At 45.3% G+C, this 137,278-nt stretch overlaps 1 protein-coding gene and 1 long non-coding RNA gene across 4 annotated transcripts; one reads left to right on the forward strand and one right to left on the reverse strand.

Moving 5' to 3' along the window:
* Window positions 1-387: 387 nt before the first annotated feature.
* On the reverse strand, window positions 388-92,521 carry ITGA10 (integrin subunit alpha 10). Of its 3 annotated transcripts, XM_061606891.1 has the most exons (30): window positions 92,432-92,521; window positions 84,834-84,945; window positions 76,271-76,380; window positions 73,594-73,682; window positions 69,771-69,885; window positions 62,849-62,976; window positions 54,793-54,941; window positions 53,505-53,655; window positions 52,162-52,327; window positions 49,546-49,613; window positions 47,788-47,932; window positions 45,960-46,108; window positions 44,103-44,246; window positions 36,137-36,340; window positions 34,483-34,613; window positions 32,616-32,782; window positions 31,803-31,945; window positions 29,541-29,651; window positions 25,179-25,264; window positions 23,024-23,165; window positions 20,991-21,083; window positions 20,258-20,334; window positions 13,408-13,497; window positions 12,746-12,830; window positions 11,328-11,441; window positions 10,268-10,366; window positions 8,023-8,136; window positions 4,320-4,418; window positions 3,040-3,153; window positions 388-2,023 (listed from the first exon to the last, which is right to left on the reverse strand). In XM_061606891.1, exons 3-30 carry the CDS (start codon window positions 76,377-76,379, stop codon window positions 1,970-1,972), a joined length of 3,336 nt encoding a protein of 1,111 aa, XP_061462875.1. In that variant the 5' UTR covers window position 76,380; window positions 84,834-84,945; window positions 92,432-92,521; the 3' UTR covers window positions 388-1,969. The 3 variants fall into 3 exon arrangements, with proteins under 3 accessions (XP_061462875.1, XP_061462876.1, XP_061462877.1); XM_061606892.1 differs by lacking the exon at window positions 84,834-84,945 and having other exon boundaries at window positions 92,432-92,500; XM_061606893.1 differs by lacking the exons at window positions 62,849-62,976; window positions 69,771-69,885; window positions 73,594-73,682; ... (1 more) ...; window positions 84,834-84,945; window positions 92,432-92,521 and adding an exon at window positions 55,059-55,108.
* Window positions 92,522-119,108: 26,587 nt separating this feature from the next.
* Window positions 119,109-122,688, forward strand: LOC133375054 (uncharacterized). Its single transcript, XR_009760055.1, has 2 exons — window positions 119,109-119,482; window positions 119,828-122,688. It is a non-coding gene; the product is annotated as an uncharacterized LOC133375054 (long non-coding RNA).
* Window positions 122,689-137,278: the final 14,590 nt, after the last annotated feature.

The following is a 137,278-nucleotide window of genomic DNA, read 5'->3' on the forward strand; positions in this document are numbered from 1 at the left end:
CCCTTCCCATGCCCCTGATCCTGCTTCTTGAGATTTCAGCAACATTAGCCACTGGCAGCGATGCTGTTGGTATTTGCTCCTTAATAAGAGCTGGAAACCTTTTCTTAAAAAAAATAAAAATAAAGGCTGAAATCTTCACGGGAGTAGCAAAGAGGAATGCAGTACCTTCTATGTCCCTCTCCCTGACTGACAGAGCAGAATGAATCTGTGCATATAAAAAAGGCATGCTAACTCATGTAGCTTAATGCTGGTGGCAGAGTTCAGCAGCAGTTGCCCTTGGGCTCCGTCAGATTCCGCTAGTTGCCTATTTTGAGATGCTTGATTGTTCTGTAAAGGGAATAGTTTTCATGTATCCCTTAATGCCCTGGCCTCTCCCTTTGTGCTCTCTTCCCCCCCCTTCTCCCACCCAGTGGACCTTTTCTCCATTCTGTTAAGCGACAACTTACATATTTATATACAAGGCTGTCCCTTTCCCTAATCACATGGAGAACAAAATATATCCAGTGCTGTTTGTTATGATGCTTCCCTTTGCAGGGGCAGTGTATCCTGAAGATCAGATCTTTTGGCCTAAGAAGGTGACCAGTTGCCTTCATGCTCTCTTTGTGACCTTCACTTTGGGCATCTGGTGAGACAAACGTTTGCTGGGGTTTGCCAAGCAAATTCTTACATTCTTCATGTGGAAACAAGTCTGAAAAGAAGAGCTGGAGGGAGCAAAATGATTTTATACTTTGATTTGGATTCCTGCCTTGAGCAGGGGGCTGGACTTGATGGCCTTATAGGCCCCCTCCAACTCTACTATTCTATGATTCTGTTGAAACACGCACTTCGACATCATTTGTCTGACTGCTACCACCTTTCATTGCAATTGTTGCTCAGGAGGTCGATAGCTTTCCGTGACATTTATTATTTATTTATTTATTACATTTATACCCAGCCTTCCATCTCACCCTCCCATTTGCGGCCTGGAGAATGCAGTGTGGCAATTTGTGGGATAGAAAAAAGGACGCTTATAACCCTCTAGCTGCAAACAGTCAAGGAGGGGGTAGGGACACGTTTTCAGCCCAAGAGTCCCATTTCCTTCAGGGCAGCCTTCTGGGGCCTGCGTCTAGTGGTGGGCAGGGCCAGAATCAGAGCAACAAATGCAAATTTTGCCTTTGTACAGTAGGCTAGTTTCTCCACGTATCTGCACACCCCTTGCTATCCTCCATCCTGGCAGGCAGGCAAGAGGCATTAGCCATCCCCCTGACACTGTCTGGTTTCCTGGTGGTGGACACAGCAGCCAAGGCAAAGGGCCTTACGCTTTTGTAATTCCATGTGATTGAGGCTGCGTTGATCAGGGACCAAGGGCAGACAGATGAGGCTCATCTCACGGAGCTGTAGGATTAGAGTGACTGCAGCGCCCTCCCCCGCTGCCCAAATGGCAGTGTGCAGTGCAGGAGCTATGTGAAATTAATTTTGGTTCCATGCAACAAAGTTTTCCGTACAGTGGGGTGTAGGCTGGAGAGAGGCGCTACCCTGTGTGGAGACAAGCTGTTGCATTCGTCAGGACTGACTGAAACCATGTAGAAGGTATCTGGAAAAGAGATGCTCCGTATGTGCGAAAGGATGGTCACTTAGACATTCTTAGCTGGGGAAGGCACCCTTTGTGAAATCCATATCCTTGTCTGTTTTCTTGAAGGGTTGCAATCGAGCTTGTCTGCCCCCTCTCCTTTTTTCCCATCCCCAAAATGTTGCAGGCAAAATCGGATGTTCGCCCTGTACAGTCAGAAGACCAGCTCTGGTACTCGGAGAGAGAAAAAGTGTGTGTGTGTTTAATAGTGGCTCCATTTTCCAGCTTCCTCAAAGCAAAAGAATGATGTGAGAACTGCTGGATCTTCCCTTGATTTTTAGAAGGAGTCAGAAGCAGACGGCTACGAGGGCCTGGATTTTCTCCCAGAGCTCATTTCTCCCACCCGAAGAGGCCCGTCTTTCATTGCTGCTCTTTCTCTTCTTCTCCAGGCTTTTTGTGTGTAAAAAATCCAAGCTGCCGTGGTGGTGAAGGAAGAGAGCAAAAGAGATTATACAGATTAATATATGAGAGAGAAATTTTTGTCCTACAGCTGCAGAGAACCTGATCTTCAGATGTTTTTTGAGTTCAGGGTTCACTTGGGGCTCTTCCAGACAACTTGTTTGTCGAGACTTCATCCTGATTTTTTCATGGGGAGGTAAGTGACATTTTCCCATCACCTTCCTTATCACAAAAAGGAAAGCGGGGAAGTCTTCTGGGGAAGTGGATTTGTTATGCAGCTATAATTGTGCAACCTGAATTTGCCAGTAAGTGGTTAAATCCCACCTGAAAACAGTGACGGCCTGCAAGCACCCTCCGATGAATGTGGTCTTTGTGCTGATCTGTCCACGCAAGGGAAAAATCAGGTGATGGAGAACTGTGCTACTAGGACTGTACCACTTCAGGCTATGGGTGGGGAATTGCATATTTGCATGTTCCCTTGTGTTAGAATCACCTCATGGACCTCTAGTGATCAAGCAGAAAGCTAAATTAGAAACCTCTTCCTGGCATTATAGGTTCTCTTTTATGTGGGGTAGCCTCTGTCAACTTGGTGACCTCCAGATATTTTTGTCTTGGAGAGAACCAAGATGGTGAAAACTGATGGTAAGGGAGCATGCACAATTCCCCCTGCCTGTGTCTGCAGTTCCAGGAATTTTGTACCATGTGATTTTTCTGTCCATGTAGAGTGGCACTCTAAGCAATTTAGAGCTTACTAGCTAGAAGTCAGAAGTGATAATGTGACCTCTTCCAACCTGTGCAAGTTTAATGTAAGGCAGATAGCATGGCTCTTAAAATGTAAATGTACTGCCTTCAAGTCGATTCTGACTTATGGCGACCCTATGAGTAGGGTTTTCATGAGGCTAAGAGGCAGTGACTAGCCCAAGGTCACCCAGTGAGCTCCATGGCTGTGTGTGGATTCGAACCCTGGTCTCCCAGGTCGTAATCCAACACCTTAACCACTATGCCACACTGGCTCTCAGCATGGCTCTTACCCTCCATAAAAAGATGATAATCAGAGCCAACAGCAGGAGTCCCCCAAGGATGCTGCCAATCAAGATCCAGAGGGAAAGAGGGACCAGTTTGGACTGGATAATCTCCAAGACAATCTGCAACAACAGAGGGGAGAAAACCACTGAATCCTATTGCTAGTTTTGAAGGTATGATGAGCATTCAGAGAACAAAGTGCTTCATCCATGTTAGTTCTGTCGGACTGAAAAGGTGTCACTTCTGGACAGGTAGAGTGATGTTCACATAAGCAGGGTTTTATACCTGAGTTTTCCTAAGTCTAAGTCCAACTCATTCAGCACCTTAAAAACAAACAAAAAAACTCCAATGGTTTCAGCCCTTATGAATGTATATTTGAAAGTGTGTGGCTCATAGTTGCATCTGGGCAATCCTTACGTAAGAGAACAAACGAATACAAACCGGATTTTGAAATCTGAATGACATAAATTTTGCATGCGGCAATAGCAGATGAACTAGATAAGATGTGAATGGTGTGACTGACCCTTAGATGCCCTTGTTTTCTTTACTAAATAGTTTGGAGTGGGGTGGGGGAGAGAGATGATGGTCTGGATTGGGACCCTGGTGGGAAGAGCCCCCCCCCGCCAGCAGTCCTGATCCAAATCTCCACCCACCCAGCTCTCTGCTATAAGTAAAAGAAAGACATGCTTAAGGACCACTCATGGAAAATACAGTGTATAGCAGCCTTCCCAAAAGGGATGCCTCCAGGTATTTTGGACTACAACTCCCAGCAGCTGTGCTTGCTGGGGCTGATGGGAGTTGTAGTCCAAAACACCAGGAGGGCATTGGGTTGGGGAAGGCCGATGCATACTTCGCCTGTGAGATTTTCTGTGCTGAGAAGCCAGACTTCACTGCTCTGTTGTATCTCCTGGCCCTTCTCTGTTGCTAGCCTCCCTCCTCCAAAGAACACCCCAAGAATAAACTATTCAAATAGCAGAAAATGCAAAATTAAGAGGGAGTTTGAAAATTTGTGGGGCTTTGCCTACTTGAAGCAGGTTACAGAGCAGAGGTTTTCTAGAAGCAGGACTTCCTTTTGATGTGGCTGGGCCTTCCCCCACCCCATACTAACCAGTATTGAGTACCACCGCCACTTTTTTTTGCAGCCCATGACATCCACAGGACTTTTGTCAAGGTACGAGTCTGAGCACCTCATTTTTTACCCCAACAAGCACTGGCTGCTAATACAGAAGGAGGTGCAGCTCCATAGCCCAGGCCTTGAAAAGGCCACTGTCGCTCCAGCCCCTCTTACCTCCCGCTGATGCGCCGCCTTTGGCAGGAGAAGGATGCTGTCCTCTTCTTGAGTGGTCAGCATGAACCTGCTCACCACCTTCACAATCTTAAATTTAGCCTTTGTCCCATTGGGAGAGGAGAGGAAATAAAAAGACAGAAGATATCTTTTTTTAAAAAAAAGCAAAAAACCTCCCCAGGCATCCTTCCTTCCCTCCCTAGAATGTTGCACAGCAGAACAGCCTTGCAAGGATGGACAAGTTGCTAACGGTCTGTTACCAACTGAGCTGGCAAGTACGTTTATTTTGATTTCTTTCATTATTGCATTTATATCTCACCTTTTCCTCCAAGGCGCTCAAGGTGGGGTACATAGTTCTCCCCCTCCTCCATTTTATCCTCACAACCACTCTGTGAGGGACGCCAGGCCTGAGAGACTCTGACTGGCCCAAGGTCACCCAGTGAGCTTCATGCGGCTGAGTGAGGATTTGAACCCTGGTGTCCCAGGTCCTAGTCCAACACTCTTAATTGCCTGTTCTTCCCCCCCCCCCACATTCAATCAAGATTTTCCCTTACCACAAAAAATCCGATTGCTTTTTTTAAAAAAACCCTTATGTCGTTAACCACTATTTGGGAAGTTGGTTAGTGCAAAACATTTCTTTTTTGGTGGGTAGCTGCTCCCTGAGCATAATGCAGCCATTTTGTTTCCAGTCCCCCCCCCCCCCCGCTTCCCAGACCAAATGGCGCATCTAGATGCCTCTTTCCACAGATTTTGCTGTATACTATAGGCATGTCCAAACTTCAGCAATCTGTTTGGAGGAACTATTCTCTCAACATCTGCAAAACACAGTAACTATAGAGGATTACTCTGGAGCCTGTAATCCCAGCGCATCTATCTACCTATTTATTTATAATTTTTATTGAAGTTTTATTTACTTACTGGATTTATATCCTGCCTTCCTGCCAAGGTGGTTTACCATGTTAAAGTACTAAAACAAACAAGTAATATAAATTATATAAAAGATGGACTGACAGAGTTGTCTCAGGCCAACTGGGAGCTGATGGCACAAGCTGTCTGGCCTGTGCACGCTCTCTTTCTGTCAGGCCCCACAGAGCTCCAGGGAGAGTGGAGAAAGGGCTGACCCCGCCCCCCCAGTTCTCTCAGGCCCTCGATGGCTCAGGAGCCAGCAGTACGTGTGCTCCCTGGCACAGGATTCCTGTTGTTCTTGTTTCCAGAACAAGACAGGAAAACACAGCATCAGTAGGGTACATCTTTCTCAGATGTTTTCAAAAGTAAAGTGATCATTCATTACTCTCATTGCTGCAGGCTTATATTTAAAGGATGCCATCTGCAAAGAGACTGACAGTGTGCACCATTCCATTTATACAGACACCACCCCTCAATGCTCCCAGGTGACCATATTTTAAGAGCCAATATCTCAATAATAAGGGCAGAAAACAGGGTCAACAAAGGGCACTTCTTCTTAGTGCTCTTGTGCAACCTGACTGGAGATGTATCAAAACCATTACCTTGGATCCTCGCAAATGATCTTGTCCTATTAGCTGTTGAAATTTTCCACAGCCCAACTTGTGCAGCAACTGGGCAAGGGAGAACCATCACATCCTGTTAAATGCCTTGAAGGCATCCAACGACAATAACTTTACTGGAGAATTGCTTCCAGCGGCATGATATATTATGCTCAGGATTCGCTGGATGGATTCAGTTATCTAGCATCTCAGCATAAAACCTGTCTGGTCAGGGGCCATTGTAATGCCAGTAAAGATGTTTAAGCACTGCACTACAACAGAGGTGAATAGTTTTGCATCCTAGCTTATTAAATATATTGACCCTAACTGAACAGGATCCTTTTTCTGCTTTAGCAGTACAATTGTCTATGTTTCCATCTATGTTTCTGGTACAGCAACACCCTCCAGAAGTAGCTGAACAGACGCAGGATCAGCTGCTCTCTAAATGGCTTGTAAAAGCCGTTCCCCCAGCTCCTGTCCACTCCAGATGATTTTCCATTTTTTAACCTCTTTATCACCTTCATTATTTGCTGTTCAGCAACTGGAGTATTTAGGAATTCTCTCCGAGATCATGAGAGCTGTTGCTGTCATGCAGATAGAAGTTGCCCTTTGTGCTTGACCGTGATTTTGAAGGGGAACCCACCTATAGGGAATGCTGCTGCAATCAGCCTGAACTGTTTGCGCCTTCTAAACATCTCAGTGCTAAGGTCCTGGAACATCTGCACCAGCTTGTCATTATAAGTGATTAATGTTGTGCTGAGCTTTGAACATTTTATTTTTCAACACTGAAGCATTGGAAATGGACTGCAATGTGTCTGGGGAACTCCCCCAGCTGCTGCCTCACTTCCCCTGCCCCAAAACACTGCTATGCACCCTTTCAAAGTCATCTACTGAGGCAATGATCCTTCCCTGCAAGCTATTAATCCAGCTAGCCAAAAATTCAACTATAGCTGCATCTTTCTCCTGCTCTGAGATTCTTCTCCAGCTAAACGTTCTTCCTGGGACTTCTGCCTTCCTGCTGTGCCAGTTTGTTCTCTAATTCTGTGGTCGCCATCTTGAGTTCAGCAATTGTAGGCTGGGGTTCCAGATTTAAAAGTAAACCTTTGTTAACTGTCTTTGCTGTATCATTCAGCTCTGAGGAAACCACTGAAATGTTAGGCTCTAATACCTCTAGGGCTGCTGCCCAATCTGTAAAAAGCATTCTTCTGAGTTTATATATTCATCAGGTTCACCCTGAGCTGTCAACTCACGTGTCAGTTTCCTGCTCTTAGAGGCCACTGCACAACATATCAATATATCTGCCGATGTATTACAATATCAATATCACTGTCAGAATCACTATGTTGAATTTCCGGCTCACCTTGCACCCTGGGCTTTTTTGCAGGGGTACATGGGGTCCCCTCAAGTTCATACTGTTGTGGCCAGAAAGCTCATGTTTTAAGCTGTCACCCAACACAATTATTATTCTGAGGTAGGGAGACACACAAAACGTGGATCTGAACAACTTGTTTGCGATATAAAGTTCTAGTCTGGAAGCACCCAGAATTTTATGTTCTACAAAAAGTTGCCTTCTGTTCAGTCATGTGAATGTACTAATAAGTAGATGAATGGAAGGACCAGAGCAATCAGATGCATGAAAAGTATGACGGCATTCAAGAAAACAGAATTGTGCAAAGTTACATAAAGAAGAATATAAATTTTAAGTTCAGTCTAATGCATATAAGAAGCTCTTTCTATACAGAGTCAGACCATTGATCCATCTAGTTCAGCATTACACTAGCTGGCAGCAGCTCTCTGGGGTTTCAGAGAGGGGCTCATGATTGTGAAACATTTTCCACCTCTTGCTGTGGCAACCACAGGTAAAGGGGGAGGGCATCTGCTTTGCATGCAGAAGGTCCCAGGTTCAATCCCCAAGGGCAGCTCCAGGCAAAGGATCTCAACCCCCCGCCCTCCCTTGGCCATTTCAATCTCTGGGGAAACACGGCCCTGTTCTCCCTCTCAAATAGCTCCCCTTTCCAGTGACGAAGACTCATTTTGAGGAGTAAATTTCTCAACGGCAGTGATGAACAGAAGAAAAGCGAAAACAAGAGAACGCAGCATCTCTTTGACACAGGACAGTGGACTGATGGCGGGAGGGTCAGAAACAGAACCAATAAATAAACAATGCATGCAGAAGAGATGGGAACAGAATCTGCACTCACCCTCCTGAAAAACTCGTTGTGAACCGCTCTCAGCAAGGAGACGGAGACTTCCGCATTCCTCTCTATGCGCAGCAGCTCACACTTCACAACGTGGCATCCGGTATTGGTGCAGTTCTGTCAGGAAAGAGAGATGTCGGCCCTTTGCCCGTAAGAGCGGCTTCTAATTCTGCCCAAGACCATTGCAAGGTGTGCTCAGAGTTTTAGGCATTTTCTGTTTCTTTCCCATCCTGTTCACATGTACCTATTTCCCAGTGCTTTTTCTGCCTCAGACCTGGGCTGCTTCCAGCTGTGAATGAATGGAGTAGCACTCAGTCATTGCCCTCCTGCTCTAAGCTGCAAATGCAAGAGCAACTCTGTTTCCAGCCTTCTGGAATCCAAATAACATTCTGCAGTCGGGGGCAGTCCCCTTTCTCCAGCCCCAAATGTTGTGATGGGATGGTTTTCATTGGGAACTCAGTTATGTATGTGTGGGTATTTAAGGGTTAAATAATCCCCAATCCTGATTGTGATTGAGGGCCCCAATCTAAGCAAAAAAAAAGGCTGCTGTAAAGGAAATGCTATTTGGAAAGGGAAAGGTTGAAGTGGTAGAGTTGATCCCTGGAGTAGAGAAAGCAGGAAATTCATAGAATCATAGAGTTGGGGAGGGGGCCTATAAGGCTATCAAGTCCAACCCCCTGCTCCATGCAGGAATCCAAGTTTAAAGCATCCCAAAAAAGGCTCTTCAGCTGCCTCTTGAATGCCTCCAGTGTTGGAGAGCCCACCCCCTCCCTAAGTCATTGGTTCCATCGTCATAATGCTCATTCTGTTGTTTTCAGCCCAACGCTCCAGCCTATCAAGATCCCTTTGAATTTTGTTTCTGTCTTCCAGGGTATTAACTATCCCTCCCTAGAGCACAATCTATATAGGTCATAACCCATTAGAAAAGTTATTGAATAGCTGCGCAATGGGTCATCCACATGTGGGGAATTCGCACGGCTGTTCCATAATATTAAAAAGAAAACTTGGGGAGTCAGGGTGGAACAGTAGCTGAAGAGGGAAAAGTATTAAGAAAACACAAGGTGGGGTTGGGAGACAGGAGAAGAGACTTCAGTGTGTCTACAGTGTGGGCAGAATATAGCAGAATGTGCATTAAAAACATTAGGGTAAATGCAATTGCAGGTTTATTTATTTATAAAAGTATATATATTCTGCCCTCTCCCAAGATATCAGGCAAGATATCAGATTAAAAGCAAACCCCACTATATGGACCTTCACTTTACGGACACTCGCGAGTACAGACATATTCACAGTAGCACCATTCCCCTGTTTACGTACGCTCGCTTCGCAAGGACGGACACTTAACGGCATGACGCCACCGCCCGATCAGTTTCCAACTACAAACGTTTTCTTAAAATAAGGCCTACCGTGTTTATTTTAGTTATAAATGCGTTATTTACATGAGTTATACCCGTATATGACGACTGCAGTGCAGTATATGCATCGATAAGTGAAAAAAGGTTGTGCTTCACTTTAAGTACATTTTCGGTTTACGTACTCGCTCTGGACCCATTGCGTATGTTAATGCGGGATATTCCTGTATCAAACAATTATTAAGATAACTGACTGCTTAAGAACATTGTAGACAACTGCACAGTTCCTGTCAGCGTAAAAAATGTCTTCAACAGATGTCTGTAAGTCAAAAGTGAGGATGATCAATCTCTGTTGGATGAATGTTCCACAACGGAAGCAACGACCCTAAAGGCCCAACTTGTAGTTGAGGCCAGTTGGGTCCCTGACAGAGCCAGTGTGGTGCAGCAATTAAGAGTATCAGACTAGGACCCAGGTTCGGATCTCCACTCGGCCATGAAGCTCATCTTGGGCCAGTTGCTGTCTCTCAGCCTAACCCACCACGCAGGGTTCTTGTGAGGATAAAACTGAGAAGGTGAGAACCATGCTTGGTACCACCACCTTCAGCACCTTGGAGGAAAGGTGGGATATAAATGGAATAATAAAAATAGACTATGAATGCTCCTCCTGATGATCTCACTGATCATTTGCAACATAAAATAGAACAGCTGTCACCAGATGGCACACTGTCACTTTTAATCTTTTCTGATGGGGCTTTTATTGTTATCAATTAAAAAGAATACTTTCAATTTTACTAAAATGCTCACAGTGGAAAAGAAAAATGGGGTTGTGCTAGAGGTGGCCAGCCTTGAAGCCAGAGAGGGAACAAGAGGAGGCTGCCCTGCTCTTTGGCACTCACCAGTTGCTCTATGTGCTCAAGTTCTTGCGGATGAACAGGGATCACACCACCAGTTGCTCTTTGGGCTGTCTCTGTCAGATTCTGCAAGGTGCAGGTCACCTTGGAAATGGAAGAAGGTACCAACATATGAGCCAGGGCATCCACAGCAGACATGCAGGCCTCCAAAAACTTACACCCTCAACAGCAGCAGGTAGAAATTCCTTCCCCACATTTATATTTGGCCTCCATATTCTCCTTTGGCAATAATATCACCTAAACTCAGTGGTGGCCCCCAAATTATGGAATGATCTCCTTGATGAGGTGCGCCTGGCACCAACACTGTTATCTTTTTGGCACCAGGTTAAGACTTTCCTCTTCTCCCAGGCATTTTAGCACGTGTTTTTAAATTGGTTTTATTGTGTTTTAAATTTGTATATTTGTTTTTAATGTTTTAATTGTTGTTAACCGCCCGGAGAGCTTCGGCTATGGGGCGGTATACAAATGCAATAAGTAAATAAATAAATAATAAACTATACTCAGCAGCCTCCTAATTAAGAGGAAACTGCTGAACCCAAACTGCTAAAGGAAGCTGTCAGAGGTATTTGCAAATTGAGATAAAGTTGAACTTTTAGAATGATCAGATCTCAGGATTTGCATCAGAGGACCTCATAAGCCCTGAGCCACAGGAGCCTGGCTGCTGGATCAGGCTAATGGCCCGCCTAGTCCAGATTCCTGTTCTCACAGTGGCCATCCAGATGCCCCAATGGGAAGCCCCCAAGCATGGCATGCGCACAACAGCATCTTTTGCCTGCAAGCCCATAGACACTAACTGTAACCTAGACTGGAGTTCTGAAACAGAGCAGAAGAGGAATCAGCGACCATCGACCCGCAGGCCAAATCTGCCCATGTGCAATATGCTGTGCATTTGTAGGGCTTGTGCAGAAGAACTTTCTGCCAGGTTGTGCTCCATGGGAGGGGGAGTGTCATTTGGAATGTCTTCCTCAGGAACCAAGATGGGCTGCACCGTTTGTGGAAACGACAGCAAGAAGTGAGGCCTCGTAACGCCTGCCCAGCCACTTACATTATCTGCAAGGATGCGTGTGACCGAGAGGAATTCACTGTTCTGATAGGCTGTGGCAGGCAGATCCATGATGAGGGAGAGATTCCCCACTACATAGCAGCCAAGGTTTTGCACCTGCAAGAACGAGGATAGTGTTCAATAAATGGGGCAGACACCTGGAGAAAGCTAAAATTAAAAAAAACTGTAGGGACGCCATTTTTAGAAACGAGCATTTTGGATTTCTCTAAGTTGAATGTTGAAAATCTGATTGTGCAAGAGCCATAAACTAAATCTTCAAGCCCATAAAAGTAAACAGTGTCTTTGCATTGCAGACAGATAGTGAAATTATCTGTCAAGCAGTCTCTGCCTGTTACGTAGCTGTGAAACCAGAAATCCAAAAGAGGGTAGAGAAGAATTATGGTGATAAGAAAAAAGGCCTGGCAGCACCCTCCCTACCACATTTCACATATAAAAGGTGGGAGTAGATTTCTTGGTGGAGAAACTGCCAGTTCTTGAGCCATGCCCCCTCACGCCGACCAGGGAGGAGCAATGGGGATAAGCAATGGGTTAGGTTCCATACCACACCACTGTTGACAGCTGTCTCATAATTTCTGTTCTATCACTCACAGGGTGGGAGGAGAGGGAGGTCATAGAATTGTAGGGTTGGAAGGGGCCTATAAGGTCATCCAGTACCATGTTCTTATACAAATTCTAACAGTTGCAACCATTATTAGACTTAATCCCTCACTGATATGATAAGCCTATTTCCATTTTATCCAACTCCTGACATGATGGAGTTCCCCTCCCTCCTAAAACTAAATGGATAAATAAAATCCCTGCACTGAGAAGATGATGTCTTGACAGAAGGAGTGCTGAGCCTGGGGCCCTCCAGATGTTGTTAGGCTCACATCATCCCTGGCCGTTAGCCATGCTGGCTGGGGCTGAGAGGAGTGGGAGCCCAAACAGCTGGAGGGCCACACAGGTGCCCCAGCCCTGGTTTTAAAGCGTTTGTATTCCAAGGGTGGAAGACGAGCACTCAGGCATGTGAGCTCTGCAGTCTGAACTGAGTTTCTGCACTAGGACTCCTTTCACCCTGATATGGACATGGCCTTCTATGCGCAGAGATATTTTTAGATTTTGCATGGAGGAGCCTGCAATTGCAATCTGAAGTGGTTCAGCCCAGACGCAGGTTTGCTGCTGCCTTCCTAGTGCAGCTAATGTTGTAGGGCAGGTGTGGGGAACCTGTAGCCCTCCAGATGCTGCTGATGGGAGTTGTAGTTCAGCAACATCTGGAGGGCCACCATTTCGCCCCGCCTGTTGTAGGGTGATGTTCTGCAGCTGTTAAAAGGCAGAGCAGCCCGGCTAAAAAGAAAGATGGCAGCCCGTCTTGTGAAACCCCCCTGCCTTCCCCTCCCCTCCCCCCATGGTTCCCTATTTACCTTGACAGTAGTCCTGAACTCAGGGCTCATACCATCTGGAAACGTACCAACAGGATGCACTTCGTAGCGGTTCAGGGTGGACTCACTGAGGGAGAGAAAACCACAGCAAAACAAGGCAGGTCAGTTCTAGTGCGCCATTTAGATTGTGTAGGCCACAGTTTCTGATTTCTCCATGGCAACCCTTGCAAATGAACCAGATCCGTCCCTTACTCTACAGAGGCGGCCCAAGACCTTTTGTTGCCTGAAGAAGAAAATCTACGTGCCTTCCCTTTCTGTCCCACCTTACCATGCTTAACCCCCATGGTGGAGATATAGCAATAAAGTAAACTGACACCCTTTAACAACACGTGCACCACCACCCTCAGAGGCAGGCCAGATCACCCCTGCCAGCGGGCTGCAGGGAGCCATTGTAATGTCATTTCTTTCCAAGCTCTGTATCCATTCTGTTACCAATTGGATCGCATTAGTAAAGTGAAGATTGTGCATATCTGGTGCACCCGCCATCTTGCGCATCCTCTCCCTGCTTTGCTGGCTCTGGTTCTTCAGCCTTGGTTCAACGGAGTTCCGCTCCTGCCCCCCGCCGCCCCAGGAACTCCACAAAGTGGAGGCCCATCCCCTGCTCCCCTCCCTGCAAGCAGCTCACTCCAAGCAGAGGGCCTCACCTGGTCAGGAAAAGGTCAGGCTCATAACGGACGTGGGCAACGGGTTGCACAGCGTTGTCAGCCAGCGTCTCGTTCAGTTCATGGCTGTCGCTGCGGGACAGATGAAAGAAACGGTGCTTTCATCATGTGGACCTTTCCACAATAAGTTCTTTTTTTAATGTTTTGCATCTTATTATGGGTGGGGACATTTCATTGTAAAAAGTACGTTTATGGCCCCAATCCAACACAGAGTTAACTGCACTTCAGGCCATTCGTTGATTAATATGCTGACAATCATATAATAGCACAATCCTATACATGTCTACTCAGAAGTATATATACATTTATTTCACAGTATTTTATCCTGCTTTTTGGGCAAAAATGGCTCCCAGAGCAGTTCCCAACAATCACTAAGTCTTTCCCCACCCTCAGCCTTACAATCTAAAAGGCATGACACAAAAGGAAAAGGGTTTGGGAGGGAGGAAGAAAACAAACACAGGCACTACCCTTAGTGACAGAGTTCTTATAATGGCCAGCTGGAACGGAAACTATTCAAGGAGCTCAAAGCTTTGGTTGAGCCAATAGGGCAGCCCTGCTGGGGACGATAGTGGTGGTGGTGGTGGGTGAAGCCTGAGGGGGAGCTAGTCTTCTGAGGGTGGCCTCCTTCCCTTCCCCCTGCTGTAGTAAGTTCACTGGGGCTTGCTCCCAGATAAATGGGTATAAAAATGACAGATTATTGTTTACAGAACACCATGCATGTCCTTCTTGGCAATCACTTGTGACCGAGTAAGATTGTCTTCCAAAATATAGTCTTTAACAATGGATCCGTCTGAATCTGTATCCACCGCTGATGTCCCAGACCATGACTAGGGGCTTCTGGATTTCACAGTCCTGCCCCCGTCGCCATTTGCCATGGGACTTTTGTTATGGAAGACGCCTGTGCGTGAATTTGTTTTATGTGGGGAGATCGGTGCACCACGATCAACACACCATCTTGACAGAAAAAGGCTTTGATCCAATGGCATGGGTACCATGACGATTGGAAGTCCCTTATCTGCTGCAGCCTTCATCCGACTTCACAGCTGTTGTAACATACACATTGTTATCCTCCGCCTGTTCTGCCGTTGAGGACATTCTTGGATCGTTCTTTGTCTGGTTCCTCTCCCTTGACCTTACTGCCATGGGTGACCCTGCTGGGAGAACATGACTTGCGACGGCATCGCTCCCAAGGTTCATTGGAACATGCAAGCCCACTCACCACTACAATGCATGTACAATGTGCTTCGTAGCACAAGCAACAACAGAAAAAGAGATCTCTGCCCTCAAGGATCTTACAACCTTATTTTTTTTACCAGACAGAGAGAGCAGTGGGAGCGGCAAAAGTAAATCCAGGGAGTGGTCAGTGCCTCATTACAGGAGGGAGTTATGCCCACCGCCTTGAAAGAGGTGGTGACACTGCCCCTCTTGAAAAGGTCCTCCCTGGATCCAGAGGGTTTTTTTTAAAAAAAACTGCCATCCAGTCTCCAGTAGTCCCTTCCTGGTCAAGGTGATCGAGAGGGTGGTGGCCAGCCAGCTGCAGGAATGCCTGGAGAAAGCAGATTGTCTAGATCAGTGGTTCCCAACCTTTATGAGCACAGGACCCCCTTTATAACCTGAAATTTTTTTGTGACCCCCTTCCCCCAGGGAGGCAGACTGGCTGCCAGGAAGGAAGGGGGAAAGCAGCCTTTCTTTGCAGGCTTGCTTCTTTTTGCTTCACAAGAAGCCCTCTCCTCTCATTCTAAGTAAGGGCACTGTCAGTAGCAGCAGTGCAAGGAGACGGGAATCAGTGCTAGTAATTCCCTCTTCTTCCTGGTAGCTCCACCCTCAGTCACCTTTGGCATCTGCCATGTATTTTATAGGCAGATGCCTGCCCTTAGTGCGCCTGAAAGACGCTCTGGCGCTTCAGCAAAAGGCCTCCCCTCTCGTTTGGAGCAAGGGGGAGGTGTCGTCTGCAGCGGCAGCAGAAAGCAGACAGTGTAGAAGGAGTGAAGACTTTTTAAAAAAATTAATAATTCATTTCTTTACTGTTCACGGCCCCCTCTGGATTACTTCCCGGCCTCCCTGGGGGTTCCAGCCCCCAGGTTGGGAACCACTGGTCTAGATCCATTCCAGTCTGGTTTCCGGCACTGAAACAGCCTTGGTGGCCTTGACTGATGACTTTTATTAGGAGAGAGATGGGGGGGGGGTGACCCTGCTGGTTATCCTTGGCTTTGGACACCATTGTCCATGGCGTCCTCCTGGAATGATGCAGGAAGGTGGGAGTTGGAGGTACTGTGTTGCAGTGGTTGTGCTCCAGCCTGCAGGGCCGCTACCAGAAAGTAGGACGAAGAGGTTACTGCTTGGCTCCATGGCTTTTGGGCTGTGGGGTCCCACACGGGTCCATTCTGTCCCCTATGCTATTCATCATCTACAGTATACATGAAACTGTTGGGAGCTGCCAATCAGGTATTTGGAGCACGGGGCCATCAGTATGCAGATGACACACAGCTCGCTCTCTCCATTCCATCGGAATGAGGAGAGGCTGTGAAGGTGATAGACAGGTGTCTGGAGGCAGTGATGGGCTGGATGACAGCCAACAAACTGAGGCTGAACCCTGATAAGACGGACGTCCTGTGGGTGGGTGATTTCTACTGGGAGGGGTTGTGCTCTCCCTGAAGGAACCGGTTCATACTCTAGGAGTACTCCTGGATTCCAACTTGTCACTGGAGTCTCACGTGGCTTCTCTGGTTATGCCCAGCTTAGGTTGATTCACCAGCTATGGTCTGTCCGTGCCTGGCCTCAGTTGTCCATTCTCTGGTGACCTCCCATCTGGACTACTGTAATGCACTGTATGTGGGGCTACCCTTGAAAACAATCCAGAGGTTACAACTACTGCAGAATGCAGCTGCTAAGTGGGGCAGCCCGATGGGATCACGTGTCACCAGTCCTGGAAGTACTGCACTGGCTGCTAGTGAGCTACTAGGCCAAATTAAAGGTGTTAAAACTAATACATAAAGCCCTAAATGACTTGGGACCCAAGTACTTAAAAAGGGCCTTCTCAGGGTCAACCATCTCAGACCCTACGATTGGGAGGTGAGGCCTTATCGGTGGTGCTGTCACTTGGGGCTGCCTGGCTGGTATTGACCCATGACAGGTCCTTTCCAGTGGTGGCTCCCCATTTGTGGAATGCTCTTCTCCCTGGTGAGGTGCATTTATTTATTTAAAACATTTATAACCCGCTCTATTTTCAAAGAAAAATTTGTCTCCTTTATTAATGACTTTCAGGCGAAATTCAAAAACATTCCTGTTCACTTTGGCTTTTGAAGGCTGGAAGATACTGCTCCTGGCAACCCTGACAGAATGTTTTAGAATGCCGCTTTGTGGTTTTTTAAAACTATGATTATTGATGTGTTGTATGCCCTGGGCTCCTTTGAGAGGAAGGGCAGGATATAAATGAATGAATGAATGTGAGTAAATGTGTTGCCACCTGTCTGTTGACATCACAGCAGCTTTTGTCCCTACATTCTTATTGCAGATTAATTAACGTGGACATAATACTAAGAGGAGGGTTACGCCCTTGGATGTTAATGCAACCTCTGCATGTAAATCAGCTGTATAAGGGAAAGAGGCAGGGAGGTACTGAACAGAGAAATGGCTCTCCCTGATGGAGCAGTGTGGGATTTCTGTCCCCAAACACAGTTGCTGTTGTTTTCTCTGCCTGAGTCCAGATGTCTGCATGGCAGGCAGGCAGGCAGACCTCTGAGCTGCCAGGGACAAGAACAAGTAACTTGGGTTCTGGGAGAGTGTGGGCTCTACCCCAAATGAAAACCCACCCCTGTACAGTCTCACATTTAGATTTACCAATACGCAGCTTAAGCATGCAAAGAGGGCCTTTAATTTTTATTTATTTTTTAGTGGACCCAAACATCTTGGAGGAGAAGAATTAGGCTCTGGGCAAAAACTCAGCCAAGATAATTTCCATTAATCCATTAATGTTTACAATAGTTCCACTTAATACAGCTCATGGTTTGTCTGGAGCCTTTGATGTAGGGATGTATGAAGTTAGCAATGTCCGTTCTGTCATGCATTTGGCTTAAGCAGAGCTGATTTATTTCCACTGCAGTTTGGATTCTGCCAAACACAATGTTATTTGTCTTGCAGTCCCCTATGAGCGCAATTTTACCTATTTTGTCATGTTTTTGTTGTTGTTATGTGCCTCCAAGTCGACCATGACTTATGGCGACCCTATGAATCAGCGACCTCCAAGAGCATCTGTCATGATTTGTCATGTTTACTACTACTGATTTCACTTTGAAGTTTTCCTGCTTCTTCACAGACACAATGTATATGCTTTAGAGTTGTCTTTTCACAGTAAATGAAGTAGCTAATGGCTCATGAAGATGCCCAGCACAGTTGGGGGTAGACAGTAGCACAGGCTTCAAGCCTAAATGTGTCTACTTAGGGGTAAGAGCCTTTGAATTCAATACAGCTTACTTTTGAGAAAGGGGTTAAGATTGCAGCCTCAATCCTACACACATTGGCTGGAATGGCAAAGCCTCTGTTCTGGATTAAGTCCCACTGATCCTCAGAGATTTAGAGGAACAGCAAAACATTTTTAAAACATTTGGTTGGTTGGGAAAGAGTTGGGTTGCCTGTTTTTTGTGTCCTGATTAAAAAAAGAAAGTAAAAGGGTATCACAAAAGCCACCTCTTCTTAATCTCTTTGAAACCCCATGTAGTTTTAAAACCATCAAAGTGCAGTGAGCAAGCTTTGAAGTTCACTTGAATGCTTCTCCCAAATGAATTTAAACAATACAAAGAAACTGAAAGCATGGGGAGTGGAGGATTAAGAAGGTCTTTCTGTGCAAGATGTAAAATCAAGCAACAGCCCCTCTCCTCTGGTAAATAGAAAAGTCAGCAGTTGTTCAAATCTGTCCTGGGAGTAAGTCCCGTTGATCTAATAGGATTTACTTCTGAGCAGGCCTGCAAAAGATTGCACTGTCACACTGCAGAACACATCCCACATTCTGCTTGAGCTAGATGGACCAGGGGTCTGACTTGGTGGAAGCCGCTTCCCATGTCCCAGAGCAAAGCAATTATTAATGGCCAACGTTGGGAAAACATCTATTGCAGGGTGGGTGGCTAGGAGGGTGGTCTTCTCCACTGGAATGTCAGGCAGCACCCTTCACTTTTGCTGACTCTGGTTCTAGTGGACCATGTCATTTTGGACCACCCATGAGCCTCTACCATAATTACTGTCATCTTCTGCCACTGTTGCATCTCCCTGATTGTTCAGAAACAGTGCAAAACAGCATTACAAACATTAAGATTACGTATGTAAGATTAAGTATGTTTCTGAACTCATACGGATTGGACCAAGATGAAGGAGGTGTGAAAATTGGAGGGAGAAATATCAATAATTTAAGATATGCAGACGATATACTACTAGCAGAAACCAGTAATTATTTGAAATGAATGTTGTTGAAAGTTAAAGAGGAAAGCACAAAATAAGGACTACAGCTGAATGTTAAGAAGACTAAAGTAATGACAACAGTAACTTTAAAGTTGACAACAAGGACATTGAAAGACAATAATGCTGGGAAAACCAAAAGGGAGTAGAAAAGAGGAAGGCCAAACAAGAGATGGATTGATTCCATAAAGGAAGCCACAGACCTGAACTTACAAGATCTGAACAGGGTAGTTCATGACAGATGCTCTTGGAGGTCGCTAAGTCATAGGGTCGCCTTAAGTTGTAATCAGCTTGAAGGCACATAACAACAAAACATGTTTCTGAACTCTGTAGGACTCACTTTTCAGTAAAACATACATCTCACCAGAACTGGCTAGGTGTCTTTCAATATTCCCTTTGGGGAGGTGGCTAAATGATGGGCCAATAGCCACTCCATTTACAATGATATAACAAGGCAGTCAGGAACAAAACACAGAACTGTGTATTAATCTGCAATTCTTTCCCCCTCTTTTAAAAAATGGCATTAGCACCAATCTGGTCCTGATGTGTGTGCTGGTTGGGGAAAACCCAGACATACTTTTCAATCCATTTCTTCTTTTGGTGGGCAACACCTGGAAACTAGTGTTGAAGTGTTAAAAAGGGAGTAGGAAAGGTTCTGTCCATGTGCACCCCAGGCTGCTCTGCAACTCAACTATCCTAGCTGTAAAACAGTGATAACATTAAACACTGCAAAATAAAAAAGGGAATTTGTTGTGCTAGGGCAGACGTAGGGAACCTTTGGCCCTCCAGATGTTTTCAACTACATGGCTATTTCCCAGGCTTGCTGGGGCTGATGGGAACTGTAGTTTAGCAACACCTGGAGGGCCAAAGGTTCCCCAACCCTGTGCTAGGGTGACAGTGTGGTTTAATCCACTTGAAATGTGCACACCTAAAGTTCCAGCATGTGCTTAAATCCTTCCCACAAAATACTGAAAGCCCTAGAAGAGCCCTCAGGAGAGGTCAGCTTCTGGTGTTCCTAAATGCACCAACAATATTTCATAACGGCATCGTTAAAAGGCAAAAACAGGGAGAAAACGGGACGGTGTTTTTTTGTGGAACCTAAATCCCAGGAAAATAGGGAATCTCCATCCCTGGTAGGAAGGGACACTTGGGAAATGTTAAATTTGGAAGGGGAATCCTGACTCAGTTAAGCCAGATGCCAGACCAGCAATGATAAGCAAACCCGATTACTATGTCTTTAAACAAATGGGGACAGGAAGCCAATCTAGTATGACTTTGCGTTCTGAACGCGGGTCTCAATTCGTGAACTCTAAAGGGCCTTCACAGATCTCAGTCTGGACTCGCCTAGTCCACGTAGGTTTGTTTCCCTCTCCCTGGTTCTCACCTGCTGGCTGTGAGCTTCACCTGTGCTTTGTTCAATAGGGAGGAGCAGCTGAATTCAAACTCAAGGACAAAGGCTACCTGAGAAAGATAAAAAGAGGCATTTTTTAAAAGGGGTGGGGGGAGAACAGCCATGCCTTAAAATATCCCAAAAGGGGGTGTGGGAGGGAGTGTTGTGGACCTCAAGTGCAGAGGCACAGGAGAATGGGTCCTGAAGGGGAACTGCAAGCTGGGGTAAGTGAGAGGCAGTTAAGCCACTGGGAACATTATTCCCAAACCCTACTGAAGAACTTGCCTTGCCAGCTAAGGTCCACCTAGTTCAGCCTCCTGTTCCTCATTGCCACCTACCTGGGCAATCACAAGCCATGGAGCGAAGGGGACACCCTTCCCCACTTATCAAGGTGGCCATTTATACATTGCCAAAACAAAGCAGAGAGTTTTGCATATCATTTGCACATGCTAATGTATGTGTATTTAGAAATAGATCCACTTATTTATTCCATGTGTTTGCCAACTTGACTGGGTGGCCTCCAAGTTCTAATATTTAAAAAGGGAGAGAAAAATCTTTCCATAGTCACTTACACACACACCCATCATAATAGAACTCTCTACCTCATCCTCCTTTAGCTGCCTTTTCTTTTTCCCCCTACATGATAAAATGCCAAACACAGTTCACCTGGGAAGCGTTCCAACCGAGCCCACTCTTCCAAGGGGATCCTGAGGAGCCGGTCTCTCACCTTTGCCAAGGACCTGAAGACAGGGTAGCCCACGCTGCACGTTCGGGCCTGAGCAGATGGGGCAGTGCATTCCACCTTCACTGGGTTCTCCCCCTGTGTAAGAAAGGAGGGAGTTAAGCAGCCGTGCCCTGATATAGACCTCCATAACTGTAAAACTGTGAAAGGAAATCACCCATCCCATGGAGAATGAAGTGAATAGTTAGAAAGGGGGTTGTGTGTGGGAGGGGTGTGTGCATGTGTGTGTGTCAGCATCACTTAACTCTCTAATGGGGTAAGCTTTTTTTTAGCATCCAGGATTTTAGCCCCTAAAGTGTGTGGGATATAGCACTTTTTAGTCTTTTAGTTTGGGAATGCTTAATTCTTGTACCCCTATGTCAGCTTTTCCCAGTTTGGTGCACCCTAGTCAATAACTGCTGAACCAGGCTGGGCCCTTTTAAATGAAGAGGCTCCTCCCGTAGAAGGTGGAACTAGCCAGGGAGACACAGCTCCTATTTAGTCTCCATCTGCAGATGACTGCTGCTGAAGTTAAGAACTGAGCACTGCTCTTATGGGATCTTCAGCCTGAGCAGCATGGCCACAGAGCTGTCCAGGGTACCACTGAAGCATCGCCTTGCCTCACCTCGCCAGAGGCAATTGCTTGAACAGAACAGATGCTTGCTTGCAGAACTCACCTGAGAACTTGCCTCTAGGAAGAGTTATGAAGGATGGCCAGGATTTCATCTAATACTTACTGGTAGCAAAGAAAATCCGTATTACTAGGATATGGTCTCAAATGTTAGAGGCAGGTTGCTATGTAAAAATAACTAAATAATCCAAGTATACGATATATAACAATTTCATTATTATATCAACAAGAAGTGTCTGGAATGGGGTCCAGGCTCTTCAAGAAGGGTGACCACCTTTTGCATTCCTGGGAGTGCTTTCAAAAAGCTGCATGGTAGGCAGAAATTCAACAGGTCTGAGGGAAGGGCTGACACCCAGCTATTTAAAGGCATAAGAGACTTGGGCTGGGGGAAGGTGGCAGCTGGAGTTGCATACATTCTGGGCTCAAGTGCAGAAAGCCTGCTTGATCTGATAATAATCATATAATCTCTGCTTTCGTTTAAAAGCAAAACAAAGCACAACCCCATGCGACTGTGACAAAAACATTCATGGCTGCAAAGACAGGCTTGAATGCCTGGTGCAATCTCAGGAGTGAGAGGTGGCATTGGATTTCTGGAGCTCAAGGGGTGTGTTGGGGGGGGCTCCAATGCATGTCTCATTGTCTTCCCCTGTCCCCATGATGAGAAGAAATGAACAAACAGAATAAATTATGCAAAAATACAGTAATGCCTCAGTTAACAAAGGAGATGCATTCTTGAGCATTATTAACAGAAACTTTCGTTCCAGAGGTAGGAATAACATGGAAAGAATAGGGATAGGTTCCTACTCCTGCTCATAGTTGGGGGGGGCAGTGTCAAGAGGGGCTCTAAAGGGTGCCTACCTGGCACCCACCCCTCCCCCTCCTCTGAATCGTATTGGATCCTCCCCTCCCCAGCCCTGGGAGAAAGCAAGAGGTCGCTTTAATGCAAACACACAGGCTTGTCAGTTTCACCCTAGCAACAGCAAAGACACAGCCTGGACAGTTTCACCTTAAAAGGCACAGGCTTGTCAGTTTCACCCTAGCAAGGCAAAGACACAGTCTGGTCAATTTCACCTTAAAAGGCACAGGCTTGACAGTTTATCCAAAGCAAAGCATACCTGGTCAGTTTCACCTTTAAAAAAGCCTTTGTTAAAAGGAAGATTGGTTAACTGAGGATTGGTTAACACATTTGCATGAGTCATACAGGATTTAGCTGGTGGCACCATGAGATTTAAGCCTTGGAGGTGTGAGGGGCTTTCTCCAGAATACTACGAAACCTATCAGTCCTTCAGAACCCATCATTGTTCCTTGCCAGGGGATGCCCCTCGCTACCCTGGTGACTACACCCTGCTTCAGCCCACCCCTCTTAGCCACACCAAAGGACCAGCCAGGAACGGGGCTACTGCCGCACCTTAGGCACGAGGCTGGAGAAGTGGAGGTTTCTGGAAAACCAGAGCCGTAGGCTGGTGTTGTAGGCGTTCTCCTGCTTGTTCTCCAGAAGAACATCCACCAAGACTTTCCGCTTCCCTTTGCGGATCACGTGAGGCTTCTGCCTGGAACAAGAGGAGGAGATGGCAAATGCCTGGCTTGCAGGAAAGGGAAGGAAAGAAAGGAGGGCCGCCTTCCCCAGGGAGGTCCAAAGCTTGGGGGCCAGCTCAAGCGTCCAGACACTTCCCAATTTAACTCGATCGTTACATTTGTTTTGGAGATTTATAACCCACCTCTCAGTCAAATGGTTCTCAAGACTGCTTACAATAGATCAGGGGTCACCAAGTTTTTTGGGCCCATGGGCACATCTGGAAACCTGTTGTGGGCACCCCAACCTGAAGGGAGCCCCAGGTGGCTCACACACAAGAGGATGACATAAAATCAATTTAAGACCACAGTCTTAACACAGGGTGGGGAAATTTTTTCATCCTGAGGGTCACATTCCTTCATAGGAAACCTTCTGTGGGCCACTTGTAGGGACAGAGAGAAAAGTGGGCAGAGAAATGTGTGTACCAACTAACTTTTGTACAGTAAGCTACACTCCAATCATGCAAAAGTCAGAGGTTTACACTCTCTCTCACACTCACTCACACTCTCTCTCTCCATCCTCCTTCCAGGTACGGAAGAAGCATTGTCACAGTTCAAGGACCCGATCCAGCCAGGCAAAAGCACTCAAGGAGGGAGCAGAGCCGGGCCGGTGAGAAGTATAGTGTGGGCCTGAAGAGGGGCTGGCCTGGGCAGGGAGCACAGTGTAGGGAGAGGAACCAGGGCCAGACAGGCTGCTCTGGAGGGTTGCATTTGATCTGTGGGCCTGAGGTTCCCTCCTCCTCTTCTAATACCAGCAATATAAAACACTTCATAAAAGCTTGAACACCCAAAAGCCTGGCCAAACAGAAAGGTCTTTACGTTTCTCCTGAGCATAGGCAAAGAGGTGGTTAGCCTGTTTCCCCTTGAGAGGGACTGCCACAGCCAGGGTGCCACCACCAAGTATGCCCTCTCTCAGATCCCCATTGTCCGTCCTACTCCAACTGGTGGGGCCTCTCCCCAAGGTATAGATTTCAGGGTAGAAAGTACTGGCAAAGTAGGCGCTCTTTCCAATAACCCCTTCAACTGGGCCTGGCAGCTCACGGGCAACCAGTACAGTGCCCTGAGGTGAAATTGCTGCACTGTACAATAACCAGCAGTAGCATCCTGCAGTAGCTGCAACTTCTGGACTATCTTCAAGCGTAGCCCCATATGGAGCAAGTAGCAGGAATCTATCTGGAAGGTTATTAGAGCATGGATCACTCTCCCCAATAGTTGGAGACAAGTGTTCTTTCTGGTAGCGAGGCACAGGGGACTCAGAGGTATTTAGCAAGAGGAAGACCTGATTGCAGCCACCCAGTAACCCTTGCAAATCTACCCAGAAGTAAGTCCCACCAATTTACTGCAAGATATGCATGAACAGGATTGCTACCTAAGGCTACATACAAAAGTACATGGAAATCAGGACGCATTGCATTTTGACTTGTGTTCTCTCTCTTGAGGTCAGCCTCTGGCATCCCTCTCCCCTCGCAATGCATTTGACAGATACTCTGGCCAGCAAATCAAATGCTGATTCAGTGGTCTGTCTTGCCTCTCTCACCATGCTTCAGACGGGATGTCTGACTGTTTTTTTAATTATTGTTAAAGCACCATGTATACATTAATTCTATTAAATGTGCATTCCTGCCGTTATCTAAAAAAAAAGGAAGATGATGAACACTGAAAAAAACTGCTTCAGAAGAGGAGAGATGGGTTAGTGTTGGCCAGTCAGTGCTATGTAGAGCTATTTTCTACTCCAAAGAAAACATAAGTTTTCCCCAAGTTGATTCAGGAAATATGGTTGCTGTATATCTGACCAAAAAGTGGTGAATGTGCCTCCACAGATTCACAACTCCAATTGCGGCCATCTTGTAGGGAGGCCTGACCCTCTGAGCCCTCCAGCACAGACTTTTCAACTTTTCACTCTATGCACCTTAACCCAGGTCTCCAGAGGCCTCCACAGTCCTCTGTGTTTTGGATCTGATTCCTACCTGGAATTTGGATCTGATTCCTACCTGGATCCAGTGATATCCATCCGAGCTTGCAGCACCAGATCTGTTATACACTTGTTGTCATCGCCACAATCCTTGAAGAAGGGGATCTAAAAAGAAACCAACAAGTAGGATGATTCTGTGGGATGCAAACCCCTGCCCCCTCAGGCAGGAACTGTGATGATGATATTGAGAATTAATCATGATTACAGAAAAAGATACTTACACAAATAGGTTATAAAACTACATATTAGTTCTTAAGCTGAAAACAACAGAATGAAATTCAACAGGGATAAATGCAAAATTCTACACTTAGGAAAAAGAAACCAAATGCACAGTTATAAGATGGGGGATACATGGTTCAGCAATACGACATTTGAGAAGGATCTTGGAATTGTCATTGATCACAAGCTGAATATGAGCCAACAGTGTGATGTGGCTGCAAAAAAGGCAAATGCTATTTTAGGCTGCATTAACAGAAGTATAGTTTCCAAATTGCATAATTTAGTTCCCCTCTATTCAGCACTGGTTAGGCCTCATCTTGAACACTGCATCCAGTTCTGGTCTCCACACTTCAAGAAGGATGCAGACAAACTGGAACAGGTTCAGAGGAGGGCAACAAAGATGATCAGGGGACTGGAAACAAAGCCCTATGAGGAGAGACGGAAAGAACTGGGCATGTTTAGCCTGGAGAAGAGAAGACTGAGGGGAGATATGATAGCACTCTTCAAGTACATGAAGGGTTGTCACACAGAGGAGGGCCAGGATCTCTTCTCGATCATCCCAGAGTGCAGGACACGGAATAATGGGCTCAAGTTGCAGGAAGCCAGATTTCGACTGGACATCAGGAAAAACTTCCTGTTAGAGCCATACAGCAATGGAACCAATTACCTAGGGAGGTAGCAGGCTCTCCGACACTGGAGGCCTTCAAGAGGCAGCTGGACAGCCATCTGTTGGGAATGCTTTGATTTGGATTCCTGCATTGAGCAGGGGGTTGGACTGGATGGCCTTAGAGGCCCCATCCAACTCTACTATTCTATGATAAGCTGCACAAAAGAAAAAAGGGAATTCCCATCTATTTGTAAAGAAAAAGTTGTATATATAATCTATTCTTATTAAATTTCATTTTAAATATACTGAATATCTTAAGCATCTTACATATCTCAGATCCCTTCTGCAGCATATAATCAATCCCCATGCCAGTTATTCCTAGCTTTTTCTTTTTTAAAAAAGAAAATTGGGAGACTGGATTCCATTTTGTTTACCTCCTTCCTTATATGCTCTTAGGGTCAACTTAATGCCCTCGCTATGCTGGAAGACCTGACAACAGTCTGTGCCTGTGTTGCAATTGCTTTTCAAGATGTTTTTAAAGCCTTAAAAAAAAAAGATGTTTTTAAGAAGTTTTGTTTTAATATGTTTTAAAGTTTTATTTTTAAGATGTTTTAGAGTGCTTTTAATTTTTTTGTTTGTTTCTCTGGGCTTCTGGCAGGAAGGGTGGGATATAATAAATTTTAATTATAATAAATTTCTAATTAGCTCTGTTTTACTTGGTTTATGATCCAGGAAGAAGGAACTGGTGTTGGATGCAGAATTCAACTTCCCAAGAATCTCAACCGTCTTTTTTTTTTTATTAAAGCAAGTTTCTAGTATTATACTGGAAAGATACATGTGGGTAAGGCCTACTGAGATGCCTCAATGCCATCTTATAGAGGCCACTCACCTGCAAGTGTGGATACTTTACTTTATTTATTTATTTATTTATTTATTACATTTATACCCCGCCTTTCTTTTCATGAAACCCAAGGCAGCTTACATGTGGTTCCCAGCTGGTCTCTCATCCAGCCACTGACCACACCTGACCCTGCTCAGCTTCAGCAGGGAGCTGGCCTTAGGTGCCTTCAGAGCATAGCTAGGGACTTGGGGTGTACCAAAGCTTATAGTGGGGTGTGCACCCCCAGTTCCTTATTTGTAATTGCCATACGGGATCATCAAGCGTTTATCACCACTGCACAAACACAACAGTTTTGAATGACAAACATGATTGTGGATCTTGAAGGCGACAGTCTCCCAGCAACGGTGATGCAGGAAACTAGGAAGTAGTCAGGCCATTGCCTCGTCTAGCTCAGGACTGGCCACACTGAAGCTCTCCAGGCTTTCAGATGGGGAGATGATGCCAGAGGTTGAACCAGGGACCTTCTTCATGCAAAGCAGATGCTTGGCAAAATTTATGGGGTTCAGAGATATATAAAGCTTTAGTTTGTTTTCTGATTAGCCTGCTTGCTTATTTTTTTAACTTTTGTGCAAATAAGGAACTGGGAACTAGTAACCGACTTCAGCATCACAGAAGAATGATTGAATAAGAGTCATTGAGGTTCAGCGTCTTACTCATCTCTTTTCTCCAAAAACAGAATTAGTTATGTAAAATAGTAAAAATTGCTTCTATAAATTATGCCTACTAAGAGAAAAAAATGCAGATCTGTCCAATTTGCACGTTTTTATATAGGCTGCAAAATTCATCTTTTTTTGTTCTTTACACAGGATTTGGATTTTATATAGATAAAGATATTTAACATGGAGTACTAACTGCCTTGACTATGGGGGGGGGCAGGAGAGGTTTGATACCCCCAATGTCTTTTGCAGATACCTGCCAACTTTGGGAATTCCAAATGGAGAAGGTTTAAACTCCCCACTTCAGGTCTTCCCTCCAGCCTGTCACACTCACCAAGTTCTAAACACAAAATTTATGCATCCTTCTGTCCTGTTTGCAAATTTCAAGTTAAAGCATTTCCTACAAGGCCTGCTTGCAATACTGTATTTTTCAACCTTCAAGAAGAAGAGAGGGATATAAAAAAAATAAATATCTGAGCCGCTCAGATGCTGCAAAACTTATCTTAATTCACAGAGCATCTGAGGTCTTGCAAAGTCTTTCTGCTTTGATCCAGCAGCTCAGGTGCCACAAGTCACATCGGAATCCATGAACAAAGCTTATTAGTCAAGCAAAGCAAGGAGATTACTATATTTTTTGGAAAATTTTATTATGATTATTTCACACTCACTTTATCAACAAAGTGTCCAAGGCAGTGAACAGAATTGCCACCCATGTCAAATAAAAAGGCCACACAACCAACATAACCCAAAAGCCAGGGACCATCATCAGCCAACACCATAAGCATACTCAGAACGGTATAAAAATCAAGCCCAACAAGAGACCGGGCACCAGTTTGCACATTAGATTTTTTTAAAGTGAGCACTTAGAAATGTAGCAGACGAATGCCCTTGCATGTCATGCAGGTATAAGAGAGCCAGGAGTGGCTGCAGATTCCTCAGGGTACAATTGAGGAAGAGATCATGTGTTGCTGGATTAAAACAATCCCACGGACTCACAGTGAGTTTCCAAGCTCAATTCAAAGCCCTCGTATTAACCTTTTAAGCAGGGTGGGGCAGCCCCTGGCCACCCAGATGTTGCTGGACTACAACTCCCATCATCCCTGACCACTGGCCATGCTGACTTGGACTCGGAGTCCAACACTCTCTGGAGGGCCACAGGTTCCCGGCCCCTACCGTAAAGCTTCAAACAGGACCATATCAATCCATCCACCGAGATGATCATCCAAGACTTTTCTTGGATGCTCACGCAACAGGTGGTGACATGAGACTCTTTTCTGTGGTGTCTCTTCACCTTTGGAATGGCCATGCCGGCTGGAGCTGATGGGAGTTGCACTTCAAAAAAGTAACTTTTCCAAGCTCTGGGGAAGACCCATCTGGAGACCTTGTTATTATCATTTAGGGTAGGGGCAGGGAACTGCAGCTTCCATCAGCTTTGACCATTGACTATGCTGGCTGGGGCTGGTGGAACTTGCAGTCCACCCAAATCTGGACGGCCCCCATAGGTTTTCTGTTTTTCCCAGCTTTTAAGAACTCCTAACGAAAGCATTATTTATCTTAGTTTACTGCCTGTTTGAATGATCTGCTGCTGTTTTAGTTTGTTGTTTTAACTCAGGTTTAGCCAAACTGGTGCCCGCCAGACATTATGGACTACAACTCCTATCATCCCTGGCCATTGACCACATTGGCTGGGGCTGATGGGAGTTGTAGTGCAAAACATCTGGAGGGCACAACATTGACTATCCTTGTTTTAACATGTAGAAGTTTGCATGCATTATATTATTATTATTATTATTATTATTATTATTATTATTGAATTGTACTTCTTTGTTTCTTTGTGCTACTCTGTTAGCTGCTCTGGGAACATAAATTTATGTTGAAGGTGCAGAATATAAAGTATATGTATTGGTGTCACCCCCAGGCTTGCTGGTGTGTGATGGGTGGAGTCCTTACAGAAGCTTGAATAGTTGGGAAAGGGATGTACGTGCGTGTACTACTCACCAGTTTTTTAACACTGGTGGGTGATTTCTCATCCAGCACAGGGCCTGGCTCGTCATCATTCAGTGCAAACTTCACCATGACTGTGACAGGCCTCATGTAATCCGAGGTGTCCTGCAAAGGAAAGAAGAATCTAGCATTGTCCCTAGATAGTAGACCTCATTTGGATTCCCAGGGTTGCTCCTGTGAGATTAAGATGGGGGGAGAAGACTCTGTACACCTCAGCTCTTTGGAGGAGGGATGGACTATTAGCTACCAGGCTAAGTTCAACGTTCTAGTTTTGGTGTACAAAGCCCTATACAGCTCAGGACCAGGATACCTGAAAGACCGTCTTATCCCTTATATACCCAGTCGATCACTGTGCTCTGCAGGTGAGGGCTTCCTGCAGATACCATCTTATCAGGAGGTCCGTTCTGCACAACATAAGAAACACACCTTTATTGTGGTGGCACCTACCCTATGGAATTCCCTCCCTATAAATATTAGGCAGGAACCATCTCTGTTATCTTTTCGACGTCTGTTGAAGTCCTTCCTCTTTCAACAAGCCTTTTAATGTGAGACCTTATCCCAGTCTGCATCTGTGTTTTTAAAGCTTGTTTTTAAAAAATATGATTTTAAGGCTTGTTTTTAAAAAAGATGTTCTTACAGGTGTTTTGTCTTAATATACTTTTAAGGGTGTTTTGTTGTAATATATTTTAAAGCCTTTTTTAATGATGTTTTAGAGTGTTTTTAATGCTTTTGTTTGCTGCCCTATTGGGAGAAACATCTAATAAATAAATAAATAATAAACGAGGAAGAGAGAAGCACATCACGCGAACACAGTTTTAACAGGACATTCTACAAAAGCCAAAAATGGGGACAGTGGTTTTTACAGGGACAAGGACCAGAAAATAAGGGGCTGCTGTCCCTGGTTAACAAGGACAGAATTTAGAAGGCAAGGAAAGAGAGCAGGTGCAGCTCCACACTCTGGACGCACAACACCTGCTCCCTTTGAAGCAGCTCTTAAAGTTGCAGGCTCATCCGTGGGATGCCCCGGATGGGTTGGAAAAGACTCTTGCCTGAAACCCTGGAGAGGCAGCCAGACACACAGCCTTGCCCAGCCTAAGGCCCCTTCTTATGTTCCGGGGGGGGGGCACAGCTCAGTGGGAGAGCATCTCATTTGCCTGCAGAAGGTGCCAGATTCAGCCCCTGACATCTCCAGGTAGGGCTGGGAAGGAACAGTTTCGTCTTACCATGAAGGGTGTTTCTTCGTGGATGACAAGAGGTCTCCAAGCGGGTAGTGTAGCTCCCCCTACAGCTCAGAGACAGGAAATGCTTCAGCAAGTGCTTTTGCTCCTCCCCTCTTGTTGAAGCTCAGTTCGTTTCTTGGAAAAGTTTTAGAGATCAGCCTCAACAGAAATCTCAAGGATCAAACACAGTATATGAAAAAGAGAACACTCATCCCTACAACAAACGTGTTAGGAACAAAACGTGTTAGGAATAAGGTCAGCTGACCATTGACAAATAGAGTAGAAAGGAGTCATGACACTCCGATTCAATCCCAGCCACCGGAAAATCAATCAATCAATACAGAGACTCACAAATACTATAAGGGTGGGCCTTGGAGACCTCTTGTCATCCATGAAGAAACACCGTTTACGGTAAGAACAAACTGTTCCTTCTCTCATGGATGACAGAGGTCTCCATGCGGGAAGTGCTAAAGCTACAGACCTAGGGTGGGACAATGGTAGGCCCAGAGGAGGATAAGACCTGTTGCAGAACTCTGGCCAAATGACAAAGGTAAAAACTAAGACCAAAGTAACAAAAAACAGTACAGTAAAAGAGAGATCTCACGAAAGGATGTACTCTGAGCTGAGACAGGAAGAGAACTGAGCCTCAACAAGAGGGGAGGAGCAAAAGTATTTGCTGAAGCGTTTCCTGTCTCTGAGCTGTAGGGGGAGCTACACTACCCACCTGGAGACCTCTGTCATCCATCAGAGAATGTCACCCATCTGAAACCCCTGTAGGGCTGCTTCCAGTCAGAACAGGCAGCACTGAGTACATGGATAAATGGCCTGACTCCATGGAAGGCACTTTCCTGGGGCTCCCCCCACCCAGGAGTTGCACTGAGCACAGAATTCTGCAAAACCTGGTCACAGAAACACACAGAGTTGGCTCTTTAATCCTCCTAGTCTGGCAACTAGTTAGGGGCCTGAAAATGCTGGCCGGGCCTCTGAGGTCCCGTCAGTCAAAGAGTAGGAACTGACCCACCCACAGTACACTCACAATCACGTGGAAACGGGCTGCTGAGCACGTTGTCCTGCCCACGGTGGCTCGAGTCCTCTTCTGAAGCAGCTTTTGGGAGTTGCCATCAAAGACTGCCCTTGTGCCGAACTTCCTGTCATCCAGGGAGATGTTGTACTTTATATCTAGAGCAAAGCAGCGAGTGGGGTCACATTAAGTCAGCCTTCGCCAACCTTGGGCCCTCCAGGTGCTTTGGACAACAGCTCCCATCATGCCTGGGCATTGGCCATGCTGGCTGGGGCTGATGGGAGCTGTAGACTGGAGGGTCCGAGGTTGGCGAAGCCTAGGTTAAGTCATGTGACCAGCAGACAGCCAATCACAGTTTGGCCCAGAGGCAAGGGCATTGCTAGGTAATTTGGGGCACAGGTCCAGAGACACAAATAAATTTGATGTATAGATGCAGATTTAAAATTTAAATATCACAGAAGGCAAACCAACTAGTTTCCCATCCAAATTACCCCAGAAAAAGTGTTCAGTTAATTTGCATCCTGCCCCAGATCATCTCCAATCAGCTTCTCTTCAGTTAATTTACCCCCAGTTAATTTCCCAACAGATCCTGCTCCGAATCAATTCAATTCCCCTTCAGTTACCCCCATTCATTACCCCCAAATAATCTCTAGATAAAGTTATCTTAAATTAATTTACTCCACCATCAAATTAATATCCTACCCAGTAACTTCAGAACACTCCCAATTCAATTTCCTCTAAATTCATTAGCCACTTAGAAACACCCCAGGGACTTAGAAAAAGATCCACCCCACCCCTGGCAACGTCCCTTTAGCGAGGGATACTCACTGAAGTGGCTGTCCCTCGGGCCCAGGGAGCGGGAAGACACCCTGAAGCAGACGTTTGCTGTCACGCAAACAGACTCCTTTCCATTCCTCTGACAGTTCTTCTGGATCACATTGATGGATGGAGGATTGGCAGAAATCGAAGTGTTGACCTGCATGATCCTCCTTGACCTGCCCACCTCGGCAAGAAGGAAAAAGAATTATTTTTTGAAAACCACAAAGTGGAACCTAAGCGTCTGAGGCAAAGAGCAAACTGGATCTAGACCCGTTGCATATTTTTGCCCCTTCTTGACAAACTGGTTTGATTCCGAAAACAAAAGCTCATTGCAGACTGATTCTGTATTAGTCAGCAGTGTGTCCATTTGAAAGATGTAAGCGGTCCTAGCAACGGGAGGGGGTGTATCCACACCAGCGCAATGACATCATGGGTGAGCATATACCAAGGTCACAAGCGGAGGATTTCCAAACACGTAATCTAATCAAGGAGAGGGTTTGTCACACACATATCAAGTAAACGCACCCACGCTTCTGGATGGCAGGATCTACAATCAATCTAGATTGAAAGCAGCATGTTATGGATGAGAGTGAACAATTCCAGATTGCAAAAAACTACATTTTTGTGCTACAAAAGTGTGTATGTAGCCGGGGTGGGGAAGAGTTGCAGATGGAAATATCATCTGCATTTTCCTCATCCCTGCAGGGCTGGCTTTACCCACCTAGGAGGAAACTAGATAGGCTGCAAAGCTGCTGCTGAGATTAGCAATTCCAATCTCCTCAGTAAAATCTACTATTTTGTTTATTTCATACCTATCCCACCTAACGTGTTGCCTTTCTAAAAGTATAGTTTGTTTTGGTCCCAGTAGGTTGGGTCATTTAAAAGTCCAGATGGTGAAAAGGCTGTTTATTGGAGGCAGTCAGAGAAAAATAAATAAATCCACTTGGTGGCAGTGATGTCACGTTAACAAGGCGAGGGAGATGGACTGGCAGGCTGGCTGGGGGGCCTCCTTTTCTTCCCACAGTGTAGGCGACAGCTAGGGATAGGTGAGAATTTCGATTCAGTTCACATTTCAAGCAGAATTTATCAAATTCGCACTTTCTGAAACCATATGAGAACCAAAACACAGCCGTCCTTTGAAATTCGCACTTATTAGAACTTTGGGATGCAGTTTGCCAATTAAACAACATGTACAAAAATGCGTATATTAGGGGAAAGTGTGCATAAAAATGAATACATGAGTGAAGATAACATGCAAAGACATGAAACAATGAGTAATGGCTTGCAAAAATGTGTGCCTTTGTCAAAACTGCCTACAAAAATGTGTTTATTTGGAGAAATCTGCACTAAAATGGTGGAGAATTTTCATGAGGATTTTTCTTTTTTTAAAAATACACAGATCACTGTAGAAATGTAGAGAACTGAATGTAACATCGGAAAAGTGAGAATCTGAGAGAACCAAAACCGCCAGATCTTCCCATCCCTCGTTACAGCGTCGGCCTTCCCTTCACAGCCATCGCTGGTGTTCATTGAATGTAACTTCCTACAGAGCAGATGTGAGGCTGTTGCTCCCTCATAAGTCTTGTTTTGCCCTTAGAGGATATGATGGAACCCTACGTGCTGGTGTCACACAGGACACTTCCTGAGCAGACTGTTTTTCAGGGAAGGGTAAGGAAGGCGGCTTGCGGGAGATAACATTGCTTTTCAGTTCAGCTCCAAACATCAGCTCCAAGCCTTCCTCTTTACCCCGCTCTGTGCAATTCAAGCTGAGGAAGAGTTCTGTGTAGAATTCCAAATACTCATTGGTCCAAATAAAGCTGCCCTGCCCCACTTGCTGAGTGGGTGGGTGCCCCTTCCATCTCTCTGTTCCCCTCACCTCAAGACCACCGCAGCGCCCTGAGCTCCGACAGCAAGATCCACCAGACCGTCCCCATCCAAATCGATTTGCCCATCCAAGCTGCGGCCAAAGTAGCGGAGACCTTGGTGGAGCCCTGCCGATTCTATTCGCTGTTGGAAAGTAGAAAACAAAGGCTGGAGATACACTGAAGGTGTTGGGGGGATTTTTTTAATCAATGGGGCAGCTCCGTAAGGTCCCTCATTGCAATCATTCCAAATATACTTTTTTCTCTCTAGGGAGAAGCTTTGGGAAAAAAGCATTTACAAACATTCATGCCATATAGAAGACAGAATCAAGAATCAAAATTTTAAGAAAGACATTGACCAACTGGAGCATGCCCAGAGGACGAGCTGGATAGTGGCCTGGAAACTTAGTCCTATGAGGAACAATTTAAAGAGCTGGGTAGGTCTATTTAGACTGGAGAAGAAAAGATGAAGGGGAGACATCAGGGCCGGTTCTAAAGGGCAGCCAGGTTGGGCACTGGCCCAATGGCCCCTGGAGCTACAGGGGGCCCCTCAGCCACCCCTCCGCTCGCCTTCCATGATCCGCAGGGGCCCCACATCCCCCACATCTCTCCACTTACCTGTCTGCTGTCTTTTACCATTGCCCTTATCAAAGATGGCGGCTGCGGTTTCCCTAAGGTACTAAACCCCTGCTGCCATCTTAGTTGATGGCAGAGATGCACACGCATAGCACGCATGCGTGCCATCAACAAAGATGGCGTCGGAGGCTTCATCCCCTTAGGGCAGTCTTTCCCAACCAGTGTGCCTCCAGATGTTGTTGGACCACAACTCCCATCAGCCTCAGCCAGCATTGCCAATGGTCAGGAAGATGGGAGTTGTGGTCCAACAACATCTGGAGGCACACTGGTTGGGAAAGGCTGCCTTAGGGAAACCGTGGCCGCCATCTTGCTTAATGGCAATAGTAAAAGACAGGAGACAGGTAGGTGGGGGTGGGGTGCGTGCACATGTGCATGCGAATGCAAATGAGCACGCACTCATGCCGGGGCCCAGGGTAAACTGATGCCCAAGGGCCCCGGCATTCCTGGAGTTGGCCCTGGGAGACATGATAACACTTGTCAAACAGCTGAAAGAGCAGACTTGATCTCTGTTGCCTCAGAAGGCAGGACTAAAACCAATCAGGTGAAAACTGCGGGGAAGCAGATTTCGGCTAAATGTTAGGCAATGATTCCTGGTAGTGGCAAGAGCTATTTGATACTGGGACAGACTGTTTTGGGAGGTGATGGGCTCTTCGTCGTCAGAGGTGAACACTGACTCTCACTAGGGATGTACTAGAAGTCTACCCAGTTTGGATTTGGTACTTAAATTTCCATTAATTCCTTATTCTCAATAGGTAAGGATTATAATGTACCGAATTTCAATGGATTATTTTGAAAACAGACTTTAAAAAAAACCGCCTCTAAAATATCAATATTAAGAATGATAATTTATTGATATTTCCTTTAAAATATCAATATTAAATACAGATTTTTTTACAAGTGAAAAAAAATGGATCAGTAAAACCAAGAGCTAGTGGATAAAGAATGAACCTAAATCAATGGCACCCTGTTAGGTTGACAAAATGCTTTTGAACTGGCACTGGCCAACGGATCCCATCCCTAACTCTCACTCACCTGTTTGAAGCGCGGCAAGACAGTGGTCCGGTAGCCATGAAACACATAGACAGCCCCCTGGTGGTTATCCTCCAATGGTGCGCCCACCACCACATCATTAAAGCTGTCGTGATTAAGGTCAGGAACAGCCAGGAGGGAGTAGCCAAAACGAGCATCTTGAGGTTTCGGGTCGGCATGGAGGGTCCCATTGAAAGATAGGAGCAACTTCAAAAGAGAGAGAATTGTTAAAATCTGCATGGCTGGGTGAAAATTGGCACTGTGAGGCACAGACCTCAGAACAGAAGCTTCCACAACAGTGTGCTGTAACAAACCCGGTGGGTCAGTGGTAGGGATGGGTCAAGAATTTAGATTCAGTTTGCATTTCAAGCCAAATCTATCAAATTCGCCCCTTCCGAAACAATACCAGAACAGAAATTCACACTTATTTAAATTTTGCTGTGCAGTTTGCCAACAAAACAATGTTTACAAAAATGCACATGTTAGGGGAAAGCGTGCATAAAAAATGAATATAGGAGTGAAAATAACATGCAGACATGCATTATATGATGAGAAATGGCTTGCAAAAATGTGTACGTTTGTCAAAACTACAAACAAAACTGTATTTATTAGGAGAAATTCACACTAAAATGCTGGAGAATTTTCAAGAGGATTTTTAAAGATATGTCCCTGGAGGCCAGTACCAGCATCACTGAGCTTCTGCAAATGAAGCCCCTCTGAGCATTCCATCCTCAAAGCTCTATAACTCCCACCTTGGTAACAACAGCATTTGGATGTTAGCAGCTGATGAAGGCGGAGGCTGAAACGTTTTGTTAATACAATAAAAACCTCTGTTTGGTTAATCACAATTACGTTCATATTTATTTTAGGTGATTAACGGAATCCTTATAGGGATCCAGAGCAAGCTTGAGTGAAGTTCTGTTTGTTGCTTTTAAAACTGTCTTATATATATATAAGCCCTAAGGAACCTTCAGATGAGAAGGGATATTGTCATCAAGCCTGCAGATAAGGGTGGTGCTGTTGTGGTACTTAACACTACAGACTATATAGCAGAAGGTCAAAGACAACTAAAGGATGAAACAACATATAGATTTCTTGACAAAGACATCACCACAGATCTCAATACTCGTATCATTACATCTATACAAAACCTTACAAGTAGGAAACTTCTTAAAGGGGAAACTGCTGATCTCCTTGTTAATCCAAATCCCACCCCTGGAAGGTTTTACATGCTGCCTAAAATCCACAAAGCCAACAATACTGGTCGCCCAATTGTCTCAGGTAACAACACAGCCACTGAAAGGATTTCTCTGTACATTGACTTAAATTTACAAAACATGGTGCAAAACCTCCCATCATATATCAAAGACACCAAGGACTTCTTGCTTAAAACTGAGTCTTTAAACAAGCAGTATCAATTCCACAACAATATTATACTACTACTTTAGATGTCACATCTCTTTACACCAATGGGATTCAGGCTTTAAATGAGTTCCTTAACACCAGAGATATGAACAGTCCTCCAACAGAGGTTCTCACAACTTTAGCTACACTAGTCCTGACTTGTAACAACTTTACATTCAATGGAGAACACTACCTGCAACTACAAGGCACAGCTATGGGGACTCGCATGGCTCCATCAAAAAAAGAGCATGTATAAAGAATGGAAGGGAGGACGCATCACCAAGGAAGAGTACCGACGAGCGGCTCGGGCTTGCAGGAATAGCGTAAGGAAAGCTAAAACCCAGAATGAGCTGAGGCTGGCGAGGGAAGCGAAGAACAACAAAAAGGGGTTTTTCAGATACATTCGAAGCAAGAGAAAGACCAAGGAAACGGTGGGACTGCTGCTCAATGAGGATGGCAAAATGTTGACAGATAACGAGGAAAAAGCAGAACTGCTCAACACCTGTTTTGCCTCCGTTTTCTCCCAAAAAGGGAACAGTGTGCAACCTTGCATCGGTAGCAATCTCAGTAAGGGGTCAGGATTGCAGTTCAAGACTGATAAGGAGATAGTCAGGAAATACCTAGTTAACCTAAATGAGTTCAAATCTCCAGGGCCTGATGAACTGCATCCCAGAGTATTGAAGGAACTTGCGGATGTACTCTCGGAACCTCTTGCCATCATCTTTGAGAAATCCTGGAGAACGGGAGAGGTGCCGGAGGATTGGAGACGGGCAAACGTCATCCCGCTCTTTAAAAAGGGTAAAAAAGAAGATCCGGGGAATTACAGGCCGGTCAGTCTGACTTCAATACTGGGAAAGATATTAGAACGGATAATAAAAGAGTCCATTGGCAACTATCTAGATGACAATGCTGTGATTAGTAGGAGCCAGCATAGGTTTGTCAAGAAAAAATCCTGTCAAACTAATCTCATCTCTTTTTTTGATTGAGTCACTAGCTTAGTAGATGGTGGAAATGCTGTAGATGTCATCTATCTAGATTTCAGCAAGGCGTTTGACAAAGTCCCCCACGACCTTTTGATTAGCAAACTCGTCAAATGCGGACTACATGGAAATACTGTCAGGTGGATTCACAACTGGTTGGAAAACCGTACTCAAAGAGTGGTCGTTGGTGGCTCTGCTTCGGACTGGAAGGAGGTCTCAAGTGGAGTGCCACAGGGTTCTGTCCTGGGGCCGATACTCTTCAACATTTTTATCAATGACTTAGATGATGGCGTGGAGGGAAGCCTTATGAAGTTTGCGGATGATACGAAACTGGGAGGGATAGCTAACACAATGGAAGACAGGAATAAAATCCAAAGGGACCTGGATAGACTAGAAAATTGGGCTGAAATTAATAAAATGACATTCAATAAAGACAAATGCAGGATTCTGCATTTAGGCCACAAAAACAAAATGCACGGGTACAGGATAGGAAATACCCGGCTTAGCAGTAGTGCGTGTGAGAAGGACCTTGGAATTGTAGTGGATCGCAAGTTGAACATGACCCAGCAGTGTGATGCTGTGGCAAAAAAGGCAAACACGGTTTTGGGCTGCATAAACAGAGCTATAGTTTCCAGGTCGAGGGAAGTAATAGTCCCACTATATTCTGCATTAGTCAGACCTCATCTGTAATACTGCGTTCAGTTCTGGGCACCTCATTTTAAGAAAGATATAGACAAGTTAGAGCGGGTTCAGAAGAGGGCGACGAGGATGATAGCCGGTATGGAGAACAAGTCTTATGAGGAAAGGTTGAAGGAACTTGGCATGTTCAGTCTGGTGAAGAGAAGGCTGAGGGGTGACATGATTGCACTCTTTAAGTACCTGAAGGGCTGTCACATAGAGGAGGGTACAGATTTGTTCTCTGCTGCCCCAGAGGGTAGGACTAGGTCTAATGGTTTTAAGTTGCAGGAGCGTAGATTCAGATTGGACATTAGAAGGAACTTCTTGACAGTAAGGGCAGTTCGGCAATGGAACCGACTGCCTAGGGAGGTGGTGGGATCCCCTTCGCTGGATGTCTTCAAGCAGAGTCTGGACAGCTATCTGCGGGAGATGCTCTAGCTGTGGATTTCCTGCTGTGAGCAGGGGGTTGGACTCGATGGCCTACAAGGCCCCTTCCAACTCTATGATTCTATGATTCTATGATCATATGCGAATCTCTTCATGGGTAAACTGGAACAGGAGATTCTCAAAAAGGCACTCAACAAACCACTTATATGGTGGCGATACATTGATGACATCTTTATGGTCTGGACAAATGGTAAAGAGAGTTTGGAACAATTTAAAAATTACATCAACTCTATCCATCCCTCTATTAAGTTTACATTTAATAGTACAAATGACAATCTGCACATCCCTTTTCTGGATGTCCTTCTCACCATTGAAAACAACAAAATAGCCACTGATCTCTACAGCAAACCCACTGATGCCCACACCTATTTAAACTGGAAATACTGCCATCCTAGGCATATAAAGAAGAACATGGTGTATAGCTTAGCTCTGAGAATCAAACTTATTTGCAACACTGAAGATAAATACCAGAGAAGGGTCAGTGAACTTAAAGAACACCTTCTTCTAAGATGATGTTCTCCACATATTATCAATTGCAACATCCACTGAGCCTTCATTCTGTCCAGAGAAAACCCTCCATCCTACTGAGCAGAGAGCAACGGATTCCATTTGTGGTAGATTTCCATCCAGCATCTCCTAACTATCACAGAGCAATCAGGGAGAGCTACCCATTGCTGGCAAACTCTGAACATCTTGCTAGAGCCATCAGCAGGCCCCCTGTTGTAGCATTTCGCCAACTTCCTAATTTGTGCAGACTGTTGGTGAGAGCTGTGCTTAAGCCACCTATCACCAATCCAGGGTCTCATCCTTGTCACTCCAAACGCTGTATCTCCTGTGTGTACCTCAGGGAGACAGCCACTTTTACAAGCACTAGGACAGGCAGGACATATTACATCAAACAGAACATCACCTGCAGGTCCTGCAATATAGTTTACATCATCGAGTGCAAAAGACCAGGATGTCATATCCAATATGTAGGAAAGACCGCAACTGACCTACGCACGCGCTTCAGGAACCACAAGTCGGCAATTTTGACAAAAAAAGTGGAGCAACCAGTTGCAAAGCATTTTAACATCGAGGGTCACAGCCTGTTGGACTTTTCCATAACAGCGATAGAAATGCCAGCAGATCCAGCAGCATTGACTAAAAGGGAGAACTTTTGGATTTACTCTCTGGACACATTGGCACCACATGGCCTGAACCTGGAGGCCAGTACCACCACTACTTAGCTCCTGCAAATGAAGCCCCTCTGAGCATTCCATCCTCAAAGCTCTATAACTGCCACCTTCGCAACAGCATTTGGATGTTGGCAGCTGACGAAAGCAGAAGCTGAAACGTTTTGTTAATATATTAAAAACCTCTGTTTGGTTAATCACAATTACGTTCATATATATATATAAACGTAATTGTGATTAACCAAACAGAGGTTTTTATTATATTAACAAAATGTATACATATAAGAAAATTGAATTTACGATAGGGAGAAAGAGAAACTGAGAGAACCAAAATTTACAGATCTTTCCACCCCTAGTCAGGCTTTCAAGTGCAGCAGGTCCCAGGTACAGAGAGCTAGGAGAGGCCTGAGCCTGAAACCCTGCCAGTTAGCCATGGATAATACTATACTAGAGGGCCAACAGTCTGGCTCACTGTAAGGCAACTTCCTACGTTCTTGTGCCGTTCTGGATGCAGAATGGTCCAGGTGGCAGCCAGGTGACAGCCCCTCTTGAAAGGCACCTTATCCAAGGCCCCCTCAAAGCTGGCAGCAACACTGGGGTGAAAGGACAGAGATTGTGGGATCTTTGTCTTATGCCTCAGTTGTGGGTCCACCAGCACAGGAAGAACCCTCTTTTCCCCCAAATATTGTATGCAGAGAGGGGTGATTTCTCCACTTTCACTGAGGGATTTTTTCTCATTGGGTCACCCTCTGAAGCTGACTGGCAGCAGCTTCAGAACGGACTGAAGGAAGTACTTCTGTACACAGTTCACATTTGTCTTACGGACACAAAATGTGGCAGTGAGCACTGGCACAGATGGCTTTTTTAAAAAGAAAATCACAGAGATTAATGGAGACATAGAGATCTATCTATAGCAGATCGCCATGAGAGCTAAATGGAACCTCCACGTTCTACTTCTGAATAACAGCTGCTGGGAGGCTCTGGTTGTGAGCTTTCCAGAGTTTTCCGACTAGCTGCTGTTGGAAACGGGATGCTGGTGTAAAGGGCTGTTTGTCCTTTCAAAGTGGGGGTGGAAAGCACAGGAAGCAGCCTTGTACAGAGTCAAACCATCTAGCTCGGTACTGCCTCCAGGGCTTCAAAAGAGGAGTTTTCCCAGCCCTACCCGGAGATGCTGCCTGGGGTTGAACCTGGAACCTCCTATGAGCAAAGCACATGTTCTGCCTCTGAGTTGCTGCCGTTCCGAAGGGCTGCCTTTTTTTCTGTTGAGGGCCAAATTCCCCTGTCAGAGGCTGCATGCTGACTATGGGCGGCGCTGAGCCCAAAGTGGGTGTGGCCATGCCTTTTCTCTCTTTCCAATACCACCTCTCTCTCTCTCTCTCTCTCTCTCCCTGCCCCCTCTTCTTCCCCACCAGGGAGAGGAACAGATTGTCCTTGCAAAAAGGTATGAATGGATAGCAGAGAGCTTTTTAAATCAGGACAAGGGCCTCATATAATTAGGTTGATTACTGCATATAGGCCTGGGGCCAGAGGTCACCCACCCCAATTATAAAGAATTAGCAAAATTCATATTGGACAGGTCTATCAGCAGCTATTGACCCCCAACACCCCCTTTTTGCCTCCTACCTGAATCATATTTGGATCCTGCCCCACCCCACCCCAGCCACGGGAGAAATTAAGAGATCGCCTGCCCGCTTGGGCAGTTACATGCTAGCAAAGCAAAAGACCAGGCACCTCTTTGTCTGTTGAATGCACTGACTCTGACTGTCAGTCTCTTTTCTCTCTGTCTCTCTCTCCCTGCCCCCCACTGCTAGCTAGTATTTGATCTTCCCCCTCCCACAAAAAGGCAAAGAGCACACTAGTCAGTTTCACCATCACATTCGTAAAGCAAACAACAAAACAAACGCAACAGTTTAATGTTATATTCACTGTGGGTTTTTAAAAAACAAATCCTGGCGTCAGGGAACAGCTGCAGAAACTTGCAACAGGAAGATCAGTCTGCAACAGAAGTCAAATGTGTGAACTACCCAGGAATCCGGTACCAGCTTTGAATTAAGAGAAATTCTCGGCCAACCTTACTGATGACCTCCAGATGTTTTGGACTACAACTCCCATCATCCCTGACCACTGGCTATTCTAGTAGGTCTGATGGGAGCTGTACTCCAAAACACCTACACAGTACATTACAAATGTTGGATCTTTTGTTGCAGGCTGAGGTTCGAGACGGCTCCTGTGTCAGAAACGTCAGATAATTGGTCAGTTGCCTGCTTTGGATGGGGTTGTACTCCCTCTGAAAGAGCAGGTCCATAGTCTGGAGGTGCTCCTGCATCCATCTCTGTTGCTAGAGGCCCAGGTGATCTTCGTGGCTAGGAGTGCCTTTTACCAGCTTCGGATGGTAAGACAGCTGTGGCAGTTTCTGGACCAGGATAGCCTGACTACTGTTGTCCATGCACTGGTAAACTCCAAGGTGGATTACTATAATGCGCTCTATGTGGGGCTGCCCTTGAGTATGGTCCAGAAGCCACAGCTGGTGCAAAATGCAGCAGCGAGACTGCTCACTGGGGCAGGGTATCGCCAACTTGTCACCCCGCTGCTGAAGGAATTGCACTGAGCTAAGTTCAAGGTTCTGGTTTGGATGTACAAAGTCCTATATAGCTCACGATCACGATACCTGAATTACTGTCTTACCCGTTATATACCCAGTCAATCACTGCGCTCTGCAGGTGAGGGCCTCCTGCAGATACCATCTTATCAGGAGGTCCGTTCTGCATAATATAGGAAATGGATCTTTAGCGTGGTGGCACCGACCCTTTGGAATTCCTGCCCCTTAAATATTAGACAGGCGCCATCTCATAGAATCATAGAATAGTACAGTTGGAAGGGGCCTATAAGGCCATCAAGTCCAACCCCCTGCTCAATGCAGAAATCTCTGTTATCTTTTCAGTGCCTACTGAAGACCTTCCTCTTTCAACAAGCCTTTTAAGTTGAGACCTTATCCCAGTCTGCTTCTGTGTTGGAATTGCTTTTTAATATGTTTTTAAACCTTTTTTTAAAAAAATGTTTTTAACCTTTTTTAAAATATGTTTTTAAAGCTTTTAAAAATGTTTTTAAAGATGTTTTGTTTTAATACATTTTAAAGTCTGTTTTTATGATGTTGTAACGTGTTTTTAGTGCTTTTGTTTGCCATCCTGGGCTCCTAATGGGAGGAAGGGCGGGATATAAATCAAATAATAAATAAATAAATAAAATGTCTGAAGGCTACTGCCCCCCCATTTTAGACACACTCACCTGCCCCACTCTGTAGATGGAAACGCGACCTGTCTCTTTGTTCTGGGGGCCCAGGTACATGGGTGCAGCCACCAGCAGCACGTCCGTGATTCCATCCCCGTTCACATCCACGGGGCACACTTCACTGCCAAAGTAGGAGCCAATCTGCAAAGAAAGACCCCACCTGTGTCACAGCTGCACAAGTCCCTCTGCGTTGGACATGACAGCACATGTGCAAGTTCTACCTTTGACCTTATTGCATACATTTCCAAGTCTCAAGAAAGAAAAGAAATCCCGACCCCTGGATACAAAATCAAGAGGTTCAGCAGACAGTTTCACAGGACTAGAGATCATATATCCAAGCAAGGTTCAGAACCCACTTGCCTGTTTTCAAATACTGATGGTTGAGGAATTTGATGTTTTCAAATTCTGATATGGCATGACCTGATCTGCACCTCTCAGATTAACATGCGGAATGGAATCTGCTCAATTTTGCAGTTCTCCACATTTTTACAAGGCAGTTCTTGGCAATTTAAACATGAAAATACACTTTTAAATACTTATTTTGAGAAAAATATTAAGATTATGTATTTAAATTCATAGTTAAATGATGTTAAATTCATAGCTAACATTTTGATGGGAATTTTTTAAAATGTGCAGATTGATGTGGAAACAGAACTTAATTAAAACAGAGAGATTCCTCTATCCCAGGCTATTTTCAAATATCCTATGATATCTGCCAAAACAACGTTACACATCCGTGACTGCTATGTGTAAGTAGTTATGGGAGGCTACTGTTCGGCACCATGAGAGTGGTCCTGTGGTGTCCCTCAGGGTTCCATCTTGGGGGGAGGGCACCACTATTTTAACATCTATGTGAAGCCGCTGGGAGCTGATGTCAGATTTGGAATGAGGTGTCACCAATATGCAGATAACACCCAACTCTGTCTCTCTGTTCCATCTGAATTGGGAGAGGCAGCTGAGGTGTTAGACCAGTGCTTGGAGGTGGAAATGGGCTGGATGCGGGCCAAGAAATTGAAGCTGAATCCTGAAAAGACAGGGGTAATATGTGTCCTGAGTTCTTGAGTCTGGGAAGTGGGGAAACAGCCTGTCCTGAATGAGGTTGCACTCCCCTGGAAGGATCAGGTCTGTAGCTTGGGGGTGCTCCTGAATTCAACCTTGTCACCAGAGGTTGGTGCTGCCTTTTGGACAAAGATGGCTTTGCCTCTATATTCCATGCTCTGGTAACTTCCAGATTGGATTACTGCTATGCACTCTACGTGGGGATGCCCTTCAGCTGATCCAAAATGCAGTGGCCAGATTACTGGCTGGGGTTCTCTTTAGATCTCATATAATTCCTGTTTTAAAAGAGCTGCATTGTTTGCTAGTTTCCAGACCTAAGCCAAGGTGCTTGCGCTAGTGTTTAAAGCACTAATCTACTTAGGCCCCAAACATCTGAAGGACTGCCTCTTTTGCTACAGACCCTCTTGGATGCTGAGATTGGCAGAGTGGGGGCCCTGTTGGTAGCTCTAATGCTCTCAGATGTTCGTGGGATTGTGGCCCAGGAGAGAGCCTTCTCTGTGGCAGCCACTAAGCTGTGGAATTGCCTCCCCACAGAGGTGCCTTTGGCACCTTCATTATATATCTTTTGCTGTATGCCGAAGACATAGCTCTTCAACCTGGCCTTTGAAACCCAAGATATTGAAATTTTAGAACCCACTCTAGTTGTGATTATAATTTGTTTTAAACTGTTTTGAATATTGTATTTTATTTTCTTGTGACCTGCCCTGGGACCTTCTGGTGAAGGGCGGGTACTAACAATCATCATCATCATCTCCAGAAATCGGCTGCTACCATCTCCACCCCCCCATATCTCACTTGGTCCCCAGTGAGGGCCTGGGAGATTGTAACGCTGCCATTGCTGCTCATCTCAAACAGGATCACTTTTCCCTTGTGCTTGAAGCGGGGGGCACCAGCCACGTACAGCCCCTTCCCACTCCTCAGTTTGACAGAGGAGACCGTGTACCCTGGGAGAGAGAAAGAGAGTGACAGTAAATAAATACATTGCCCTGAACGTTAGCTTGGGCACGTCATTTAACTTGCAGCCTTAGTTCTCCTTTCTGTAAAATGGGAACAGACAATGACCTACTTCACAAGCTTCATGTAAGGGAAAGCAAAGATCACAGACGTTATGCATTATTATTATTATTATTATTATTAATAATAATAATAATAATAAATTAATTAAATTTCTATCCCATCTTACCTCCCAGAAGGAGCCTAGGGCAGCAAACAAAGACCAAAACACTTAAAACATTTTTAAAACATCTCAAAAACAAAACATTTAAAAAACAAAACATCTTAAAATGTTTAATATGTTTTTTAATAATGTTTTTAACCCTTTTTAAGGTTGTTTTTTAAAATATTTTTAATGCTGTTTTGTTTTAATGTATTTTAAGATCTGTTTTTATGATGTTTTAAAGTTTTTTAGTGCTTTGTTTGCCGCCCTGGGCTCCTGCTGGGTGGAAGGGCGGGATACAAATTAATTAAATAAATAATAAAAACTTTTTTGAAAAAGAAAAACATCTTGAAAAGCATCTTAAAAAGCAATTCCAAAACAGATGGAATCTGGTATAAGGTCTCTACTTAAAAGGCTTGTTGAAAGAGGAAGGTCTTAAAAAGATAACACAGATGGCGCCTGTCTAATATTTAAGGGGTATTTATTTATTTATTATACTTGTATACCGCCCCATAGCCGAAGCTCTCTGGGCGGTTTACAGTAAAAGGTAAAGGTGTCCCCACACTTGTACTGCGAGTCGTTTCTGACTCTTAGGGTGACGTCTTGCGACATTTACTAGGCAGACCGTATATATGGGGTGGGATTGCCAGTTCCGTCCCCGGCCTTTCTTTACCCCCCAGGGTACTCATTTTACTGACCACGGATGGATGGAAGTCTGAGTGGACCTCGACCCCTTTTACTGGAGATTCGACTTCCTCCTTCCGTTGGAATCGAACTCCGGCCGTGAGCAGAGCTTCGGCTGCGTTACCGCTGCTTACCACTCTGCGCCACGGAGGATCTTAATATTTAAGGGGAAGGAACCGTAAATAAGTATTTAAGTATAATGAGTTCCTCTGGCTCCTCCTCTCCCTGAACAGCTAGTCATTATGAGTACTCTTGTAGCTTTACATTCTGGTGACTGAGTTCGCTTTTTTCCTCCTCCGCTCCCCCCTTTTTCTTCTCTGTCATGTCCTTTAGATTGCAAGCCTGCAGGATGGGACTGCTTTGTTTTTATTAAACATTTTATTCGCCATACATAACCCACTCTTGGAGCAATTATGGCTGAAGAGTGGAATAAAAAACTGTTTCATAAATTTAAATTTCATACATTTAATGTTTGCATTGTTGCTGGAAACGGCCACTGAGAATTAGAGAAACTGATGGAGGGGGAAAGGACTGTCAACTGCCTTGATAGTTAAATGGAACCTCCATGTACAGAGGCAGTCTACCTTTGAACACCAGCCACTGGAAATAAACAGTAGGGAAGGGGTGTTGCCTTCCTGCTTTTCTTATGGCCACGATGGGAAACAGGATTTTGGGCTAAATGGACCTTTGGCCTGCTCCCGCAGCACCGTTTATCTTTGCACCTTTTGTGGGCGTGTCCACTCTTCCTTTTTCTGTACAATGAAGAGCTGCATCTTTCCTTACCGAGATAGGCTGCATGGTTTTTTAGCTTCAGGGGGAACTCCCTCTCAAAGGCTTCCCTTGGCGGGATGATCCGTCCACTCCTGCTCTCTTTCAGCACTGCGCCATCCCAGTCGTATGCACCAACCATGCCAAAGAGGATTCCATCCTGCCAGGGAACAAGCAACTCCATAGTAACCCAGCCACACAAAACGAAGAAGGCTTCTGCATAATTCAAAAGCTTGCTCCCAGCTAAAGGTCAGATTAACAATCATTCTCTTAGCAAGGTAGGACTAGAACCAATGGCTGGAAATTGCAGTGAAACTTCCTGATGACACCAGCTGTGAGGCAGCAGGGCAGACCATCCCGGAAGGCAGTGGGCAGGCAGGGGCTGGATGGCCACCCATCAGCGATGCTGTGCTTGCGTGATCCTGCGTTATAGATGTATTTTTTTACATTTCTATTTCACCTTTCCTCCAAGAAGCTCAGCAATATTCATGGTTCCCCCCCTCCCATTTTATCCTCACAACAACCCTGCAAGATAAGTTATCTATTTATTTATTTATTGTACTTATATACCGCCCCATAGCTGAAGCTCTCTGGGCGGTTTACAGTAACTAAAAACATTAAAACAAATATATAAATTTAAAAACACATCTTTTAAAAACAACTTAAAACACAATATAAACATTTAAAACAAGTTAGGCAGAGGAATAGCGACTGTCAGCTTTTGGGGCTGGGCAGTGATTTAACTCTGGGTCTCACCTTTCCTAGTCTGACACTTTGACCACTACAGCTCGCTTGATCGTGTCCTGATCATGTCCAGACACTGTAAAGCACTCTAGACAGGGCTACCCTTGAAGACTGTTCAGAAACTTCCATTAGTCCAAAATACAACACCAAAGCTATCAGCTGATAGTGCTTACGACTAGCACATCCTGTCGGGGCTTAAACTGAATGACAGCTGTGGTCTTTAAAGCTGTGGCTGTTTTAGCATTTTATTCATTTTAATTTTTATGTATATTTTAGGTGCAAACCTATATCCACTAACCTGGAACAGGAGAACCATGTACATCACCTTGAACTCTTTGGAGGAAAGGTGGGATTCAAATGCAATAAACAAAGAAACAAACTCAGCAGGACTTCGTTCTGAGTAGGTATGTATAGGATTGTGCTCCTTTTGTTTTAAAATGCTGTTAAGTTGCCTCAAGTGTCTTTAGATCAAGAGATGGCTTAAAAAATAATAAAGAAATACCACTTATAGGAGAGCAAATAAAAGGATGCACTGAAGAATCCCTCTGTGGGGTGTCCCTGACTTTGGAGACTTCAGTGTTTGGGATGTAGAGTGGACTTTGCCCCTTTCAGTTCCATCCTAGATTGTAGTTTATTCACATTATCCCTTATACGTCTGTTGGAACAATGAAGAACTCAGACATTTTACAGCCCCGCCCCTCTATTTGCATAGCCCCACCTTGGGCTCCATTGCTTGGTCACTGACCAGAGTGTGCCATATGGCCACTTTATAAGACATAATTTGCCATTGCCTTTTGCCCAGTCGTCATCCAACCTTCTCCAAGTGTCATGTTCCCAGATCAAGCAGTTAAACCAGGGGTAGCCGATATGGTGCCCTCCAGATGTTCCTGGATTCCAACTCCCATCAATACCCAGCTAGCATGACCAGTGGTCAGGGCTGACGGGATGTTGTTGGAGGGTTAGGCATATTGGCTAATCCTGGGTACCACAATAGTTTACAGTCGTTTATGCCATAAGTTGTCTTCTTACCTCGAGGAGGTGTGTGGAGAAGCCGATCTGAGACATCTCCAGCTCAAAAGAGCTATATTCACGGGTCCCTGGTGATAAAGGGAAGGAAAGCAGAAATCTGTCAATATTTGTACACCCCTTTGCAGTGGAGGCTGGTGGCTCCGATATCAGTGGGGGAGTGAATCCGCTTCAGGTTTTAGTCGGAACCTTCAAGGAGCTGTCCAAAGTGCAGCACCTTGGGCAGCTCCTTGAGAGTTCAGACTACAACCTGGAGCGGATTCACTGCCCCACTGACATCAGAGCCACCAGCCTCCACTGCCCCTTTGGGTATTTCTTAGCAGAAAAGCAATCAAGAAATAAGATAAGCAGAGAAACAAATGAACAGGATGTGCCCTGTTTGCTGAAATAATATGTGCTTTCAGGAGAAAATGGACAGGGAGGAAGAGAGGGATTTAACTGGATTTCCTTCTGGTGGGATCTACATCTCCACCAGCAGAGGATCCCATGCCCCATCAAGTCCAGCATCGCCGCCTGGCTCTTTGGGGCACTTGCAGGGGTCCCAAGACCATGGCAGGACCCACTGCCAACACTTGCCTTGGGCCCCTTATGATCCTGCCATTTGGCAAAGACAGCCACTGTTTTCATTTCCCACAGTGCTGCCATTGTGGGAAATTTAAATGGGGGTAGCTCAGCACTGACAGCCAGTGTGGTGTAGTGGTTATGGTGTTGGAGTACGACCTGGGAGACCAGGGTTCAAATCCCCACACAGCCATGAAGCTCCCTGGGTGACCTTGGGCCAGTCACTGCCTCTCAGCCTTAGAGGAAGGCAATGGTAAACCACCTCTGAATGCCACTTACCATGAAAACCCTAGAGCCGCCATAAGTCAGAATCGACTTGAAGGCAGTCCATTTCCATTTTCTAGCACTAATCAGAGGAGTGCTGCTGCTACCAGGTAAGCCCAAGAGGGAGGGAACGCTATTGGCACAGAAGAAGTACCTCGGCACAGTCATAAACCAAAATGGAGACAATACTCAAGAAATCAGAAGAAGGGTAGGACTGGGGAGGGCAGGTCTGAGAGAACTAGAAAAGGTCCTCAAATGCAAAGATGTATCACTGAACACCAAAGTCAGGATCATTCAGACCATGGTATTCCCGATCTCTATGTATGGATGTGAAAGTTGGACAGTGAAAAAGGCGGATAAGAGAAAAATCAACTCATTTGAAACGTGGTATTGGAGGAGAGCTTTGCACATACCATGTGCCAAGAATAGCTAACTTTGGTCAAGCTGAAATGGGTCAACCAGAGAGAATTCTGGGAGCCTATGGTTTCCTAGGACTTCCTACTGGGGGAGATCCACAGCTCAATCTCAGACAGACAATTTGCAACCTTGCAAGATGCAACTAAGCCGTAGCTGTTATCTCTTATCAGCTTCCTGAGATCAAAAGTCAGGAAGAGGGCGTGTTGTAGATCAGGACCCCTGGGTGATGCTCTCTAGCCCCCTTATCTTCAAAGGCTTCAAAGGAGTGGATCACAGCAGGGGCGGAATAGGGCGTTTTGCCTCCCCCACTCCTTGTTGACCGATAAACTCCATAAAAAAGGAAGGATGCTCCTTCAGCCTTTGTTCCCTTTTTCAGTCTACTCGACTCGCCTGAAGTGTGACAGAAAAAGCCGTTTGGGAACCAGGCTATGCTACTGGGAGAATAGGACCTACGCTACTGTAAGTATAGGATCTTAGCTTAGATAGACCTTTGTTATATTCTTTTGTCTGTATTGAACTTCTCTCCTTTGTTATGCCAATGTACCTCATGTAGCCCGTTTGAGGGTGATTAGCTTTAAGGAATCAAACTGTTGTTCTCTTTTGTATATATACACCATCCTACTTACCTTTAAATAAACTATCCTTTTATAAATGGTGTGTATTAGCTTGGAACTAAAGATTCTAAATCTAGTCCTTGATTGCTGAACGCTACTGATTACTGTTAATGAATTAGGCTTAATCCCTTAGAATTCACATTGGTCTCTGAGATCCCTTCTCTCAGAGGAAGGAACCAGGAAGAGGGATGGTGGCAGCACTACCGTGAGTAATTACTCCTGAAAGGAAGGAGAGTTTTTGCCTGAGAAGCAGAGAACCAGAAGAGTTGGGACTGTTCTCGGAAGTAAAGGACCCCCCTTGGGGAACTAAGGACAAGGGACCCCACAGGGACAATTCTTTGACACCATGGACTGCGAAAAAGACAAATAATTGGGTGTCAGAACAAATTAAACCAGAACTGCCACTAGCAGCTAAAATGATGAAACTGAGTTTATCATACTTTGGACACATCATGAGAAGACCTGATTCACTAGAAAAGACAATAATGCTGGGAAAAACAGCAGGGAGTAGAAAAAGAGGAAGGCCAAACAAGAGATGGATTCCATAAAGGAAGCCACAAACCTGAACTTACAAGATCTGAACAGGGTGGTTCATGACAGATGCTCTTGGAGGTCACTGATTCATAGGGTCGCCATAAGTCGTAATCGACTTGAAGGCATATAACAACAACAACACTTCTCACACACCCCATTTTGTTCATCTTTCATAAGCCAGTGAACCTTGCAGTATCTTGCCTCCCTCCCCCCTCAGCCCTTCCAGGACCTTCAAGGCTAAATATCCTGTCCCCCAAAGCATCCACAATATCGTTTAGGGCTGCCTCATCAGTCACATTGAAGAAATACTTCTCGTCAGGGTCGCTGGCAATGTATTTAATCTCATTGATGAAAGAGTCTGGATCTTTCTGCCGCCGAATGTAGTGTCCCAACACCTGAGGGAACAAAAGCCATTTTTTTACAAAAGTACAGAAGTGCTCATTTTGACACTTTACAACCCACCTGAAAATGTTGGGTGTGTAGATGAACGCAGGGTGGGGGCTGAGAGATGAGAGAGAGGAAAAATACAAAAGGATTCAAGCACTAGATTTGGCTAATCATCTCAGAGGAGTATGCCAACATCAGCCTCTGCCCCATCTATATAATTTAGTTTATTAATTCCCTGGTCCTTCACATGCAGATTGGAATTAACCAATATTATATTTAGTAATAGTCATCTGGAATAAAATAATGATTACCTGCCATTGAAATTGTCAGTCTAGAGACGAATTGTGGTTTTAGTAATTCATTATATTGTATGATTGTATCATTGTACGTCGCCTAGAGTGGCCGTTAACTCGGTCAGAAATAAATTTTTATTATTATTATTATCAATCTAGAAGGAAGCCAGACCTCAAATCGTGGCTGACGAACCTGCTATGAATTCCCTTTTTATATTACGTCTCTCTTCACACTTTCCCCTAGGATGCACACCTTAACGTGGTGAGGGGGTTTGAGAGTGTTGAAGAAGTTGAGAGCAATGCCGTCAGGAGCCTAGACCAAGAGGCTAGACTCCTAGCAGGGGCACCCACGGCAGAATGGTCCAAGCTGAGACACCAGAGTAAGATGCATCCAGACTCAGAGGAAGGCAACGGTAAACCACCTCTGAATACCTCTTACCATGAAAAGCCTATGAACAGAGTATCCAAAATGCAACACAAGATAGTGCTGGAAGATAGTGGGAGATAGTGCAGGTCAGAAGGGACCCACCGAGCTACTGGGGAAGAACACTGGTCAAGTACGAGTAGCGCTGTGACTAATGACGCAGCTGGGTCAAAGCCGAAAGGAAGTCCAGAAGCTGATGTGCACAGGTGTAAATGGAGAGTTCGGAGTTGTACGATGTACACAATGGGAAGCCACAGACCTGAACTTACAAGACCTGAACAGGGTGGTTTACAACAGATGCTACTGGAGGTCGCTGATTCATAAGGTTGCCATAAGTCGAAATCAACTTGAAGGCACATAACAGCAACAACTCTCTTCACCCTCACTCACTCTTTTTCTCGTTCTTGCACACACGGAAAGAGACATCATCACCACCACCCTGAAGCCTCCAGGCGCCATCATGCTCACCGCAATGGCGTAGCGTGTCACGTTCCATTTCTCACACTCTTCCAGGGCCTCGGGGAGTTCTTCGCCATCATGAGACTCCCCATCGGTTACCACAATCATCAGTTTGGTGGCCCCCTCCCTCCCACCTCTTTCTGGGCTGAAGGCCTCTGTGCTAAAGAAAGAAATAAGAAACAAGGAGGGAAGACCACTCGGTGAAACGTTTTCCTGCTCCAAGAACGGTGTCTCTGTGAGAGGCGGCCTGACCATGGGGCAAGATTTTGCATGCTGTGAAGGCTAGCAGTATGGAAGTCAACAGATCTGATTCACTGGAGCAAAACCTGCCAGGATATTCTCCTGCACAAGCCATATTGAAATGAATGGATTTCAGTGGGGCTTGTTCAGAAGAATTTCCCAGCAATTGCACCCCAGTGCAGTGCTAGGCTCTGAACTGACCTCAGACGATGAATCCTTCCAGGTGAGCAGGCAGAGCCCCAAGATGCCAGCACCAAAGACCCAGGAGAGACCTCCCCAGCCCTGCCTCCAGGGGACTTCCTAGAAACTGCTCTTGGTCTGGGCTCTTGGTCTGTCTTGCTCAGTACTGACCACCCTGACTGGCAGCAGCAGGGTTGCAAGCAGGGGTCTGTCTCTCCTCCTAGCCCTACCTGGAGATGCCAGGGATTGAACCTGGGACCTTCTGCATGCAAAGCAGAGACTCTGCTACTGAGCTACGGGCCCCTTCCCCAAAGGACCCTCATCTTGGGAGGGCATGCTTTTCTGAACCACCTCTGGCAGAGGTAGGGTTGCCAGGCTCCTGGCCTGAGCCTGAGCCTGTATCTTTAGGAGAAGAGAAAGTCAGCCAAGTGCAGGGGTTCTGGCAACGCCGTAATGGGAAAACCCACAAGGGGGAATTCTCCCTTCCCTTGCACAACTTTTAAAGATACAGAAGACCTCTTGGAGGCCGGGCTTGGCAACGAAGTTCACAGAAGCAACAAACACCCCATAGATCAGGGGTATGAGGCACGAATTATGGAACAGGGGGAATGGGGCATGCCACACTGAGCCTCCTCGGATACATCTAGAAGTCTCGTGGAATTATTTGCCCCTACACACACACACACCTCACCTAGTTTACCAACTAATACCGAAACAGGACCCCCTCTTAATTAAACATCAGTGAGGAATTTCCCTCAGATTTCCCTACTTTGACATTAAAATATCCTTGGCCAGCTCCGGATGAAAGGACACATGTCCATTTGTTTAATGTGTGAGCTGGCCTCCAGCTCCTCTGTTGCTCTCAAGACACACATACCAGGCCTTGTGGATTGCGGAAGCAGTCCGAGTTTCGAGCCCCTCCTGGCGGCTAATGTTTTTGGCTGCTTCAATGACCTCTTCCGCTGTTTGGTAATCCTTCAGAGTCCATTCATGGACTGCGACCTCACTGTACTGCAAGACCCCAACCTGTACAGTAGGGGAAAAAAAGATGCAATTCGTTGAGAAAGGTGCCCTTGCACAGAGGAGGACCCTCAGCCCATATGGCCCCATGCTGTCTACACTGACTCGCAGTGGCTGGCTGACCCGTGCTCTAGGCAGGAGTCTTTCCCAGCCAGATCTGGAGTGAGCCTTTGATCTCCTGAGTGCACAGGAGGTGCTCTACCACTGAGCCTCTCTTGGAACGCAAGACTTTATACCAGGGCAGGTTATAGTTCCATCAGTATGGTCTACGCTGACTACTCACAGTAGCTCTTCTGGGTCTCAGACAAAGGCTTTCCTTGTTGCCTGCCACCTGATCCTCTTAATGGGAGATGCTGGGGACTGGACCTTGAATCATTAGCAGACAAAACATGTGTTTCTCATAGTGCATAACACTCTACTATAGTGCAAGACCCCCACTCTATATGGGTGCAGGCTGCCACATGTTGCCTATCCACATGCCATGCTCCAATCCCTGAAGGACCACTCAGTTCCAGGCAAACCTGCCCACTCATTCGCATCTTCACCTGAAGCTTCCTCCCTGCTAAAACAAGATCAGCACAGAGCATGTTCTTTGGGCTGATTGCAGGTGTTGCCACCACTCACCATATGCTCAGAGGCACATGTTACCAAATTCTTCCAAGGTACACAGAAAGCAGATTGGACTGTGAAAGATCAACCCAAATGGTGTTTGCATTTTGACAAATTTGTAAGGCAGTACAATATCTCAGAGAGGAAGTCAGGTCTCCTGCTCCCCTGGTGCATTCACTATAGCTGTCCAATTTCCCTGCTCTTTAAAAGTTTGAGGTACGTTCTTAAACCGCAAGGGGTTTTTTGCCTATTATTATACTGACCTTTTAGCGCTGAAGTAAGGATCACCCTGAATGTATGTGAAAGGGCTTTGCCCCTTGAAACTGTTGGGCTGGTGACCAGTAGGCATTACTGTCTCTAGTAGTTTTCCATGAAGCCTGCAAGTTTGAAGACGTAACTGTGGTTAAGGGGGAGTTATGTCTATGCTCTGTCTGGGAACGGACTGCCAGGGCCATTGCTATGGTAGCCATCTGGTAACAGCTGGGAAAGTTGTAACAGAGTCTATGTGTTGTTGCTTCTTCTGAATTATGCCTCTGAGCTGAGAGGCTGTCTTTTGTGTTTTATCTATGGAGAGAGATGTACCAGAAGGGGGGTGACTGAAGAATCTCTACATGTATTTACTCTTAAGCCTCTGGCCTTAATGTCTTTCAATAAAGACTCTTAACATGCTCTGAAGAAGTTTTCTTGCTCAACTTAACTCCAACGTAATGTATGCTGTTTCACACAACAATGCACACACACCAACAGTGGTAGCAGAGGATGGTTACGCTCCACAGCGCATTACACGGGAGTAAGTTGCTGGTCTGAACGGCAGACGGAGTTCCAGAGAGGGCAGCTTGATTGATTGAACCAGACGGAGGTGAGCAACATGGCTGTAAACCAGTCTGGGGGAGGCTTGCCGATGGAACGACTTAATGAAAAGAATTTTGGCAGCTGGAAGCCGAGGATGAGGACTTTGCTGATAACAGAGGATTTATGGGACGTTATTGAGGAAAAAACCCCGGCGGTACCGACCGCGGCCTGGAAGCGTCGAGACCAGAGGGCGCAGGCGTTTATAATCTTGGCTCTATCGGATGCTCAACTGATGTGTGTGAGAGATGAGCCATCGGCTAAACAGATCTGGGACGCATTGCAGGATTTGTCCCAGGAATGGCAGCGGAGGCAGGAGGCGCAGAGAGCCCAGCCGGTGGAAGCTGTCAGAAGCAAGGAGGAGAAATGTGCCGAACCGGAGCAGGCTGTCGAAAGCAGACAGGAAAACAAGCGGGAGCAGCAGAGGCTGAAGCCTTGTTTTGCTTGTGGGGCTCGTGGGCATCTCCGTAAAGATTGTGCAGTCAAGCGAAACTCCAGGGACAGAGGCTTGAAGCAGGGAAGTGTGAACTTTGTTTGTAAACAGAACTCTCAAGATTTACGACCTGTGAACTGGTTGCTCGACAGCGGAGCAAGCCATATATTAATCAAAGACAGGAGTCTGTTTTACACGTCTACAGATGAGCAGGACTTTGTTTTACTTGCTGATGGATCACGGAAATCCGTAAAAGCACGTGGTCTGGTGAAATTTGACAAACTTGGCATAATGTCAGACTGTTTGTTTGTTCCGGAATTGGCTCATAATATTTTATCAGTTAGCAAACTGGTAAGTTGTAATTATTCAATTTTGTTCCACAAAGGCCAATGTTTTATAATGAGGGGAGATGAAGTGTGCATGCAGGGAAGTCTTAATGATGCACAGTTTGTAATAAAGAGCAGTCAAGCAGGGTGTGCTGTGTTAAATGCTGAGGCACAGGTACATCAGGGCTGCGTCCATGAATGGCATCAAAGGCTGGGGCATGCGAACCTTGACACGATAAAGAAAACCCCTTTGCACAGTGAAGACATGCGTTTAAGAGACTGTGGTCAGTTAATGGATTGTGATTCTTGTAATCAAGCTAAAATGACTATTGCACCAATAAACCGGGAGGCTGAGAGAACCACAACAGCTCCCTACCAGCTAGTACATGTTGATTTAGCAGGGCCAATAAATGCTTCACGAGGAGGTGCGAAATTCTTCATGGTACTGGTAGATGATTTTTCAAGATTTTCTCATGTTTTTCTGTTAAAGCATAAAAGTGAAGCTGAGCAGAAGCTGAAACTGTTCATTAAGAGAATCGAAACTCAACACTTGGTCACGGTGGGGGCTATACGCTCGGACCAAGGTGGGGAATTCACGAGTAAAGCATTGAGTGACTTTCTGGAGAGTAAGGGAATAAACCAGAATTTCACTGCTCCACACAGCCTGTTTTCCAATGAAACTGCTGAGAGAAAAAATAGGGTGCTTGGGGAAGCAATGAGAGCCATGCTGCTGGATTGCAGTTTAGGGAATTCTTTCTGGGCAGAGGCAATTCTTTATGCGAATTACATTCACAACAGGGTGTTACATAGTGCTATTGGAATGTCTCCTTATGAGAAACTTACTGGCAGAAAGCCTAGAATACAACACATTCAAAAATTCGGGGCAAGGTGCTGGATCCACATTCCACAGGGAAAAAGGAGGGGCAAGCTTGCACCCAGAGCACAGCAAGGTTTTGTTTTGGGATTTCAGAATGCATATTACAGAGTTTGGTGTCCAGAAACACAGCAGTTAATTCTGAGCAGAAGCATTAAAGTCTCAGAAAAGCCTTGGGATCAAAGGGAGACAGTCCGTCTTACAAGAACAAATGACACACAAACACAATCACAGAAATTTAAGCCAGATGTTGACATTAAAGTGGAAGGTACACAAATTCCTCTCAGAGATGCTTTGCATGAGCTCATTTGTGGAAAACGCAGATCGAAGAAACGAAAAGCTGAGGAAATGGAAGCTCCTGCGCAGGTTGTGCCAAGCACAAGCACAAATGGGGGGGCAGAGAGAGCCGAGGCTCTGGTTCCTTTAAGACGCTCCACGAGAGCGAATTTAGGCAAACCGCCTGACAAATTTACTGTGGGATTAATAACAAGTCCTGGAATGAATAAAGTTGTAGACATGGATCCTGAGACACTTTATTTGACATGTGTTGAACCAAAGTTTGAGTGAATAAAGTTTTTGAACTGTACTGAGATGTAATTTTGAACTGTACTGAACTGAAATGTATTGCAAGAGGTATTGTAGAAATGTATGACTGTATGATTATGTATTATGGAGATGTATTTCATGTGTATTTTGCAGTCTTAATGGAAAAAAGGGAGGCTGTTGGGCTGGTGACCAGTAGGCATTACTGTCTCTAGTAGTTTTCCATGAAGCCTGCAAGTTTGAAGACGTAACTGTGGTTAAGGGGGAGTTATGTCTATGCTCTGTCTGGGAACGGACTGCCAGGGCCGTTGCTATGGTAGCCATCTGATAACAGCTGGGAAAGTTGTAACAGAGTCTATGTGTTGTTGCTTCTTCTGAATTATGCCTCTGAGCTGAGAGGCTGTCTTTTGTGTTTTATCTATGGAGAGAGATGTACCAGAAGGGGGGTGACTGAAGAATCTCTACATGTATTTACTCTTAAGCCTCTGGCCTTAATGTCTTTCAATAAAGACTCTTAACATGCTCTGAAGAAGTTTTCTTGCTCAACTTAACTCCAACGTAATGTATGCTGTTTCACACAACAACGCACACATGCCAACAGAAACATGCTACATAAATGCTAAGCATGACATTAATATGAAGGGAAGTAACTTAGGCAGGTTACCTGACAATGAGTGTGTGCTACTATTGGGGGGGGGTCAACATGGACGAGAAGGAAGGGGAGCATCTTCATCAGCCAACATGGTGAGCAAAGAGGGGACTTGTCTGCCTGTTGCTTGGTCGGGAATAGGGAATCTGTGTGCCCTCCCCCAAATGCTCTTGAACTATATTTCCCGTCATCCCTGACCACTGGCCATTCTGGCTACTGCGGCTGATGGGAGATGCAGTCTGGCAACATCTGTAATAACAAAAGGTGAATTTTTCTTGGGGCAAAGCCATCTGCACTGCTTCCTGCCAACCCTTCTTGAGCCTTGGAGAAGGTCCTGGCATTCATGCTGACTCAGCAGCAGAGAGTCCCTCCATCTATCACTTACAATGAGGCTACAGAAAACCAGGTCTGTTCCCCTCCCTTGCTTTGTTTTCTTTAAGCTTCCTGTTTTCCACAGGCTAGGATTTTCAAATGTCCTAAGCCTCTGCCCTGGGACAGGCTACAGTCCTGCAGCAGCAAAGGAGCTGGAGAAACACTCAAGAGATATTCCAGCGCGTGCTTACAGACTGGAGAGAGAGAATGAGATCTAAGGCAAACTCCCAAACATGGTGATGCTTTGCAGCCGTAGATGGTCATTATAGGTGCATTCCATTTAATTTAAGGTTTTCAGTTTTTGCCGTCATTTAAAGGTGTATTAATTTAAGGTTTTGCACAGATGAAATGGAGGATCTTTCCCACTGTTTGTTGAGCTGCCTTATTTATAAGATGTCAAACCCTGCAAGAGTTCGTTGTTCATTCTGTATTGTGATCCAATGAATATAAGCTGAACTTCTACTAGTAAACAATAATAGATTATATAATTGAGAAGGGGGCTTTGCATGCCAAAGTTTTCTCTGTTTAGTGATTAATGACTACTGTACAGTAGGGCCCCGCTTTTCAGTGGCCCGCTTTTCGGCGTTCCGCTGTTACGGCGGTTTTCAATTAGAGTAAGGCCCCACTCATATGGCGCTTGTTCTGCTTTTACGGCGTTTTTCGAGCATCGGGCACCATTTTATTGACAGAGTTCCGCTTTTCGGCAGGTTTCACTTTTAGGCGGGGGTCTGGAACGTAACCTGCCATATGAGTGAGGCCCTACTGTATACATAATTGGCCAACCCCTACCTTATATATCAAATGATGGCTTTTGTCATCTGAACAAATATATTTTGGATGAAATTTTCCCAAACTCTTCATATGGGATATAACCTTTCCTTCAAAAGCTGCAGGCGGCCAACAACAGCAAGCTCAATACAGCCAACATTTGCAAAATTACTAAAAGCAGCAAAATACCCCCAAAAACCTAATAAAAAAAATAGGACAGCAAAAAATAAGAGAGTGCAACAAAAACTAGGCCCTCTGACACTGTTCTGAGTTTACGTTCTGAAATGTAAGCTCCGCCCACGGGGGCTTATTGTCCCCTGACCCGGTTGCCCTTCCTCTGCTGTCCCAGATACACGCTCCATATGCTTGGTGGCAATGACAATGTACTTTTCCCAGGCATCTGGGCAGCACCAGTGATATGATTATATATTGGTGCATCTGTTTTTATTTTAATTTTTATTATTGTAATTTTTTACTTGCTTGCAAATTGCTTCCAGACTTTTTAGTGGGAAGGGACATACCGATTTAATAAATCTAACCCAAACATGGTAATATTATGTAACTATGAAGAACTACAGAGCCAGTGTGGCATAGTGGTTAGAGTGTTGGACTAGGACCTGGGAGACCAGGGTTCAAATCCCCACTCAGCCATGAAGCTCGCTAGGCGACTTTGGGCCAGTCGCAGCCTTGCAGCCTAACCTACCTCACAGGGTTGTTGAGAGGACAAAATGAAGAGGGAGGAGAACTTTGTATGCCACCTTGAGCTCTTTGGAGGAAAGGTGGGATATAAGTGTAATTATAAACATAGATAAAAAAATTAATAGTGGTGACTTGATTGAATTCTGCTTTTCCCCCTGAGCCTTTTTTCTATTGCATTGCGTCTATTAGACTATAAGTCTGTGAGCAAGGTCAGTGTCTCTTTATTAATCTTCGGTGCCTAGAAAAAAAATAGGTGTAACCAATAATATGAACAGTAGTCATGGTTCATCCTTAACTCTTTCCCCACAGCTCTGGCTCAGCAAGTCTTCCTTCTCATCATGATGAGTCAGGGAAATGGTCCAGAAGAGCATCTCAGTGTTTCCTCAGCCAATGTATCCGGAGGATGTGGGGAAGATGCTAAACAGACTCTTGCAGACATCTCCTGGGTGGCTCTCAACCTCTGTTGTTGTTGAATGCCTTCACGTCAGTTATGACTTATGGCAACCCTATGAATCAGCGACTTCCAGTAGCATCTGTTATAAACCACCCTGTTCAGATCTTGTAAGTTCAGATCTGTGGCTTCCTTTATGGAATCAGTCCATCTCTTGTTTGGCCTTCCTCTTTTTCTACTCCCTTCTGTTTTTCCCAGCATTATTATCTTTTCTAGTGAATCATGTCTTCTCATTATGTGTTCAAAGTATGATATCCTCAGTTTCATCATTTTAGCTTCTAGTGATAGTTCTGGTTTAATTTGTTTTAACACCCCATTATTTGTCTTCTTCGCAGTCCATGGTATGTGCAAAGCTCTCCTCCAACAGCACATTTCAAATGAGTTAATTTTCCTCCTGCCTGCTTTTTTCACTGTCCAACTTTCACATCCATACATAGAGATCAGGAATACCATGGTCTGAATCATCCTGACTTTAGTGTTCAGTGATACATCTTTGCATTTGAGGACCTTTTCTAGTTCCAGGAGAGCCAGTGTGGCATAGGGGTTAGAATGCTGGACTACGACCTGGGAGACCAGGGTTCAAATCCCCACACAGCCATGAAGCTCACTGGGTGACATTGGGCCGGTCACTGCCTCTTAGCCTCAGAGGAAGGCAATGGTAAATCACCTCTGCATACCTTTTCTAGTTCTCTCATAGGTGCCCTCCCCAATCCTAGCCTTCTTCTAATTTCTTGTCTCCATTTTGGTTAATGACTGTGCCAATCATTATTGTTAATCTACCCCTTTTGAAACCTGCTACTCCATAGACTGCCCTTTCCCAACCTGCTGCCTTCCAGATGTTTTGGTCTTACAACTCGCATCAGCCCCAGCCAGCACAGAATTCTCACAAGAATAACCAGTTAGCCTGCAACAGTGATTTTACCATATAAAAACAGGTTTGGAATAATTAAGCTACTGTGATGCTAAAGTATCAAGAAAAGTGTAGAGAAATGAGTGGAACCCAGTGGTCCAATATATTAACTAAGCATGAGAAACTGAAGGTTTTGGAATCAATGATATTACGTTGTAGAATGACTATTTATGGATAACTAACAGAAACAGGAATTTATAAATGGATGTGTATCTTAGTAAAGATTGCACATATAACTGTGTCTATATTGTAATTTAACTGGATTCCTGCATTGAGCAGGGGGTTAGACTCTATGGCCTTATAGGCCCCTTCCAACTCTACTATTTTATGATTCTATTATTCATATCACTTATAGTTTTGTACATTATTTGTGTCTTGATGATAATTAAAAAAAGAAAAAAACTGATTTTAAGCAAAACACTAAACTCACTTGGATCTGCTCTGGATCGATGAAAAACTTGCTAAGGATGTTGCTAAGAAAGTTCTGCACCTCGTACCAAGGATAAATGCTGTTGGATCCATCAAGGACAATTATGATGTCCATGTAAGTCGAACATCCTGTACGAAGTTGAAAAGGCAGAGAGTTAGACAATGGCAAAGGAGACATTTTGGGGTGGAAGAGTTAGAGGCAAAGATGTTTTCCCCCCTAAAAAGCCAGGCCTAACAAGCTGACCCATACATGGGATCCATCTAGGTGATCCAAGTTATGGCAGCCTAGCGCCACATTCGTTCATGTGTCTCTGCTAATTAAGAAGATGAGAACTGCCTTGTGAGGTAGATCCACCCAAACAAAATAATCAAGAGGGTTGGAGTACCTGACCTAAGAGGAAAGACTAAAGCACACAGGGGCTACTTGCAGCCCTCGGCTGAGTCCCAAGTGCCTCACAGCAGGGCCAGCTCCCCAGCTGATTCCCTTCTCTGCTGCCTAGATGACTGGGGCTGGAATGCACTCCTCAGCTGTTCATAGCATCAATCAGTGGCAGCAGAGAGGAGCGGCATGATTGGATTGCTCCTCTCCTCGCTGCCCAGCTGAGCACTTGGAAGGGGGAAGGTATGATGGGACCTCAGTGTGCCAGGAGAATAGTATAAACCTCCCATCCCCTCATGCAGAGATGGTGAGTGAAGGTGAGTAGGAGGAGGAAGGGTCTGCCTGCCTATCTGTGACAGGGAGGAGCACAGGCTCTGGCCACCACCAACAGGCAACCTCCAACCCACTGCTGCACCAGACTTTAGGGAACCCTTGGCACTTTGTTATTAGCCCCCAACACACCCACAATGAAACCACACATTTTTTTCTTACCTCCCTCCTCTCAAGGCCCCTGGGTGCATGGCGCTGCTACCTCTGAACATGAACCAATCTCTGTTCCCATCCATGGTGACCACCCACCATCTCCATGTATCCAAATGTAATGCCCCAGCATAAAGGTCTGTGTGGCTAGGGCAGCACGTTTGAGGTAAATAATTAAAATGGTGTGCACTCAGCTACCATGGATGAGAGCTAAGCTTGCCACCCGTTCAAAAGCAGCATTGCCACTCACCTGCTGTTGAAATGGCTGTCCAGGGCCCAGCCCAGAGGGTGGTAGGTGGTGACACAGCTGAGTGATAGGGTAGGGCATTGATTTCCATTAAATCAGAATTGGCATCAGACTCCCTGATAATTCACGTCTGCTATCTTTGTAGACCAACCCTGAAACCTGTGAACTTCTGTTGCTTTTCCTGACACTAGATTTTTACCACATCTAATATAAATTAAGAGAGCCAGTGTGGTGTAGTGGTTAAGGTGTTGGACTCCGACCTGGGAGACGAGGGTTCGAATCCCCGCACAGCCATGAAGCTCCCTGGGTGACCTTGGGCCAGTCACTGCCTCTCAGCCTCAGGGGTAGGCAATGGTAAACCCCCTCTGAATATCGCTTACCATGAAAACCCTATTCATAGGGTCGCCATAAGTCAGGATTGACTTGAAGGCAGTCCATTTCCATTTTCAGTAAAAGTTAAACTGGTCAGCCTGCTTTGCTTGCTCACTGAAATTGACTAGGAGAAGGGAAGAAGAATGTGTCTGTGTGAGTGACAGTGTGTGTGTATGTGTGTGTGTGTGTGTGGGAGAGAGAGAGAGAGAGAGAGACAGAGACAGAGAGAGACAGAGAGATGCATTCAGCAAGAAGGGGGCACAGTGAATGGCTGCCTCAGAGGGGGCGGAGATGTGCACCACAAGCAGCCTACAGCCCCAGCTAGGACCAGCATGGGAGGGAGGAGAAGGGGAGAGAGAAGCAGGCTGGATTGGCAGGAGGATAGAGGGATGGACAGGCAGACAGGCGGGAGAAGAAGAGAGGAGAGGAGCATGATGGTTGGATGGACCAACATGCAGACAAGATAGTGGGAGATGGGGAGCACTGAAAACTGTTTTCCTCCTTTCCTTACCAAAAGTTCCCAGCCGGTCTCTGCTTGCTAACATGAAAATTGTCCAGCCTCAGACACAGAGGAGGAGAAGAAGGTGGCGGCAAAGCTGCTTTTCTTGCAAAATATTAATATTTCCTTTCAAAATATTGATATTGCCTTTCATTTATCGATATTTCCTTTCATTTATCAATATTAATATTGTTCTGCAGCCATTTGTGAATTTTGAAAACACTTCAACATTTTAGTGTGAATTTCTCCTAATGAGCAGTTTTTTGTATGCAGTTTTGATTTTGCAAGCAATTTCTCCTAATATAATGCATTTTTGTTTTCACAGACTGGTACCCAGTTTTATGCACATTTCTCCCCAAATATGCATTTTTGTAAACATTGTGATGGGAGGACTGCATTGCAAAATTTGAATAAGTGTGAATTTCAAAGAAGGGCTGTGTTGTTTTTTTCTCATAGTGGCTCAGAAAGTACAAATTTGATAAGTTTGGCTTTAAATGTGAACTGAATCGAATTCCTCCCCCATCCTTAGCCACCTTCCATAATTTGTCAACCTCTATCACTCTCTAAAGAAGTAGATCATGAACTCGCCCTGGACACCATGATAGTAGGTAACATAACTGCTTGTTGAGGGGGAGAGATGACAGACTGAGCAACAGAATCCTGAGAAACCGCTGTGGCTTCTATGCTGAAAGTTAAAGAATGGTTTGATGGCAGGAAAAAGCTTAGGAGGGACAATGTGCTTTTGGTCTGGAAGTGGACAGGCAAGAACATTTTGGAGATTGTGATTCCTAAGGGAGTAGCCTCCTTCACAGGAGCTTTAGGGGTTATTAGGTTTGCCCCCATATCCACCAGCCAACACCCTGTAGGTATCAAGCACATGCTCTCTTCCTCATCCTCCACTCTCACCAGCTGCCAACACATCCTACCAGGCTCCACCCCCTAATTTTCCAGGCACCACCCCTTATCTCCCAGGTTCCGCACCCCTTGGCCTGGGGGTCCTGGCTATTACATTGGAACAGCAGAAACAATATGACATTCCAGTGCTTAATAATAAAGCATTTACCTGATACACAATTGTTTGGGAAATTCAGGGCAAAACTTTAGACAAAAATAGCCAGCGCTCAGATCATTTATCAGCTTAGCTCACAATGCATTGTATCCATAGAATGCTGAAGATGCAGTATCTAAAATATTGCCTGAAAGCAATTCTGTATATTGACGGAATGCAACAGCTGCAAAATTGCTGTAAAACTGCTTGGACTCAATAGTGTTGGCATGAAAGGTTCGGTTGAAAAATTAATGAAGACACGCTGTCAGCTTTATGCAAGTGTCACCTAGCAGTCTGAAGTGGTGGTGGTGGGGGGGACTTCCATAGTGCCAAAAAAGAAGACAAAATGGGGGCACCTAAAATTTGCATCTGGAAACCTGCAAATAATTGCAGCACTTTAAATAGAAATACATCTGACCATACCGGGGATGACTGTGCTCAGGTGAGCTGTGTGCCTGTTGCTCAGTCTGCTGTCCAGGCATTGCTAACTGGTTATGGGCAACTTCCAGTCATTGTCCCCCGCCGCTCTCCCTTCTTATGGTTTTTTAAACTGGATTTGGACCAGATCCAGCTCTACAAATAGAGGACTGACTTCTGTAAAGAATGGCACATGCCCTCTGAAGTGGTTCAGCCCAGGCACAAGGTTGCCACCTCAGGGAGACCACGAAGCAAATGCATTGGCACATGATGTATTGCTGAAGTCCTTCCAGCACCACTTTCCAGAGCGTGAGTCAGACCTCATGTGGAATCATTAAGTCCTGGGCCGTCGGGGTTGATCATGAGGCAGGGGCCTGTAGGCTGAAGGAAGATGATAAACTTTGGGGAATTTAAATGTTTGTAGTAGTGCCTTCTTTTCAAATCACAAAAACATCCCAGCTTTAATGCAGGAAGCTTATTGATACAGTGTCAAGCTGTTTGTCCATCTAGCCAAGAATGGCGTACACTGAAAGTCAGCAAGTCTCCAGGATCTCTCCAGGATTTCTCATCATCTATTATCTTAAATGCTTCAACAGGAGATGCTGGAGACTGATACGAACCAACAGTGCAATGTGGCTGCAAAAAAGGCAAATTTATTATTTATTTATTTATTTATTTATTAAATTTATATACCGCCCGACTAGCAATAGCTCTCTGGGCGGTGAACATAAAACAGGAGATGCTGGAGACTGATACGAACCAACAGTGCAATGTGGCTGCAAAAAAGGCAAATGTTATTTTAGGCTGCATTAATAGAAGTATAGTTTCCAAATCACTCAAAGGACTAGTTCCCCTCTTGTCAGCATTGTCTAGGCTGTGTCTAGTTATGGACAATGCACTTCAAGAAGGATGCAGTCAAATTGGAACAAGTTCAGAGGAGGGCAACGAGGATGATCAGGGGACTGGAAACAAAGCCCTATGAGGAGAGACTGAAAGAACTGAGCATGTTTAGCCTGGAGAAGAGAAGACGGAGGGAGGATATGATAGCACTCTTCAAGTGCATGAAAGGTTGTCACACAGAGGAGGGCCAGGATCTCTTCTTGATGGTCCCAGAGTGCAGGACACGGAATAATGGGCTCCAGTTGCAGGAAGCCAGATTTCGACTGAACATTAGGAAAATCTTCCAAACTGTTAGAGCGGTACAACAATGGAACCAATTACCTAGGAATGTGGTGGGTTCTCCAACACTGGAGGCATTCAAGAGGCAGCTGAACAGCCACTTGTCAGGCATGCTTTAAGTTGGATCCTGCATTGAGCAGAGGGCTGGCCTTGATGGTCTCATAGGCCCCTTCTGACTCTACTGTTCTGTGATTCTATGAACCTGGGGCTTTCTGCATGTAAAGCAGGTGCTCTGCCCCTGAGCTATTGTACCTCTCCAGGGAATCATGAATTACAACTAGGTATGGAGGAGATATTCAATTCAATTTGCATTTAAAGCCAAATCTGTCAAATTTGCACTTTCTGAAACAATGAGAACTGAAACACAGCCATCCTTCAAAATTCACACTTGTTCAAATGTTGTGATGCAGTTCACCTGAATATTTACAAAAATGCATATATTCATGGAAAGTGTGCAGAAAAATTATTAGCAAAAATAACATACCAAAATGCATTATATTCATATAAATTACTTGCAACAATGTGAACATTAGTCAAAATTGCATACAAAATGTGTTTATTAGGAGAAATTAATACTAAAACGCTGGAGAATTTTCATGAGGCCTTTTTTTTAAAAAAAATTGCAAATTGCTGCAGAAATATGGAAAAGAATTTAAGATTGGAAAATGAGAAACTGAGAGAACCGAAATTGACAGATCCTTCCATCCCTAATTACAAACTAGGGGTGCTGCATCTCCCCAGGCTGGGTGAACGGAGCCTAGGAGATGTGATGACACCTCACAGATCGAGAGGCAGAGGCAGGCTGGATGGGGCAGGGCTTCGTGGGGCCTAGTAGGGGCAGAAGATGGCACCTGGTGGGTGATCACGAGCGGCACAGCCTGGCTTTGCTTGGTGTGTCAATGGGGAGAGCCTGACATACACACACCGGAGCAGAGGGAATAGCAGAGCCTGAAGCCAACCCAAATTTAGTTGGCCATGTGTCCTACTTTACAGAGGACAGTCCTCTGCTTGAGGGCTGTCTGGTTTAAGATAAGGACCCACATAAAGGAAGAGCAGGAAGAGCTCTGAAGTTGCCCGTCCACCATCAGCATCCCCTGGTCAGCGGCTGGAGGAGGCATGCAGACCCTCTGGTGTCTTCCCCATTAGGGCAAGATGTATTGCGTTTATATTTAAATTATAGTAATTATTTCTGCATTTCTACATATAAATTACCATATGCAATTTTGATGCAAATTGGTGTTCTCTTTTTTTGGTGATGCAAATCCTCTTTTTCAGTAGTGCAAATGTGGCTCCCAAAATCCAAATCTAATTGTAATTCATTCGTGGTCCACCAACCACAAATAAAATGTTAAAAGTTACAGAATATAAAATAAGCAAGGTTGTTAAAAGGCATGTATGTGTGAATATAAAAGCAATCCTAGATTGTCTAAGCAAAATGGCTACACTTAGGACATTTGCAACTTGCCCTGTGATTAAAAAAATAGAGCCCTCCAATAAAATGATAAACAGAGACTCTGTAAGAGTGACCTGGAAAGGTGCACCAGAGTTCCTCTATCCCCCTGGTAAAACTGCACTTTAAAAGAACTTGTAGAACTGATTCCACCTCTTCATTTTTACTAGGATAGTATGTATCGTTTACAAGAACTTTATTATATTTTGCCTCTGTTGCTCTAGGCCAGCGGTATCTAATGCGGTGTTCTCCAGATGATGTCAGACTTCAGCTCCCAATGGCCACACTAGCCAGCGCGGCCAATGGTCAGGGTCCAGGATAAGAGGAATCGTAGCTCAGCAACATCTGGAGGGCCACAGATTGGCTAGCCATTATCACTGGGCATCTGCTGAGGTCCCGGCCCTCTCCCCATTTGGTGCTGTGCCATGTGTATCCATGTGAACCCAGAGGGAATCCTGTTAAGGGCTCCCCCAAACCTGGAGCCAGTCCTGGAAACAGGCCACCTCACCAGAAGCCTGTGACCTACTTTAAATGTGCGCCTCAGCCCTGGAATCTGTGAAGATAAGAGTGCCTCTGAACATTATTTATTTATTATTTATTTACACATGATTCCCAGGCAGTCTCCCATCCAGGCACTGACCAGACGTGACCCTGCTTAGCTTCAGCAGGAAGCTGGCCTTGTGTGTCTTCAGACCATAGCCTGGAACCATGTACAGAGTGCCACTTCCCTTTATACTGGATCAGCATAACTATACCTGCTGGGCTTGAGATTAGAGAGAAGGGCTTCCAGTAGAGGCCTCCAGTGCTTGTCACTTTAGAAATCTGACACATTGTGCAGGATGTCCAACCTACTCTGAGCTGTTGGGGCGATGTTTTCTGTCAGGCGGAAGTTCTCATCCACGCTGGTACAAATCCCGGTGCTAAACATGGACGTCCCACATTCCTGGGACCACAGAGGAGCACACACCTGTCAAGAGGAGAGAATCAGACACAGTGACTTGCCCACCCCCCACCTTGAAAACACAAAGTGGTTTAAGTGCCATGGCTCTCTCTTACATGGCATCCTGGGAACTAAGGTTCTGTGAGGGGGAAGGGTTATAGTTCAGTGGCAGATAGGGTTGCCAGGTTCCTGGCCTGAGACTGATCCTGTATCTTTAGGAGAAGAGAAAGTCAGGTGTTCTTGCAACACTGTAATGAGAAAAGCTACAAGGTGGAATTCTCCCTTTCCCCTGCACAACTTTTAAAGATACAGAAGACCTCTTGGAGGCCGGGCCTGGCAATCAAGAGGTCTTCTGTATCTTTAAAAGTTGTGCAAGGGAAGGGAGAATTGTGGTTTTTCTCATTACAGGGTTGCCAGAACACCTGCACTTGGCTGACTTTCTCTTCTCCTAAAGATACAGGATCAGTCTCAGGTCAGGAACCTGGCAATCCTAGTGGCAGAGCAACTTTAGACAGCACTGAGCTAGTGTGACTCTGTAGAAGACAGCTTCCTGTGTTCCTCTTTACACCAATCCTCTGTTTGGAACCATGAGGACTGGAATCTTATTTTATTTTTAGGGAGAAAGGCCATTATAGCTCAGTGATAAAGCAGATACTGTGCATACAGAAGGTCCAAGGTTCAGTTCCCGGCATCTCCAGGTAAGGCTCAGAATGTCCCTGGAAGCTGCTGCCGGTCCGTGTAGGCTAGATGGAGCAATGGTCTGACTCAGTATAAGGCAGCTTCCTTGACTCTTCTTTTGCTAGAAAATCCCCAGCACCTTCAGAATCTGAGAGAGTTTTGGGCAGGATTGGAAGCGGGGAATATTTTCAGCAAAGTTCAAAGGCTGATTCTTGTACCAGAGCTGGGACCGAAACATGGGGCAGGCCCCTGATAAATAGGGACCGCTGAAGCAGATGGAATTTATTATTCACTGGAAGTTGTAATTGCTGTTTTTTAAATAATGTTATTTGTTATTTAATTTTTGTAAACTATTGTCTTATTGATGTATTTTATACTTGTGTTTTTTTGTAAGCCGCCTTGAGGGCCTTTTGGCCATAAGGTGGGTATTAATAATAATAATAATAATAATAATAATAATAATAATAATAATAATAATAATAATAATAATAATAATAATACAGGCTGTAGAATTCCACGTTTCCCAGTGCAGAATTATGAATGTGTGTTTATTCCTCATTCGGCCAAATGTCCCATCTCCACAGCCCTTGTCCACTTGCTGGACTCCCCCTCAACAGCAACTGCAGTTCCCCCCACCCCCAGTATTGTTTGCTGCTTTGAAAGGATGTCCCAGGCACCCCACTCTTAGGGCCTCGCTGCCTGCAGGCCAGTTTCACACAGCTGCTCACGCGGGCTTCAAGAGTAAACAAAAGCCCTGCCACAAAAATGCCAGGCAGGCAGCTCATGGCCTCCCCTGCTTGCAGGGAACGCCCAGCCACACTGGCTGAGATATGCTCCACAGTGTCTCTGGACAGCTCTTCAGGGAAGGAATGAAGCTCTTTGGGGTGCCATCGCCTGCATGCGGAACCTTCTGGGAATGAGTCTGCAGGTGTGATCTTTGCAGACACTCCTCCCCTAAAGAAGGTCATCCCCTTCTGCTGCTGACAATAAATCCCTTTGCTTAATAGGAATTAAACAGGTAGCTGTTGTTTGTCCTATGTCGATAAAATTGCTGTAGCTATCATGAGATATGACAAAACAACCACAAGTACTCTTAAAATACACCACTTTTAAAAATATAAATAAATCTTGAATATATCCAATAACATTTTTGTGAATCTTGTTCCACTCTGCTACTGAAATCTGAAATGCATTTTCGGCCTGCCACGCAGCTGCTAAAGACGCAGGAGTTACGCTGGGGGTGGGAATGGCAAGCTTACCGTTAAAAGCCTTAATATTTTTTTCCTTGCTCTGCTTTTTCTTGCCCCATGTTTGCAGGATATTTACTATGGGTTGTATTCAACTAAGTCAGAGTAGACCCACTGAAATGAATGAACCTAAGTTAGTCATGTCTATTGATTTCAATGGGTCTACTCTGAGTAGGTCGTTGACTATGACATACTCTTCTGTCTTTTATAGTAACTGAACGATTCTACACATTTCTGGGGCAAGCCCCTATGTCTTTTACTTTTCTTTTGTAAGAATGACAAAATACTTTTGCAAGGGCCGACTACAAAACTCTCTGATTACTACAGATTCAGCACTGGCAACATTACACCAGCCCCTTCAGGCCCAGCGCCAGCGGGTGGCCAGATCGGGCACTGGCTGAGGGCCCCGCAGCTGGGAGGCAGAAGCTCCCGCTCCGTGATCCCTGCCAGCACTGGGTCGCAGTATGCGACCGGATGGTGGTGTGGATAGCAGAGCAGGAACTCTGCTCTCCCAGCCAACATCACCCCCACATGCGCATGCAGCCAGCAGGTGATTAAATAGGCCTGGCTGTTTCACCTTGTGTGTTAGCGCGCATGCCTGCCATCCTCCAAGATGGCACATATGTGTGCTGATAAGCAAGATGAAGCAACTGGGCATATTTAAGTGCATGTGCGCAAAGGCATGTATACACATACACAGGGGGGAGGCTGGTGCCTGCCCTGAGCCTCTTGACTGAAGCCTGGTGATGAGGTCCCAGATGCCTCTGAATCTATCACAGATTAGATAGATAGATAGAAGACAGATAGGTAGAAGGTAGAAGGATAGAGGAATAGAGGGATAGAGGACCGAGGACAGATGACTACTGTCTTCAGAAGAGGACCTCCAGAACTGAAAGTCTGTCTTAGTTATGTGCCTAGCTGCAAGTGGGTTAGTACAGCCTTACCTTAAGACAGGGGCCCACAACATTCTGGGGGCCTGGGTAGGGATGGAAGGAACTGTCAATTTTGTTTATCTCAGTTTCTCATTTTTAACATCTTAAACTCAGTCCTCCACATTTCTGCAGCAGTTTGCAAATATATATGTTTTAAATCCTCATGAAAATTCTTCAGCATTTAGTGCAAATTTCTCCTAATATACACATTTTTGTATCGTTTTGACTAATGTGCACATTTTTGCAACCAATTTCTCCTAATGTACTCCATTTTTAATGTTATTTTTACTAATATGTGCACTTTCTTCAAATGTATGCATTTTTGCAAACACTGATTGGTTGGAGAATTGCACTACAAAATTCAGAAAAGTGCAAATTTTGATTCTCATATTGTTTTGGAAGTGCAAATTTGGTAACTTTGGCTTTAAATATGAAATGAATTGAATTTCTCTCCCATCCCTAGGCTTGGGACACATTTGAAAATCCAAGAAACTGTTGTGGGTACTGCAAAATACCCATTTCAGGTAAGAAAAACTGGTGATGCTCAGAAACCCTCTCCGCAAAAACAGGCAAAATACCATCACACATCCCAAAATAAATAAAAGGTCCCAAAAGCAAGCGCTCCCCCCCCAAAGGCAGTCCCTCAACATTTTTTTTAATGGAAGGGCCAGGGGGCTTTCCTTGAGCACCAAGGGAGTCTCTGAGGATGCGGTGGTCCCATGGGCACTACGCTGGGGACCCCAGCCTTAAGCTTACACTGAAAGAATTGCTGCACGGTTAAGCTCTTTCTAGATCTCATTTTCTGTATGTTTGTATGTATGTGTGTGTGTGTGTGTTTTAATTTAAATACAGATAAAGACACCACAAAAATTGCTCACCACAAACCCGTCGTCTTTGTTGGCCACAAGTGTCATTCCAAAATGCATGTTTTTGATTTGCCTGGAGTTGTTCCGAAGGGCCACGTCACCTAAATGTCAGTTCACAATGGGGGTGGGGGGAGAGAAAAGGGGAAGCAGAAGGAGGGGAGGGGCACAAACATGTGAGCCTTGACAGTACATAGTTGGGGCTGGGTTTAGGGGTGAGGCTGCCCCGCAAATTAAAACCATCCTTACTGATTATTATTATTAGTAGTAGTTGTAGTTGTAGTAGTACACTTGTATACCTCCCCATAGCCAAAGCTCTCTGGGAGGTTTACAACATAAAAATCAGTAAACAATATACAATATACAGTTCATATTTGGTACAATTGCTATTAAAAAGAAAAAACAATACATCACATTTTAAATAAACATAACTAAAAAATAAATCTCAACAATGTACATAACATAATAACAGAATAAACAAAACAAACCGAATATAACAGTTATAAAAATATCTAAAAATATTCTCCAATGTCCCATTGTGCTTCTCCCCACCTAACCCCATCTTCTGTGACCAATAGCACTATAAACATTTCTTCCATTGTCTTCTTTCTCCAAGACAACCCCAAGATGACTCCAAGTGCGACGCAAAAAAAATACTGATGTATTTTATGTAGACATCTGAATGTTTAAACCTGCCTCCCCCACCCCCAAACCCCCATGGATTCTGTTCCTGCAAGTTGCAGGGTCATGCCTGGTTTTGTAAGGATGATAAAAATCACAGAAGGGACCAACAGACTATCGGGCCTCTCTCCCAATTACAGGAGTCCAGAGGGCGTCTCTTATTTTTTGTGGAGCCCCCCTTAACTACTGTTTATAGAAGGCTTAAACGGGAGGGCACCTTCCTCTCCACCTCTGGGATGATGACAGTGATGATGATGAATGAATGAATGAATGAACTGAATTTATATCCCACCTTTCCTCTCAGTAGGAGCCCAGGGCAGCAAACAAAAACACTAAAAACACTCTAAAATATATTGAAACAAAACATCTTTATAAACATGTTAAAACAAAACATCTTTTCAAAGCACTTTTATCTACACAATTGAACATGGAGGCCAAGGTTTATAAAACAGATTCTGGAGCATCAATAGACTATAAAGACTGCCTTAGGCTCGCTGCAAGGGCACTCCCAGTCAGTTCTAGGGCACAATAAAAAGCGGTCTCTCTCCATTTCTCAATTTTCCAGTCTGTTCAGTTTGCAATTAAAACAAAAACTCCTCATGAAAATTGATGAGTATTTTAATGCTAATTCCTTCTCCTAATATTCTCATTTTTATCCTAATACTGTATACACATTTTTGCATGCAGTTTTGCCTAATATACATGTTTTAGCAAGCAATTTGGCTGAATATAATGCATTTTTCGAATGTTATTTTCATTAATATATGCATTTCAACGCACACTTCATCTTAGTATGTGCATTCTTGTGTGCATTACCTGGCTGCAGAACTGCATTTCAAAATTTGGAGAAGTGTGAATTTCAAAGGACGGCTGCATCTCAGTTCTTGTGTTGTTTTAGGAAATGTAAATTCAGTGGGTTCATTTTTAAATGTGAACTGAATCAAATTTCTCCTTGAACCCTAGTGACAGTGTTAACCATTCAAGCTCTAAATCATGGATGGAAAACCTGTGGCCCTCCAAAGATGTTGTTGGACTCCAACGCCCATCAGCACCAGACAGTATGGCCAGGACCAGCACCAGCCCACCAAGGGTCCTCGGGCACACCCCTCAGTGGGCCCCCACCTCCCCGTGTACACACACACACACACACTCACTAGGAATGTGCTAGAATTCCACCCAATTCGGATTTGGAACAGAACTTTCCATTACTTCACTTCAAAATATCAATATTTTAAAGGCAATATCAATATTTCCTTCAAAATATCAATATTACTATCGATATTTTTTCTGAGCAAAAAAACCCACAGATGGGTAAAAGCAGTGACTAGCAATAAAGAACAAACTCGAATCAATTTCAGCTTGTAAGGTTGACGGAATGCTTTCAAACTGGCCAACAGCACTTCAATATGCCTGGTCATGCAATCCCATGCATCAATGTGCATGCCTACCATCACCCAAGTTGGTGGAAGAGGCATTTTGATGTCCCCACCATCATCATGGGTGATGACAGATGTGTGCACTGATGCACTGACGAGCATATTTAAGCATGCACTGGCTGCACTCACATGCAGGGGTGATTCCAGCTGAGAGAGTGGAGCTCCAGCTCTGCAATCCACACCATCGTCTGGTTGCAGCCCGTGACCCAATGCTGGTGGGGATCGTGCAGCAGGAGCGCTACCCTCCCAGCCCCAGCCGCAGGGGCCCTCAGCCAGTGCCTGACCTGGCGACCTGCTGGCACTGGGCCTGAGTATGGCCAATGGCCAGGGATAATGGCAGCTGGAATCCAGCAACCTCTGGAGCACCCCCACAAGTTCCCCACGGCTGCCCTGAAGGACTTATGGAGAGCCTTTATGTATCAGGCCAAAGGCCTTCTAATTCAGCATCCTGTCACCCACAGTGGCCAACCACATGCCCCAATGGGAAGCCCACAAGCTGGACAGGAGGGCAACTGTTATTCAGAGGTAGACTGCCTCTGGATGCAGAAGTTCCAAACAGTGATCTCATTACCTACCAATGTTGACTTTGGCGCATGTGGAATTATTTTTCTCTCCCACAATGCACTTGTAAACGTCACCTTTTCGGTCATCCGCTGTCCCGTCCCAAGGCGCTCCCACCAGCATCCTGTTGGGCAATGCATTATGAAGTCATAGTTAGAGTAAACCACACCAATATTTTCACATTATTTTCCAGAATATATTATTTATTTATTTATTATTTCAATTTCACCAAAAGGTCCCAGAACAGATAACTATATAAAACACATTAAAAACCGTTTTAAACAAAATACAATCACAACTAGAGAAGGTCCTAAAAACACATATCTTAAGTATCAAAGATGAGGGTGTCTTCAGCATATGATGAAAACTGTATAACAAAGGTACCACCAGACACACCTGTGCGGGGAAGGGATTCCACAGCTTAGGGGCTGCCACAGAGAAGGCCCTCTCCCAGGCCACGATCCTCCAAACTTCTGATGGCCGTGGAACTATCAAAAGGGCCCCTCTGCTGATCTTTACATCTGAGAGGGTCTGTAGGGAAGGAGGTTTGGGGCCTAAGCAATTTAGGGTTTTAAACACTAGCGTAAGCACCTTGAATTGGGCCCAGAAACAAACTGGCAACCAATCCAGTTGTTTTAAAACAGGGGTTATACGAGTTCTAATTGGAGAATGGCCACTGCATTTTGGACCAATTAACGTTTCTGAGTCACCTTCAAAGGCAGCTCCACATAGAGCGCATTGTAATAATCCAGTCTGGAAGTTACCAGAGCATGGAGTACAGTGGCCAACTCGTTTCTATCCAAAAGAGGCCTTAGCTGGGGAACCAACTGGAGGTGGAAATAGGCACTACTAGCTACTGAGGCCACTTGAGCCTCCAGTGACAAGGTTGGATACTGGAGCACACCCAGGTTACAGACTCGCTCCTTCCAAGGGAGTACAACCCCACCCAGGACAGGTTGTCTCCTACCTCCCAAACTTGAGAATGCATAACACCTCTGCCTTGTCAGGGTTCATCTTCAGTTTATTGGCCCACTTCCAGCCCATCACCTCAAGGCACCGGTTTAACATCTGAACCACCTCTCCTGATTCAGATGGAACAGAGAGATATAGCTGGGTGTCATCCACATCACTCCAAATCTCCTGACGACAGTTCCCAGCTGCTTCGTATAGATGTTAAATAGCATGGGGGACAAGATGGAACCCTGCGGAACATCACAGGACAGCTCCTATGGTGCCAAACAGTAGCCTCCCATAGCTACTTTTTGGAAACAGCTCTGGAGGTACGAGTGGAACCACTGAAGCACAGTGCCCCAGCCACACTTCCCAGAGAGGCTCCAGAAGGATACCGTGGTCAACAATATCAAAAGCCGCTGAGAGATCGAGAAGCAGAGTTGCACTCCCCCTCTCTCTCTCCCCAGCAGATGTCCAGGGAGATGCTGAAGCCAGACTGGAATGGATCGAAGTAATCAGTTTCCTCCAAGCGTGCTTGAAGCTGGACTGCCACCACCCTCTCAAGGACCTTGCCCTAAAAGAGGAAATTGGCCACTGGGTGACAGTTGGGTCCAGGGAGATCTCCTTAAGGTGGGGACATACCACTGCCTCCTTCAAGGTGGATGGTGCCTCACCCTTCTCCAGTAAAGCACTGATCACTCCCTGAACCCACCCAGTCAACCCCCTACAGCTAGCTCTAAGAGAATCAAGGGGGCAGGTGGTTGGCCATACTTCTTCAAACAGCTTGTCCACATCCTCATAAAATATATTTTATTCTTATATTTATATCTTAGAGAGAAAGCTTGGTCCTGCCCCAAAAGGACCTGGACACAGAATTAGGAGCTGTGGGTTCAAGTCACTGACTCGCTCTTGATCAAGAATAATGCTAACTTTTTTTTCTGCCAAAGCACCAGCCCTTTTGATGGCTATAAAAACACTAGGAGTTTCCCTGCTGATTGCACCTCATGCAGCTCTTCTTCCTGAGGTGCAGGGCCTGCCCCAGAAAAGGGGGGAAGGAGGCGTCAGCCCTACTGAGCAAATCACCATCCCCCTCAGCTTCAGCATCATATCTGGAAAGAGGGAAGTACGGTGAACATAATGTGCTACCTTACTGGGTTGTTGTGAGTGGAAATTACATATTGTAAAAAACAAGTAGTTTGCAATTTTTAAAAAGCCGCTGTATCACCTATAATTACTGAAAGCAAGATAATGAACTGTGAAATTTGACAGGGCAGGGCTGGCTGGATGTTTGTGCAGGAGAGAGAAGGGAGGCGAAAGGGAAAGCCTCCCTCCCTCTTGCATCCCCTTCCTTCTTTCATTCCTCCTTTCCCCCACTCCATCCCCTTCCCAGTGGGTCCCCTACACCAGGGGCTCCCAAACTGTTGTCTGTGGACCACCAGTGGTCCGTGAGCTTTATTCAGATTGCCGACGGTGTATCTGTGGATCTGTGGTTGAAGACAGGAGACGGCACATCCATCACATTAAATATTTTTATCGATGATTAATTGTGTGTGTGGTATTTCTTATATATTGTATTTCATTGTATTACAATTTGAATTCCATAGAATCCATTATATTCCATTAATGATCAAACAGCATCTACTGTGGCACATTACGACTGCTACAACAGGCAGAGAAATAAATTAAGTGGTCTGCCAAGACCTTCAGTAAATTCGAGTGATCCATGGGGGAAACGGTTTAGGAACCACTCCCCTGCCCTCTTCTCAGTCTGAGCACCTCCTTTCCTCACTCAATACTTCTGAAAACAGCAGGGGAAAGGAGAAGGGGACAGATCCAATAGGTTGCTGGGTGTGCACCACTACCACCACCACCAACCGCTGGTTGTTAAGGGTGCTGAGAGTTGTTAGGAGACCTCCTATTCCCCTCACAGAGGTACACTTCCCAGGGAAGGGGGCTTGACTGTCAAACCATGCTGGGAATCGGGGCCTCCTTACAACTCTCAGTCCAGAGGCCTCATAATGCCAGCCAATAGTGCATTATTAGAAGAGGGTTTGGTGGCATGAAATCACACTCCAGGAAATGTTGCCAACCTTTCAAGTGGATCCTGCAGCTGTGCTTTTAACAGCAACAGTGTGGATATCAGCAGGTGTTGTTTTGTTTTTAAGATGTTTTGTTTTTGATATGTTCTATATTTTTTTTAATATGTTTTATAGAATTTTTAGTGTTCTGCCATTTGTTTGCTGCCCTGGGCTTCTTCCGGGAGGAAGGGCAGGATAATCATCATCATCATCATCATCATCATCATCTCCAAGCCGAGAAAAGTTCTGCACCTCAGGAGCAAGCCACACTGTCCCGCCCTGCCCCTGATCAGTTGGCATCTCTAAACCTTGTTAGCCTACTACACTGAATCCAAGAGCCCAGGGCTCCCTGACAATCCCATCTCCATCAATAAATCCATTACACATCCTCTTTCCTCCACCACCCCCAGCATCATTTCAAGTCATAGTCGCCAGACATATGGTGAACTCATTCACCAGGACAGGTTCCACGAGGCTCTGAGCCATCATGGGAGAGCAGCCTAAACCTCTGCTCCAAACACCCACCAGCACCAACTGGGGCTGCATGTTATGTCCCTTAACGAGTGCCTCTATTTGTGTTTCCTGGATCCACATGATCTTTGGACCCAGTTCCCTGCCTGTCCCAGGTTCCCCCCAACAGAACATTAGGATATCTGGCATGCTGAATTTCTTTGCCATCTGTGAATTATTCTCAAGGACACGAGTGCTGCCAGTAGTTCCCTTTTGTTCTCTTGTTTGGCTTTTTTCACAATCCAGTCGGGGGAAATCTAAGATACAGCTCAGATTTCCCCTTTTTTTCAGCCATGAAGGACTGACGTCTGGAAGCCAGAGACGGCAGTGGCTGCCCCAAAGAAAGAGGAAAGAGCAGCCATGCATCAGGGTGCTAGTTTTGGACCTGCATTTAGGCCTCTGACTGAAGGACAGACAGAATAATAGAATCATAGAACAGTAGAACTGGAAGGGGCCACACAGGAATCCAACGGAGGCCACATTCACACCGGACATTTATTCCACTATTATTTCACTTTAAAAAGTCATGGCTTCCCCCAAAGGATCCTGGGAAGGGTAGTTTGTGAAGGGTGTCGAGAGCTGTTAGGAGACTCCTATTTTCCTCACAGAACTACAACTATCAGATTGGTTTACAAACAATCATTCTTCCCAGAGAACTCTGAAAATTGTAGCTCTATGAGGAGAATATGAGTCTCTTAACAACACTCAGCACCTTTCATAAAGTTCCCTTCCCATGATTCTTTGGGGGAAGCTGTCCAGCTGTCTCTTGAATGCCTCCAGGGTTGGAGAGCTCAGTACCTACCTAGGGAATCGGTTCCATTTTGAGGTACCACAACCTGTCAGGAAGCCATCACCTACTTAGTTTCTTATACTTGGATCCTTAACCTTAAGACCAAACCTTCACCGCAACAGAAGTCCCCCTGACCCACCCAGGGAAAGCATCCAGGCATCTAGGAACCATGGGCAAGGAGGAAGGACTGCTTTAAAGTGTCCCCTAGCAGCCATTTGTCCACTCAAGATTGTTCTCCCCATACCGTGTGTTTGTGTGTGGACTGTGGAGTGGGGGAGATACAGATGTCCACAACTTTTCCCATGGAGGGAGAAAAGCAGAGGAGAAGACTGTCTTCTTCCACATCACTACTGTCTAATTCTAGCACAGTGTTCTTCAACCTTGGGTCCCCAGATGTTGTCGGATTACAACTCCCATCAACCCCATCCAGCTTAGCCAATGGCCAAGGATGATGGGAGTTGTAGTCCAACACCATCTGGGGACCCAAGGTTGAAGAACAATGTTCTTGTCTGTGTCACTTATACATTATTCTGCTCTGTTTCCTCATTAATCTGTAAATTAATTAAAAAACCCTCTCCAAATAATATTCAGAAAAGGCTCATTTTCACACAACAGGTATTTAGATGTGCATTTTTGCTCAAAATACATATTTAAAAGTATATTTTCACTCAAGACGTTTAAAGGCATATTGTAGCTCAGAATACATATTTCAAGATGTGTTTTTGCTCAAAGCACAAATTTAAAGACACATTTTAGCTCAAAATATGTAGTTAAGCATGTAGTTATGCATTTTCTCTCAAAATGCATATTTACAATTATATTTTCTCTCAAAATATTATTTCAAGGCATATTTCTGATAAGTTGAACCGCTGAGAATCATGTCATCATGCAAAATCTACTGGATTCCTAATTTCTCATCTACACAAAGTCCTCAAGCATCCCTAGGATGGGGGAGGGGGCAATTGTGAGTGGGAAAAAAACCATTTCAGGGGAAAAGCAGCCTTCCTCCCACCCCCAAGCTCTTGGGCAATGAAACCCACCATCGTCGGGAGAAGGTTATGGCTGTGGAGGGCTTTCCTTCCCAGCAAGAGGTAGGAAGGGAAGAATCTGACAATTTCGGGTGCTCTCACTTTCTAGTGTGTTCAACTTTAAGTTCAGCTGGCCACATTTCTGCCTCAGTTTGCAATTTTTTAAAAGAGGAAGGTCCTCACAAAGCTGCATTAGCGTGCTGCAGAGTTGGTGCACACTTGCCCTAACATGCACATTTTTGCAAGCAATTTAACCATCAGCTGCAGTGATACTGAGGAGGCAGGCAAGGCTGTCCTTCCCTCCTTCTAGTGTTGGGGGGAAATTTGATTCAGATTGCGTTGAAAACTGAATCTATCAAATTTGTACTTTGTGAAACAGTATGGGAACCGAAATACAACCATCCTTTGAAATTCACACATCCGAATTTTGCAATGCAGATCTCCAACCAAACAATGTTTACAAAAATGCATATAGTAGGGGGAAATGTGCATAAAATGAATATGTTAATGGAAATAACATACAAACATGCATTCTGTTAGGAGAAATTGCTTGCAAAAATGTGTACATTAGTCAAATCTGCATACAAGCGTGTTTATTAGGAGAAATTCACATCAAAATGCTGAAATTTTTTCATGAGGATTTTTAAAATAAAATATTTGTAAATCACTGCAGAAATGTGGAGAACAGAGGCGCATCTGGCACCTTCAGTTCAGTTTTGGGTGAATGCTGGAGGCGCACCTCATTACCCTGCCCTTTGACACCTGAGATGTATATTTTTAGCACCCACCCTATTTTGTGATTTCAGGTTGTTTTAAATTGTTTTTAATGCTGTATTCTAAAATTGTTGTAACCCACTCTTGGACCTTTTGTTGTTGTTGTTGTTAATATTGTTATTATTATTATTATTAATTATAATAATAATATGGAGCTGGGCAAGATGGTGGCAGCATGAAGGGTTCCTGCGGGGTTCCTGCGAGGTTGCAAGAAGACAGTGGAGAGAGCGCACTGGGCAAGCTGCTGGTGCTTTATTTTGAACACCTTTGCCTCTCGGGACCTGTGCAGAGCAGAGTTACCGGCAGAGATGCAGTTGTGCCACTTCTATTTTCCACAAGCTCCGGAGCTATTGAATACCGCCCACTCATCTCTGCTGCCAATATGAGCTCTGGCGCAGGGGTATGCCCCACGGGCAGATCCACCTATGCCGAGCAGGCCTCCACCCTTCCCTTTCAAAGCCCGTTGTTTCCATCTCTCCCGTGGGCAGACCGCCCACACCAAGCAGGCTTCTACTTCGTTCCTCTCCTTTCTTTCTGAGCCCGTCATTTCCACCTTTGCAACGACCTACAAGAGCCGGAACGTCGACCGCTTCATCCCCGTGATCAAGTAGAAGTACTGCTTACCGTGGACACCGTCTATGTTGGCAAAAAGCTGGACCGCTCCTATGCCTTTTCCTGTATTAGGACTGGCAGATGCAGGACCAGGAAGACACCTCAGTGGTATCATGTTTTGATAGTAGACATACTGATGTAAGAACTAGTAGACATTGTCTAATTGTTAGGAATTTATTAGGAAAGTGTTAGGAAAGTGTGATTTGTTATTGTATTTTCATTGAAAGTTGTTATTGTTGCTTTTTAATAATGTTATTACCTTGTTATTTAATTTTTGTAAATTGTACTGTTTTTATTTATATGTATTTCTATATTTGTGTTTATTTTTTGTAAGCTGCCTTGAGGGCCTTTTGGCGAAAAGGCGGGATAGAAATAAACCACCACCACCACAATAATAATAATAATAAAAAGAAGGGAAAATTAGAAACTGAGAGAACCAAATAGCCTTCCATCCCTACTGCCTTCTTTTATATGCACAGAACTCATGTGCTGCACCTCCTATTCGTGCTGGGAAAGAAAGCACCTCACACAGCCGCAATAGCCTTCTGTCCTTAGCAAGCGGCTGTGCTTTACTTCCCAAGGGAGGAGGCGGCAGCAGTAGCAGCCCAAGGGCCACATCCCCTCATAGGGAACCACCCGGGGGCCATATGGATGGCAAATGTGGACGGAGCAAAAGATGAGAATCCAAGCATACAAAAGTCAGGGATTTCTACACACACTTCTCTCCATCCTCCTCCCAGGCAAGCAAGGGACGTTATCGCAATTCAAGGACACGTTCCGCACAGGCCCAAGCACTCGAGGTGGGCGTGGCCTGGAGAGAGGAGTGCTGGCCTCCGGAGGGGAGGGGCCTAGTGAGAATCCTGGGGGCTGGATAAAGAGGTTTGGAGGGCCACATTCGACCCTCCCTGGGCCTGAGGCTCCACAGTGATATTGAAAAGTATGATCAAAGCATCTCCATAGGACTTCGAGTCTCTTTCAGAAGTTGACTTGAACATGCTGCACAGCCTTGCCCCTGCCGCCAGAAAAGCACAACAGCCATGGGCCTGTTGTCAGCTGTGTGTTCGGTGGCCAGATGAGAGGGGTTCTACACACATACAGATATGAATATGCAAAGTTTCTCTGCACACAGAGGGATCCTCCTGGGCCAATCAGGGATCCCCTCGTGTGGACGAGTTCTGCATGTGCATATTCTGTAGGCATGTAAGGCCTTTTCACATGTCTACCAAACGTGGGGCCAGCACAGCAGAGCAGCACAACTCCACAATCCCCTCATGAATTTTTCAGCCTGTAACCCCCCCTTCTGTTTTGGCCCTCAAAGTGCTAATTTTCCTCCCTCTTTTGGAGAAGTATAACCCCTCAGGACCCCCCCTCTAAAAACATTTACAGACAGGGCCAGCCCCAAGACATTTTATCGCCTTGGTGGAGCAGGAAATCCTCCACCCACCGCCGATCAAAGTACACAGTGTCAAAGGCTGCCCAAAGTATTTTGACATCTGAGGGGAGGAAAGACCCCATAAGCACCCCTCACCCTCCCTGGTGGTAGTAAAAATGCCACACTTTATATTTAAAAAGTAAAGAGCCAGCCATTAGCTGCCCTTTCATGACACTGAAAATCAGCTGCCTGAGTCGGCCAGCTCACGCTGCCTAATGGTAGGTCTAGCCTCATTCACAGACTTCCTTCAGTTTTCTGGACAACTGATCAATTATCCTGGAGAGTCAGATGCAGTGGTATGAAGCTTACACCGACATGTACGTTTTGGCGATAATCTATTAATGAGAGGGGAAAGTTCATATTCATTTGAGAGCTCACAAAATTTAACCAGCCTGGACTTACCACTTCTTTCCCTGAGCTGTGTACTGGAGGACTTTGTAGCCAAACTGGGCCTCCTGTGGGCCGCGGAAAATCTGAGGTCTTTTCACATCAATGTTAAATGGGGTGCCAAACCCTTGAAAGACAAGAGAGAACAAGGGAGAGAAATTGAGAGCATTTTAAAAAATATATTTTTATTACTTATGTTACTGTCTTTTAACTTGATATGTGGATTTTATTTATTTTTATTGTGAAATGCTTTGCACACACAAATGAAATGGCAGGATATAAACATATTAAACATGATTAAATAAATAAATGGCACAGGTATTTCCCCCATGCTATTTTTACACTGATTTTGTACTGGTGGTGCTGGTTTTATGATGATTTTATATTGGTTGCATTTGTACTGTTGTAAGGTATGTTTTGCTATTTATTTATATTGGGGTATTTTAAACTTTATGATTTTGCAAACTGCCCAAAGGACTTTTTGTTGTAAATGGCTTAATAAAAGCAATTATATATATAATATTGTTGATCACCGTCATCATCATCTTTATCTCAGGGACACTAGTGCAGAGGCAAATTCAGAAGTGCAGGGTCCCTTCATGATTGTCACAGCCGTGCCCCTTCACAGCCACGCCCCCTTCTAAAATTATAGAATAATCTGGCCAGGTTTGAATGCTGCTTTCTGCTTCTCTATCACTATTACTATTTGACTGCCTTTTCTCACTACTAGGGATATTGCTTGAAATATGGGGGCCCTGCTGGGACCTGGCTCCTAAAAATGTAAGGGGTCTAAGACCCCCTGAGACCCTGGACAACTACAGCACTGGGGTTTGCAGACCTCAGGTTGGTGTTTCCAAAGAATGAAGATCACTGGTGGAGATGGTGGTGTCTTTGTTATATATGGTTTAATTACACATATGTACAAGCTGAGAATAAGATGGAAGAGCCCACAGCAATTAACACTCCAACTGGTCCCTCATTATGTTTCCGGGGTGGGGTGGGCTCCCCAACGTCATAGCAGTGGATTCTCACAGTGAGCAGAATTTGTGTCTTCCCAGGTTAGACCTAGCTATTCTTCTCTCACATTCACTCCCAGTTTGGGATGGGGGGGGTAAGAGAGAGAGAGAGCTGACAGCCGAGGAGCCCTGATTCCCAAAGAGCTCTGTCCTTCCAGAACTGCCTTGAGGACTCTGCCAGGGCCATCAAGGTAATCTCTAGCACTTCTGCCCATTAAACCTCTCCATCCTGACCAAACCTCAGTCTTACAACCAAGAACCACAGGGCTGTAGATGACCCATCAGATGACATCTGGACCAACCCCCCAATCATAAAAAACAAGTTAGCTAGCACAAACTCAACAAATTGGGGAGTGGCTGAGTGGACATAACTCACTGGTAGAAAGCATGCACAGCCTCAGGATAAATCCCTGGAAGCATCTTCAGTTCAATGGATCAGCAAAAGTGGGAAAGGGTTTTTCACCTGGATGTTGGAGAGCTGTTGCTAGGCAGAGAAAATGGGGCTAGTTGGGCCAATGGCCCAACCTGGCAGACGGTGGTTTCCCTGTTGCTAGGGAGGGGGCAGAGCTCTGTGGTAGGAGACAACTTGCATGCAGAAAGCGCCAGGCCCATATCCCCATCATCTCCAATTGAAATATGGGATTGGAGGTGGGGGACCTCTCCCTGCAGCCTTGGAGCTCAAATAGGCCACATTCCCTTCTAGGCAGCCTTCCCAGGGGCCACAAGCAATTGTGGAGCAATTAATGTTAATTTTACCTTTGTATAGTAGGCTATATAGTAGGGTGTATTTTATCACCCTATTTGTTTAATCTATACGCAGAACATATCATACGGAAAGTGGGATTGGACCAAGATGAAGGAGGTGTGAAAATTGGAGGAATATCAATAACTTAAGATATGGAGACGATACCATACTACTAGCAGAAACCAGTAATGATCTGAAACAAATGCTGATGAAAGTTAAAGAGGAAAGCACAAAAGCAGGACTACAGCTCAACGTCAAGAAGACTAAAGTAATGACAACAGAAGATTTATGTAACTTTACAGTTGACAATGAGGACTTTGAACTTGTCAAGGATTATCAATACCTCGGCACAGTCATTCACCAAAACGGAGACAATAGTCAAGAAATCAGGAGAAGGCTAGGACTGGGGAGGGCAGCTGTGAGAGAACTAGAAAAGGTCCTCACATGCAAAGATGTATCACTGAACACCAAAGTCAGGATCATTCAGACCATGGTATTCCCGATCTCTATGTATGGATGTGAAAGTTGGACAGCGAAAAAAGTGGATAAGAGAAAAATCAACTCATTTGAAATGTGGTGTTGGAGGAGAGCTTGCGCATACCATGGACTGCGAAAAAGACAAATAATTGGGTGTCAGAACAAATTAAACCAGAACTATCACTAGAAGCTAAAATGATTAAACTGAGGATATCTTACCTTGGACACATCATGAGAAGACATGATTCACTAGAAAAGACAATAATGATGCGACAAACAGCAGGGAGTAGAAAAAGAGGAAGGCCAAACAAGAGATGGATTGATTCCATAAAGGAAGCCACAGACCTGAACTTACAAGATCTGAGCAGGGTGGTTCATGACAGATGCTACTGGAGGTCGCTGATTCATAGGGTCGCCATAAGTCACGGTCAACTTGGAGGCACATAACAACAACAACAACAACATAGTAGGCTACTTTCTTCACACTCTCCTCCATCCAGAGAAGCAAGACATTATCAGAGTTGAAGGACACATTCTAGCCAGGCAAAAACACTCAAGGAAGGTACACAGGAGGGCTGGCAAGGGGTGTGGCCTGAGGGCCAGAAGGAGAGGACTTGAGGGCCACATTCAGCTCCTGGACCTAAGATCCCCCATCCCTGACTTGGAGGGTCTACCGGTCAGTGGCAGAGCTCATGCATTGGCAGGCAGAAGGTACCACCATCAGTCAAGGATCTCAGGATTAGGGATGGAAACATCCGCCAGTTTTGGTTCTCTCAGATTTTCATTTTCAAAATCTTCAATTCGGTTCTCCACGTTTCTGCAGCAATGTGCAATTTTTTTTAATTCCTCATGAAAATTCTCCAGCATTTTCGTGTGAATTTCATCTAACAGAAGGCAATGTTGACTAACGTACACATTTTTTGTAAAACATTTCTTGTCGTATAATGCATTTTTGCATATTATTTTCACTCATATATTCATTTTCATGCACACTTTCCTCTTCACACATGCATTTTTGTGAATATTGTTTGGCTGGTGAACTGCATTGCAAAATTCAAATAAGTGCAAATTTTGAAGGATGGCTGTGTTTGAGTTCTCATGTTGTTTTGGAAAGTGTGAATTCGGACTTCCCAGGAGGATCCCTCCGCCTGTGCAGCCCTGAGACGGGCTCCCGTCTTGGATGAAACTTTTTCAGTTTTAAATCCAGTCAGAAGGGTCTTTTTTGACTGGGGATAATTTCTTCCGGATAAGGAAGAATCGTGAGATTTCCCACACAGCTTTGTTGTGATTGTTGGAGACTGGATTTCGTCAGAATTGTCTGTGAAATAAGGTCTTCCAGCAGTTCGGACAGAGCGAGGATTTCTAGCTAAGCTCAGCCGAATAAGTGATCCGTTTTTTTTTCTTTAAAGAAAGACGGACTAACAGGCAAGCATTCTCCTGTCTACACTTTATTATTTTCTTATCTATACAGCTAAAGAGATTTGTCAAAGGAACAGCAATTAAGAAAACCTGGGTGAGCCAAAACTTCCCTTTCCTCACGGAACTAAGGGGGAAGAAAATAAACATAGCCTATCTTTTTTTTTATTGCAAAAAGCTGACATGGAAAATAGCATTATAAAGATTTCAGCGGATGAGGGGTTTCTGATTGGAAGAGAAAGGAAAAATCTTTTTGATTTATAAGACTTTTGTGTAACACATGTCTGGGACTATTTTTTCTGATCTACTTTTTTTTGACGAATCTGCTCTTTCCTTCTGCTACTAGTTATTTGGACGCTGTGAACTAAAGCTGTTTTTGCACTTCTGGGCATACAAGAGATAAGGACTGTCTAGAGTGTGACGTCAGTTGGTTTGAAAGATTAACTCCTTTGTAACTGGATAAAGAAATAAACTGTTCTTTGCTTGGGACATTGAAAATTGAAGGAGTTTTGTTCCTTTGGCTTTAAGAATGACAATTAAGAAGATCATGGATGTACAAGAAGGGACTTTATCTTTAGACATGTTTCAGAAAATAATGAATGGGATTAAGTCAATAAAACAAGAACTGAGAAATAATAGTCAAGCGTTGAGAATTGAATTTGACGAAATGAGACAGGAGCTGAAAGAAATTCAGGATTCTATGAGAAAGGAGAATAGATAGATCTGGAAAACCAAAAAAGGATGAAAGAGAAATTAAAGGCAAGGTTCAAACTATGGAGATTGGATTAAATATGGACATGGAAAAAGATTTGGATTTCCTGGCTGTGATGGATCCTGGAGATAAATATTACGGTTTGGAACTCAGCGCTGTCCGTGAAGGAATTGAAGAGATTGGAGATAAAGATATTATCGGTTCAAAAAAATTCCTGGACTGGAAGGATTTGATGGAACTTGAAATGGAGAAAGTTAACAGATTTAATCCCTGTTTTGTGTCAATGGAAAAATCTTCAAGAGATGTGCTAGTGTATCATGTAAAAAAGAGGAACAGAGATGCGGCTTTGCAACAATACTTCAGTGATATGTTCGGAATTGATGGCAAGAAAATATCTGTGATAAAGGAAATTCCTATCAGACTCTTATTATATGACTATGACAGCAAGATTATTGGGTGCGTAAAGATGGAAGATGGAACCAATATGGATAATGGAAGAAGAGCGATTTGAAATTACTGGACTTAGTAGACTTGATGAGTTGGATTAATTGACACGTTTATCTAGAAAAAAAATTGATGGACATATATCTCAAGGATTGGAAACTTCTCTTTGACTTTTTGTGGAAGAATAAAATGATATGATGTTAATGAGATTTGAAACCAATTAAGATAACCGCTGAAGGAAGGTGATTTTATAATCTATTAAGAGACAGGCTTGTTATATATTATAGATTTATAGCTGAACTATGACAAATCGGAAGTCAATATTTTTATATTTTTTTTCTTTTCTTGTTGTGTTAGTTATTGATTTGTGTTTTTTCTTTTTGTATTGTTTTGGTTTTGAAAATTTGAATAAAAATTAATTGAAAAAAAAAAGGAAAGTGTGAATTCGATAAATTCAGCTTGAAATGTGAACCTAATTGAAATTCTCGCTCATCCCTAGGCAGCACAGCTGGGAAAGATCCTTGCTTGAGAGGAGTCAGAAAGAACTGCTCTTGGCAGCTGGAGCAGACCATTCTTGGCTAGATGAACCACTCGCCTGCCTCCATATCATGCAGCTTCATACATCCTTTCCTTTTCCTGAGTGTGTCCCCTGTGAACCATAAGCCTCAAGGACGGAACAGAGATGGAACACAACATTTTTGGTTCAATGAGGACAATCTGAAAGCATCCATGCTATTATCAGTACAAATCTCTCTATTTCTCACCTGGGTGAACTTTGGGGGGGGGGGACCTGTTCAGCTTAAACTGAGAAAAGCTGGCTAAAAGGTATCATGAAGAGAAGGTCACACAGATGATGCATAACCCGCAAGAATTTTAATGACAACAAGCTTATGGAGGAAAATACTGTGCAGCGGACTGCTGCTTGCAACGTAGAACTAGAACGGAAAACCGAGGGCCTGAGTGCAAGTGCAGCATTTCGTGGTATGGCAAACTGGGAGGGCCAATACAATGCACTGGCTAGAGAGGGCACAACTGGCTAGCACTCACGTCATCAACAACACAAGTCAGAAGTGTGTAGATTTATCTTATCTGTTATTTAAATCTTAGCATTTCTGTGGCATTTTTCTTCCTCAAGTCCCCCAAAGTGGCTCACAGAATAAATTCTCTCTCTCTCTCACACACACTCACACTCACACTCACACACTCACACACAGAGAGAGAGAGAGAGAGAGAGAGAGAGAGAGAGAGAGAGAGAGAGAGCAATGAAAGTCATAAAATAAACCTCAGCAGGAACCATCTTTCACAAGCAGAAACTAATAAATTGTAAAAAGCCCATTTACAAAATACCAGAAAACAAAGAGGGAAAGGCCTTGGTTCCAAGGGAGTTCCAGAGCCAAGGCACCACCACAGAGAAGGCTCTGTTGCTCAGACTGACCAAGCTAACATGAGATGGTACTGGCACGTGGGATGGAATCTCCTCTGGAGAACTTAATGGGAAGGAAGAATCATGTGGGATTTCTAAGGTTAGAGTGAAACAAAAACCATCCTAAGGGTCATTTTGGCTACTGTTTTGGGTTCAATGGGGGGGGGATGTTTCAGCCTCCAGCCCTCCACAAAATTGCATGCCAATTGGAGGAACCACTGATTTGGGGGTGGTTCAATAAAACCCTATATGGGAGAAAGCATTCCTTTAAAAATGCTGGAACCAAAACATTTAGAAAATAATTTTGCCTGTCTTATCCTGAATGAACTTTAAACTGTATGCTCCTTGCGAGAGGGACCTCTTTTTTGTTTGTTTACGTTTTGACATCATAGGTGCAATGATAGCGCAAAATATGAACAGTCAGTCAGTAAATAAACAAACTACTTGGGTGGGTAGAAACTTGTTTCTACACATAGAACAGGGTCTCCACAGACCTTCTGCTGGATTCTTGTCTGCTTTGCATCTCCTAAGCTTAAGGCAATGTTGTTGGGAATGTGTGTGCTGAGGGGGTGAGATTTCTTTGGTCAAGAAGAAAAACAATTTGATGCTTGCAGCTGCTAAAACAGCCTCCCTCCCTCTGACATGGTAGAGCTCCTGATCAGCCAGATTTTCAATCCAACTTTCACAAAGTTCCCAACAAATTTGGTCTGTTTCGGGTTAGCGGCAGCATCCCACATCCGCTCAGCGAACGTACTCTGGAGGGAAGGGCAAGCCAGAAGCGAACGTGGGCTGGTTTTTGAATTTTCAGGGAACAGTTTATGTTGCCCCACAAAAATACCCATCTGGCTGGCTCAAAAAGCCTTCTCTGTTCAAATTCCTCTTCTGGCAGATAGTTGTTGCAAAGGATTCAGCTGAGCCTTTTGGCTCTGCCTGGGAATTTGTCCTCAGACCCCAGCTCTGGTACATTTGAAGTAATAGTAAAGATGGCAGCAAGATTTATTCTAATGTGTGAGACAAAAAGAAGAGGCAAGCTCTGGTACCGAGTAAAATTTATTGTAGTGCTCTACGCGTTTTGGAAATACTTTCCTTCTTCAGGAGCTAAAAACATTCAGACAAACTCAAATTAATGTTGTGGAGACAACACTATGGTCTTAAACACAGCAGAGTATTTTTAGAGACTGCATTCTATATAAATCACTTAAAAAACATTTTATTTTTTTTTCATTATATCCCTGATCATTAACATCAGACCGGCATCTTATAAAACCATACTATATGGCTCAAATTGAACAAAATCTTGTAATAGCCATTACAAAGCAGCTTAAACATAAAACTCTCTCATTCCCCCAGAAAAACACAAAGACATTGCCCTGTACTGACCTGTGGAGCTATATCTCCTTAGCTATGTCAAAGCAGTGCAAATTCTTTATCCAAACCCCACACTGAATGCAAACCAAACTTAAAGCCTGCTACTATCCATACTATATAAATCAGCCCAGCCGCACAATCACTGCATTTGTGAATTTTACTGATCCAGCTGGTACTTACAGTGACTGACTAGCATATATAGTTGTTACAGACAGTAAACCAGGTTTCATGTAGAACACTTGCTTCTTATTTTATTTAAGCTCAGAAAAATCCAGATCCTCATTTAACCCTAGAGGTCCCAGACTTTTCAGAGAAATGATCCAGAATAACTCTCTTGCTGAGTAATCTGTCATTACCCACAACTCTTTCAATGGCCCCAAAAGTTCTCTCATTTGGCTTATGTAGTTTCTCAACAAAGTGTCTGACCAACGGAGCACCCATTCTTTGGTGTCTTAAATTGCAAAGATGTCCCCCAATTCTGAGTTTTAATGGTCTTGATGTCTTCCCAACATAAATCCGATTACAGGGACAAGAATTCAGATAAAATGACTTTTACAGAATTACAGGTAAAAAAATCTTCGATTTGAATATGCTTTCTAGTGTTGGGATTGACAAAAAAAGATTTTTTTCTTTTGATTTTTTAAAAAAGTTTATTCAAAATAAAAAAAAATTGTCAATCCCAACACTTGGAAAGCATATTCAAATCCAAGATTTTTTTACCTGTACCTCTCACTCTGTAGCTCCTCCTGGTATGGTCCAGGCAGAGGGGCGGGGCAAGACAGGTGGGAAAGCGTGCCCCTTGGTGGTCCCAGCACAGTCCCATCCCAGCAGCAGTAACAGGCAAGGGGGAAAGTTAGCAGAAACACTCAGAAAGACCAACAGAGTAGGGCCTCTGCCTTCAGTACTGGGAAACCAGTTGCTGGGAATCACAAGTGGAGAGAGTGCTCTTGCGCACAACAGGTCCTGCTTGTGAGCTTCCCTTTGGGGTCTCTGGCTGGCCACTTCGTGAACAGCATGCTGGACTAGATGGCCCCCTTTGGCCTGAGCCAGCAGGCTGTTCTGTGTTCTTACTGACCAATTTGACCTTAGCTGGTTATATTGGAAACCTGGGCTTAGCTAATGTAAAAATGGAAATGGCCTGCCTTCAAGTCGATCTCGACTTATGGGAGACCCTATGAATAGGGTTTTCATGTTAAGCAGTATTCAGAACAGGTTTACCATTGCCTCCCTCTGAGGCTGAGAGGCAGTGACCGGCCCAAGGTCACCCAGGCAGCTTCATGGCTGTGTGGGGATTCGAACCCTGGTCTCCCAGGTTGTAGTCCAACACTCTAACCACTACACCACACATCATACAAACAATATAAGGTGGTCGTATACGGTATGAAAATGAGGATTACAACTATATATGAAAGGAGTCAAAAAGGTTTTGTCAGAAACAGCTGGCATTTCATTTTTCAGCAAGAAAATGGGCGAGCGGGGGCACGGTAACTTCAAAGTCACCACCAGTGTCTGAGACAATAATTTCCCAAAATAGATCAGCAGCAGCTGGCCCTCCCAATGGCAGCTCAGACTCAAGACTGGCAAAGCGTTTCCTGGCCTGCAAGAGGATGTGTAAGGAAAGGGTGTCGCCCTCCATGCCTCTCGCACAATAACACCTCTGTCTGTCCATGTCCCAGATTCCAAATGCCAAAGGAAAACAAGCGAAGCAAGGGTGGACGTGTGGAGACTGAAATTTATATATATATATATCTCATATCATAAATAGTGGTTTCTTATTTCTGTAGCATTCTACAAACGTCTACACAAACTCAAAAGCAAACCCTGCCAAATTTTTCATGCAGTTCAGCCTTTTACAACCTGGTGCCTCCAGATGTTTTGGACTCTTTGGTGGCTGGGGCTGATGGGAGTGGTTGTCCAAATATCTGGAGGGCACCAGATTGGAGGTTGGTGTAGTTCAGCTGAACTTGGTAATCAGGGAGAAAATACACAAGTCTGGAATCTAAGTGTGGGACAATAAATAGACTCCCCTACATGCAAGGCTGGACAGAGATATTTTTGTTTCCTTAAGCAAATATGTACTATGAGAATTGGCTTCCAGTGCAACCACTGATGGTAGCAGGATGCACATGTTAATAAATCTTGTATATTGATCTTGGTCCTTTAGATCAGAGACGAAGGGTAGAAGATATGGTAGATCTGAGTCTACTGGTAGCTCACTGAGTGAGATGCAGTAGATCATAAAGGACTTTTGACTCCCAATCGTTTTAACAAAAGCAGCAGGAAAGTGACTCTCCCTCCTAAATTATGCTGCTGAAATGAAGAAAGTTTGTGGTAACCAGGAGTGGATTTTTGTGTGAGAGGACTGTGAGATCCATTCAGTTCTGGATACTCAAAGCAAATTCATGGGGTCATAATTCTCCAATTCTATGGGCTCTTCTAGATTACTATTGAGCATTCATCCTGATTGACATTGGGTATTTCTTTTTTTTTAAGAGTGAAGAAATATTTATTGTTGAAAGCCATAGGCCACCACAATTAAACAAATATAAGAAAATACAAAATACATATTTAAAAATAGATCATATTACAATAAAACAGAATTCTTCAGCATAAAATGGAAGAGCAGCAGAACAATTCAAGTAACATTTCCTCTCCTGGAAAATACCTTAACCCACCCCATATCTAAATACATAGATGCTACAATCAGAATGGTGCATGGTAATTTCATGAGCATTCATTTTGATTTGTTTGTAGGGAGATTAGATGACACTGTGTCAAGAAGCAAGTGCATTATCCCATACTTTACAATGCATTCTCCTGTGACTTTTTATGGCAAAAAGTCTGATCTTTCAGGGGAAGCAGGTTTGTTGTGCAAGAGCTCCCAATCAACTATAAATGCGCAACCTCAGTTTGCTGGTATGTGACTGAATCCCACCAGAGTTTGGAAGCACACTAAGGGCTTATCCACATGGGAACATTTTTTTGTAGCAAGTACACTGCTTTAACCATTGTAATAGTTTTGCAAGGTCCACACTTCGTGCTCAATGGTGGCTTCAAATCTGTTGTTTTCCATTCACACAAGTAGGTGTTCCTCTGGGAAAGATTAGTGTCACTGTTTCCTTGTGGCCCCACCCTCTATTTTTACATTTTTACTCCCTCCAGTTGCTCAGTTACTGAGCATGTGCAAATATTTTTGACCTGCACAGTATTTCCACTCCCTCCTGCCCCCACTGCTTCCTGAAGTTTGGTGGTTGAAAAGAAGTGGGGTCATCTGCTCCCTCTTTCTCTGCTGCCCCTTCCTTTTTCTGAGTTAATTTTTTCCTCCTGGAAAACCAAATCAACATAATATGGATATTTTAAATAAAATATCAGTATTTTTCTCTCAAAATATTGATATTAATATCAATATTTTTGAGGTGACTTAAAAAAAACCCACTTTAGATTTTTTTGGGGGGGGAATTGGAAACCAGGCACAGAGAAATGTTACTTCAAAATTCTCTCCACAAAGATAGAGAATATGAGAAATAATTATAAAATCCAACGGCAATTGCCATCGCTAGTTACAAGGATTGAAGGAAGTTTACTTGGGGAGGAAGAGAGGAAAGAAGGGAGGGCTGCAGCAAACAGTGAAGGGGGAAGGACAGAGCAGTCGAAAGTTGTTAGAAAAACCACCAGAAATAAAATGGAATTCATGGGAGAGTTAGTGGGCGGAGAATGGGGAATAGCAGGAAGTGACGATTCACCCGCCCACTAAAAAACATCAAAGAAAACCATCTGCAAAGACGTGTGGAGCAGAGCAGAGCCGTATTCTAAACTTTTTGTATTATCAGAACTTTGGGTTAGTATGGATTTACAGGGGGAAAACTGTGTAATAGCTTCTGTTTGCCTGTAACATCATGTGAACCATGAGAGTTAAAAGGAGGTGTGAGTAGCACCCAACACACACTAAACCACCATGTAGATGAGCCCTTAGTGTATGTCTTTTGCATCAGGCTGGGGACCTTGGGGTTCTAGTAAAGAAACAAAGGTGATCTGCTATCTGCTCACTCCTGCTGTGGAGTCCCACTCTTCTCCCAGTAGCCACAACCATTTAGTAGCGCACCCTCCCACATCTGGCCACTGCCTGTTCTTTAAACAAATAGCTAATAATATTCGTTCATATGATCTAATAAAGAAAAAATATCCGGGTAGAGAGGAGGCTGACCCTCGAAGTGAGTGGGCAAGGCATTGTGAGTTGAGTGAGTGTCTCTAAGACATGTGGCATTCCTCACATCCCTTAGACCAGGCGTGGAGGACCTTTGGCCCTCCAAACAACTCCCATAAGCCCCAGAAACCATGTCCAATTGCCAGGGATAATGGGAACTGCCATTCAGCAACATCTGGATAGCCAAAGGTTCCCCACTCCTGCCTTGATAGGATATCAGTTTCAGTGCACACAAATAACATAGATGATCTGGGAGAGAGGGAGAGAGAGAGAGAGAGAGAGAGAGAGAATATTCTACAAATGTAAGCAGTGCCCTGCTGGATCAGACCATGGGTCCTCCTAGTCCAACACCTTGTTTCTGATCATCAGGGGGGCCCTGTCGTTGGTCAAAGTGGCCTCCTGCAGCAGATGCTAGGATGGCAGCCCCCCCATTCCCCCTGCCTGTTCCCTCCAAGCTAGGCTGCTGCCTTCAGGTGCAGTGAAGGAGGGTGCTGTCCCATCATCCATGCTAAAGTAAGATGCAACTGCCGATCCAGTCAGCTTCTAGGAACATAGGAAGCCATCTTATACTAGGGATGGGATCCATTGGCTGGTGCTGGTCTGAAAGCTTTCCATCAACCTAGCAGTCTGGTGCTGTCTGAGTTCGTTCTTTGTCTGCAAGCTGCTGCTTTTACGGATCTGGGGGTTTTCCCCTCAGAAAAATATTAATATTAATATTCAGTGTAACAATTGATGAAATATTGATAAAATATTGATATTAATATCAATGTTTCAGACACTTTAAAAAAATCCATTTCCAAAAAGAGTAGTGGAAAATGGACTGGATAAGAGCTAATAAACTGAAACTCAATCCAGACAAGACTGAGACACTGTTGGTGAGCTCTTTCCCTGCCCAGATGGTGGATGCTTATCCTGTTCTAGATGGGGTTACACTCCCCTTGAAGGAACAGGTTCGTAGTTTGGGGGTCCTTTTTGACCCTTCCTTGTCGCTTGAGGCTCAAGTGGCCTCGGTGGCATGGAATGCGTTTTACCATCTTCGCCTAGTAGCCCAACTACGCCCCTATCTGGACAGTGACGATCTCGCCTCAGTTGTTCACGCTCTGGTAACTTCTAGATTGGATTACTGTAATGCGCTCTACGTAGGGCTGCCCTTGAAGACTGTTCGGAAACTTCAGCTAGTGCAAAACGCAGCAGCCAGGTTGTTAACGAGGACCCATCGGTCCGCGCATATAACACCTGTCCTGGCCCATTTGCACTGGCTACCTATCTGTTTCCGAGCCAGATTCAAGGTGCTGGTTTTGACCTATAAAGCCTTACACGGTGTGGGACCGCAATACCTTGTGGAACGCCTCTCCCGCTATGAGCCTACCCATTCACTTCGTTCAGTATCTAAGGCCTTCCTCCAGGTACCAACTTATCAAGATGCCCAGAGGATTGTTATTAGATCTAGGGCCTTTTCTGTGGTGGCCCCCAAACTGTGGAACAGCCTACCTGAGGAGATACACCTGGTGCCTACGGTACTTTCTTTTAGGCGCCAGGTTAAGACCTGGCTATACTCCCAGGCATTTTAATGTTCAATGTTTCATGTTTAACGTTTTTAGTTTAACTTGCTACTATTTGTTACTGATTTTATTGTAATATTGTATTTTAATCCTGTTTTGTACACCCCCCAGAGAGCTACTAGCTATGGGCGGTTTATAAATGAAATAAATAAATACATACATACATACATACATACATACATAAAAATCTGATCCACAACAATAGCGAATAAGCAAGTTGATGGAGAATTCAGTACCAAATCCTAATTGGGCGGAATTCTACCACATCCCTACCTTACTTCGAGTCAGATCGTGGGTCCATTCAGCTGTTGTCAAAACTGACTGCGAACAACTCTCTAGGATTTCATGTTTCTCCCCGTCCTACCTGGAGATGCTGGGGACTGAATCAGAATCATAGGATTGTAGGGTTGGAAGGGGCCTCTAAGGCCATCGAGTCCAACCCCCTGCTCAGTGCAGGACCTTCTGAGGGCAAAGTACAGTAGGGCCCCACTCATACGGCAGGTTACATTTTGGACCCCGCTGTAAAGCGAAAACCGCTCTAAAGCGGAACTCATTGAATAGAATGGCGCGCGATGCCTGAAAACTGCCATAAAAGTGGAGCAAGCGCTGTATGAGTGGGGCTTGCGTCTAATTGAGACCGCTGTATTAGCGAATCACTGTAAAGCGAAGCGCCGTAAAGTGGGGCCCTACTGTATGTCTCTACTATAGCCCTTCCCCCTTAAAATAAACTAAGGTTCTAGTCCACATGGTTCTGAATAAAAGGTTGTTTTAAATAGGGAAGTGTGTTCTGAAAGTACTTAGCTATTATGGTTAGTAGCTGCTGTGGCCTGGCCACCATGAATTAATCTAGTGCTTCCCACAGCCTGTCTCTCTGTCTGTGGCTTGCCTGGTGCCTCCAGGATGCTCACAATCTATCAATCTATCAATCTATCTATCTATCTATCTATCTATCTATCTATCTATCTATCTATCTATCTATCTATCTATCTATCTATCTATCTATCTGTCTGTCTGTCTGTCTGTCTGTCTGTCTGTCTGTCATCTATTTATTTATTTATTTATTAATTATTATTATTATTTGATCTATATCCCACCCTTCCTCCCAGCAGGAGCCCAAGCTAGTCAGGAAGGCAAACAGCCTTCTGCCACTGTTAATTTCCAGAGACTGATATTCAAAGCTCAACTGCCTCTCAAGGCAATTCCTCCATCAAGAATTGGCCTTATTCCCTATTTATCATGGTGGCTGTATGTGTGTGTGTGCGTGTGCGCACGCACACACATTTCTTTTCCACTGAGTAGAATTCTGTAAGATTTATGTGTTGTTGACTTTTTGCCAATATCAAATACATTTTAAAAACCAGGGTCTCTTTCTCCTCATAAATCCCAAACAGTTGGGAAAAATTCTCTCCGAAGCTGAAAGAAGCAGTGAGATTGTTACTAAGTATAAAACCTCCATCCCCTTCTCACTTCCCAGAGGTCTCACATGGGCAGTCAAAACTGCTTATTTTCCCTGCGGCGGGCAAACCAACTGCCAGCACAAGCACAGAAAACCTGGCAAAGTTCTGCCCACAAGCGTATTTTCAGAAACACCAATTAAAGGGGGCGGACCCAAACCAATCTGCCTTGCCTTTGTCTTGGAACATGGAAAGAATCCTTACACTAGAAATGGGGAGAAAATCTTATTCAGTTCACATTTAAAGCTGAACCTATGAAATTTGCATTTTCCATAGTATCCTAGTGTTGGAAGGGGCCTGTAAGGCCATCAAGTCCAACCCCCTGCTCAATGCAGGAATCCAAATTAAAACACCCGACAGGTGGCTGTCCAGCTGCCTCTTGAAGGCCTCCAGTGTCAGAGAGCCCACCACCTACCTAGGTAATTGGTTCCATTGTCTCTAACAGTTAAGAAGATTTTCCTGATGTTCAGTTGAAATCTGGCATCCTGAAACTTGAGTCCATTATTCAGGATCCTGTGCTCTGGGATGATCAGGAAGAGATGCTGGCCCTCCTCTAAGTGACAACCTTTCAAGTATTTGAAAAGTGCGACCATATCTCCCCTCAGTCTTCTCTTCTCAAGGCTAAACATGCCCAGTTCTTTCAGTCTCTCCTCATAGGGCTTTGTTTCCAGTCCCCTGATCATCCTTGTTGCCCTCCTCTGAACCTGTTCCAGTTTGTCTGCATCTTCTTAAAGTGTGGTGTCCAGAACTGGACGCAGTCTAACCAGTGCCGAATAGAGAGGAACCAATACTTCACGTGATTTGGACACTATACTTCTGTTAATGCAGCCTAAAATAGCATTTGCCTTTTTTGCAGCCACATCGCACTGTTGGCTCATGTTCAGCTTGTGGTCAACAACAATCCCAAGATCCTCCTCGCATGTAGTATTGCTGAGCCAAGTATCCCCCATCTTCTAACTGTGCATTTGGTTTCTTTTTCCTAGGTGTAGAACTTTGCACTTATCCCTGTTAAATTTCATTCTGTTGTTTTCAGCCCAATGCTCCAGCCTATCAAGATCCCTTTGAATTTTGCTTCTGTCTTCCACGGTATTAGCTATCCTTCCCAATTTTGTATCATCTGCAAATCTGATAAGCATTCCCTGCACCTCCTCAACCAAGTCGTTAATAAAAATGTTGAAGAGCATTAGGCCCACGACCAAGCCCTGCTCGTTACTTGCCCCAAAACAATACACAAACTGGAACATGGCCATCCTTTTAAATTCACACTTCTCTGAATGTTGCAATGCTGTTCTCTAGCCAAGTAATGAGTACAAGTAAAATGTGCGTGTAAAGGCTTATATTACTGAAAACAAGATACTAAAATGCATTATATTACAGAAAAGATGCTTTGCAGAAATGAGCACATTAAGCAAAATTGCATACAAACATAATAAAATACTTTATTGCAAGCTTAGCCATAGGCCATGTGCAACCAAACATACATACATATATACACAACACCTCTAGTTGGTTTAAACAACTAGACAAGTGTTAACAAATAAGGAAGATCCTTTCAAGATATGGTACTTTTCACAAAGGCATCTCTCAGATTTTGTGCAGCCAATGCAAAATTGGCAACTGCACGTGTCACTGAATCGAAATTATCCATTAAAAGGTCGATTACCTTCTCATTATCTGAACTATATATTAAAATATTTAAGAACGGAGATAAAAATTTCCTCCTGGGATTGTCATAGAGTGGACAATGGAGTAAATAGTGAACAATCTCTTCAACTGCATCACAGCCATAGATACAGAGACGCTGAGTCACTGGTATGCCGCGATAAGGGCCATCAAGATAGGCTGTGGGCATTGTTTGGTATCGTAATGCAGTAAAAGCTTTTCTAATTGGTGCTCTATCAAGTACATCTAGGTACATTGCTGCCATATGATTCAGTTTGATATATGGGAACCAGGATGAGAAGGGGGCCGACACTATGGACGCACGGTCCAGAGCAGCATCATAATCATAAACCCAATTGGTTAGTCCTGCTTTGCTTAGTTCCAATAGTTTAGCTGGGGAAAGATCATATTTGGAAAAAAGTGACTGGCATTCCAAGGCCCAGCCTTCCCGCAGCATTTGATCATACCAACATTTCTTAACCAAACATGTACTTTAAGAGAAATGTGTACTGAAATGCTGATGAATTTTCTGGAGGACACAAATTTATTTATTTATTTATTAAATTTGCTAGTCTCTTTTCTTCACAAAAGTGAACCCAAAGCTACTTACAATCAATAAAAAAATTAAAGCCAGTATAAAAACGTAAATAAAAGAAAAAGTTAAAACCACGTAAGTATAACAGCGGCCTTCTAGGCCCCTCCGAACTCTACTATTCTATGATTTTATGGCTCTGTAATTCTAAGATATGCTACCCTGTGAATGGCTCTGATTCAATATTATACATATTGGGTTGTTTCCACTCAGTTCTACTCAGAGTAAACCCACTAAAATTAAAGGACCAGCTGCCATGATCCCCAGTATCCAGCAGTGACCTGGACGTGGAGTTAAGAGGCTGCAGCGGCACCAGACCTTATTTGGGGGAAGGACAGATAAGGGCTCAGAGCTGACTACTGAAGACAGGGTCACCATTATACCTGAGTCTGTTGGGCAGAAGCCCCCAGAGGAGCCTCCCAGCCCACCGGGGCCCATAGGGGCAGAGCCTGGACACTCACAGGCACTTTCCTCTGAGCCTGAAGAACCAGATGCCTTCCACTGCACATCATCAAGTCTGGTAGTACAGGGAGAGCACCAGGAGGGAGGCTGCGGAACGGAGGAGAAAGAGGAGGAGGGCCTTTCTTCAGGCCAGGCGGTTGGCCATTAAGGCTCTGAAACGCTCTTCAGCGGGTTGAGCCTGGAGAAGGTAGTATGGAGACAGAGCTTAAAAGATCTCTGTCTGATCCCAACCTTTGTTGAAACACGTTGCTCAGCTGGAGCTATCTGTGGGCTAGCCTCACTGCTTTTTCTGTGGGATCCAACACTGAACCAGAACATGGCATGTCCACTAATTTCAGTGGGCCTACTTTGAGTATGATGAATATCGGATGCAACCCATTATTATTCTTTCTGGAACAATTATTGGACCATATGAAGAATACCTCTCTCCTGCTCTTGGTTACCACAAACAGACCCAAATTTAGGGATGGGAAGATCTGTCAGTTTTGATTCTGTCAGTTTCTCATTTTTCCAATCTTAAATTCAGTTCTCCGCATTTCTACCCCAATTTGAGAAATTTTTTTTTTAAAATCCTCCTGAAATTCTCCAGCATTGTAGAGCGAATTTCTCCTAACAAACACATTTTTGTAGTCAGGTTTGACAAATAATGTGTTTTTGCATGTTATTTTCATTCATATATTCATTTTTATGCACACTTTCCTCTAACATATGAGTATTTGTGGACATTGGTTGGTGAACTACATTGCAAAATTCTAATAAATGCGAATTTTGAAGGATGGCTGTGTTTCAGTTCTCATACTGTTTCAGAAATTGTGAATTTGATAAATTCTGCTTGAAATGCAAACTGAATCGAAATTCTCGCCTATCCCTAGACCTAATACATAGCCAGGATTAGCAATATTTACATTGGCCAGGTACAATTTGAGAGAATAATTCCAGAATCTTTTGCAACATTTCAAAACGTTATTATTTTTAAAGCCCTGGCATTGTCAACATATGTTGGGGATGGGGAAGTGAGGAATATCTGGTGACCAATTCACCCAGCTCAAAGAAAACCCAAAATGGAAATGGAAAAAATGGACACTGGAGGCACTCAAGAGACAGCTGGACAGCCATCTGTCGGGAATGCTTTGATTTGGATTCCTGCATCAAGCAGGGGGTTGGACTCGATGACCTTATAGGCCCCTTCCAACTCTACTATTCTATGATTCTATGAAAGCAAAGCTGCCTTGCTCCACCCACCCCATGTAGGAAGCTTCAACAAACAACCCTGTTGAATCACAGCTGGGCTTCAAAAAAAAAAGAGTGTTCTCTCTTCCAGGGGAGGGCTGCAATATCCATCCATACAAATAAGCTAGTTAGTAGCATCTCCAGGGCTGGGGGTGGTCCAGAAATGATCAGCAGAGAGGAAGAGTAAGGCGTAGGAGGGAGAGAGGAAAAACAGATTTTAGCAATAGAGGTGGAGGGGAGCTCTTGACAGAGCTTGGAAAAGTTACTTTTTTAAACTACAACTCCCATCAGCCCCAGCCAGCTGGCCACTAGATTGGGCTGATGGGAGTTGTAGTTCAAAAAAGTAACTTTTCCAAGCTCTGCTCTTGAATCATCATGACATTGACATGGACAATGAGTGTGGCTGAGGTGGCCTTGCTGTGCCTGACCTGTAGGACTTCCCGTAATCAAATGGTCCTTCAGTCTAGACAAAAACTAGCACGTTGACCGGTTTGGCAGGGTTGGGAGGAATCTAGCCTGGCTTTTGCCTTGTTATGCTAGTTGTAGAAAAACTTAATCTCATCCAGTCCCATCATTTCCCATCTCCTGTAATCTGAAATAGTACATCTCAAACCCCATTTTACAGTTTCATTGAGAACCAGTCTTAAGAAACCAAACTGAATCAGGAGGACGTCCCTAATTCAAATCTCATCTTTCTGCTTCTTCTACCCCTCCTGTTCTGCAACATGAAACACGAAGGTAATACCAACTACCTATCTACATACCTTAGAAGGCGGTTGCAGAAGGAATGCTGAGAATGGGGTCATTCAGATATTCCAAATGGGTTGTTGACAACTTTTTTTTTAAAGTATCATATTTTCCATGGAAAGGATAAATCAGGATTAAAGGCGGGGATGCAGGCTGGCATTTTGATGCCATCAATGTCGTATGGATGCTGCAAACAACTTGCATGGGCGTGAACAGCGCTGAGGTCACAATAAAACACCCATCTGGAAACAGCCGAACACTCAGAAAGTACCTTATAGATAATAAGTAAATACACACACAATATGTTTTTCATGCACAGTCAAACAATGAAAGAATTTTCATCTGCCTTTTAAATTTCAACCAGTTAGCTCACAGGTTACATTTAAAGCTTGATATCCATACTCAGAGTAGACCCATGGAAATCAATGGACATGTTACTTGATTTCATTTATTTTAATGGCTTTATTCTGAATATGACTTAACACTGGATATCGCCCAAAGATATTTGCATATTATCCCAAATTACAATGCAAGTGCCTTTTCGAGCTACTGACTGACAGATGTTTGACAGAATTTGCTGTTTATAAGACACCAAAGGTAACCCTGGCTGTTGGAGGCCACCACTGACATTTTATTTTTCAAACACCAGAACCAAAACAGCCAAACAATCCAAGTTCCCTTAACTTGCAACCAAAAAAGAAAAAAGAGAAAAGAAGGGTAGTCATGCCCAGTAGTATTTTGAGATTCCTCCTTTCCCCCTGGAACATGGAATGTGAGAAGCACGAACCAGGGAAAGTTAGAAATTGTCAAGAAAGAAATGAAACGCATCAACATTACGGCCAAACCAGAGATGGATTGATTCCATAAAGGAAGCCACAGACCTGAACTTATAAAATCTGAACAGGGCGGTTTATAACAGATGCTATTGGAGGTCGCTGATTCATGGGGTCGCCGTAAGTCAAAATCGACTTGAAGGCACATAACAACAACAAAACCTTTCCCCCTGCATAACTCTCAGCCCCCTGCCTGTTGAGATTCACCCTTCCCTATTAAAAAATGTAAATGTACTGCCTTCAAGTCGATTCCGACTTATGGCGACCCTATGAAGAGGGTTTTCATGAGGCTGAGAGGCAGTGGCTGGCCCAAGGCCACCCAGTGAGCTTCATGGCTGTGGGGGGATTCAAACCCTGGTCTCCCAGGTCGTAGTCCAATACCTTAACCACTACACCACACTGGCTCTCTCCCTACTAAAACCGAGCAGTTAATCTACCAGTTGCTTTGCGCACGTGGAGCAGGCTGCAGGGAGACCCAGCAGGAGCATGGCCTTCAGGAAGGGCTGCAGATCAGTGGCAGAGCACCTGCTATGCATGAAAATGAGCCCAAGCTCCATCCCCGATGGCAGGTAGGGCTGGGAAAGGCTCCCTGCCTGAAACTCTGGAGAGCTGCTGCCGGTCAGTGTCAACAGCCCTGGGCTAGGTGGATCAGGAGTCTGACTTGGTCTCAGGCAGCTTCCTGTGTTCCTGTGCAGCACGAAGCAAGCACAGGCAATCGCTCCTGGTAGTGGAGGTTGGTCCATTAGGGTGAGCGGGGCACCGCCCACCAGCCTCAGACTGCCCTCAACCAGCTCCTAGCCCCCTGACTGCCAGCTCAGTCGCAGTTGTGCCTTTGTAGAGGTCTGCAGGCAGAAGGAGGACAAAACCAGGATTAGGTGGCTCTGGCTCTGCCTACAGTTGAGATCAGTCCCAATGGGATCCAGGAACTCCTGGGGGAGATGTTCTGGGTGCCATTAAGGAAGGAAGTGTGGGAGATGAGGCAGACCTGCCCGCTGGGGCACAATCCACCATCGCAAAGTTCTCCTGTGGAAGCCCCACTGAAGTGAACAGAAGTTGTGTGGGAGCATTGATGTGCAATGTATACCTGCCTCCACCAGATTGCCAATGTTTGTAGAAAGAAAGATCTAAGATTATTCCTCTGCACCACAAGGCCCAAGTAGCCCCTGGGGAAATGTAGTTTTGGCAGAGCTTGGAAAAGTTACTTTTTTGAACTACAACTCCCATCAGCCCCAGCCAGCATGGCCACTGGATTGGGCTGATGGGAGTTGTAGTTCAAAAAAGTAACTTTTCCAAGCTCTGGTTTTGGGGCAGCACAGCACAGTTTATTTTCAATCCTAATCTGACGCAAGGCAATGAAGGGCTTGCCTTTCAGAACTAATTTCTAAATGTAAACAAACCCTCATGTGTGTCACTTAGCTTCACTTTCAGTGCTTACAGTAGATTTAATTATTCTGCTCTGTAAATCCAGTTGGTGCCCACAAGATGCTTTGTTGTTGTTACGTGCCTTCAAGTTGATTACGACTTATGGCGACCCTATGAATCAGTGACCTCCAAGAGGTCCAAGCCTCTTGGTCTAGAGTCCTGACGGCATTGCTCTCAGCTTCTTCAACACTCTCAAACCCCCTCAGCACACTAAGGTGTGCATCCTAAAGGGGGCCACAAGATGCTAGATCTCTGCTATCTAGCAGCTGAGGTTTAGCAAAATACATTTTCACTAACTTGCCCAGGCACCGTCTTCAAAACCATTTTGTTTTCACTTAGCATGCGCAGCTCTTGCAAAGCGTCTAGGGAAACTATGAAGGCAAAAGTAACCACAACAGATAAAGAAAACATTATAACCAGAGAGAAGGAAATCAGTCTTATAAAAGAAAAGAAAAAAGGTACTTCCTACTCAGACCTAGAGGAGAATTGGCCATCATGTTATTTGGCCAGTCTCTGTTCCTGAGTTAATCTCCCTCCTGTTACTTTTTTTCAGGTGAATAAATCCAAATTTCAATTGGTGACTTTTTATGTTGGACTTTGAAAACATAACATGCCAGGTCACAGCATGGCTTTGCTCTCTTGGCCTGATAGGACCTCTAGTCCAAAACAACTGGAAGGCACCAGATTGGCAAAGAGTGGCATATACCTTTGTGCCGACAAGAATTATTTCCTGCATGGCTACTGTTAACTATGTAATGACCACAGAGCATACCTTTTTGCATTTTATTTCCTTCTGACCTGTTTGCAATCACCCTCCCCCTCACACCAAACTCTCTCTCTCTCTCTCTCTCTCTCTCTGTGTGTGTGTGTGTGTGTGTGTGTGTGATATATACCTATAACTCAGGATAGCTCTTAATGGATCTGATGAAGTGGCCTGTAGTCCACAAAAACTTAGGCCATGATTAATATGTTAGTCTTCAAGATGCCACAAGATTCTTTGCTGTTTTCTGCTGCAAAAGACTAGCATGATTATTCCTCTGGAAATTGTTAGTGTAGTAGAGGAAATAGTTTGTGGGGCCCTGAAAGTGAGCAATCAGTGAGAACTGAAATCAATTAGTTACTAGATGCTCATGAGTCATTAACAAGATGCCAGATAATCCTGGCTCAGATTTTGCCTCTGCCATGATAACTTTATCTCTCAGGGTGATAACCCTGTTGTGAAGACCTGCTTGTGCAAAGAAGACTTCCCCTTCCTACCAGCCCCTGCAGCTCCCAATATCCCCCCAAAAATTATCTGCTCCAGAGGGTGAGGGAGAGCAGACTAAGGGTGTGTGGGTGCGTGCTGCAGGCAAGAAAAGAGGAAGGGGAAGTCCCATTGCATCCACTGCTGCGATACTGGATCTTGTCCACCACTTCAGCACCTTCTTCTCTAACGTGGGAATAATGCCATAGACCTGCCTTGCAGTGTTGCTGTGGGAATTATTGAGTTCATGGACAGGGGGTTGGACTCAATGGCCTTATAGGCCCCTTCCAACTCTGCTATTCTGTGATTCTGATTCTGTTGAGCTGTTGTTACAAGTGCTCTAAGGCACTGATATAAATCTAATCATTATTCTTAAAACAAGTCATGATTTGTTTGAAGACCAAATGTACAGAATAGAAGAGGGATGATTAAGAGTGCTCGTCTGCACACAACGTATTTAACCCATATTCAAACCTGGACCATTGTGGCTCCAAACCCAGAGATCTTAGGATCTGCATCTCTAATAAAACAGCTTTTTTTTAAAAAAAATGGCATTTATATCACATGCCCATCTTATTATTTATTTATTTATTTTATTTCATTTTTAAACCGCCCATAGCGAATAGCTCTAGATTAAAAGTACAGAAATACAAAATATCACAATAAATAAACTGAAACAAAGAGATTTAAAATTGTAACATTAAACGCTTTAAAATGCCTGGGAGCATAGCCAGGTCTTAACCTGGCACCGAAAAGATAGAAGCGTCGGCGCCAGGCGTATTTCTTCGGGGAGGCTATTCCACAATTCGGGGGCCACTACAGAAAAGGCCCTAGATCGAGTAACTGTCCTCCGGGCTTCCCGATGGGTTGGTACCCGGAGGAGGGCCTTAGACGCTGAGCGAAGTGACCGGGTCGGTTCATAGCGGGAGAGGCGTTCCACAAGATACTGCGGTCCCACGCCGTGTAAGGCTTTATAGGTCAAAACCAGCACCTTGAATCTGGCTCGGAAGCAAATAGGTAGCCAGTGCAAACGGGCCAGAACAGGTGTTATATGCGCTGACCGGCTGGTCCTCATCAGCAGTCTGGCTGCTGCGTTTTGCACTAGCTGAAGCTTCCGAACTGTCTTCAGGGGCAGCCCTACGTAGAGCGCATTACAGTAATCCAACCTAGAAGTTACCAGAGCATGAACAACTGAGGCGAGGTCATCCCTGTCCAGATAGGGGCATAGCTGGGCTACCAACCGAAGGTGGTAGAATGCATTCCTTGCCACCGTGGCCACTTGCGCCTCCAGAGACAAGGAAGGATCGAAAAGAACCCCAAGACTACGAACCTGTTCCTTCAAGGGGAGTGTAACCCCATCTAGAACAGGGTAAGCATCCACCATCTGGGCAGGGAAGGCATTCACCAACAGTGTCTCAGTCTTGTCTGGATTGAGTCTCAGTTTATTAGCTCTCATCCAGTCCATTATCGCAGTCAGGCAGTGATTCAGCACATCCACAGACTTCTGTGATGGAAATCAAGGCAGCCTCCTCCTCAAAGTTCCCAACAGCCTCCTTGTATCCAGGCACTACCTAGACCCAGACCTGTTTAGCCTCAACACAGTGTTTATATTGTACACCTTTTCTTCAGGTGACTTGCACTTTCAGGTATTTAGAGCACCTCATCTTGTTGAAGTATTTACAACAACTCTGAAAGGTAGGCCAGTATCAGAACCCAAGAAGAACCCTCTGCTGGATCGGACCAAAGGTCCATTTAGTCTAGCATCATACTTTCCACAGTGGCCAGCCAGATACTTCCGGACCCCCACACCCAGGGCTCAAAGGCAACCCCCTCCCCTCTAATTCTCCCTATGAAGAGGCATGGCAAACTGCCTCTGAATCTGCAGGTTCCACTTAGCTATCATAACTAATAGCCATGGATAGGTCTGCCCTTCAGGATTGTGCCTAGCCGAATCTCCCTAGCCCCCTTATTATCTAACAGGTAAGTAGTACGCTACAATCACTGTCATCATTGTAATGAGAGACAACAGCAATGATATTCCCGACTGGTCCCTGGATGCAAAATCTTCCTGGAAGTTGCATGTATGTCACACTGGATTCCTTGATGGAAGAAAGGTGGGATGTAAACGTAAGGAAATTTAAAAAAACCCACAACCTAAGAACTTGAACCTGAGTTTGCTTATTTCCTCCTCCCTCCCATGCATTTTCCTTTTGCGCCATGTCTTTTTAGATTGTAAGCCTGTCTCTTTTTTAGTGGTTTGCAAGCTGCTCTGGGAGCCTTTTTTGTTGAGGAGTAGGATTAATTAAAAAAGCTTAATTTAAAAAAAAAATCTCCCCTTGGCAGAGAGCTATACGCATGAGGCTAAGCCAAAGGAAGGGGCTTGGCATTGTGAGCAATGGTACAACCAGTTGATTGCAGCACAATGGAGAGTGCCCCCCTTGGGGTCAGCTCTGCCTTCTTCCCACTCCCAAGACCTTAATGGCATCAGAAAACCCCCTGAGGGGCTGCCTGCGTCTTGTGGCCTCCTGACAGGGTCGTTTCCCACCCACTCCCCAAGTTCTCTCCTATCTACAGGCGCAATCCTGTACCAGCAGCCCAGTTAAATGGACTTCCGTATTCTGGAATAAGGGTACCTGGTAGCAGCAGGAGGAAGAGGCAGCAGGAGGGGGGGTCCAGCCCCATCATTGCCCCAGTCAGAATCTGCACCAGCGGGACGTCCTGGGAGAAATGAAGGGCCGTTGGAACATTTGGCTGCTCGCCTCAGCAGCAACTGTGAGGTGGCGCTTCCCGCAGTAGCAGCCTCAAAGGTTACACTGTCTTCTGCTGGCCTCTTTCTCTCTACACACCACCAACCATATGGGTTCCTCCCCTCCCTCCTTCATCTTGGAAAAAAAGTTTCAATTGGCTGCTAAAAATACATTAGAAGTCCGGCCTTTCCACCTCACTCCTTCCTCCGTCATCTAGATGCAACTTGGGGGCAGAAGATATTTTGTGAAAGATGCAGGAATCACAAAGTGGAAAACAACTCAAATTATAAACCAGCAAACGGCTCATATTTTGAGGATGAATTGTGGTGATAAAAAGCATCAGGAACAAGAGGCCAAGAGTTGCCATCGGATATTTTTAAGTCTCTGATCATACACAGAGTGTGATTCCTTCACTGTGCCAAATACTTGCAGTTAATTCACACATTTTAGGGATTCCAGGGGAGAAAGCACAATTCCCTGGCAGTGAACTTTGATGACAACCTTCATTTTATAAATAAACCATTTCATTATTGTTAATTATTAGTTTTATTAATAACACCAAAGTAGTTTACGCACCTCTCTGACACTACCTGGGCTTAATGTTGAGCCTGGGTCCAGCCCTGGAATTTGTTGATAATGCCAGGTGATCTCAGCCCTGGAACATGTGATGGAATATTTAACATGAGTTAGCCTCTGAACATATGCAGAATGCAATGTCTCCACCTCTCCAACTAACCCCAACCCTAAATGACAACAAAGAGCAGCACCCATACCAAACTTCAGAGGGCTATCAGCACAGTGACCTATATGCAGCCACACAGCAGTCTTTCCCCTATAGTTTTCATAGGTCTGAGGCGTTGCATTTTGGGTAAATTACCACTAAAAGGTTGTCCGGGGGCTTGGCAGGGAGGGTTCTGAGTGGTGGAATAGCTGAGTTGGGCCAGGGAGAGCCCGTCCAAGTCAGGGCCCAGCTTGGTTAGCTGTTGGCATCAAGCCGGACAAGGCCTTCCAGATCAAAATCTGTGGCTTCAGCCCCAATCTTTTTTGTGCTTCACTGACTTTTGAGTAATATTATTTAGTGTGTGTTTGTGTTTGTGTGTGTGTGATGTGCCTTCAAGTCGATTATGACTTATGGCAACCTTATGAATCAGCGACCTCCAGTAGCATCTGTTGGAAACCACCTTGTTCAGGTCTTGTAAGTTCAGGTCTGTGGCTTCCTATTGTGTACATCGTACAACTCCGGACTGTCCATTTACACCTGTGCACATCAGCCTCTGGGCTTCCTTTCGGCTTTGACCCAGCTGCGTCATTAGTCACAGTGCTACTCGTACTTGACCAGTGTTCTTCTCCAGTAGTTCACTGAGTGCCATCTGACCTGGGGGTCTCATCTTCCAGCACTATCTTGTGTTGCATTTTGGATACTCTGTTCATAGGCTTTTCATGGTAAGAGGTATTCAGAGGTGGTTTACCGTTGCCTTCCTCTGAGTTTAGATGCATCTTACTCTGGTGTCTCAGCTTGGACCATTCCGCCTTGGGTGCCCCTGATAGGAGTCTAGCCTCTTGGTCTAGTCTCCTGATGGCATTGCTCTCAGCTTCTTCGACACTCTAAACCCCCCTCACCACGTTAAGGTGTGCTTCCCAGAGGGGGAATATTACTGATTCATTCTACTTACACCCCCACTTTTCAGCCATGAGCGGCTTTCAGTACAGCTTACACTTAAAATCCCTACCAAGGATTTTAAGTGATTAAATTGTAGAAAGGGTACCATTGGCCACCTCTTCTGGTCACTGGCTGTTATTACCTTTTTATTACATTTTTATTACATTTATATCTGGCCTTTCGTTCAAAGGTGCCATACACGAGTCTTTCCCACTCTATGTTTTATCTTCACAGCAACCCTGAGAGACAGGGACTGGCCCGGGGTCACCCAGTGAACTTCATGGCTTATTTGAACGCTGGTCTTTCAGGTCCTAGTCTAACCACTGCACCACAGTGGCTCAGCTGGTGATCCTACTCACATTAGGAAGTTGCCTCACACTGACTTTGAGTCAGACCCTTTCTCTATGTAGCTCAGCACAGTCTGAGCAATCCAGGGTTTCAGACATGAGTCTTTCCCACCCCTACAAATGCTGCCAGGAATTGGACCTGGAACCTTTTGCTTTCAAAGTTGGGGCTCTACCTTCCACTAAGCCACGATGCCTCTGTCCCCATCCTAGAGGGAGGGAACAGAAAGTGCTGTCATTGGACTCAGGGGCTAGATGATGGCAAAAAAAACCAGCCCACAGAAGCGGTCCTTACCTTGAACTGCGATATAGCCAGAATGGCAATGCTGCATTTGCCCTTTCGAGTGACACAGATGAAACTAAGTTATAAGGGCAGTGTGTTGAACAGAAAGTCAGAAATTCTGAGCAGCTCACTGGGCAATTTTACTATGGGGAAGGAGTATGGGCTCCTACTGGGAGAAAGGGTGAGAATATAAATCAAATAAATAAATAAATAATAAAATATGTAACCTTCAATGCAACACAGAACTCTTCATCAGGCAGAAATGTTCTTTGCAACTCCAAAGCCTGCACACTCCAACAAAGTTTAGTCGGTAAAAGACTGTCACCGTCTCAATTCTAAAATGTTTGTGCTTTTTTTGTTTCCTTTTGCTGGGAAGCTTTGCTGTTGCCTTATAGCTGCACATTCCACTGTGGTAAGAAATTAAAAGGTTTCTGTGGAAAGCGAGTAGAAGATCTATGCAACTGAAACCCTGAATTAGGGACTCCTTGTCAGTGCAATGGAACATGGGAGTGGCCATGCAAACTGAGCCACGGCGTGCGGCAGCAATCCAGTCTGAGCAGACGTTCAGATGCGTTGTTGAACTGAGGCCATTCTTCTTCTGAAGCCCTTGGCGGTCCATTGAGCAGCAGCCTGTGCTGGATTCGGGTTTTGAAGGTCCTTGGACAAGATGCTCTCAGTCTCCCCCCTCCCAACACTCCCCCACCTTGTCATTGTCGCAACTGCCTCTTCATTGACCTGCTTCACCTCTGGGCCTAATCCGCCCCACCAGAGAATAAGGCGTGAGGAACTGACTGCTTCTTTTCCTGGCCCCTTCCATTAACTGCACACCTAGAGAGGGCAAGTGAACAGGTGGCAGTCAGCAGCAAGGATGAACAGCATCAGGGCAAGAAGGCTCCAGGGATCCAACTGGGAGCCCCCTGCTAGGGCATGGGCCTTGGCAGGTGCCCAGTAATATCCCTCTTGACTAAGGTTGCCAGGTCCATGGCCTGAGACTGATCCTGTATCTTTAGGAGAAGAGAAAGTCAGCCAAGTGCAGGTGTTCTTGCAACCCTGTGATGGGAAAAACCACAAGGTGGAATTCTCCCTTCCCTTGCACAACTTTTAAAGATACAGAAGACCTCTTGGAGGCCGGGCCAGGCCTATTATTTCTTGATAACTAATGGTATAGTGATTGATCATATAAGAGTCAATTCTCTAGTACCCCATTTCATTAAATTAGCTTCTTCAAGCCTTCGTGGAAGCAAAGTCCTCAATTTTATGTTCAGCTGAAATCAGTGCTAATTCCACTCGACCTTTTTGTGACACAGAAGAGTGCAGGTAATTTTTATCAGTTTCAGCTCATGAAATGACCTATCTCCAGATGCAACAGCTGCAGGTACCAGTGAGAATAACGTGAAGTACTACACATACAATGGGAGAAATGGGGGGAAATGATCTTGAACATTACACTGTAATCGCAACTGAATAAACTGAAGGGCTGCCAAACCTGTGCATTTTTCTTGACACTGATTATGTAACCTAAAAAACCTCTTGATCTGTAGCTAGGGGGAGTCTGGGGGGCATCCCCCCTAATTTTGTTTTAACAAATAATTAAATTTATTACAGGTTTTTTTCTGGCTCACCCTACTTTTTTGGGTGTCGCCCAACCAGAACTTTTAGGCTGGCTACAGTCCTGATCTCAGCAACTCTGTTTAATCAAAAGATTTAACATCAAATATGAATTCATGCTTACCCTTAAACTGCACCATTTGCTTAAATCTGTCATCTAGCCGAGCAAGGGAAGCTCTAATTTTGCTACTTTTGTTTGCAACAACAGTAAATAGCCAATGGAGGAGAGAAATCTTGCCGCATGCTCCCTTCCCTATTCAGGAGGATTCACTCTCAAACAAGGGTGCATAGGCAATGGCGGCTGGTGCCTACTGGACCTGCCGAGGCTCCTAGAGAATCACGGGGGCGTGGCCAGTTTTATTTATCTGTTTGTTTGTTTATATCCCGCCCTTCCTCCCAGCAAGAGCCCAGTTGTTGCCTCCTCGTCCTCCTCCCTTGTAGAGACACTGTGGACACTGAAGCACTGCCTTTGTACAAATACTTACCGCCTAACAAAGGCCACATTCACGCCATACATTCATTCCAGTATTATTCAATTTTAAACACTCATGGCCATATTAAGAACTATGGAGTATAATCCAGTTTTAAATTGGCTATAACTAGTCCTGCTCTTGTTTTATTTGTACTTGGCAGTTTTATTCATTTTAATTTTCTCTCTCTCTCTGCCTTTTGCAAAGGTCTACGGCTATAGGCAATAAAGTTCACACAAAACACTCACAGCTTCCCCCAAAGAGTCCTGGGAAGTGTAGTTTAAGTTGCTATGACGTTCCTGTTCCCCTCACAGAGCTACCGTTCTCCAGTTATTTAACAGTAAATCCCTCTTCCCAGGGAACTCTGGTAATTACAAGTCTGTGAGGGGAATAAGGGTCTCTTAAGAACTCTCAGCACCCTTAACAAGCTACACTTCCAAGAGTTCGTTTGGAGAAGCTTAAAAACGGAACAATAGTGGAATAAATGTATGGTGTGAATGCAGCCGAAGCTGAAAAGTGTTCACAAGGGGTCCCTGTTGTCACAGTTGCTTCTCTGCTGGGAGAAATGTTGTGTGGCCTCTACCTGTTCTGATCCTCTCCTCAAACATTTAAACATTTTAAACATTTAAACGTAAATATTGGTTCAGAATTGCAGTCACATTTCTTAGTGTGTGTGGGTTCAACCATACAGTACTCAGAAGCAAGCTCCACTGAATTTTAGTGTGAATTTCTCCTAACAAACACATGCTTGCAGGCAGGATTGACTAATGTACACATTTTTGCAAGCCATTTCTCGTCATATAGTGCATTTTTGTGTGGTATTTTCACTCATGTATTCATCTGCATGCACACTTTCCCCAAATATGTGCATTTCTGTAAAATACTGGTTGGCAAACTGCATCGCAAAATTCAATTAAGTGCAAATTTTGAAGGATTGCTTTGTTTTGGTTCTCATATTGTTGTGGAGAATGTGAATTTGATAGATGTGGCTTAGAAATGCAAACTGAATCAAATGTCTGCTCCATCCCCAGGTGGAGGTTCCAGTTACCTGGGGGTTGACAGTTGGTGGTGGTCAGTTAAGGGAGTCAGTTGGGAGGGGAGGAGAGAGGAAGTTGGTTCATGAGGGCAGTGTGAGGAATAAGACCGGAGAATTGCTGAAGGAAAAACTGAGTCCTGGATATTAATAGTCTGTGTTTCTAATACTTGTCTGGGAAAGATCAGGAAGGGAGCTGGTGACTGAATTGGTCTGAGAGGCTGCCCTGGGTAAAGATCTTGCCAGAGGGAAATGACGCAAGTGGGTTGACGTTGGCTAAAGTGTCCAAACAGCTAGGTGGACAAGCAGAGGAGCATCGGGGCACAGAGGCAGATTGTCCCCAGTAGCTAGACTGGGTTGTGGGAGTCACTAGCCGGGGTGGAGGTTGAAGGAAATTGGCGTGAGGTAAAAGTCACTGGTGCCCACAACAATATCTCTTGAGGCTTTAAGAAACCTACAGATTTCAATTAAGATTTATCCTGTCTCTCCATGTTGGTGTCCATCTCACGCCTACAGCCTTCTTTACACACTACTCGGAGGAGTGTTGAAAGTATTCTGTAAGAACTGGTGGTGGTAGAAAGTATAGGAAGTCAAGTGAACCTGAGAGGGATCTCTGACAGAAGTCGAGAAACTCTCACAGGCCGTCTTAATGTTCAGATGCATCTGAGGCTCAGTCTTCACAACACTGTCACTCAGCTGTTTATTATTATTTATTTATTTAAAATCTTTATAAATCTCACTTTCATATGAAATGTCACAAGGCGGCATGCAGCCTAAAAATATCAAACTCATCAGTGAGAGCTGGTTGGCAAGGAGTCTCAGATTTGAAAGGCGTATCCAAATAATAATAGTTTTTGGAAGACGGCTAAAAAGTAGCAGGGATGACTCTTGTCGAACCTCTATTGGCAATGAGTTCCACAGGGCAGGGCCGGCCACACTAAAGGGTTGGCCCCTGGCGAGGGTCAGTTGAACCTCAAGAGGTATGTGGGACCACCAACAGTGCCCCATCGGGAGACCTCAGCGATCAATTGAAGACTGTCACCAAGAGCTCTGCCAATATATGTCTGGAGCTTGAAGGAGACCTCTGGCTGCAGCCACTGGGGGTGACACAGAAAGCAGCTGCCTGTGGAAACCGGCACTGGCTGTGACTAGGCATGAGCTGGCCTCAATCCTGCCAGGCCCTGGCGTTGCCCATGGCAACAGGCCTCGCTGAGAGGCCTCTCAATGAGTCAGGCCACGTGCCCCAAATACACATGGACCTTAAAGGTCAGGATTACAAGACAGGCTATGGTGTAAATTAAAGAATAATATTGGTATATGCCCTGAAATGCTGGATTCTGAGACCTGCATAAACTACTCTGATCAAGGAACCAACCTCCCTCCTTGGGTTCAAATCCCTGTTGGTGTGTTCAGCCATTTTGTCCTGCGAAGGCCACTTGCAGCCAGAGCTCCAAAAAGGGTCCCAAAGTGGAACGTTGTTCCTAGCAGTCCCTGTGGCTCTTCAGGACCTTGATCTGGCTGGGAAACCAGGGGGCTGCTGGTTCAAGTCCTGCTTGGTGCCTTCCTCTGTCTCACCCTGAATGACTGCTCAGGATCACAGTCACAAATATGAGTTTCGAAGAGCTTCTCCCAACAGCTGCTGTAGCACAGTGGGAGCGGGGGATGTGCCTAGCTGTGGAGCCAGAGTCTGCGAGTTTGAATCCCTGTGAGGAGAGACTGAAAGACCTGGGCACGTTTAGCCTGGAGAAGAGAAGACTGAGGGGAGATATGATAGCACTCTTCAAGTACATGAAAGGTTGTCACACAAAGGAGGGCCGGGATCTCTTCTCAATCGTTCCGGAGTGCAGGACACGGAATAACGGGCGCAAGTTGCAGGAAGCCAGATTTCGGCTGAACATGAGGGAAAATTTCCTAGCTGTTAGAGCCATATGACAATGGAACCAATGACCGAGGAAGGTGGTGGGCTCTCCAACGCTGGAGGCCTTCAAGAGGCAGCTGGACAGCCATCTGTCGGGAATGCTTTGATTTGGATTCCTGCATTGAGCAGAGGGTTGGACTGGATGGCCTTACAGGCCCCTTCCAACTCTACTATTCTGTGATCCCACTATGTGTCCTGAGGAAAAGGCCCAACTAGAGACAACAGCGGTTATTGGGGTTAATGTCCTGCCACCTGTGACCCGCCGGGGCTATTCATGAAGGACAAGGCTATCACTGGCTACTACCCAGGATGAATGTGTTCCCCCTCCTCTGCCGGAAGCAGTATGGCTCTGAATTCCAGTGGCCGGGCATCTCAGCTGCAGAGAGAACAGGAGGCTGTATGAGATGTCGCCTTGGCCTGATCCGGCAGCCAGACTCTTGTCTGGTTCTTAACCTAGAGCGGAAGAAGGGGGTGGGAAAAGCAAGGGTTCCCTAAACTCTATATACATGTATGTTTATTGGGGGGGGGAATACCATGGCCTCTTGGAGTTCAGCTACAGCCAGATATTTAAGGGCACAGGCCTAACATTTAATCCTGAATATTTATATAAGGTTTTTCGTAAGAGAGCTGCTAGTTGTTTAAAGCCACAGTCTGATGACACAGATTTGCCTCTGGACAAATTAGGATCGCTGGTGGCTTTGCCGTGTGCCCAGTATTCGAAAGAAGGTGCCGGGTAGCCAAAACTATCACCCCCTTCCTGTTCCCCCTCTGCAAACGCACACTCCAGGGTTAGACAGATGGTGGTGAGGACCCACCATGGGCAGTTCATTCATTCCTGAGGCTGCTGCTCCCCCTGGTGGACAAACACACCCACAGCCATCTTGCTTAAGTATAAATGGCATCTCTCCTGAACCCAAGCCCCCAGCCCCTACTCTTTCTGAAATCCCACCCACCCAAATCCCCACTAGACCCTTGTTCCTTAGGGTTGTATGAGGGAGAGGGGGTTGCTGGGGGCAGTTTCTAGCAAAACGATAGAGATCCAAAGGAAGGACAAAAGCAAAATCAGAACATGCTATGTATATATAATAAAAAGATAAAATATATATGTTAAAGAACATCATCAACAACAAAGCAAGCAAACAAACATTCGTCTCTCCCTCATCGCTGCCACACAAGTACAACCCTTGGATCCAGTCTAGGCAGATTAAGATCTCATAATAATCATAAACTTCAACGTTTTCAATAAGTATTTCCTTTGGATGAAAGAGCAAAGAGACTGAATTATGCCAGCTTTAGTAATTTATTTACCACATTTATCTCCCTGCCAGGCTCTCCTCAGATGAAGCACAACATTACTTTCAGCATTAGGGACATCATCTCAGGATCGGAGCCTCTGAGAGGAGGCCCCTAAGCATAACTCCCAGAAGTTCTTGTAGGTCCTGATTTTCACAGAAGTGTCTCCAGTCCACAGGAGAAGATGTGTGGGGGTAGGGAGAGGAGAGAAAAGGTTTCAGCGATGGATAAAATGCTTTAAGTGTGTGACGAAGACACAGCCATAGAACTACAAGTCAGAATGCTCCAAGAGGCAAGTGAGTAAGAATGTTCTGCCGCCTCCGCTGTTTCCTGGCACACAGAACCAAAAGCCAAGTGGACAGTGGTGCTCTTCCTCTCTGTCTTATATCCGGGCTTCATAAAGCTGGAGGAATGGAGGGGAAAGTGTAAGATTCTGCCCCCTTGGGAGTCTTCCTTGCCCAGTTGTGTCCCCTCGTCTCCTTCTCAGCCTCAAGATCCGTCTCTCTGTGCCTTTTCCCTTCCTTTCAATCACTCTGGCACATTTTCTGTCACTCTCCGTTTTCCAGGCACACCGAGTGCCCTTCCCTTGCACAACTGCCCTCCCCACTTCTAATCCCTGATTCCTCTGAATAAACATCCAGGGCCACCGCCACCCCTTCGCTGAAAAAAAGAGAAGACATAGCTCAGCTGGAAGATCGCTTCTATTGCTGTTGAAAGAATCTTCTGGGGCTGTTCAAAGTGGGCCCAATTTGCCATGATGTCCTCAGAGAGACAGAGAGCAAAGAGCCAAAGAGAAAAAAAGTCAGTTCCCCGTGGACATTAGGAAGACTGCTCTGGCCCCAAACTCTGGGCTCAGGGTTTGATTCCAAGTGGAAGTGGCCATTCCAGGCCAAATGCTTGCATGGTCCTCCTCTCGGCCAGACCCACAGGACTCCCTTCCACAGAACTTTCTCCAAATCCCATCCCTGGATTTTTCATGCGGCATCTCAGTCACCACAATGGCCTGGGACAAAGTCCTTGGAACAGGGCAGCGTCTCCTCCTCCCTCCGGCGAGCCTCGGTGCAGGTGTCCAAGACAAAGGCCAGGAAAGACTCGTTAAGGGCTGGTTGCTGAAATTGGCAATAGTCAGGCTGCGAGTTCCGGGAAGGGCTCCTCTGCGTCCGAGACTGCAGAACTGGGAAAGGGATGAGAGCTCTCCTATCAGCCGCCTCCGGGGCCTGCCTCCTCCAGGAACTTGGCATCAAAGTTAAGAAAGAGTCCTTCATCAGCTTTCATGTCATTGCTGGATATTAGACTCCTAATATGGGGAGACATTGAGTTGGGCATAGAAAATATTCTGGTCCACGCTGACAGCCACATCGCAAAACTCCTGGTTCTTTCTCTGTTCATTGAGGGCCTGCATCACAAAACTGTTGTGGTTCTCTTCTATAAACTGCATCCTCAGTTTTGGAGCCAAGCTTGTCTGCAACTGAGACAAGCCTATAACCATAAAGGACTCTTTGCCCAGTTGTTGAAGACCCTACTCTGGGTACAGAGGAGTGATGTCATCAAATATAGGAGTTAGGTCACAATTATCTGTGACATGGGTTGGGAAGAGTATTTTCAAATTGTCGTGTGTTTGGGTGCGTGTCAAAATAAGAAGAGACTTCCAACAGTTTTATGAAACAAAATCTAAAGTTTACTACGACAGAAAAAAACCAGCGTTTTAAGAAAAATATATGCAAAGGTTACAGAAAATTCCCCATTGGAGCAAAACAAGCAAAGGGCTTAAGGCTATCTTCTTCCTAATTACATACCCTAGGGTTGAATTTTGTTGTTTTCCCTACAGCCCCAGCCTTGAGTCCCTCTCTTGAGTCCCTTCCTGAACTAAGGCAGGTTTCACAAGTTAACCCTATAATCCACAATAAACAGACCAGAGAGATTTGCACCAAACAAGTAAGATATGCATTCCCATATAATACCCAACAGCCCATATCAAAGCAGAGACCATATAAACAGTCCATTTCAGCAAGGTTGAATTCCTTCACAGGAATTAAAATAGCTCTGGAACTGGATTAAATTGGATTGATATCCCAAAGTCAAGAGGACAACTCCCATGTTTTGAGCAGCGCTGTATACTTTCTTGGTGCTAGAGGGTTATGAGTCATTCCTGCAATTTCAAATTGCATGCTGATGCTGGAATAGGCAATGTATAAATTAATACAGTGGATATCTTAATAGAATGTAGGGATGTATCCAACTAACTTATATTCAGTGTACACCAGCCTCAGTTAGTCGTGTCCATTAATTTCCATGAATCAATTCTGAAAATGACTAATATTTAATATGACCCATGCACTTTTATGAGCAGGGCAAGTTCTTATACGGAGTGAATGCTGGAAACCCAGTGTACTGATAATCCAAAACTTCACAGGGCAGCTCAACATATTGGTCCCTGCCAGTGCCCACTTCTTGTCGTTTTTCTCTCAATCCCAAGCAATAGCAGCCAACACAAATAGAGATGGTGGTTAGTGTTTTGAAAGTAACTGTATTTTTCTCGGGGTTTGAGTATGCCCTGGTGGACATACACTCACAGCCACCTTGCTATATAAATGACATCTTTCCTAAAACAAAACATTTTAACCACATCCGCCAGTCCCTTTCTGAAATCCCACCCACCCAAATCCCTGCCAGCCCCTCACTGTAGAATCACACCCACCCAAATCTCCTCTAGAACCTAGGTTGCTAGGGGCAGTTTCTAACAAAACGAGAGAGATCAGAAAGGACAAAAGCAAAATCAGAACATACTATATTTATTACATTAAAAAAATAAAAAGAGCAACATCATCTACAAGAAATAATGGTCCCTCCATCGCTGTCACACAAGGACATTTCGGGTGGATTCAGATCTCATAATCATTGTAGACTTCAGTATTTTCAATTATTATTTCATCTGGATAGAAGGGAACAGAAGAGAATGTTTTATGCCAGTTTTACTCATTTATTTACCACATTTATGCTCTGACATTCACCCGAAGGTCCCAGGACAGAAGTACATAAAATTCAAACCCAAAGTTCAGTAATATTATTTGACCTCAGTCAAGTCCAGACTAAGGCGATGGCTGAGTTCAACATGACCCCAGAGGCCCAGTAGGGCTGCTGCTGGCTCCCAACCATCACTGTCATCACCCTCCAGCGATGGACACCAGTTTCTGCCATTTGGGCCTGGCAAGAACATGGCACCTGGCAGTCACACACACACCCTGCTTTGAAAGCCCAGTGGTGCTTTCAGGTAGGAGATGGAGAGCCAACACTGATGTCGGGCACTGCATTTGGGAAAGAGAAGGTGCCCCCTTCAGGCACCCACTCTCCCGTCCAAAAGAAGCACCAATGTGTAAGCGGAGAGCAGCCTATCCGGTGAGCTTTGCCAAAGGCCTATTTGAGTCTGGTGCCAGGCCTGGACTTAGCAAGGGGTCAGGAGTCTCACTGTCCAGATGAAATCAATAAAGGAAGTCTTTACGGTTTGGATTGTACATTATGAATCCTGCTGGGGGCAGTAATGACTGTTGCCACCCCTGCGGTTGGCTGTGGCAGGCTTCCTCAGAGAAAGAGCCACGTTTGCTCTGTGGCAGGTTGGGATTGAATGACCCCATGGCTTGGGAGGTCTATCCCAGGCATGCATTACAGCTAAGAGGTGGGCCCTCCTCAGATCCCAGTTGAGGCTACAAATGATGGCTTTCGTGTGGAAAGGGAGTCCCATTCTGAGGTTACAGGATATTACCTTCTCTGTCTCTTGGTCGCATGTCCAGCAAGTCCAGAAGGAGGATGACCTGCTGTAGAGGAAAGAAAATGCTAAATCACATTTTTTTTTGATACTAAAAATAATAATCAAATAATGGGTACAAGAGAAATGGAAGCAAAACTAAGGCAGAAGAAGAATGTGGAAGGAAGTCTTGTCTCCTTTATGGGCAGAGCGGGATCCAGCTGCTTGGCCCCAATCCCTTGCCCCAGACGACCTCAATGGGCCCTGCAGCCTAGAAGGCTGTGTTTGAAGAGCAATATCAAGGAAGAGGGCAGAAAATGCCACCTGAATCATCCTGGCCCCAGAGGGACACACCACACGATGATTCGTCTTCCTCCAGACTTGAATGTGAGGCTCTGAGAGCCTCTTGGGTCTGTAAAGTGCAATGTAAGCATGCCAAGGAATTAAATAAAGGTGAAATACTTACCTTCAGGTTAGGGAGCCTCTCAGCATAGGTCCACAGTGAACAGATGCTGCTGGCCACCTGATTTCTTTATTCTTCTTCACTACTTTTTAGGTAACATCTCAGCTCCTGTGGGAGGAAACAGCACCTCACCACCAGGGAGCTGGGCTGGGCCAAGGAGGCAGACCCCCACCTCCCACCATGGGGTTTGTTCCCCTAGCAGAGAGAGAACCTCTCCTTGTTGTCCCAAAAGGACCATGTCCGCCCAAATCTAAGGTCTGCATCAGAGGCTCTCCTCTGGCTGCTCCGCCGGGGGTGCTTTGCAATGGCAGGTGCCTTGCCTGTGTGGAGGAACGCCCTTCTCTGGCAGGGAAGGGAGAGGCCAACACTTTGGCCATTTAGACCGGGTGGGGAATCTAGGGCCCTCCGGATGTTGGACTTACAGCTCCCATCTTTGTCCCTGACTATTGGCCATGCTTCTCTGCCAGGCTCGCCTTAGACGAAACTAACCCTCGTGCCACCCACACACTTACTTTCAACATTAGGGACATCATCCTCATGTTGGGGCCTCAGAGAGGAGGCCCCTAAGCATAAGTCCGAAAAGTCCTTGTAGGTCCTGATGGTGAAGACCATTTTCATAGAAGTGGGTCCAGTCCATGGATCCAGGAGAAGACGTGTGAAGGGGTGGGAAGATAAAAGATGTTGAGCACTGGATAAAATGCTTAAAGTGTGGGAAGAAGATGCAGCTGTATAAATAATGTTTAGACAGGAGGTGAGTTAGTAAGAATTTATGTCGTCCTACACTGTCTCCTGGCATGCAAAAGCCAAAGCCACGTGGACTATGGCACTCTCTCTACTTTGAATTCGGGCTTTAGAAAACTAGAGAAAGGTGGGGAGGGGAGAAGTCTGAAATTCTGACCTCTTGGATTTGTCCTTGTCCCACTGTGCCCCCTGGGCTGTGTCTCAACTTCAAGATGGCCGGAGAGAGATGAAAGAGCAGAAGAGGAAAGTCAGTTCCTCATGGACATTTGGAGGACTGCTCCGGCCCCAAACTCTAAAAATAAAAAATAAAATAATAATGTCATATAGTCTCCATACTTCTGTTATCTTTGTCCACGCATCTGAGATCTTTAGGTTCAGGTTGCATGTGCTGCTGATGGTGACGATGGATGGTGCCTGACGCCAGCGGGTGATGCTTTCCTTCATGCGCCCCTTGCCCGTCATCTTCACGGTGAAAGGGCTTCTGTTCTGCTGGTTCTGCAGGTATGACAACAGTTCTACAGATATGACGACACTGCAGGGGCCTTCAGAAAAAGGGACCCACAGGACTCCCTTCCACAGAACATTCCCCAAATCCCATCCCTTGCCCCGTTGTGTCCCCTTGTCTCCTTCTCAGCCTCAAGATCTGTCTCTCTGTGCCTTTTCCCTTCCTTTCAATCACTCTGGCACATTTTCTGTCAGTCTCCATTTTCCAGGCATTATTTATTTTATTTATTTATTAATTAAACTTATATACCGCCCGACGAGCAATAGCTCTCTGGGCAGTGAACATCAAAAAAATACAATAAAATTACACAATCTAATAGAACAAAATATATAAAAACTGTACACTCTAAAATCAGATACAACAGTTTAAAATTAAGTCGACTTAAATTAAAATGCCTCAGAGAAGAGGAAGGTTTTAACTTGGCGCCAAAAAGATGATAATGTTGGCGCCAAGCGCACCTCCTCGGGGAGACTATTCCATAGTTCGGGGGCCACCACTGAGAAGGCCCTAGATCTTGTCACCACTCTCCGGGCCTCCCTATGGGTCGGGACCCAGAGGAGGGCCTTCGTAGTAGACCATAGTGTACGGGCCGGTGCATATCGGGAGAGGCGTTCCAACAGGTATTGTGGTCCCGCGCCGTATAAGGCTTTATAGGTTAGTACCAACACTTTGAATCTGGCCCGGAAGCATATTGGAAGCCAGTGCAGGCGAGCCAGAACAGGTGTTATATGCTCCGACCGCTTGGTTCTTGTTAGCAGTCTGGCCGCTGCATTTTGCACTAGCTGTAGCTTCCGAACCGTCTTTAAAGGTAGCCCTACGTAAAGCGCGTTGCAATAGTCCAGACGCGAGGTTACCAGAGCATGTACCACTGATGTGAGGTCCTCCTTACTCAGATAGGGATGTAGCTGGGCTACCAACCGAAGTTGGTAGAACGCATTCCGGGCCACCGAGGCTACATGAGCCTCAAGTGAGAGGGAAGAGTCTAAAATGACTCCCAGACTACGAACCTGCTCCTTTAGGGGGAGTGTAACCCCATCCAGGACCGGGTATATATCCACCATCCGATCAGAGAAACCATCCACCAACAGCATCTCAGTCTTATCAGGATTGAGTCTCAGTTTGTTAGTTCTCATCCAGTCCATTGTCGCGGCCAGGCAACGGTTCAGCACATCGACGGCCTCACCTGAAGGAGAAGAAAAGGAGAAGTAGAGCTGCGTGTCATCAGCGTACTGATGACAACGCACTCCAAAGCTCCTGATGACCTCACCCAATGGCTTCATATAGATGTTAAAAAGCATGGGAGACAAAACCGAACCCTGCGGGACCCCACATTGGAGAGCCCACGGTGTCGAGCAGTGTTCCCCAAGCACTATCTTCTGGAGACGGCCCGCTAAGTAGGAGCGGAACCACTGCCAAGCAGTGCCTCCAACTCCCAACTCCACAAGCCTCTCCAGAAGGATACCATGGTCGATGGTATCGAAAGCCGCTGAGAGGTCAAGGAGAATCAACAGAGTTACACTCCCTCTATCTCTCTCCCGACATAGATCATCAAACAGGGCGACCAAGGCCGTCTCAGTGCCAAAACCGGGCCTGAAACCCGATTGAAATGGATCTAGATAATCGGTCTCATCCAATAGCGCCTGGAGCTGGTCAGCAACCACTCGTTCCAAGATCTTGCCCAGGAATGGAACATTCGCCACTGGTCTATAGCTGTTAAAATCCTCAGGGTCCAAGGAAGGTTTTTTCAGAAGTGGTCTCACCGCCGCCTCTTTCAGACAGCCAGGGACCACTCCCTCTCGCAAAGAGGCATTAATCACTTCCTTGGCCCAACCAGCTGTTCCCTCCCTGCTAGTTTTTATTAGCCAAGAGGGGCAAGGATCCAGTACCGAAGTGGTTGCACAAACCTGTCCAAGCACCTTGTCCACGTCCTCGAACTGAACCAACTGAAACTCATCCAACAAAACATGACAAGACTGTGTTCCAGACACCTCATTAGGACTAACTGCTATTAAATGGGAGTCTAGGTCCCGGCAAATGCAAAGGATCTTATGCTGGAAGTGCTCAGCAAACTCATTACAGCGGGCCACCGATGTATCTGCCATGTCCTGTAGGCCTGGATGGAGTAGACCACGAACCACTCTAAAAAGCTCCGCTGGGCGGGAGAGAGATGACTGAATAGTGGCAGTGAAATGTTGTTTTTTTGCCGCCCTCACCGCTCCTACATACAGCTTGGTAGAAGCACAACCAGCTCATAATTGCATTCGTCGGGAGTTCATCTCCATCTCCGCTCAAGCCGCCTCCTGTCTTGTTTCATCGCTCTCAGCTCTGGAGTATACCAAGGAGCTGTATGAGCTCTACATAGGAGAGGGCACGCAGGAGCGATCGTGTCAACAGCCCGGGTCATCTCTGCATTCCACAGATTAGCCAGGGCTTCGACAGGAGCGCCAGTCCAATCAGCCGGGAAAACCCCCAGAGCCCTTTGAAAACCTTCAGGATTCATTAGTCTCTGGGGGCGGACCAATTTAATAGGTCCCCCACCCTTGCAGAGGGGAAAGGCCACTGAAAGTCTAAACTTCAGCAAGCAGTGATCTGTCCATGACAACGGGAGAGATGTAAAACTCCCCACATCCAGATTACTATCCCATGTCCAGTAGCAAAAATAAGGTCAAGAGTATGCCCCGATGTATGTGTTGGGCCACTAACATATTGAGAAGCCCCATGGTTGTCATGGCGGCCATGAAGTCCTGAGCTGCCCCAGGCAAAGTAGCCTCGGCATGAATGTTGACATCCCCCAGTACTAGTAGTCTGAGGGATCTCAACAATACCTCCGAGATCACTTCCGTCAGCTCAGTTAGGGAAGCCATTGGGCAGCAAGGTGGGCGGTACACCAAGGATTCCCAGTCTGTCCCTCCGGCCCAGCACAAGGTGCAAACACTCCAGACCAGTAACTACATGGACATGGTGCTTGGTGAGTGAGATGGAACTCTTATAGACCACAGCAACCCCGCCTCCCCGACCCTCAGATCTACCATGATGCTGGACCAGATATCCCGGTGGGCAGAGCTGGGAGAGACTAACTCCTCCCTGTTCGCCCACCCAGGTCTCGGTTATGCATGCCAGATCCGCTGCCTCGTCCATAATCAAATCATGGACGAGAGGGGTTTTATTATGTACCGATCTGGCATTAAAAAGCAGCAACTGGAGATCTGAGGGTTGGCTGAGAGGACGACCAACAACCTGCGGGTATGAGAAGGACCGGAACAAGGCACAGCCACTACATGTCTGGGCCGCGGTCCCCTTACCTGGCACGTCCTTCTCACAACACCATACCTCCCTCTGCCCGTCACTACGGCAATTGGGGACCCCTCAAGTCTCCCCGCTTGATGGACAAACCTCTTCCCCAGGCACATAATAAACTATAAATACGAAAAACTTATATACATAAAAATACACACTCACTCACAACATACACTCATACAGACATCCACTCATCCAATTCAAAACCCACACAGCATACATAGTGCCCTTTTCTTGCACAACTGCCCTCCCCACTTCTAATTCCTGATTCCTTTGAATAAACATCCAGGGCCACTGCCACCCCTTCGCCGAAAAAAAGAGAAGACATAGCTCAGTTGGAAGATCGCTTCTATTGCTGTTGAAAGAATCTTCTGGGGCTGTTCAAAACGGGCCCAATTTGCTATGATGTCCTCAGAGAGACAGAGAGCAAAGAGCCAAAGAGAAAAAAAGTCAGTCCCCCGTGGACATTAGGAAGACTGCTCCGGCCCCAAACTCTGGGCTCAGGGTTTGATTCCAAGTGGAAATGGCCATCCCAGGCCAAATGCTTGCATGGTCCTCCTCTCGGCCAGACCCACAGGACTCCCTTCCACAGAACTTTCTCCAAATCCCATCCCTGGATTTTTCATGCGGCATCTCAGTCACCACAATGGCCTGGGACAAAGTCCTTGGAACAAGGCAGTGTCTCCTCCTCCCTCCGGCGAGCCTCGGTGCAGGTGTCCAAGACAAAGGCCAGGAAAGACTTGTTAAGAGCTGGTTGCTGAAATTGGCAATAGTCAGGCTGCGAGTTCCGGGAAGGGCTTCTCTGCATCTGAGACTGCAGAATTGGGAAAAGGATGAGAGTAATGGGGGTATTCTAGCTCACCAGGAGGCAACACCATGAATAGTGCCTTGGGCTGGGGTGGAGGGGTTTATGGTCTGCTATTCTGCGTTCTCACATACTAACCTCAGGCAACGAGGAGCCTCGGATGATCCACTAAGAGGCTGCAATGAGAGAAACAGGATAGTTCATCTCTTAGGATTTGCCATGATTGATGAGTATAATTTTCTTCTTCATAGAATCATAGAACAGTAGATATTGGAATGAACCTGGAAGGAACCTTTTTCCTGATGTCCAGTCGAAATCTGGTTTCCTACAACTTGAGCCCATTATTCCATGTCCTGCACTGTGGGACGATCGAGAAGAGATCCTCCTCTGGGTGACAACTTTTCAAGTACTTGAAGAGTGCTATCGTATTTCCCCTCAGTCTTCTCTTCTCAAGGCTAAACATTTAGTTCTTTCAGTCTCTCCTCATAGAGCTTTGTTTCTAATTCCCTGATTCTCCTCGTTGCCCTCCTCTGAACATGTTCCAATTTATCTGCATCCTTCTTAATGTGCGGTGTCCAGAACTGGACGCAGTACTCAATATGAGGCTTAACCAGTGCCGAATAGAGGAGAACCTACACATCACACAATTTGGAAACTATTCTTCTCTTAATGCAGCCTAAAAGAGCATTTGCCTTTTTTGCAGCCACATCACACTGTTGGATCATATTCAGCTTGTGATCAACAACAATCCCAAGATCCTTCTCGTATGCAGTATTGCTGAACCAAGTATCCTCCATCTTATAACTGTGCATTTGGTTTCTTTTATCTAAGTTTAGAGCTTTGCACTTATCCCTGTTTCATTCTGTTGTTTTCAGCCCAATGCTCCAGCCTATCAAGATCCCTTTGAATTTTGCTTCTGTCTTCCACGGTATTAGCTATCCTTCCCAATTTTGTATCATCTGCAAATTTGATAAGCATTCCCTGCACCTCCTCAACCAAGTCGTTAATAAAAATGTGAAAGAGCACTGGGCCCACGACCAAGCCCTGCAGTACCCCACTCGTTACCTCCCCCCAGTTTGAGAAGGAACCATTGATAAGCACTCTTGGAGTAGGATTCTGTAGCCAACTGTGGATCCACCTGATAGTTGTTCCATCCAGCCCACATTTAGCTAGCTTGATAATCAGAATATCACGGGGCACTTTTTCAAAAGCTTTGCTGAAGTCAAAATATATAATGTCCACAATACTCTACCAGAGAGGTTACCTGATCAAAAAATGAGATAAGATTAGTCTGGCAGGATTTGTTCTTGATAAATCCATGGCTGCTTCTAATAATCACTGCATTGTTTTCAAGGTGCTTACAGATTGACCCCCTATGCACACCCTAACGTGGTGAGGGGGTTTGAGAGTGTTGAAGAAACTGAGAGCAATGCTGTCAGGAGTCTATGAGGGAGAAACCCCCAAGCACCCTGGCCCCCAAGCAATTAGGGTCCCTGAAAACTGATTAAGGAAAAATGGATTTCTTTCCCCTTATTCACACACAGTAGGCATTAAAAGCAAAGCCTGTGTGTAGGGAAAAGCAGAGAGGTCAAGCTCACCTCTCTGCAAAATTCCTGAGCATCTCTCCATGCCAAGCAGGGCAAAAAGCGTGACCAAAGATCATTAATTTAGTATTGTTTAAGATTAATATATTTTTACTATTTGATCTTGGAAACCGGGGTTCTTGATCTCTCCTATTTAAAAGCAAAAGGCTTCAGCTAAAAGAAATCTTTATAAAGGAAAAATCTAAGTAGATAGAAATTTTAGCTTGATACTGATTTTATAATGGCATGATGTGTATAATTTTATTTCATAAAAGTAATTAAGTGTGTTCTGGAGGTAAGGGATACTCAGTACATGGGCTAGAATGCGGGAGAATGTTGGGTGATGATTGGCTGAGTGTTTGAATGGCTGAAGGTATCAATGGGAAGATGACAGTTGAGAGGAGGTCGGTTGACGAGAGTTGTTGGAGAGTCGTTAGTGGAGAGTTATTTGGATGGGTTGGTTGGCAGAGTTCTGAGGGAGGGTTTGATTATATTTGGCTGATATTTAGTCAGTATATATATGACCAGAAACATAAAGAGTGTCACTATATGAAACCATACGCTTGTTAAACATTCCTAAAGTAATCTTGTTATTTCCTAGTGTTATCAAATAAATACTTGTATTGGTTTACCAAAAGCCTGATCCTTGGCTGGGGATATACAGACCAGAAGGGAGGGGAGGGTAATTACCAAGGCTGGAGGGAAACTGCATCTAATGGTGGCAGCGGTGAAGGGAGATATTGTAACATCATCAAGTATCCAGAGCAACCCAGGATTGTATGCTTTACAGCAGTGGTTCCCAACCTGGGGGCCGTGACCCCCATGGGGGCCGTGAGGTAATCCAGAGGGGGCCGCAGACAGTAAAGAAATGATTTATTATTTTTTTTTTAAAAAGGCTTCACTCTCCCTGGACACCGTCTGCTCCCCACTGCCGCTGCAGATGACACCTTCCCCTTGCTGCAAACGAGAGGGGAGGACTTTTGCTGAAGCGCCAGAGCATCTTTCAGGCACACCGAGGGCAGGCATCTGTCTATAAAACACGTGGCAGATGCCAAAGGAGGCTGAGGGTGGGGCTACCGGAAGAAGAAGGGATTACTATCACTGACTCCAGTCTCCTCACGTTTCCGCTGCTGATGGCGCCCTTACTCAGAACGAGAGGAGAGGGCTTTTTGTGAAGCAAGGCTGCAAGGAAAGGCTGCTTTCCCCCTTCCTTCCTGGGGGGAGGGGTTCATGAAAGTTTTTGAGCTTATAAAGGGGGTCCCGTACCCATAAAGGTTGGGAACCACTGCTTTACAGTATAGACAAAGATACAGGGGGGTTGTGGACAGCAAGGGCACCCAGACACAAAGTAACAAGCCATAGGGAGACTAAGGCGAAGTCTCTAGCAGTATTGTTTACAGGGAGTGACTGGTGGTGCTGCCTAGCAGTGGGATCTTGAGAGATCTGTGCTAGAGCGGAGTGAGAAAAAATAAAAATGACGATCCTGACTGGTGGTGTCCTGAGGTGGTGCCTAGTGAAAGGCGGTAGCCACAAGCAGGTGGGAACCTGACAGGTGGAGCCAAAGGTGGGATCGTCACAGGGCACTTATAGACCTGTCTTTGATAAATAATCCAGCGCTGCCCAGGGTCGTTGAAGAGAATACAACACACTCTAGATCAGGAGTGGGAAACCTTTAGCTCTCCAGATGCTGCTGAAGTACAACTCCCATCAGCCCCAGCAAGCATGGCCAATGGCCAGGGATGATGGCAGTTGTAGTTCAGCAACATCTGGCAGCCCAAAGGTTCCCCACACCTTCTCTAGACAGCCTGGTTTGAATGTAACATTAAGACCGTGCTTTAAATGGTTAATAGACAAAGGTTTAGCACTGTATGCAAACCCAACCACTCAGTGTATCAATGATGGCTAACCTGCAGGGGAAGGAGGCGCCCCTCTGTATGATTGCAGGACAGAGCCACGGCGCCAGGCCTGCCAGAAGGCCGCAGTCCCTCTCCGACTCCGACCCTAGGTGTTGTTCGTGCCACCATGATGGAGTCATGCAGGTGTGATGATAAGAAAATCATCACACCCAACCTTCAAGGGACCTGCATGGGCTCTTCTGCTATGGGTGTCCCCTCCACCTACATGGGCTCCAGATGGAGGGGCAGGATTTTGCCAGTCCTGCTCTTTTTCCTGGAAGGGAAAAGACAGAAGGGTGATTAGGGATGGCAGAGAAACATTACCCTAAACTTGAAAGAGCTTGAAAGAGCTAAGAAGGCCTCTCACCTGGATGGTGTTGGAGCCGTCAGAGGAGGTGGAGGGTGGGACGGTGGGGTGGGAAGGGAGGGTGAGAGGTGTCTGGGACTGGGCAAGACGGGTGCTTTTGGAGTGGGGAGGGGGAAGGGGAGAGGGAGAGAGGGTGTTGATTGTGCTGCCTGGGGAAGGAGGGGAGCATATCTCTCTAGGGGGGAACTTGATGAACAGGGGCACCTCCTGAGGCAGAATCGTGAAGCATGGGGGTGAATTCCAGAGCAGACCCAGATGAGCGAGGGGCCTTTTCAGGGGGGCCCCAAGCGGCAGAGGGGTCTCAAGTAGGGTGCGCAGAGGGGGACAGAGGGCAGGGTGAGGAGTGAAGGGGGTGCTCTATGAGGCAGACTCTGGGAGTGCTTCCAAGGCAGGCACAGAGGGGAGGCGATCAGGCTGGAGAGGGGCATCCCCTGGGGTGAGCTCAAGGACTAGAGCAGCGGCGCCCAGGGCGGGGTCAGGTTTTAGGGGTGCGGATCCTGCGGCGGGGACGGCAGTGATGGGCACAACGAAGAGGTTCACAGGGGTGAGTGGGCAATTGTGTGACAACCACTGCAGGGAGAGGAGCGACTTCAGGTGTGCCATCTGGCAAGGAGGACTCAGGGGGCAAGGGGGTACATTGCAGGGTGTGACGTGGGCAGAGGGGGCACAGGAGTGGGGTGAGTTCTGAGGAGGACTCGGAGGGGAGGGGAATGTCTTCTGGGTTGATCTCAGGGGGGAGTGGGATGTCTTCTGGGTCAGCCAGCCAGCCAAACTAAGGCGCCAAGGGGAAGTGAGAGCTGCTCTAAGAGCTCTAAGAGCTGCCCCACATTTGGTCTCCCCTCACATCCTGACTCTGCGTGCCCGTTGCCATCTGGCCGGGCGCACATGAGGGGTGGTAACAGGGAAATGTTGATACACTTCGATGCTTCCAGGAGGCAAAAAGGCTTTTCTCTTACCGAAATTGCCCAGGGTGGTGTAGGTTGTGGGGGCCACCAGGGAAAGGTGGACACCTGCAAAGAACAAGAAAAAAGGAGATTGGAGGACAGTGGAAAAAGAGGAGCTGAGAAAGAGAATCAAAGAAGAGCTAAACTTGTCAAGGAGGGAGGGACCCAAAGCTAAAGGATGCTGGAGCACAGCAGAATGGCAGAGTCCCTCCTTTGCATGCAGGGGGCGACAGGGTCACTCTCTGGAATCTCTCCCTCAACAGTATTTGGGAGGACCTTGGAGACCCTCTGACATCAAGTTCTCTACAGGCCCTTGTCACCTTGGCCTCCCTGCTCTCACTGCCTGTATTTAGTCCAGAGCTTGGAAAAGTTACTTGTTTGAACTACCATCAGCCCTAGCCAGCACGGCCACTGGATTGGGCTGACGGGAGTTGTAGTTCAAAAAAGTAACTTTCCCAAGCTCCGATTTAGTCTGTAATCTCCGTGGTGAAGCAACTCGCATTCGCCCCGTGATTCTGCTCTCCCTTTCCTTACTCATCCCCAGCAGTCGAAACCGTCTGTATACCTTCAGGGTAGTTTTTGGATTACCAGAGATGAGATGCAGACAAGAGGTTTGCTTACAAAGAGTTAAAATTTATTGAGTAACTTACAGCATTCAGCCAAGTATTCCCAATAAAAGTGGATCAGTCCCACCGCTCTGCAGTAGTGGACGTCAGAGACTGAACACCCATACTGGGCACAGGTCAGGTTTATATAGCATACATTTTGGCACATAACATTGGCATACACATGCAGTTACATATATGATTAATGAGATTATACACTTTGAAATAACATATCATGACATATCATTGGCTATTTTGATCTGTTTACAGAACATCTTCAAAGCAAACTAATTGCTAAAAACTATAGTATCATTCCAGGTGCACCTTAGTATCCTCCCTTGGCAAACTTCATAGCTATCATCTTTATCTTCATCTCTACTAACAAGCATTACTTGGCTTGTGCACCATCACGCAACTTCTGCATTATCTGTGCATTGACCGTCCTTCGACCCATCCATGGAATCTATGCCTATCAGAACTCTCTGATGTATTACAAGGTGCTTTCCAGTACCATACTGGATACTGGATATCTTAGCTATAAAACATCTACAAATAAACATATTCTTGAACCCATGCCTAATTGGGCCCCTTTATACTAACGAGATACATTCCCAGCATACTGGCAAGCTATCATATTTTCATTAGAACACCTAGATACTGCAGGTGACTATGAGGTGATCTGGCATACTTAAGGATGCTGGGGCCTAGAAAGGGAATACAAGCTTCCAGGCAAATCAAACCTTTAACTTTAAGTCTGTTCTACTATGCTAAGGCCTGAAAAAGATACAAGCCTTCAGGCTAACTTAGCTAACAAATACATCTTGATCAGCTTTAGGCTAATATAATATGCTAGCGCAGGGTATACACCGTCTTCCCTCCTCCCCAGTACGTTATTCTTCAAAGCTCCCTTATCTGACTGGCCCCACATAAGCTATTCGTTAGAAGGCTAAGAACCTCCAGGCAATATCATGTCTATCATATTTACCTTCCCAGGTGGTAGTTGGCGGCCCCTCACTGCATTTACCAACCCTGTGAGAGACAAAAACATTCCAAACATTAATTCAGGAGGCCTTGGGGTGGCAGGAGAGCCACATCCCCCTGAGCTCCATCATTCCCAGTCTCTGAGGAGACCCTTTTAATTCCACACCTGTGTCGGACAAGGGGGCCGTGATCAGAATTGGCAAGGGGCGGAGCCGCTCTCACACCCGCCCCCTTCCCCCATCTTCTCTTTTGAATTTCAGCTCTCTACATTTTGCACTCCTATTTTGGGGTCCATCAGAACACACCAAATTGTCATTAAAATGCATATTTTTAAAAAATAAGTATTCTGAAAAAAGATACGTACATTTTCTGAGAAAAGGTGTTCACATGTATTTGCATGTGACTTCCTGGGGCCTGAGCAAAGGATTGGCCCCTTGAGATTGGCCCCTTGCCTCTTGGAATCACCTCCCTTCCGTCCCTTTCTCAAATCAAGGGCCCCTTGTTCCAAGAATCCACTAGCCCTTTCCCAGGATCTTATTGCTCACCTTCTGGGATGCTGAAGAGCCATTTAAAGTAATTGGCTATGAACTCCTGTTGGAGAAAAAACAGAGAGTTAGAACTGCAGCGGTATCAGGTACACAGAAAGTGTCACAAGCTCCAAGAACTCCCGAAAAGCCTAAGAGTGTCCCTGGTGGGTCAGACCAAGGATCCCGCAGTAGCCACCCAGATGAAGGCAATAGCTCTTCCCCCACACTATGTCCCCCGGACCAAATATTCAGATATTCTGTTACTGAACATGGAGGTTTCATAGCAGCCACTCATAGGCTTCTGTCCTCCAGTCAACCCTCCTTTGAAGCCAAATAGCCTAGGGACCATCACCAAACCTTTTAAAGGCTTTTGCATTGGCTGCCCTGCATCTGACGACCATCAAATTCTTTTGAGGACCCTCCTCCCATTTCATAGAATTGCTTTTCAGTAGCCACAATCCCAGGCAAGACCCAGTTTTAGGGGGTCTTGGACAATGTGCCCTCATTGGGTCCTCCCCAAAAGGCCCCTATGGGCTTCCTTACTGTGTTGGCGGCGGCAGCAGCAGCAGCAGCAGCAGTTTCTCACCATGCCCCACAGGGAGGTTAAGTTGCGGGCATTATGGGAAGTGGGAAATGATGGCTGCAAGCTGCCCAGCATGGGGAGGGGGAGTGGGGCTGGCTCCAAGATTGAGGAGCAGATATCCGAACAGCGGTGGGCCCTGTCAGGGAGTTGGGCCCCCGGTAACTGCCTGAGGATGCCATGTGCTGTCCCTTGTGCTGAGCTCTGTATTTCATGGGGGGAAATGGTTGGGCTTCTTTCCATCACAGCATCTAAGTATGTTAGGATTTTAAAGAACAGAAGGGACCTGGGGACGAGGAGCAGGATAGAGAGAAAGAGGGAGGGGGGAGACGGGCCAGCCCTTCCTCAAAGGCTAATTTCTGAGGGATGGATTCAAGAAACATACAATCATCCAAGGGCAGCTTCAGCTCTGTTGAACCGTTTCTCTGCTGGAGCATCCTTTGGAATTCTCCGTCTCCAGGAATACTGGAACCCCAGCATTGTGACACCCCTGAGGGGCTGCAAGGCCCAGGCTGAGAGGGCACTTAGGCTGGCTTGTTGGTGTGGAAGTATCTAAAGGGCACAAGCACAGTGAGAGCAAGGGAGCTGGCTCTCCTAGTTGGACAGCGGTCACTCAGAGACCCAGAACCCGCTCCTTTGATATTCGTGCACGGCTAGGTTTCTGGATAGCATGAACTGTGTTTCTGTTGGTGCTTGTGGATTCAGGTTTGCTTGCTGGTTTCGATTCTTAGGCTTGGTTTCTTCTTCACTTTTCCTCCTTTCTCCCCGTCTCTTTCTTTCTTTTCATGGTTGCTGAGTTGAAGCAAATGAATCCACTTTCAAAAATTAAATATTTAATGTTGTAACTATTTCAGCATGTAGATATTAACGTGTTTTGTATGTAACTGCTGGTAATTAATACTGTGCAATAAAATAAAAAAAAATAAAGCTAAAAGGCAACAATTTCCAAATTTGCCTTTATACGTATGAATTAGCTTAGGGGGTCCCAAACCATGGTCCAGAGACTCCCTAATGGTCTGCAAACTTTATTCAGGTGTTCCCAGCATGTCTATATTAA

Source organism: Rhineura floridana, chromosome 22 (assembly GCF_030035675.1).
Source record: "Rhineura floridana isolate rRhiFlo1 chromosome 22, rRhiFlo1.hap2, whole genome shotgun sequence".
Taxonomy (NCBI): domain Eukaryota; kingdom Metazoa; phylum Chordata; class Lepidosauria; order Squamata; family Rhineuridae; genus Rhineura; species Rhineura floridana.

Excerpts from the sequence above, each read along its gene's own strand:
- ITGA10 (XM_061606891.1), bottom strand. The coding sequence starts at position 76,379 with ATGCTGGTGGGAGCGCCTTGGGACGGGACAGCGGATGACCGAAAAGGT. Across the intron at positions 10,367-11,327 it reads CACGCATCCTTGCAGATAAT|GTGACCTGCACCTTGCAGAA; the intron begins GTAAGTGGCTGG and ends TCCATTTCCAAG. Across the intron at positions 2,024-3,039 it reads TTATCATCTTTTTATGGAGG|CTTGGATTTTTTACACACAA; the intron begins GTAAGAGCCATG and ends CCACCACGGCAG.